At 50.9% G+C, this 125,112-nt stretch overlaps 6 protein-coding genes and 1 long non-coding RNA gene across 20 annotated transcripts; 4 read left to right on the forward strand and 3 right to left on the reverse strand.

The window, feature by feature from the left end:
• Window positions 1-2,433: 2,433 nt before the first annotated feature.
• On the reverse strand, window positions 2,434-25,000 carry TFAP2E (transcription factor AP-2 epsilon). Of its 2 annotated transcripts, XM_064634889.1 has the most exons (8): window positions 24,832-25,000; window positions 24,271-24,717; window positions 23,925-23,976; window positions 10,670-10,888; window positions 7,973-8,201; window positions 7,643-7,761; window positions 4,555-4,696; window positions 2,434-3,989 (listed from the first exon to the last, which is right to left on the reverse strand). In XM_064634889.1, the coding sequence occupies exons 1-8, from the start codon at window positions 24,856-24,858 to the stop codon at window positions 3,704-3,706; spliced, it is 1,521 nt and encodes a 506-aa protein (XP_064490959.1). In that variant the 5' UTR covers window positions 24,859-25,000; the 3' UTR covers window positions 2,434-3,703. The 2 variants fall into 2 exon arrangements, with proteins under 2 accessions (XP_064490959.1, XP_064490960.1); XM_064634890.1 differs by lacking the exon at window positions 10,670-10,888 and having other exon boundaries at window positions 24,832-24,999.
• Window positions 25,001-30,554: 5,554 nt separating this feature from the next.
• Window positions 30,555-34,250, reverse strand: NCDN (neurochondrin). The gene is made up of 6 exons (XM_064635252.1): window positions 34,046-34,250; window positions 32,690-33,676; window positions 32,340-32,566; window positions 31,940-32,164; window positions 31,571-31,713; window positions 30,555-31,270 (listed from the first exon to the last, which is right to left on the reverse strand). The coding sequence occupies exons 1-6, from the start codon at window positions 34,145-34,147 to the stop codon at window positions 30,837-30,839; spliced, it is 2,118 nt and encodes a 705-aa protein (XP_064491322.1). The 5' UTR covers window positions 34,148-34,250; the 3' UTR covers window positions 30,555-30,836.
• Window positions 34,251-34,536: 286 nt separating this feature from the next.
• KIAA0319L (KIAA0319 like) lies at window positions 34,537-63,636 on the forward strand. 3 transcript variants are annotated; one of them, XM_064635250.1, is made up of 22 exons: window positions 34,537-34,676; window positions 35,603-35,769; window positions 39,406-40,082; window positions 45,025-45,319; window positions 47,260-47,361; window positions 48,076-48,173; window positions 49,326-49,413; window positions 50,471-50,563; window positions 51,134-51,266; window positions 52,235-52,463; window positions 53,209-53,332; window positions 53,887-54,019; window positions 54,879-55,027; window positions 55,313-55,464; window positions 55,670-55,808; window positions 56,133-56,292; window positions 57,717-57,859; window positions 58,819-58,941; window positions 59,456-59,546; window positions 59,904-59,995; window positions 61,497-61,623; window positions 61,927-62,040. In XM_064635250.1, exons 2-21 carry the CDS (start codon window positions 35,628-35,630, stop codon window positions 61,604-61,606), a joined length of 3,273 nt encoding a protein of 1,090 aa, XP_064491320.1. In that variant the 5' UTR covers window positions 34,537-34,676; window positions 35,603-35,627; the 3' UTR covers window positions 61,607-61,623; window positions 61,927-62,040. The 3 variants fall into 3 exon arrangements, with proteins under 3 accessions (XP_064491320.1, XP_064491318.1, XP_064491319.1); XM_064635248.1 differs by lacking the exon at window positions 61,497-61,623 and having other exon boundaries at window positions 61,927-63,636; XM_064635249.1 differs by lacking the exon at window positions 61,497-61,623 and having other exon boundaries at window positions 39,409-40,082; window positions 61,927-63,636.
• Window positions 63,637-71,465: 7,829 nt separating this feature from the next.
• LOC135402377 (interferon alpha-inducible protein 27-like protein 2A) lies at window positions 71,466-73,773 on the forward strand. Of its 3 annotated transcripts, none has more exons than XM_064635486.1 (5): window positions 71,466-71,761; window positions 72,049-72,107; window positions 72,734-72,775; window positions 73,100-73,261; window positions 73,505-73,773. In XM_064635486.1, exons 2-5 carry the CDS (start codon window positions 72,104-72,106, stop codon window positions 73,591-73,593), a joined length of 297 nt encoding a protein of 98 aa, XP_064491556.1. In that variant the 5' UTR covers window positions 71,466-71,761; window positions 72,049-72,103; the 3' UTR covers window positions 73,594-73,773. The 3 variants fall into 3 exon arrangements, with proteins under 3 accessions (XP_064491556.1, XP_064491558.1, XP_064491557.1); XM_064635488.1 differs by having other exon boundaries at window positions 71,466-71,754; XM_064635487.1 differs by having other exon boundaries at window positions 71,466-71,647.
• A 590-nt stretch (window positions 73,774-74,363) lies between these two features.
• LOC135402376 (uncharacterized) lies at window positions 74,364-80,070 on the forward strand. Of its 2 annotated transcripts, none has more exons than XM_064635484.1 (7): window positions 74,364-74,446; window positions 74,627-74,818; window positions 75,288-75,338; window positions 78,315-78,497; window positions 78,970-79,020; window positions 79,351-79,512; window positions 79,755-80,070. In XM_064635484.1, exons 2-7 carry the CDS (start codon window positions 74,665-74,667, stop codon window positions 79,880-79,882), a joined length of 729 nt encoding a protein of 242 aa, XP_064491554.1. In that variant the 5' UTR covers window positions 74,364-74,446; window positions 74,627-74,664; the 3' UTR covers window positions 79,883-80,070. The 2 variants fall into 2 exon arrangements, with proteins under 2 accessions (XP_064491554.1, XP_064491555.1); XM_064635485.1 differs by having other exon boundaries at window positions 74,367-74,446; window positions 74,651-74,818.
• Window positions 75,855-77,445, forward strand: LOC135402378 (uncharacterized). Its single transcript, XR_010425103.1, has 4 exons — window positions 75,855-75,911; window positions 76,071-76,303; window positions 76,759-76,821; window positions 77,152-77,445. It is a non-coding gene; the product is annotated as an uncharacterized LOC135402378 (long non-coding RNA).
• A 3,527-nt stretch (window positions 80,071-83,597) lies between the features above and the next one.
• ZMYM4 (zinc finger MYM-type containing 4) lies at window positions 83,598-117,594 on the reverse strand. 8 transcript variants are annotated; one of them, XM_064635257.1, is made up of 31 exons: window positions 117,438-117,593; window positions 108,562-108,634; window positions 107,382-107,497; window positions 106,689-106,731; window positions 105,775-106,299; window positions 104,168-104,235; window positions 103,428-103,598; window positions 100,707-100,785; window positions 99,741-99,993; window positions 98,978-99,152; window positions 98,652-98,864; window positions 97,219-97,369; window positions 96,480-96,595; window positions 96,092-96,364; window positions 95,435-95,585; window positions 95,007-95,179; window positions 94,761-94,911; window positions 93,556-93,696; window positions 93,223-93,260; window positions 92,466-92,610; window positions 92,172-92,290; window positions 91,673-91,844; window positions 91,045-91,098; window positions 90,755-90,934; window positions 90,129-90,223; window positions 89,837-90,008; window positions 88,225-88,376; window positions 87,627-87,738; window positions 86,984-87,232; window positions 86,225-86,354; window positions 83,598-85,367 (listed from the first exon to the last, which is right to left on the reverse strand). In XM_064635257.1, exons 5-31 carry the CDS (start codon window positions 106,274-106,276, stop codon window positions 85,160-85,162), a joined length of 4,443 nt encoding a protein of 1,480 aa, XP_064491327.1. In that variant the 5' UTR covers window positions 106,277-106,299; window positions 106,689-106,731; window positions 107,382-107,497; window positions 108,562-108,634; window positions 117,438-117,593; the 3' UTR covers window positions 83,598-85,159. The 8 variants fall into 8 exon arrangements, with proteins under 8 accessions (XP_064491327.1, XP_064491328.1, XP_064491334.1 ...); XM_064635258.1 differs by lacking the exons at window positions 107,382-107,497; window positions 108,562-108,634 and adding an exon at window positions 116,168-116,242; XM_064635264.1 differs by lacking the exons at window positions 107,382-107,497; window positions 108,562-108,634 and having other exon boundaries at window positions 106,186-106,299; window positions 117,438-117,594.
• Window positions 117,595-125,112: the final 7,518 nt, after the last annotated feature.

Consider the following 125,112-nt stretch of genomic DNA (forward strand, 5'->3'; position numbering starts at 1 on the left):
GAGTTTTTGATAATGTTCCTTTTCTTTTTCACTTGTCAGGGCTTGGCATGTGGTTTCTCTGGATTTGTCACTCATTCAAAATTAATTCAAAAAAGATCTTTTTTTGTTTCAATTTCCCTTTAGGATTGAAATTCCAGCCTGTTCTATAACAGGCGTAGAAACCATGAGCCTGGGTCTATTTTTACTCTTTGACACGATATTACGTATTTTCCCACGATGAGATTTGTAATCAGTGTGGGAATTTATACCAGGGTTGAGCCCAGAATTGTGTAAAATTCCCTTTTTTCTGTTTGGATGGAAGGGCAGAGGACACGTCAGGGAATGGCCTCGTTTGACAGTGAGCTGGGAGGGAACTCCAGTAGGGACAAGAATTGGCCTGGCACGACCCCTGAGTCTTCTGGAGTGTCTCTGTGGGCCTGCAGGAATGAAGTGTGTCCAAAATTTTGGGAAGTTTCAGTGCTTTTAGGAAGTCGATCCTACGTGACGTGTCCATTGCTGGGCTTGAGCATCTGTGGTGGAATCAACAAGTGAATCCAGATCATCCAACTTCCTCCCACTCACAGGTCACTGGAGGCATCCTGGCCTGTGGGGCACCAGACTGTTCCTCATAAAACATTCCAGAGACCTGCAGGTACCCGAGGAGGAAAACGAGGAGGGAGGTATTTTCCACCCCATGGATGTGGTGTGTAATTACTGGAGACAGATCCTGATTCTCTGTGTTGCTCATCGCTGCTGTGTCTAAGAATTCCTTGATATTCAAAGTGCCCCAACCAAGCCAGGTTTGCATAATGTGATTAAATTAGGAAATGATATTTCACGCCTGTATATTACAGTGTGCACACAAACACTTTCATCCTGTGTCGGGGCGTCGCTTGCTCGGCTCTGATACTGTGCTCCAGAGGATGTCTGCAAATGGAATTATTTCAGGATAGTTATCCTAAATAACCCCATGTAGGGAAACCTGTATTGTAGCACAAAAGCACCTTACTCCCCTTTATCATAATCCATTTAAATGTGGATTATGCTGATGCAGAACAGGGCGCTCCTACTTTGGAATAATTTTAAATGGGAATAGTTTTTTGTGCTTTTGGCTCACACCCTGAATTATCCAAACTGGCTTTGAAGTGTAAACAAGCCTCTGATGTGTCTGTAGTTTTTCCATTCTGCTCCCTGGCTCCTCCCTGTTCCTTGGCTCTTCCTTTGGGAAGGTCCAGAGCAAAACCAGACCTGCAGAGCCCGTCATTTAGGTCTTTGCTTTCACAAACCTCATACCAATCCAATTCCCAATTTAAATGCCTCCCTAAGCTTTGAAGGGAATATTTAAATGCAAGTTTCTGATGCTGAGCCATCCCCACAAATTATATTAGGACATGAAATGTTTCCTTTCACACTTTTCTGAAAGGAAGGAGGTTTGTTTCAAACCTCCCGTGGGCCCTTTTGGGACAGTTTGGGGTTTTCCTCTGTTACCATCAGCCTATTGTGCATCTCCAGAGAAACTCAACAGGTACCTCTCTGAGAAGGGTCCAGTATAGGGAGTGCTACCCTGGCTCAGTCCCATTCCAGCTGTCCAGCCTCTGGCTGTGAGGAGCCATGGATGTGTAGGGAAGACTCCCTAAAATCACCCTCTTCTATTGTGTCAAAAGCCATTTTTACACCTCCTTCCATGGAACATCACAGCTTCTTACCTGAGACAGGTAAGACTCACTTGTTCAGAGCTGCTTCCTGACCATTCCACGGGGTCCTGCCTCTCGTTTTGGTGTCATCTTTCCCTGGTTGTGTTCCTTTATCCGGCAGTTTTCCACACCTCTGTCACACACTGCTGATGTGCTTCCTCCTGCAGCTCTAACCCTTGGTCCTGCCTCCCATGGCAGCTGTTCCCACCTGAGATCCCCCTGGATTTACCAGCTGGACTCAGGACAGAGTGGCCCTGGGCACACACAGATGTCCTGCAGCAGGGTCTGTTCTCTGCTCTGTCAATCCTTTTCTAACCATTCCCATCGGGTTTGTTTCCGAGCTCTGAGAGCACGAGGTGGCTGGAACAGCAGCTGACCTGGAGCTTCATTGCCTGCAGATTAGTGGGGTTCCTTTATCTTCTAATTTATCACTGATACCATGAGGTCCTTCTGCAGGTCTTCACAGACAGGTTTAGATTTGACTACCCTGAGTTGTTCTGAACCATCAGCAGACACATCATCTCACTGCTCATCTCCAGCGGCGCCGGCTGGCCCAGCACCAGGGCTGGGGACTCTGGGACATGAACTCCAGCTCCTGTCACTCCCTGAGCTCCCTCTGGGGTGTCAGGCAAACCCCAGCCACGAAACTGGAGGATTCTTTCTTAAATCTATATAATTCCTATATAATTAATCCACATAATCTGTTTCAAGGTGCAACCACAGAGGCCGAGGATCCTTCTCACAAAGACGATGGAGGTGCTTTCTTCAAATAAAAAGAGGTTTATTAAGAGAATGAGAATGACATTGTGGTGTGGGTGTCGTACATCTATTGCAGCATTAAGAGAAACAACAGCAAGTACAAAATCCTGCAGAACTTCTAGAGTTATCATCATCACAGCCTAGCCTGTCCATGCTACAGTTTGGTGGATCCAAAACTTCATTCCCATTTCTAATGGCAGAAAATCCAAAGATTTTCATCTTTCAAAAAAAAAAACCAAACAAACCAAAACAAAAAAAGCAACCCAAAACAAGCAAACAAACAAAAAAGGCAAAACAAAAAAAACCCCAACTCAGTTCGATATAAATAACTTGCACTGGACATTTTAAAACTTTCAGATTTTAATTACACATAAATAAATATATACAGATTTAGAACAGTTCAGTTTGGCCTGGTTCAAGTTCTGCTCCTTGTGCTTTATTAACTATTATTGTTTGTTTTAGAAACTTGTGTGCTGCTATCTGCAGGTTGTGGAGGTTTAATTAGTCCTGGGTTTAACTTCACCTGCCTTGTCCCCAGCCTCGAGGGCAGCGGTCGGGAGGGCTCTCCTTGGGACCTGGTGGCTGGGGGGTTGTTCCTCCCTCGTGCCAAGGCTTGGGGCTCCTCAGCCCATGGGAAAATCCACAGTGAGTCTCAGTTTGAAGCTGTAAACGGAGTCTGAACCTGCTTTAAATCCAAAGCAGTTCTTCTGGCAATTTTCCTTGGCCTGGCGTTAGGGATGGGCTGTAGATGGGGAAGGGGGAAGGTTTCCTGTGTGTTTGCCTCCAAACCAGTGGATAAATCCAGGTGCAGCCAGTGCTCCATCCCCCTGCCCTTGGCTGCTCCTGCTCTGGGTCTTGCACTGACGAGGCTTCTCCTCTTTCCTCTCAGTTTTTCAGCTGAAGCAAATTCCCGGAGCACTTCAGGATTTCACTACGGGTTTTTTTTAAAAACAAAACAAACTCAAATTGCACATGACTTGGCTTCCTGCATCCACGATTTAAAAAAAAAAAAAAAAAAAAGGCAAAACCCCAAAGCCATCAGCCTGACTTCCCTCAATCTCACTACGTCCATTAGAGCTGTTTTCTTCTTAAATTCTTTAAATCCTCTTTTTTTTTCTTTTTTTTTTTTTTTTTTGCCTTTTCTCTCTTTGCTTCACGAGTTTCCTCCCACGTTCAAACGCAGCAGTTCAGAAAACAGTGCACTGGGGTCTGGTCTGTGCCCGCCCCGTCCCGGTGCCCGGGGGGAGCTCCCAGCGGGGGGAGGCAGCGCGTTATTTCCGATGCTTCACCTCCTTGTCTGACGCTTTGGAGTCCCCGCTGTGCCCGTTCCCCGTGCTGTTCAGGAATATTTTATCCAGCCCCTTGAGGGACTCCACCAGGTAGTTCTGGAAGGCGGTGAGGGCGGCGCAGATGGCCGGGCCCCCAAAGCCGTGGGTTATGAGGCTGAAATGAGTCAAACAGCTCTGGACACCGGGCTCCAGGATCAGCGAGGGGCGGCTGTTCCCCAGCGGCGACCGGTCCTGGGCTATCAGGTCTGCAAACTCCTTGCAAATTTGTCTGAAAGAGAGAGGGTTTGGTCATCAGATGGCTCATGGAGAGCTGCAGGACACAGAATCATAGGATCCCAGGATAGTCTGGGTTGGAAGGGACCTTGAAGATCATCCAGTTCTAACCCCTCTGACGTGGGCACCTTCCACTACACCAGGTTGCTCAGAGCTCCATCCAACCTGGCATTAAACATTTCCAGGGATGGAGCAGCCACAACTTCTCTGGGTGTGTCTGGGGGTTCTTTTCATCCTCCCTGCACCAACAGCCATCTCCTCCCCACCAGGATTTTTCAGCTCCAGCCTGTGGAAAGCTCCCGGGTGCAGAGTTGGAGCCACTGCCACTGCTCCTGCTTTGAAGGGGCACGTGAGGCAGTGCCAAAATGCTCCCCCGTGGTCGTGCTACCCTCTCCCATGGAGGAACCAGCCCTTCAGCCCCTGCAGCACCTTGCTGCTCATCCTCCTGCAGCGTGTGAGCCCCTCTCCTCCCCACAGAAGAGGAAGCTCTGGGGGCCAACGCTGCCCTCCCGGGCTGTGGGCACGGAACACGCGGGTGGCTCGCTGCCAGCTGCACTCACTTGGTGGCCAGCAGCATGTTTTTCCTGGTGTGCAGCTCGGCGGGGTCGGAGTGCTGCCGGCACAGGTACTCTGCCGCCGCCTTGGCCGGGAACTCGGTCTCGCAGACGTACCCGAAGTCCCGAGCCAGGTGAATGGCCTCACCTGTGGGCAGGACAGAGGGACATCAGCACTGAGCCCACGCCCTGGGCGAGGGGAGAACTCCTGCAGCAGCTTCAGCCATCTCACTGGGGGGGCTCATTTCTGGTGGGACTGGGCTGCTTCCCTTTGCAGTGACTGCCCAAGAGCTCTCCCCACCTCAGCTCTTGGTGTAGAAACCACTGTGAGTTTCTCATTCTCCTCTGTGAAGCAATTAGTCCATGTGGGCCAAATGAGCCATTACCTGCTCTAAACAGCAGCTGGCTCCTTCCTTTACTGCCTTTTAAAAGAGCATCAGGAAGGTGCTGGCTTTGGAGCAGGGTGAGGTGTGACTCTGGGCACCTGCTCCGAAAGGAAGAGCAGCAGAGGCGTTTCTCACTTGGGGCCATCCCCTGCTGCACCTTTCTCTCCCTACTTCTTCCCAGATTTCCTGCTTGGCTGTTCCAAACCGAGCAGAAATGGGGGCTGGAGGGTGAAAGAGCGACCTCAGCCCTGTGACCACAGGACAAAGCAGGGCTGTGAGGAAGGGGCAGGAGGAAGGGGGTTACATCCTCCCACAGTGAGCCGGGGCCCTCGGGCTGGACGTGCAGGCAGCGTATCCATCACCCCGTGGAAATGCCCACCCATTGATGGGATTGATCCATCTCCAGTCGTCCCCGTGGAAATAATCAGAGCTGATGGCCATTGATCATGCCCAACACCCAAAATCCAGGTCAGGCAGGCAGAGCTAATTTGACTTGGCCCCCTGCTGCTCACACGTATTAGGCCAGCCATCCTAACAGCATTAACCCAGATCCCAGCCCGGCCTGACTGGATCCTGGAGCTCGGTTAGGGGGAACTGCCCGTGCTTCCCACATAAGGACAGCACTCTCCACTTCAGCTCCTCCTCCAAAGAAGGAGCAAATAAGGTAAACCTACAGAATCAGAACTGCAGTTGTTTGTGTGTCAAAAGACAGTCAGAAAGGAACAACTGCTGGAAAAGTGTTACTGGGATGATAAAAGACAGCTGAGTGAGCCCGTGGTCAGAGACAAGGCTGGAGCCAGGATTTATTTCCTCCATGAGTGTGAGTGGCTGCATATCTGAATGTCTTAAAGGCAATTTGGAGGCTGGATTAGGGAGGTGTCAGGGGGAACAGGGCAACCTGGCTTTGGGAAGAGATGTTAAAGCCACACTGAGCCAGAGCCTGGGGAGGAGAGGCTGCAGGAGAACACTTGGGGGCCATGGTGGGCAAAGCAGCCACAGGAGCCTGCCTGAGGCTCTTTTGAGAACTTAGGGGTGTTTCTGGAGTGCAAATACAGCCCTGCTGCTCCCCTGGGTCCAGGCTGGAGCTGCTCTCATGGAGGAGTTGCTCAAGAGAAGGTGAGTGCTCTGTGTACTCAGTGAGGACTCCAAAGGGAGCTGTTTCTGCCTGATGCTTCCTGGGTTCCCCAGGAGCATCCTCTCCATCTGTGTGAGTGGGTCAGTGTAAGAAAAAATGTATCATCAGCGTTCAAAGAGAAACTCAGGGGCTCTTTTAAATGGTCAGACATTGGGAAGGCAGAGGGGAGAAAACAAATTAAGCCAAGACAGCAAATGTCCAGGAAAGAGGGTGCCTGGGACAGAGGGGCACAAGCCAGTTCTGTGTGAGGGGTCAGGGAAAGCAGCAGCACCTTCCTCTGGGTGGAACATCCCCGGTACCATCACATATTCAGGAGGAAATTACATCCACCAAGCACACATGGCACCACTCCTATTTACTGTGAGCTGGCAAGCAGAAACCAAAACATCAGCAGCCACCTGAACTCAAACTGTACATTTTTCCTTCCCTCCTTTCTTTCCTTCTTTCTTTTCTTTTCATGGAAATCAGCCTTTCATTCAGCACAAACCAACTGCCCTCGGTAACAACCTCGGCCTAATGAAGCGGGTCATTTAATTTGCCGGCGACAATGGGGATGATTTTCTATTCAGGATCCGCAGGCAGCTGCCTGCCCCGCGCCGGGCACGGACACAATGGATTCCGGAGCTCGGAGGGAGGCGGAGCTGTCATTCCATTTGTTTGTGTCCCGTGTCCTTTCCTCCCAGGGCGCAGCGGAGACATCATCATTTCCACGGCGCAAAGAAGTAGGAGGGGAGGAAACAACCGAGTGGCTTTGGGCAGGGGCACCTCACACATCCAGGCGGGGACGGATGCACATTTTCCGTAGCTCGGCCCTTAACGCCGCGCTCCGAGGGCAGGTGCTGCACACCTGAGCTCCACCCGAGAGACCTCGGAGCTGTTCGGCATCTCCTTGGTGTCTCACTCACCCCCTGCTGTGCCAGGGAGGAGGGAAGCACTTGGATGAGGGGCATTTCCTCCTTACGGGAGATGAGGAGAAGAGGCACAGAGCCGGGGTGGGGATGGAGCCCTGACGGAGGGGTCAGCGTTGTGTCCGCAGTGGGGGCACGGGGCTGCAGAGCAGCTGTGGAATCTTGGCAGCTTTGCTCAAGCTTTTTTGTTCTCAGTCTCTGTGACCCAACTTTTAGCACCAGCTCACAGAAAAGAGGGGTACCCTGAGCTCCAGCCAGACCCACTCAGCATCCATGGGGGTGCCTTTCCCACGGGCTGTGGCTGGTCCGACAGAAATGGCCGAGTTTTGGAAAACAGACACAGAACCATAGAATGGTTTGGGTTGGAATAGACCTTAAACACCACCCAGTTCCAACCCCCTGCCATGGGCAGGGCCACTGTGCTTGGACATTGTCTTGGACATTTGCTGTCCTGGTTTAATTTGTGTTCAGCCCTCTGCCTTCCCAAGGGTCTGTTCATTTTAAAGGACGTGTGCTTGGATCAGCATAGAGGCTCACACAGGGGACATTCCCAGGCTCAGCTGGTGGTGACTGCCCCATACTTTAAGCATTCTGGTTTGTGGAAAGCTGGAAATGAAGGGAGTGGAAGTTTTGGCACTCCCACCCTCTGTGGGAGCAGCTCTTACCTTCCACGAGGGATGTCAGCAGGGTGACGTTGGCAGCTTTGCGCCTTCCTGCAGGTAGATTTAACCCAATTTTCTCTAACCTTTCCCTTAAACACCGACCCCCATTTTTTGATTTGGCTCTGAAAAGAGAAAACAAAGGGGGGGGGGAAATTCAATGTAATTCATGTTAAAATAACCATGGCCCCAGTTTAAGCTTTGAGGTTTGAAAAGAAAGAAGAAGAAGAAACAGAAATCCTACTCCCCAACGTACCGCACACCAGAATTTCTCCTCTCTGTTTATCTGAGAGGTAAGAGCTGAACACAGACCCCAGGGCTCTTGGAGCAGCTCACCTGCGGAGGACCCCGCCGAGGAGAGAGGCGTTGAGACACTCGGGGGGCGAGAGCCTCCTCTGCACCTCCCCGACCGTCACCTTGTACTTGGAGGTGGAGCTGAGGAGGGACAGGCGGCCGGGCACGGAGCAGAACACCTCGTTGGGATTCGTCACCCCTCCAACCAGGCCATCCTTGTTCATTGACAGGCTGGAGATGGTGGTGCCGTTGGCCTTCGAGGGGATGGGCACTGGGAGACAAGGAAGGGAGAGAAAAGAGGAGACTGTGGCTGAGAGAGCCCGGAGCCAGGGACGCTGAGCGGTGACTCTGGGCAGCTCTGCAGCCTCCCACACCACGTCCTGCCATCCACAAACAGCAGAACAGCTGCTGGGATGTCTCAGTTAGTTCCCTGTTTTCCTCAATGAAAGAAGAGATGTGGGGTGATGAAACTAAACTAAGTAAAGGTCGCAGAAAGGAAGAAGCCTGGATGCTGCTCTTGCCTGCGTTCCCACACCTCCCAGCTCGGCTGTAATTAAAGCCAGGGTTTTGGACTGGTCTCCTGGAAGGCTGAGGACTGTCCACAGTGTCACTGGCTGGACCTGTGAGCAGCTCCCCTCCCTGCCCCCTCTGGGTGCTCCGTGGAGGTGGCTGGCAGGGCAAAGTGTGGCTGGTCCCCCTGTCTGGGGTGCCGATCCCCTCCCAGGATTTCAGCTGCATCCCAGCTCTGCCCGGCACACGCTGCGTCCCACCGGGCAGGATCAACCCCCTGAGCCACCACCTCCATTCCCTGCCCCAAACCCGGGAGCTGCTGGGCTGGCTGAGAGCTGTGCTTCCAGTGTGCACCCATGGAAACCAGGGGAGAGAGTCTCTTTGCCTTCAGCTTTGGGATTAGCCCCACAACCAGCCACAGCCCTGAACTTTCATCATCCCTCCCTTAAAGGAAGCTTGAGAAGATCAAACCCAATTTATCCAGCACAGACTTCCCTTTACTTAATGGGCAAAAGTCAATTAACACAAGGTTAGGCACTGGTGACTGCAGCATTGCATCAGGCCCGTGGCGTCGCACAGGGAGGAAGGGGCTCAGTTTTCCCATTTGTCATTCCATAAGAAACGTTCTTAGACGCAATAAACCTTTACAGGTTAAAACTGTGGCTGAGACTTGTGCCAAATCTCTTTGGCTTTCATGTTCTGAAACTAATAACCAATTTAACTTGGGGAACAATACAGGTTTTGAAGGAATCCAAAGATCATTTTGTCCCTGGCATTCTTTGTGGTTCCTCGGGAATGACTGTTCCACAGTCAGATGGTTCCTGCAAGTAACACAGCAGCGAATGCCAGGGTGAGGTGCAGGGTTTATAGAGGAAACACACATGGCCAAAACGAAACAGAAAACCCAGAATTAATAGAGGAGGGTACAGGGACTGGACCTCTGAGGGGGTGCTTACAATCAGCACATTGTAAATCCAGCTCAATGACTTTTAGCGTGGCAACAAAAATCAGCACTTTACATAAAAATGGCTCATGTTTTAAGACTAAAGGATGAATGGAAATGAACTGAAGGACGTGGAGTTTCCTCCCAACATGAAACTTAGACAAAGTCAGGGAGTGAAGGGCGGGATGCACCAGTACCCTGCTGGAACCAGCAGCTGCAGTGGGTGTTTGCCATGACTGAGGCTGGTTCAGGGATGTTCAGAGAAGAACAAGTACAGGAACATCCCCATGAGACATAGGAAACCAAAACTATTTCCAGGAAGCAGCAACTTCAAAGCTTTCTTCCACAGTCCCGGAACAGGTTAGGTCAGTCTCCAGGGGATCCTACAGAATCAAAAGTCACAGCGTGGTTTGCAAATACCCAAAGCCCTGCAGGTCCCGGTCCCAGCGTGGGGGTTCTGCTGCAGCAAGGGCCACCCCCCAAGCCAGCCCCCCTAGGGGGGAAGGTGTTGCCTGTAGTGTCATATGAAGGGCTCTGCATAAGTGACCCCCTCTGCCAGGTGTGTTGTGTGTGTGTCTCTGTGCATGCCCGTGATCATGCAGGGGCTGTGTTCGAGCCGCATGCGTGGCCAGGGACCTGCACACACCGAGGGATGGCAGAGCCATGCAGGGAGAGGGATTGTGCCTCACCACACACCCGAGGGACACGGCGTCTGGGGAGGGGGCAAACCCATCTGGCACCAGTGAGAGTTAACACTGGAGCCCACGGAAAACAGGGCTGGGGAGGGGTTGGGTGCGTCTCCGGTGCGTTTGCTGGTCGCCCCACATGGTGGGGAGGCACGGGTGATGCTGATGTGCAGCATGGAGACACCACAACGCTTGGCAAACATGGACTGGAGCTTTTAGGGATGGTGCTACTGCGAGAAACAAATCCCCTGGAAAGCTGTGCCCCGGCCCCAGTGCAGTGGGGTCGGCCCCGCTCCAGGCCACGAGCAAACGGGGCCAGGCACTGGCAGTGAGCATGGATATTGGCACTGCTCTTCTGCCTCCAGGCCTCAGCCGAGGCCACAGCCCCGTCACTCTGGGCTCGTGCAGTGTGGGACAGGGCACCTGTGTCACAGGGAGCACACGAGGGGTGAGAGAGGGGCAGAGCAGGCGGCAGTGCTGGGAACTGAGCCGGTCCCCGGAGTCCTGTAACAGCTTCATCCATTAGCATTGCCTCAACACAACAAGAATAAACAAAGCCACATTCGCCATTAGTTATGAATTATTGTTATTTGGCCTCACCTGCTGCTGTTTGCCTGGTCTGATCTGCAGCTTGTTTGCCCATAAACATGCTGCAGGAGGGAGACAAGCTACCATTAAAGCCTGACAGCTTTGTTTCCTTGGCTTTTGGGGAACCAAAATTGTCTCTTGTCATCTGAGTAAACCAAAAGTCCCCCTCGATCTTCAGTTGCTGCTTTCCCGTTCCCGCAAGCAGCAGGTGATCGGAGCACCTGAGCCAGCCTGCAGACAAGAAGGAAGCATGAGAGCGGGCGGGGGGCTCAGCGCGCGGCCGACAGCCCCACGCCCCCGGCGCCGACCCCCTGCGCCCTTCCCGGCCGGGCCGGGGGGCTGCAGGCTCCTGACCCCGCCGGGGCTGCTCCCACAGCCTCCTGCCGAGGGGTCACCCCGGCCACGGCGCAGAGGAACGACCCACGGGAGCCAGACGGGGATTTGGTGACGGGGTTTGAGGCACTGAACGGCCCCAAGCACGAGTGGGGCCCCCGCGGGGCAGGGGGGCAGCCGGGCACGGACCCAAACCCCACGGGGTGCTTTGCAGCTGGGAATAGAAATGTCACATCGTGTCACTGCACTGGTCACCTTCTCTGAGGTTCTCTGTGATCAGCCATAAGAGACACCCATTTTTGGCATGGGGGAGGACCTTTTCCACCGGCTCTCACCCTGCTCATCCCCCTGAACCCTGACCATGGGTTTTCAGCAGAAACATATCTCAGAGATGCTCGTTCACACTTTACACAGGTTGACAAGGGAAGGGTGGGATCCTGGTGCCCAAACCAGTGCCCCTCTGGCCCTGCCTGATGAGAGGGATGGGGCACACCTGGGTCACCCCACCACACCCCAGGAAGGTATAAAGGGCAGGGTACAAACGGGGTTTGGGCTAATTCAGCCAAAGAAAGGGGAAGGAGATGTTAGCCCACCAGCAACTGCTCAGAAAGCCTCTGGGAAGTGGAAGGTCTTTCTCTCTCACAGCCATCTTTGCCATCTGCACTTATTATTTATTGAGGCTTGGTTGCTTCACTCTGCCCCCCTAAATTTTTTTGCTCTCTTCTTTAGCTGCCAAGTGTTTTTTTCCCTTTGGATGGTTGTTTATTCAGGTTAATCCTGCTACATCTAATTCAGCAAATCCAGGTGAGCTTGGCTGCAGATTTCACCAACTAAAGCCCCTGTGAAGCACTTTGACCTGCCAGGCTCCTGGATGCAGGTGAGCACTGTGGGGCAGCCACAGCTCAGGGGGGTTGGATTGGAAACGGAAAACTGATTTTGGAAAAAGGTTATTCTGGCAGACCTCAAAGAGCTTCATGCATTACTAATCCTCAGCCTGGTGCTGGTACAGCACCAGCCACCAAAGCCATAAAATCACTCCTGGCTCGAGCCGGCTCCTTAGTGCAGCTGGGGAAAGCTGAGGCACAGAGCAAGTTAAATGATTTACCAAAGATCAGGTACATGGGCATGATCTGTGTGTGTGTGCAATTCCAGCCTGTGGGGATGCCTCTCTAAGCAATCCAGGCTTTAGCTACTGCCCAAGTGCTGGGAGGGTCTGTGCTGCAGACTGACCAAGCACAGCCTCTGTTTTTATGGCTCTGGGTTTTCTGTCGGTGCTGTGGGGTAGAGCTGTTTGTCACCACATTGTCCTGGCCCGTGGTGCTCTGGGGTTTTGGAGCTGGCTGCTGGGAAGGGCAGTGTGGCAATAGCAGGTGTACAGCCCCTTGCTGAGTGTGGGAAGGGAAACAATTCTCACTTCTTCTGTACAACGTCCCAGGAATCGTGTCCATCAGGCTCAGCATCTCTCTGCTGCCTCTAACACCCCAAGGTGCCCCTTGCAATGCACCCTGTTTCAGGTGTGTGTTGAGCAGCAGTGGAGAGAGACACGAACTCCCACATCAACCACCTGCCTCAGTGCTCACAGCAGGTACACGTGGCTTCGTCTTCCCTGTGAACCACAGGACTTGTGATCTCCCACCAGAGGTGCCTTTTTTGTGCTGAGTCAGCTCTGGTTTGTCTTTTAAATGTACCCTGGGTGTAACTGGCAGATGATGAAGCTCATACAACTCCATCTGCTGTGGCACAAAAGCCCCTGATACAGAGAGAGAGGGTGATTCCAAACAGTTCTTGGTGCCCAAGAACACCAAAAGCTTCATCCCTTGACTTCCCTGAGCTGGAGGACACTGCTTGCCTGGGATTGTCTCCCTGTGTCTGGCACAGCCAGCATGGAATTGTGTTACAACACAGGGCAGGTCACCACCCCAATTTGGGCTTGACTGTCTCCAGCAACAAATTGGAGATAATAATATAATATAATATAATGTCTACCTGGGAGGGATGCTGTGATACCCAATTAAAACTTGCCAAGTGATCTCTGGTGAGAGCTTTCTTCAGGTGAGAATTCCCTGGGTGGCAAATGTAGCCAGGAGGAGCTGGTCCATGGCCTGAGCACAGGATGTGATGTGCTCCTTGGAGCAGCAGACAAGCGTGGAAAGGCAATTCCCATGAACAACACGAGGTCCTGGCACCTCTGGCGATGCTGTGGGTGGGATGGAATGTCACAGCCGTGTCTCTGTGAGGGTTTTTCAGGAGACAGCCAGGAGAAAGATTAAAACCACTTCTGAATGGATCCCTCGGCTGTGAATCCTGTGGATGGAGCAAGGAGCCTTGTGCCTTCAAAGTGTTCCAAAAGAAACCACAAAGTTTCTGCCACTTCTGTTCCGGCTTGCAGAGGTGGGTCCCTTGGCTTTTAAGTTCCAGGTCACACAGAAGGAGCAAAACAAACCCATTCTTCAAAGACTTTTACCTAGAAAGGCTTGGAGAACTTCGTGCTTTTCCCTGAGGAGTTCCAGCACAGACCAATCCACATCCCTGGGCCTCCTCCTTCGCAGGCTCTGGGTTGAGGATGCTCCATGCCCAAGCTCCTGCTCTCCCGCCACTTCCTCATCTGTGTCCACAAAAGTTTGTGGCTGAAATTACCCCTGTGATTCCTGGAAATGGCCACTTAGATATGTAAATATTCAGTGAAAAAGGTGCGTTTGCAGCTCGGGCTCTGCGTGCAGGTGCTGCCGGGAGCTGCAGGCGCCGGTGCCAGTGCTCGGGGTTTGGCAGCACAACACCGACCTCTGGGTTTAAGGGAAAAGAAACTTTGCCTACCAAAAAAAAAAAAAAAAAAAAAAAAAGTACTGACTCATTTCCACAGGAGAAATGTGCTGCCTGCTTGCAAAATGATTCGTAAGCAGGAAAATCTGTGGTACTTGGGAATTGAGTTGCTTATCGTGGTGTTATTTGTTCTGTTCCATTTCCAGCTGGAGCTCGGGGTGCTGCGAGGGGAAAAACAAGTCCAGAGGGAACATGCAAATCGCTGCCCGTCTTACAAGTCAGTTTTCTTCTCTCCTCAGATGCATTACAGGTAAATTCTCCTCCTCAGGAAGGCGGAATCCCTGGAATATTGGAGCTTTTGTTGAGACGTCCCTTTAAAAATTAGGGTGTGCTACAGCTGAGATTGCATTTTAAAGAGGTATCAGTGAATAGCCCCAGGAGACAACCTGGGATAAAGCAATCGCTCATCTTCAGGCACCGCAGCGCTGTCTCCAGGCCCCCCAAAGCCTCTCAACCCCCCCGCCCCTCTCCGGGGCCGTGCCCGGGTCAGCTCGGCTGCCCCGGGCATCGCTGCGGGACAGACACCGGAGCCGTTCTGCGCTGCCAGGGGACACCGGCACCCTCCAAACCTGCTGCAGGTGCCGAGGTTTTGCTTCCACGACTCTGCAGCTGCGGTGAGAACAGCCCCAAGCTGTTTGCCCCCTGCGCGGGGGTCCTGCCGCTCTGCCCCGCGCTGGGCGGGCAGCGGGGGAAGCTCTGGCTGAGGGATGTTTGAGTGCAGCCCCTGATGGAAGTGCTGCAGAGGTGAGGGATCGCTGTTGTCTTCCAGGAAGAGCTGTCAGTGAGCTCACCTAACCTTCTTTTGAATGTCTCTGATGTAAATTATAAGATGGGGGTACATACATAAAAAATATCGGGATGTGGGTGTGAGCCAGGGGCAGCTGCTCCCGCCATCCCTCTAAAAGCCCTTTTTCGAGGAGGAGGTGCTGCAGAGTTCAGCTGCTCCAATTTCCTGGTGTTTCAGCAGAGAGGTATTTATTGATGGTCCAGGGAAGGAGGTCAGAGCCATCAGCTGTATTTCAAACCCGCACTCTGTAATTATCCTCTCTTCCCAGAGGGGATTATACAGGTATTTTCTTTATCTTGAATGCACAACCTGAACCAAGTCCCCGCGTCAAAGAGCCTCTCTAGGAACCACCGTCATCGGCCTTTTCAAATGGAAGGATGGAAAGAATCTTGGGTTTATCTCTGTGCTTTCCAAATTGCTGAGTCCTGATAGGGAAATGGATCTGGGACCCTCTCAGGAGAACAGGGATACAGCCTCAAACTATTCCCATGAGAAAGCTGATCAGGAGAGGTCCCATGCCTATGCAAAGCTCCCATATTTAACATTTTGTTTCCCATGCAAATCAATTCATCAGGTTGGGAGAGAAATGTGAAGGTGCCATGTGACATTAATTGTATTTTTCTTTCTGTGCCTCTGTTTGACCCAGCCCTGGCCGTGTGTCACTGCAGGTGTCTCCTGGGGAGCTTTGGGAGCTTTTGGGAAGGTTCAGCCTCCCCTGAATCACTGGGTACCATGTCTTGGTTAAGGATGGTCCCTGCACAGTGCATTGTGTCTTGATAGGAATGGCCACCTGATACAATATTAAAATTTACTCAGGCCCCTGTGCTTCTGCAGGGCTGGGGAAAGGATTAGTAAGAGCTTTGCAATTAATAATTTCAGCTAATGCATTTCCCTGCTCTATCATTTAGGAATGACTCGGCCTCAAATGTGCTGCTGTTCAAAAGAGTTGGTCAGTTTTTTGGAAGCTGCTCACAATTAATTCGTGGTGGGTTCCCACACATTTCCCTTCCTTACTTCACTTTGTGGAGTGGGTTCTGCTGTCTGGGGAGCCCCTGATGTTGCAGCCTGAGCAGTAACACCCCATTGGAAAGCACAAAATATCAGTGATTAAAATGTGCCCTTAAACAGTGAAACCCAAGTGTCTGAACCTTCGAAGGGAATGAATGAAAAGGATTTGGATTCTGCTTTTGAATGTCAAAGTGTGTTGGCACCTGTTTTCTACGCTGTTGGTTAGAGGCTGCCCTGACACAGCGACTTCACTGGAGAAGTCAGTCTGGTATTTCACATTATTTCCCTCCTCCTGACTCTAAATTTTTTTTTTCCTGGACCTGCAGCTACACCCTCTTGTATCTACACCAGAAAAACAACTATTTAAATTTCAGTTCAATTACTTAACAACCACTTAAAATTCAGTTCAAATTCTGCTTGTGTAGAATTCACGTTTCACGGCACAAACCATGCTGGTCTCGGGAAGGCAAGAAACAGAAACGGGAGGCTGGAGAGCCCGAGGATTTAAGCCAGAGGAGCTGGAAACCCACACAGCTCCACTGTGACACCAAGGGAAGTTTCCCTGGCTGTGCAGCAGTGAGTGCTCCCAGCCCTGCACACACCATCGTTCTGCCTGTAGCATCAACCACCCCGGGTTTATTCCTTCAGCAGCAAAAAACATTTTGGCACCTGGTCTATGGGATCTTTATGTGTTTAAACAGTTTAATCCACTTTACAGTATCATGCTTGAGAGATTTTCCCCTGTATTCCCTATAGATGCACCTGAATGTGTGGCTGGGATCTGCATAAGCTAAAAGGGGAGAACAAAGCTGTGGTGTCTCGGTGAGTGGCGGCGGATCCCGTGGAAGCCACGGTGATGTTCCTGTCAATTTGTTAAATGTATTTAGATTATTGAAGGGCAAAAGACCCTTCAGCAAAGATTAGACATGAATAATAATTTAAAAAAATTCTTCTCTTCATATAGAGCTCAGTGCCAGGCTGCAGAGCTGGCAGGATTTTGGTCAGGGTCTGACCACAGCAACGTGAATCAGCGGCTGCTCCGGAGCCACCAGCCTGACCAGGAATCCCTCTGGGGACAGCACTGCTCACCTATTTTCACAGAGAAAATGCTTTTACTTTTCCTTGCTCAGATGCCTTGCGTTTCTAAAACCAGTGTGTTGGTGGGACAAACCCTCTGATGATGGTTTTTCAGTAGCTGCCCCATCTCTTACTAGCTGGGAACTTGTACTTGGAGTCACCCTGAACACCCTCAGTCAGATCCCCTGCTCACACCTCTCCAGCCCTGGGCTGCTGGCCCTGCTTTCTCCCATGCATGTGGCCACCTTTGGGCTCCCAGGGAGCCCTGGGGACATGCCATCCCTACACAGGCACCTCACTGGGGACACCACTTGCTCCCTGGGACCTGCCTGACCAGTCTGCAGGGAACAGGGCCTGACCCCATCCCTCGTTCCCTGGCGCCTCAGCACTGGGGTGACTGATGCCAGATAAATGCCTGAGATAGAGGGTGGGGAGACTCAGCCCGGCTGGAATCCCAGGCACGCACAGCAGACACTGTGATGGATTTTGGGGCTGTGGTGGTGGTGAACCTGCTCACAGGTGGTGATCCTGCTCCTGAGCCGTGACACGCTGTGTTCAGGGATGTTTAATGACAATGTGTACCTTGGGCTCATTTCCAGCAATTCCCTCTCACCTCCCGTTCTTCTCTTCCCTTTCCCACTGATCCACAGCACTTCACCTCTCACCAACCAGAAGGTGATACCTGGACGTGGCAGAGCTGGGCTTGGGACGGGGCACAGAGACGAGAGCTGAGCACGCAGCAGTTCTGAGCATCGCATCCACATTTGCTAATTAGTTCCTCCATTAAGAATTAAAATAAACAAGCAAATGGAAGGACAGTAAGGGTGAGTAATTCCCTGGATCACACAGGAAAGGGTGGGATGGTTTAGTGGTTAGGGTGCTAGTCTAGGACTTCAGAGAACCTCATTTAAGCTCTTTGAATAATTAAGACAGATTGTAAACTTTTTTTTCCTGAGATCATATATCTTGGAATATTACTAAACTGAGAGCAATGGTCTGTGTTTGCCTCTGCTCTGCTGCAGGTTTGGTGTGACCCTGGGCTGGAGGGACATGGGTGGGTCCCTGTGGGTCTTGCCCGTGTCTGTGCTGCAGTGGGTGGGTGGCCTGTGGGACCCCACAGAGGCAGGTGCTTGTGGTGTGGCACAATCTACAAAAATAAGATCTTGGCACCACCTCCTTTGCAGGGACAAACACCACAGGGTGTTCCCTGGCCGAGGCTGCCCCATTGCCAGCCCACAGGTGAAAGAAGCAGCTCCTGTGGGAGTCAGGGTGGTGACAGCTGCCACTGAGCTGCAAAAATACCTCACACACAAAAAATACCTCCTCAAAATGGAGGGGGAGATGCTCCAGAGCCAGCCCAGCATGTCTGTAGTACTGTCTTGCTGCTGTCCATGGAGAAGTCTCCCCTGGAGTCCAACTCCTGGAGCAGAGGTGCTGCTGTTTTGACTCACGCCACACGCCGAAAAGCAACCCAAGCTGGCTTTTCTGAACCTACCCTTTAAGAGCTGCTCTTTATTTCTAACAAAGAAAAAAATTCATTTAAAAACATCTAATTAAACAGTAAGTCATGACAAGGTACATGAAACTTGGAGATAACACATGCCTGGGAGGCACTGGGGAGGTTGAGACAAAGCCCAGCGCCTTCACCGGTACCCGCGTGTGTTATCTCACATGAACACACACCTGGGCTTATCCTGCTGCAATTATAGGACATTAAAAATATAATTTTAATGGAGGAATGGTGATCTGGATGCAGTTCAGAGTAAAAAACTTTCTTTCAAGTCCCTCTGTTTGATTAGTAGGTGTTCCTGCCGTGTGTGCACGAGGGGGAAGCGCCTGCATCGGGAGGTGGGACCGTGTTTGGAGGAACGCTGCTCTATCTCCCGGTGTGTGTGAGGGCTTGTCAAAACTTTAAAGCATTTGTGAGCAGTGCTAAGGCAGCAAAGCTACCAGTCAAGACCCGGCTTGTCCCAGGTGAGCCCCTTTTCCCACTCAGGCAAACTTCCACCGCAGATGAAGCTGCAGAGAGCAGGGAGAGCTCCTGGCTGAGCCCAGCACCCTGCAGCTGAGTGGAGGCCAAGTGCCTCCACCCACAGCCCTGGACAGTCCTTTCCAAGCCCTGTCTTTGCAGCCCCAGGTGTTTTACAGGATGACTTCATTTATTACCTTGCTCATCACAGGAAATGATGTTTATCTAATCTACCACTCTTTCAGGATTTTTTTTTTTTCTCTGCCACATCTGGTTTCTTACATTTCTTACAGCTCAGTTCCTCCCTGCACCGAAACAAAGGAGAAATGGCACCTCTGCCACCACACCAGTGCCCTGGTCCCACCAGCACACGGAGCCCATGGGGAGACTTTGCATCAAAACCTGGAGCTCGCGTGCGGTGGCGAGTGGATCTAAGGATTTCGGTCTTAATCTCCCTCCTCTGCCGCATTCCTTAGTAGTGACAGCTACTTCTTGCAATATTCTTGACTGTGGGCTCTGAGGCACAGCTTTCCATCTGTCTGTCCAGCATCCAGCCAAACAGGTCCACATTCCTGAGCAGAAACAGCTAGCACTGCCACTCGGAGCAGCTCGAAAGCCTCGGGTGGAAATCGGAACGACTTCCACAAACATGAGGGAGAGTGGCAGCGGCCAGACCCACAAACACAGGGCACAGGGGCAGGACCAGACCCACAAACACAGGGCACAGGGGCAGGACCAGACCCACAAACACAGGGGACAGGGGCAGGACCAGACCTACAAACACAGGGCACAGGGGCAGGACCAGACCCACAAACACAGGGCACAGGGGCAGGACCAGACCCACAAACACAGGGGCAGGACCAGACCTACAAACACAGGGCACAGGGGCAGGACCAGACCCACAAACACAGGGCACAGGGGCAGGACCAGACCCACAAACACAGGGCACAGGGGCAGGACCAGACCCACAGACACAGGGCACAGGGGCAGGGCCAGGTCCCGCTGCCCCACCATGAAGCCTGGGGACGTGTGCCGTGCGTGCCAAGGTGCCAGCGCGAGCCCACGCTGGTTCCACCCTGCTCTGTCTCTACTCCAGGTTGTAAAATGCCACAGCCAAAACTCGTGCCCGCGAGCGGGTGCTCAGGCCCCCGTGGCTCACCCCTCTCCCGCTGCCACAGGGCCCTGGTTCTCTCTGACCCACCGCTGGCAGGACCCCTGGCTGCTCCCGCACCCCAGCGTGTCTCCGGGTGCCAGGGAAAGAGATTTATATTTTTCTTTGTAATAAAAAGGCTCTCTGAGAAGCTTTCTGCTGATCCCGAAAGGATGTGAAAGCAATAAAACCCCTCCTTATTTTACAACCAAGCTGCAGGATTTTTTGCTGCTGAGTGCAGGGGCCTAACGCTTGATTTCATAACCAGAAAGTCACGCTCTCCTCGCCCAGCTGAGGGAAGGACCCGCACCAGGAGCTCGGGGCTCGTTGGGCCTCCAATTTTATGTCTGGGGGGGTCTCACAGCTGGACCTCAGTACTGACCTGGGTGACTAAACACCAGGGAAGCAGGTGAATGGAGCAGAAAATGCCTGAGCTGCCGTAACCTAAAGCAGCCAGAGCCCTGGACTAAACTTTTTCAGAGTTAATTTTAATGTTTTCAAGTCAAATATCTCCCTGGTCTTATAAAAACTCTTGGGAGGAAAAAATAAATTAATACTAACAGTAATAATAAAACCACACAAACAAAACAACAACAACAAAAGGACACGAATGTTTCTGAAATACTTTTGGAAAAGAGGGAGAACAAACAAATGTAGGTACGAGATATTCATAAAGGCTCTGCTGCCCTGTCCAAGATTTTATCCATTTAATTCTCGAGCTAGATCTAGCCCCTATTTGTCACGACAGCACGGGCAGAACTCATCCTCCATTTTTCTGTCGCATCTCTTCCCACTCCAAGCGAATTCCCGGCTCTGCCTCCCTCGCACACCTCACCCCGCAGCCGACCCGGACACCGCACATCACCCTTCACCCCGAGGGACGTCCACGGGGATAACGAAACGGAGCCGGTCCCGAGGGCAAGGGTGGAAATGGAGCTTTGAGCGCCTGTTTCCAGCCGGGATCTGCCTCCCCGGGCTGTCCCCGCCGCCGGGACCCGGCTCTGGGCGCTGCTCAGTCACTGCCGGGACTGCGGGTCGGGGACCCCGGGGGGAGTCCCCGAGCCCGTGTTGGGGCGAATATCCCTTGTTCTCTCCCCACGCTGCTTCCTAAAGTCCGGGTTACCTGCAGCCAGGAGCGCTGCGGGCTCGGGGGGGGGGGTGTCAGCACACCGCGTCTCTGAGATCCCCACAAAATCCCTGGAATTATATTAACGGCTGGAACCGTGGAAGTTTATTTAAGAAAGAAAAGGGGGGAAAAGAGACACGCAGCCAGGGATGCTCCCACAACACGCTCCGAGGCTCCGGGCGGCTCCTTCCCCGCCCGCGGCGGGGCCCGTCGGTGCGGGGGGACAGCGGCAGGGACCCTCCGTGAGGGGACGGTCCTGGAGCCCCGGGATACGGGACGGGACCGGCTGCGGGGGCAGCGCGGGGCTGCGGCCGCTTCCCTCCCGTCCCGGGCTGTTCCTGACTAAACTCGCCTCCAAGGACGGGAGTTAAAGCGGGATTTGGGGATTTGGGGAAGGTGATTAATATTTTGTTGAACCAGGACAACAGTATCTCGGCAACTAATTACGGAGAGATGTATCTGTTTTCACAGGCACAGATTTCTATCAGGTTTCTATCCGACGGCCATGCCGTCAGGAATTCCAGGGTTAATCGGTATTTGAGATCTCGACGCGATTTAGGACAAAACTGCGCTTTTTAGGGTTTACCCTCACTCCTTGCAGAGAGGAGGTCCCCGAGTCTCGCTGCCCACCTGCCCTCTCCTGCACAGCCCAGGACCCTCCGATGGTTTTAATTTAATTGTATTTTTTCCTGGGGTGTCATTCACCCGCGGGGCCCCGGGCTCGGTCCCGTTGGGGCTCCAGGACACAGCTCAAAGCTGGAAGAGCCAGAGGAGTAAGAACGACCACGCATTATATATTTTAAAAAATTAAATAAAGCCGAATATGAAGGAATTTGTTCCCCAGGCTGAGCAGAGAGCAGCGGCGTTTGATCGGGCATTCCCGGCTGCAGCTTCTATAATTCCTCAGCTTTCTTGTGAGCCGAACTCGCCGGTTTTGGGATTTCCAGGGGTAGGGAAGAAGGAGAGCGGCCACCGAAATACGGGCGAACGAGCACTGGAGCCCCGGAGCGGTGCCGGGACAGAGCCCATGGTGCTGCCGCTGCCCCAAGGAACCCCCGGTGCCTCCGTCCCGCCCCTCCCGGGGTAATCGCCCGCGTCCCCCTGCAAACACCCGCCTGGATTTGGATTTATCTATTTCTCCAGCGAACTCGGGGCTTCGCGCTCCAAACACAGCAAAAGTAATAGAAAAAAAAAAATTTAAAAACCGCCAAACAAAACGACAACAATAAAAATAATTTTAAAGGGGAAAAAAAATAAGGAAGGGGGAAATATATATATTTTTAAAAAAAAAAAAGGAAGAAAGAAAAAAAACAAACGAGAACCGGCGTGAGAAGAGCAACTGTCCGTGGGCACGGGGGATGCGGGCGACCTGCTCCCACCGTGCCCGCCTTCATCCAGGGATATTTAAATTTTATTTTTCCTTTTTTTTTCCTTCTTTCCAAGACCAGAGGACTGGAGAATCCCTAGGCACAAAGCTGGTTCCAAACAACAACAAATCCCCTCGACAGGAGAAGAAAAATTCTAACTAATGGCGCGTTTGGAAAAAGGAGGGGAAAACCTCAACAAACCACTGTAACTCCAACCGAACTTCCAGACAAATATTGGCACTGCGGGGTGTTTCCCGAGGGCTCCCGGGTGCTGCTGCCCGGCCCAGGCCGTGGAGGAGCGGCCGCTCCCGGCCCACGCACCCCGCAGCTCGTCGCGAGCGTTCCTCTCTCCCGGGGGTTTGATGAAACGCCTCTCCTGCGTTCTGATTAAAGCTCAATTAATGCGGGTCGTTAATGCCCCGCTGGCAGACGCGTGTTCCTAGAACAGCCATTTCCAGGGAAAAGGGGCTGCGGCGAAGCGGGAGCGCCGCTCCCCCCGTGAAACGATCGGTGGCGGCGGGGGAAGAGTCGCACAATTGGGATATTTTTCCCGGGTCCCCGAGGCCGGGCAGTCACCGGGGGTTCGGTACCGGGACTGTGGGGCTGCGGCCCCCGCCGGGCCCGCGTTACCGGACCCGGCCCGGCGGCGGCGATTCAACGCGTCCTTCCCATCCCCACATTTCTGTAAAAAATCGCGGGGAGAAGCCAAGAGCAGCGCTGGAATATTCCATAGGAGGGGTCGCCCCGAGCACCGCACCGATCGCTCCCGGCCCAGACCCCGTTCCCGCAACACCCCGGCGGAGGGTTCAATACAGAAATATTTTAGGGAGTTGAGCTGTTCTACCCACGGGTTGGCTGGGAAGCGGAGGGGCCGCTCAGCGTGCGGGGGAGAACCATAGATGGGAGACCCCGAAGGCCATGCGGGACCCCTGCCCCGCTGGTCCCGGAGGGAGAAGCTGTTCCCCCCGCTGGTCCCAGAGAGAAGCCCCGTTTCTGGAGTTGCAGACGGGGGGGTCTCCGTAGGCCTGGTTTTGCCGAGGCGGGGGGCGACCGCCTGGGGGGCTGCGGGACGCTCCCGTCTGCAGGGACGGGCAGCACCGGCCCCCACGGCCGCGCCACCTCCTCGCCCCCGATAAACGGGAACGGGCCCGATCCCCGCGGCCCGGGGCTGTGGAAGCGGTGCGCGGCCCGCGCTGCCTCCCCCGCCGCCGGGCGCGGGGCTGCGGCCGCGGGTGGCGGGACCGGGAGCTGCTCCAAGCCCCGCCAGGGCATCCCCGGGGCTTCCCATGCAAACCGTCCGCGGCCGCCGGCGGGGAGGGCCCCGGGGCTCCGCGACAACCGGATCCGCCCGTCCGGGTCCCTCTGCCCCCGGTACCGCGAAGGAGCGGCGGCCGCGGTACCGCCCCGGGGAGCGCCGCGGGCCGGGGGCGGGTGGGCGCGCTGGTCCGCCAGGACCCCCCGCTTTCGTTTCAGTCTCGCCGGGAACGGCAGCGAGTCCTTCCCGACGGGCGGGGGGCGGCCTGGCGGGACGGCGGTCACGGGGGGAACCCGACGCGGGGGACCCCCGAGGGCAGGAACGGGCGCGGAGCCCGGCCCGGTGGCGCGTCCCGCGGAGCCGCCGCGCTCTTACCTTTCTTGATCACGGACTGATCGAGAAGGTTCATCCCGCCGTCGTCCACGGCCTGAAAGCACCGAGGAAAGAGCCGTCAGCCGGCGGCTCCCGGGACGGGCGGGCACCGGGACAGTGCGGCCTCGGCCCGGTGCTCTCGCTGCCCCTGGCCAGGAGGAATCGTCGAGGCACGAACGAGCCCCGGTAACGGGGATGCCAGCGCGGCGGCCCTGCTTGCCCGGGGGTACGGACGCCGCGGGGCTCGACCTGTCCCGACCGGGAGCCCCCGGGCACACAGGCGGCGGGGTCGGTCGTTCCCCCCCCAGCCCCCGGGCACCCTCCCGGCGCTCCCGCCGTCCCCCCGTACCTGGATATCCTCGATGCCGTGGTGACCGAGGCCGTGGAGGCCCAGCGGGCCGTCGGCGAGGCCGTGGCTGCCGTCGGGCAGCCCGTGGAGCAGACGGGGCACGGCGGGATACTCGCGGCGGGGGTCGAGCCCCAGGGCTCGGTGGGTCTGCGAGAGCAGCCCCGGCTCGTCCTGCCGGCCGCGCTGGGGGGGCCAGGCCGGCTGCTGGTGCTGGTGCAGCGGGCTGAGCGCCGCGTACGGGTCCGCCAGGTGCGGGTAGCCGGGCTCCTGGCCCTGCGGGTAGGGCAGCGGCGGCTGCGGGTACGGCGGGGGGAAGTAGGGCGGCTGGAAGTCGGCGGCGGGCGTGTGGCAGAGCGGCGGCGCCGAACCGTAGGGCGCCTGGTTGAGCGAGGGCAGCTGCGGCAGGCGGGCCCCGGCCGGCGCCCCGGGCAGCCCCTCGGTGCGGTCCTGCGGCGGCGGAGACAGCGCGGTGAGGTGAGGTGAGCACGGACCCCCGACCCCCCGTCCCATCCCGTCCCGTCCCGTCCCGTCCCGCCCAGCCCGCGCCCGTCCCGCACTCACCATGCCCGGGTAGCTGTGCACAAGCATCGGTGCGGGCCCGCGGCGAGCCCCGGGCGGGCCGGGCCCCGGGGGTGCCCCCGTCTCCGCCCCTCTATCCCGCCGAAGCGACGTCTCCCATCGCCCGCCCGCTCCTCTGCGCCGGCCCCGACTCCATGCACGCCAGTTATAGCGGCGGGGGCGCGCCCGCCGCCCCGGGAGCGCGCGTCAGAGCGCGGGGACGGGGACGCGCCGCCCGCTCCCGCGGGGCCCCGACAGCTCCCGACAGCGGGACGGCGGCGGGACGCGGCCGGGGCGGGGGGCGAGGGGCGCCCGCCGCCCCCTGGGAGCGCAGCCGGTGCTACCCCCGCGCCGTCGGGCGGCCCCGCTCCCCGCAACGCTCCCGCGGTACCGCACACCCTTCCCCCGGTGCCACCCCCGGGCCCCCCCCTCCGGGCCGCGCCGACTGAGAGCCCTGTCCCGGAGAGCCCCGGGCCGCCCCAGGACCGAGCCCCCAGGGTCGGGAGAGTCCAGGAGTGCGGGCTGAGTGTGGGGCGGTGGCGATGCTCTACGGTTTGACTTTATTAGCCCGAGCCGGGAGCGGGGCCCCGGCCGGGAGCGCACCGAAGGCCCCGGCGGCAGCTGAGACTGTCCCCGACGAGGAGAGAGAGCCGCAGCCCGGACTGGGGAGAGAGAGAAGTGTCTGGGGGTGCTCCGGGCCTGGCTCCCTACCCGAGGGCGGGCGCCGGCTGCGACAGAGCCAGGGGAAACCGGGGAGCACCGACGGGCAGCGTTCCTGCCTCCCCGCCCTCCACCATCCCTCCCTCCTCCTCTCCATCCCTCCCTCGCTTTTGGGCCCTCCCTCCGGGGCCGGGCAGGGCGAGGCGGGCCCGCAGCATCGGGTCCCTGCGCGCGGCACTGGGCACGGAGCACCGGCGGGGCGAACCGGGGGGACGAGGAGGCCCCGCCAGCGGCGCAGAGTGACCCCAACGACATCTATCCCCCCCGCCATATTACGCCCACGCAGCCGTGTCCCCACGGACCCACGGCGGGGCGGTGGTGCCCCGCACGGCCCTGCGCGGGGATGCCCACCCGCACGGGCACACTCGCCCACTCTCACGCCCCGACACACACTCGCGGCGCTCGGACACCCGCGGTCACGGCTCCCCGCAGCCCACGGGCGCCGTGGCCGGGCTGTGAGGTGGCGGGTCCCCGCGGTCTCACCGTGCCACCCGCGGGGCGCCCGTGGCTGGGCGGGAGGTTCCACTGGCAGCGGGTTTTGGGCGAAGCAGAGCACAAACCCTTCACCCGCAGCTGTAACACGCTGTGCAGTGTGATCGACATCAACAAACACAACCCCACACTGCAGTTAATTTAATTCCACTCTTCCTGCCCCGAGCTACAGCTCCCTTCATTTTCATTTTTCCTCTGAATTCCCACAACTCAGACCTCTTTGATTTCCAGGTTTAATTAACAATGCTCATTAAATGAATTTTTATTCATTTCTTTTAATATTACCCTGCCACCTGTCTTTAGGAGGCAAGAGCTGATCGTTTATTCTAATTTATTTCTGTTAAAGATGGCATTTAAGGGAGGGAGGAGGGATGTGCAGAGGTGTAGAGGGTTGATCCATTCAAATCTCTTCATCCCCCTCAAATGCTCTTCAAGGACGCTGCTCCTGGAAGTTCTGTATTTATTTTCCACCAGATCCGTTTCATTTGCTAGGAAAAATTGGATTGGATATGCTGTATTTTGCAGTTATGTTCCAGTTCATTCTTAACATCCCTCACTCGTCTAGTCCGTATAATGCTGAGTCTTTATTCATCTGAAAGAGGTGAAACTGTGCAAAATCCAGGCGGGAAGGGCTGTGAGCCGACCTCTGTGGGACCGTGGGTGAGCAGGAGGATGGTCCCTGGCAGCAGCTCAGAGGGAAATCATGTTTCCACCCAAGAATGAGACAGAGCAGAGGAAACCTGCAACACTCACAGACAAAGGGAAGGAAAAACAAAAGGCAAAGCTGCCCCACTGCCACCCACAGAACACGCTGGGCAAACCGGGCTCGTGGCGACACGGTGGGCTGGGGTGAGGAGCTGGGAGCTGTGGGGTTGTAGGGCTGCCAGGGGGTCTCGCCCTCCCCAGCCCAGGGCAGCGGTGCCCAGGAAGGAGACAGGGACCTGAGAGCACCCAAATAGTACTTGCAAGATGGCCAAGTCCCTCCCTGCCCCAGCCCCTCTGTACAGCACCCACCTGGTGAGGAGGGCAAACCAAACCCCTGGGTCTCTCATGGCAGGAGGCACCTCTTAAGCCACCTGTGGTGACAATAAACAATTATTCACTTTAACCTGCTGTTCCAAGGCCCCAGGCAGGGCCCAGGACTGTTACACTGGGGGGGGCTGCACACAGGATGTCCCAGCAGCTGCCTGGTTCTGCTACTGGTTCAGCCTGGCCAGAGCAGTTGCTGGGGTCACCTGAGCACAGGACACTCAAACGTGGCCCCCCACTGCCTGCTCTTTATCCAGCTGTGCTTGTGTTTTGCTCTTCCAAAGGTCCTTTGTGTTTGCTGACAGCGACATGATCCTGCTGAGGTCCTCAACATGAGAGCTGCCCCCTTGCCCCCCTGCTGTGGGGAGCATTTTCTGTGGATCTGGGCCAGGTCCCCACCCAGGGACCACTCGTTGCGTTTGCACCCAAGCCAGAAATCTCTGAAAAACTGGTTTTGTAACAAAGGTCCCAGAGCTCCTTCCCAGGAGATCAACGTGTGTGTTGGCACTTCCAGGAGCATGTGAGGGGCTTGAGGCAGCAACCTCTGCTCCTGGGGGTCAGCAACAGAAATACCAACCGAGCAGAGCAGTGGGAGCACAGAGACAGGAGTGTGTGAGCAGAGCTCTTCCCCAGCCAACGATGGACCAGTTCTTCTCCAGAAACCCAGCTCCCACCAAGACCTCAGGGAAATGCACACTGCTCCTATCAATTCCCAAGTCCCTTTCCCGGGAATCTAGGTGGGGAAGGAATCTCCTTGCTATGGGTCTGGAGAGCCAGGCAGGGCCCTGGGGAGGACTAGGACCCTGCTGAGGGGTGGGCAGGGAACAGGGCACCCCCCTCTCTGCTCAGGCCTCCACGCTCACCATCCAGCTACATCTTGCAGCAGGAGGGAGGGGGCTGTGCTGGGTTCCTGCAGTGCAGCAGCCAAATAACAACCTTACGACATATTTAATTTTATTGCCGGTGCTTTTGGGGTGAGATTAATGAACTCTGTAAGTTAACATATGCCATGGTTGGGTTTGCAATGGTGTTATGACATTTAAGCTATCAAAGCAAAACAGAATGTGAACCTGCTCCTCTGGGGCCTTGTCCATCTTGTCAGAGCACAGTGAAGGATCAGCTTGTTCCTGGAGAGCTCGTCCTGGTGTTGGGAGTGCACTGGGAGATGAAGCACAGCTTACTCAGGGTGTACTGGCTGCAATCCCACTCTGTGCTGGGATCCCTGGCAGAGAGGGGGCATTGGGTGATGCCACATCCACCTCTCTGGCACCGGAGGATCAGTGCCCGTGGGTGCCAGCGGCAGAACCTGCGGTTGGGGTTGCAGGGCTCGGGGTGGCTGAGGACACCCTGCAGCCTTTGAAGCCTCTGCCAGGCTGCCAGGGCACCATCTCCCTCGCGTGGGCTGAGCCACCCGGGCGTGCCGGGGCCTGCAAGCGGCACACGCGGAGCCAAAGGAGGTGCCCACGTGGCAAGAGGCCTCCACCAGCTCAGTGCCCTCCCCTCCTGAATGTGCTGAGCTCACAGTTGTCAGAGCCCGGCCTCGGGAAGAGAAAACAGCCCTTTAGGGGTGCTCTGTCTGAGAATGGGTTTGGAAGGTGCTGGTGTTGCTCAAGGAGCTCCTCTGGCACTCAGCCCAGTAACATCCCAGAGCAAGGAGGGTGTCTCACCCCTTCCTCTGTCATCTGGGTGGAGCTTGTGAGGAGTGTGTCTTGTGTCATGCAAAGACAGGAGTATATGATGAGCCATCAGGGTCTCTGGGAGGCTCCAGCTTTGGCAGGGCATGGATGGTCCTGCCTGATGGGACTTTGCATGGAAGAGTGTGAGAATGAGGGGCGGGGGCTCGTCTCCAGGCACCTGCTGGTGGCCAAACCCCCCTCCACAGGATGTGGGGAGGGATAAAGCTGGAGAACTTCCCTGGGCTTTTGATTTGCTCCCAGGTAGCCTCTCTGGGAAGTAAATCCAGCAGCCAAAGGCCTCCAGGTCAGGACTGTGCTGGTGTTGGATGGGGTCCTGTGGGTCCAGGCTGGATTTCTGGTCAAGTGTTGTGGGAGCTCCAACCTCTGCCAGCAGGGATGAATCCAGGCCAAGCCAGACCAGCTGCCTGCAGTGAGCCCAGCACCACACTGGGGAGAGCAGAGCACCCTCCTGCTGACACGGATTGTATCTCTCATTAGCACTAATGAGTGCTGTCCTTTATGGGAAGCCCACACACCCTGACCAGAGGCAGGAGAGCTACAGGACCAGGAACACTTGAAGGTAAAGGATTTGAGGGTTTGGGTGCTTTTTTTTCCTGGCTCTGCAATGTGTTCCTGACCCTTCCTACATGCTGATGTTTCCCTGTGGTGCAGGGTTGTGTTCCTGGCAGGATGGGGAGCCTCTCCCAGCCCACACTCTGCAGAGTTCTGCTCTTTTCCAAGGCCAGGAGGCTCATTTGCCTGTTTGGCTCGCACTGCTCTGCTGGGAGCACCTGCCTTTGTCCCAGCTTGTGCTGACTGGTCAGGGTTGAGCTGGAAACACGAGGAAGATACTTTCCCTGAGCAACAGCCTCCTCTCCAGCTGTGTGAGGCACTTGCTCTGGTAAAGCAGAGACAAAAACATGGTGTAAAGCAGGAACACAGCCAGAGCCAGCCCTCCGTTTAGGCGGCTCCTCGCTTGATTTTCCCTTGATGAGGCGATTGCACAGCGCCCCGGGAGGAGTTTTGATCAACGCCTTGGGCTGGCAGCAGAGCCGGTCCCGGCGAGGCTGCAGCTCCCAGAGAACTCCTCGGCTGACACCTGGTGGAAAAGTAGGAGCAGGGAGCTCCGCTCGGATGGAGCCAGCCGTGTCAGCCACCCGGGCCGGCTGCTCCTTCTGGGGGTTATCCTCGGGATTCCGGAGTACCCAGGAGCTGGCAGCCCAGGCCACAAAGTGATTTACTCCATGGCCTTTCTCTTCCGTAATACAGAGTATTCCTTATGTGTGGGGAGTGAGGGGGAATTCACTCATTTCTACTTTCACACCCTAAAAAGAGCCAAGGTGGGTGGAACCTCCTTTGCAGGTTGAACCCCTAACCTTGCAAGAGTGGAAACTCCCCCTGTACATCCCATCCTGGCAGCGAGAGGGAGCAAACACAAATCCCCATGGATGTGCTTTGTGCAGGTGTTTTGTGGGGCAAAACAGGCAAAGCAAGTGGTGCTGGGAAGGTTTTCTAGGTGTGAATTTGGGATGATGGTATCAGTGGTGGATATGAGTGGTGGGGGTCACCCTGCAGCACATCTTCAAGTTACAGGGAGTTATTCTCACTATTAGTAAATATTGAAGCTTTTCCCATTTCTGGCTTTTGTAGGGTTCTATATGTAGTGCCAAGTTACTAACATGTGCAGGACCCACAGAAAATAAGGTGACAACCTGAAGGGTTTACTGTGACAAAATTGTGACAATGTTAATGGGAGCAGCAGGCAACCTGTCAGGGCCTTGGGCAGAAAGAAATCCCAGCACTGAGGAGTTTGAAAAACAAAGCGACAGAAAATATCTTTAATAACAAAACAGGCTGTTTTTACAGAGAAATCCTGACAGCAGGTCAAGCAGGGGTGAAACATTCTGAGGCAGCAGCAGTTCTGCACACCAGGGTGTGGACAGTGCCAATCCTGCCAGGCTCTGCTGCACGACTCCAGTTTTGGTTTTGGTCAGTGAAATGGTTTCCTTTGTGCCCACCTGGCACAGAAGTGCTGAACAGACTTTGTGCAGGTGTCTGGCTTCATTTCCCACCCAGGGTGCTGGTGGCTCCTCACTGCTCCAGACACTGTTCCAGAGCTGCCATTCCGTACAGGTTGGCCCATTCCGTGCCATGGTGGGCCAGGATCACATCCCTGCAGGGCTCACTGGCTCTGGCCAGCTCCACCAGCACGCCCTGGAAGGCAGTGATGAGCTCAAAGTCCAGGGAGGCTGGAGAGACCCGGGACAGCAGCTCCGAGAGCCCTTCCAGCCAGCGCGCCCGGAGCACGGCCGGCGGCAGCCACGGGAAGAGCGGGATGCAGCCGCCCAGGGCCTGCATTCCCAGGAACCACAGCTCCCGGATGTCATCCCAGGCACTCGTGTAGGCAGGAGACACGGCCACAGCCAGGCTGCCACTGCCGGGATCTGCCTGGGCCGTGTGGGCCTGCGAGAGGAACCGAAGGGCGGCTCCGAAAAACTCCTTGGCGGACTGTGTTTCCTGAAGGGCTGGGAGAAAAAGGGAATTAGTAACTCAACATAAAACTTGCTCAGTCAAAGGGGGGCCCTGTGGTGGGTCTGTGTGCAGCAGGGCTTCCAGGGAGAGCAGGACAACGTCCTCCTGCCCTAGAAATCTCTTAATCCCAGCACATCAACCTGCTGAATGTTCTGCATATTCCTTGCTCCCCCAGATTTTTGGTTTGTCACTTTTCCAATGATAAACTGGACCAGTTTCCCTTCTATTTTCTTTCTCCAGGCCACCCACCTGTGCAGAGCAATGTGGGCTTTGCCAGTGGGAGCTCCTCTTACCTGCTGAGCCTGCCAGGATCCTGGCCAGCATCAGCCCCAGAGTGGCAACGTTCGCCGCCAGAACCAGGTGATGCTCCTGGGGCAGCAGAAGTGGGAGAGACTTCAGCAACACATCCATCAAGGAGGAAAAGGTTTTGTCTCGCCTAGAGAGAAAACAAACCCCGAGACATTTCCTGAGCACAGCCAGAGGCACCCGAAAATGTCAAGGTTAAATGCAGCACCAAAAATGTGATGAAACTGGGGTTGAAAAAGGAACATCCCTTTTCAGCATGGCATGTTAATGGATCCTCGGGCACACTGCACAAGGCACCCTCCTTTTTCTTCCCACTGCCAACCTCAGAGCTCAGTTCCTTCCCACAGCTCTGTTACCTGACCAGGTCTGGAGCAGTCACCACCAGGTTGAGGAAAATCCCACACAAGGTCTGTAGGCTCATCTCAGTGCTCGTCAGGGGTGCTGGGGCCGTGGGCTCAGAGCTCAGAACCTCCCACTGACGGAGGAAGTACTCACACAGCAGTGCTGGTGCCCCTTGGGAGACCAGGATGGCCCGGGGCCTGTCCTCTGCTGTCAGATGGCAAAAACCAGGTAGCAGAAATCTGGAAGGGGAAAGAAATTGGAAGCATGAGGCAGAATGGGTCTAAGCCCTGCATTTATATTCATCCAGGGGGGAAAAACCCCCATGGAATCAGCACTGAGGGGAGAATGGAAAACAGAAAAATATTTGAACAGGGCTGTGCTAAAATGCAACAGCTCTGTGCTTAAAATACTCACCTCAGAGCATCCTGGGGTAAGGCAGGGCCCTCGGTGCTGCCCAGCTCTGCCTGGGGAAGGCTCACAGCTGGGCTGCCCTCCTTGAAAAGCTTCCTGGCATAATGAACAAGGAAGGGCAAGAGCTCACAGATTTCCTGCTTGAGGGATGATGTTTCCTCTGCCATCCAGGCTCCAAGGACTCGAACAGAGGCAAATATGAAAGGATCTTGTAGCTCCTCCTGTTTAACCTGCATGAAGAAAGCAAAGTGACACTTTAGGGTCACTGTGCATCGAACTACCACAGGTCTGGAAGCCACGGTGGGCCAAGAGGCACCCTCAAAACCTGCTTTTCATTCAGAGCCCTGCATTACCTGTCTCAGGTAGAATATTACAGCTCCAAATGCCTCCTCCATAATCATCATGAGCTGCATTTTTTGCACCTCGCCCAGCAGTGGGTTCTCTTCCCTCAGGCACTCCTGGATCCCCAACTCCATAAGGACATAGCAGGCTGTCACCACTTCTTTCTTGCCCTCCAGCTCCATGGGATCTGGCTCCTCCAGGGTCAGGCGGACCTCCACACAAGCCAGGTTCACCAGCAAGGCCAGGAACTTGCTGCCAGCACTCCCTGCTGGGATCCACTCTGCCCCACAGGCCTGCACGAGGCCGGCTGCGAGCTTCAGCGCGGGGTCCCGCTGCGACTGGCTCAGTTTGCTGCCCAAAATGTCAGCCAGCCCTCTGTAAACCCTGTGGAGGCACTCGGAGCCCTGCGAGTCCTGCGTGAGCGGAGCTGACAGGGGGATGAAGTGAGGCAGAACCTCACACAGCTCAAACTTGGTCATGTCCTCAGCCCTGAGGAAGTCACCGGAGAGCTTGCTGAGCACGGCCAGGAGCTGTGGAGCGTCCCTCTGCCAGCACCTGGCCTCTGCTACGGCCAACAGCCCCAGGAGCAGCGTCAGGGCACGATATGAGCCGTGCCCGCCGCTCAGGTAGGCCTGGCACAGGGCAGACACCGTCCCTTTGGCCACCAGCTCCCTGGGGCCCCTGGCTGTGGCCAGGACAGCGCTCAGGCACTGGTACACATCATCCACCATGGACGTGCTGTCGGGGGGGCAGGGGGAAAGCAGGATCTCGTTGAAGGTGGGGATTTTGTTGAGGACCTGGGAGTGCCCAGCCAGCTCCGGGTCGGTGCAGAAGCAGGCGAGCAGCGTGAGGCCGAGGGCGCGGAAGGTGTGTGGGGGGCAGCCGGGCGGGGGCTGCCTCGAGATCAGCAGCCGGGTCGGGAACGTGAATCCGATGGCATCGAAGATCTGCCGGCGGGTCCTGGCGTCCACCTCCCCGGCTCTGACCGCTTTGGTCACCTGCGAGGCAAACCAGGGGTGAGAGTGAGGATAGCAGGAGGGTTTGCACATTTACAGGACTGGACGGGCAAATCAGAGGCCTGAACAGCTTTAATTCGAACAGGAAAGCACCCCCTGAGCGGGCACTTGGTCCAGGCCCTGATCCAGAGGTTTGCCAGGGGGTCCCAGTGTGGCAGCTCTGACCCACCCTCTGCACACCCAGGCCAAGGCCAGGCTCCCTCGCCTTGCTGCTGGGAATCCCAAGGCACTGACGCAGCTTGCTCAGATCTCCCAATCCCCATCCGCCCGCGTCTCCCGGGCACTCCGGTGTCCAGCGGGGGACTGGGCCTCCCCTCTGCCCGCCGCCGAGGCGATGCCGCGGTTCCTCACCAGAAGCAGCGCCGCGAACTGCTCGCTGTCGTTCCTCGCGTCCCGGAGCACACCGAGGCACCGCTTCAGCGTGGCGTGCCCGTCCCCGGAGTCCGAGGCCATGGTTGGAAAGCAGCGGCTGAAGGACGAGGATGGGGTAAAACCCCGGCAGCCTCCCCTCAGCCCTTCCCCTCCCGGCTCCTGCCCTTCCCCTGGCGGCGCCCCGCCCACAGTCGCGTGCGGCCCCTCCAGCCAATCCGCGCGCCGCCCCCGCACCGCCGGCCAACCGCCGGCCTCCTTGTTGGGGGGTGCCCGAAGCCGCCGAACTGTGGGCAAATCACCTGTGGCTGCGCGGCCTCCGCGCCCGCCCCGCCCGGTGTCACCGGGGCCGGCGGGGAGGGCGGCGGGGGAGTGAGCGGTGGCACCGGCGGCTGCACGGCCCCGGCACTGCCCCTCCGCTGCCCGCGCACGGCCGGGCCCAGCCGCGCTGCCGTGGCGGTTCAGCTTCCGGGTGAGGGTGCGCGGGCGCTGCCATGGCCGCGGGGCGGGAGGCCGTGCTGCCCCCGGGCCCGCCGCGCTGGAGCCGCGCCCGGGGCCCGGCGCCCGCCTGAGGAGCCGCCGAGGAGCCGCCTCGCCTCGCCATGAGCCCCTGGTACGTACCAGCCTCCCGCTGCCGCCTCCCGCGGGGCCCGGGCCCGGCCAGGGGGGCTCCGGGGCGGGTGCGGGACCGGGGGCTGGAGGGGGTCGGAAAGTTTCCTCGGGGACCTGTTGGCGGAGCGGCCGCGGGTTCCCCGTGGAGTTTCCCTCCCGTGCCCGTCCCTGCCCTGCTGAGGACGGTTCGAGTGAGATTCCTGGCGGTGTAGCAAGCGCTGAGTGTTTGAGCAGCGCTGATGGGTCTGGTTCGCTGTTAGAGCATTCCCTGTAACAGTATTCCCTCTGGATTCTTCAGAGCTGGCAGGTTTAGTGCCAGCTTAGTGCCTGATGGTGCTCCGTTACTCTTTAAAAGTAGGTGATATTTAATACCTATGGTACAATTAATGTTTTGGTACCTCAAAGAGGTGATACACGTTTAATTAGCATCCGAGGCTGTAAAAGAGCCTTTGGCATCAGAAAGGCCGATTGGTGATCCCTGCCCTGTGGAGCAAAATAAGAAGCAAACCAGGGCTGTGGGTCCCTGTTTCTGGCTGGCACCGGGCAGCACCACACTCGGTGACATCTCTGGGCAGATGAGCTGGGCTTGTCTGTGTTACCCTCGTGCTGCTGCTGCTGCTGCTCTGTCCATTCCTGGGGCGTGTTTGAAACTGAAACTTTCCCAGTGCAATCCAGGGGACTGTGGTATTAGATGGAAAAGTGGGGTCTGGGGCAGAAAGTCACAAGGGACAGGCCCTCTGCACTCAGCACTGGGAGCTGGGCCAGCCCAGATTTCACTTTGGTATCAGACATCGATAGTTCCTTAGCAGCAGCTGGACTAATCACAGCAGATTAGACGTTCCTGTTCCACCACAGACTGCTGGAGCTGTGAAGGAGCATTTCAGCTGCCAGGGGGTGGTTTGTGTTTCATGCCCTCTGTGTTTCTAGAACCCCACTGCTGCCCACAGAGGCCATGGAGAAGAGGTTGGAAGCCAAGTCCAGCATCAGCACCCGATTCCTGTCACGACACTGCCTGGGAAGAGTTGTGAGGGAGCTGGGAATTGTGCAGCTGTTCTGCCTGTGCACTTGCCTGTGTGCCTTGTGCTCCTCAGCAGGTGAGTCTGCTGTTCTCTCTGGGACTGGGCATGTGGTTCTCTATGATATTTATCCCTCTCACTCGTTTAAAATATTCTGAAAGTGAAATGGTTTGTTGATAAACATTGTAGCTTTGTTTTTTTGATTTTTTTTTAAATTGATTTTTTAAACAAAAAAACAAAACCTTTTTTTTTTTTGTTTAAACCAAAACCAGTCAAAACCTCACCCTTACCAGTTACTAAGTGAGCTCTCTAAAGTGTAGCCTGTATCTCAGAGAGAGCTTTCCCTGACCTTATTTTTTTTTGCAAATGGAACAAAGCATTATCTGGAAAACATTCTAAGGAACACTCACAGCAATTTCGAAAGGCAGGAATGTTTTTTGGCCCTCAGATGTTTAACTCTCTCCCCAGGCACAGTGTGTCAATAATCTTTATTTGCCTTCAGGCAATGGTTGTGTTTGTTTCTTTTATTTCCTGCTCAAACTTGAGTAAGCAACCTCCTGCTCAAGTAAATAACCAAGTTAGTGGCTTGGATGGAGGTTTTCCTAATGGGTTGTGTGGTGTTTGGTTTGGGAAGGGGATTTTGCTTTGTTTCCCAGTGATGTGGACGTGTTCTACAGACTGTTGCAGCATCCCTGTTGTCTCACTGGACCTTCCTGGACAGTTCCCAGTGGCAGATTTAATTAAGCTAACGAGCTGTGTGACCTTAATAAGCTTATTTAGTACCTGGAAAGACATATTTGTGTTCCTGGTCTTGGCAAAGGGTTCTGAGCACTGTGTGCTTGGATGGTGTGTTACCTTGTCCTGTGTGCATTTCCTATCCTCAGTAATTTCTTGGAAGTTCAGAGTTGGAGCTCCTGTGTCACTCCTAGAGGGTGTTCAGAACATGCTGGTGTGTTTGAGAGCTGTTCTGCTTGGGAGAGTTAACACCAGGAATCACAGAGTCGTTAAGGTTGGAAAACACCTCTGAGATCATCAACTCCAACCCATAAATGAATGAAAGTTCCGTTAAATTAAGGGCCACTGCGTGTGCTGGAATAAACATAATTATATGGGCACAGTTGCCCTGATGTGGACACTTTTTCCATTGCAGAGTTTTTGTTGTTTTGGGCTTGCTTGTGTCGCTCAGGCAGCAAAGTCTGGAGCTGAGGAGGAGTTTTGGCTGCCTAGGAAGGAGCGGGGCCGTCTGGAGTTACGCAAGGGGAGCTGTGTTGACATAACTGGCTGACGTGGGGCAGGTTTAGAAAGTCCACAGAGTCGAGTCTTTAATCATTAATCTGATATCAGGCAGGATCAGCTGCCTGAGCAGGTCTGTGAACCTGAGATTATTAATAGAAGCTGTTCCATTCCCCTGCTGTTCAGCTGGGCTGGGAGCTGCGTGCCTGGGACAGGAACTCCTGAGTTCCTGGGAAGAGCAGTGTTTTCTGCACTGATAGGACAAAACCAATATGAAGAAGTGACTGAGCACACCCACAGTGTGTGTGTCTTGTGACTTGTGTGGTGCTGGGCTTAGGGGGGAACTCGTCCTCGGGGACATTTCTGCTTTTCAGAGATTAAATTAAATTCCTGCTCTCCAGAGATGAAGTGCAAGTGTAGATTCAGGAGCTCTGCCTTCTGCCGTGGCACTTAGAGCTGTCTGAATGTTTGATGCCCACCAAAGACCATGAAACTTGAAAATGAGAAGTGAAAATCCGTATAGTTCTGTGGAAAATGCACTTCTGGAATGCTGGGCTGGCGTGTTGGGAGTTGTCTGTTCAGTTCAGTCATTCCTGAGACTTATTTGAGTTTTAAGCTGTCTGTGTACAGCAATTCAGAAACTATATTGGCTAATTTCAAATAAACACATCCCAGCTGGGCATTAGCAGAGTTCTGGAAATGAAATCTGGTCAAAATATTATTCAAATCTTGTTTTAGCAGAATGCTCTCAGCGTGGTACTGTTGTGTCATCTGGGCTAAGTCGTGGCTCTGGCACGTTGAGGAGATGCTTATGGGGATTCAGGCCTTACATTTTAGAGGAATAAATATAACACTTGTGTTAGGTAGTGATTTTCTCACAAGGGCTATCTTCCCTGGGAACATTTCTCTCTTAAATATGCCCCATTCTGTGTGTGCTCCAGTTCTAAGCCTGGTACCAGAAACTGCTGCTGAATTTCACTGACTCTGTATCAAGCCTTAATTTGAGTGTGAGCCAAGACTGACATCTGAGGAGAGATGGATGAGCAGTGGTTGAGGAGGAGGAGGGATTTTAGGGGTGTGGGAAGCAGCACATTTCCCTTATGCACAGGATATATTAGGGACAGTGCTTCACCTTTAACAGAAAGTGAGGTTTTTAGGCAAAACTGAGTCTGAGTGGATAAGATCCTGTTGAAATTAAGGGGAATGGTGTTATTCTTGTATTTGTTATTGTTTCTCCAAGTGTGGAGAGAGTGTGTGTGTACATACACGTGGGTTTGGTGTGTTCACACATTCCATACTCCCTTCTGATTCCAGACCCATCATGTTGGTGCCAGGTGGGTGTCCCTGGCAGTGCCTGTGACACGGGGCTGCCAGGGACTGTCAGTCCAACATTTCAGGTGTGAGGTTCCCTGTCTGCTCCCCCATGACTTGGTTACTGATGCTGAGTGCATTCTCAATCAGGATACTACAATTTAAATTCGGACTTTTATTTTAATAGTTTCCCATTTGTGTTGTGTTCAAGAACTCCGTTCCTGACAGGCAGGGAGCCAGATCTGGAGCAATATTCTCCAGCTGCACTACTCCCAGTCCAGCCACATGGTTTGTAAACTAATCTTCCAGTGACCTATTATCCCTTGGATGCTGAACACAGCACAAGTGTAACAGTCCCATAGGTCACTAGGCTATTTTTAGGGAGTCCTTAATCTGCAGAGCTCTGAATTTTGGAAGCCTTTAATCCATTGATCCCTGCAAGCACTCTGAATTTTCATGCCACGAAAAAAAGTCCGTATGCAAAGCGGTTGCTGCTTTACTCCAGAGCTGAGGCCTGGAGTAACCTGACTCTTAATAGAAATTATGTCAGATGTTTGGGGTTTTGTAATGAGAAACACTATGGTGGAGCAGGTGGTGAGGCTATGCCTTGCAGACCCCTGTTCTAGAAGGTGGAACAACTTCCCGAGTGGAGCAAATTCAGTCAAAACAAGCAGATTCTCAGATGGAAGAGTTAAAAATGCCTTTGTACTGTGCAGCAAACCTGTGCCACTGTTTCCAGAGTTCTCCTTCAAGGCAGGCTTTGGGCAGAGAGGCAAGGCTGGTTAGAGTGAGGAACTGCACTTGGGATTCTGGGTTCAGTTTCTGGCTCTGAACTTGCTGTGTGACCTCGGCCTGCTCAGCCTGTGCCTCGGTCTCCTCTGAGACAGGAGTGTTTCTGTCTTCACTTCTGTTGTAGATGCTGTAGCTCCATTGCTGTTGGGAAGGGTGGTGGTCCCTGAGGTGGGAGCAGCAGATTGTTGCTTAAAACCTCACGTAACTACTGGATCCTGAGGCCAGATGTAGGTTGAGAAGCCCCATTTCCTCTCCTGTACCCTCTTTACCACGTTACTCCAGTGCCCTAAATTCCCCTTGGCACGAGTGATGAGAATCCATTGTCCACTGCTTTAAAGGACTGAGAATTGTGTGTTTGTCTTTCCCTCCATTTCCCAGAAGCAAAGTGGAACAGATCTAAGTGTGAGCCAGGGAAGATCCTGCTTGGTGGCCGTTTGAGATCGTGGGCAGATCACCACCTGCAGCTCCTGGAAGGGTTCCACACCCTGCAGTCCTGCCAGGCCGCCTGCTGCCAGCGCCCCACCTGTGATGCCTTTTGGTTCTTGGAAAACATGTGCATCCAGGTGAACTGCACCGTGCCTGGCACGTGCCAGCCCAACAGGACCAACCTGTCGGACTCTGCTGTGGTGTTTTTAAAGAAATCAAAGAGCACAGAGCGCTCGGCAGACCTTCGGATGGAAGGTGACGCGAAGACCTTGTTTCACACGTGGTTGGACTGGGACAAGGAAAGACTGCGGAGATCACTCCAGAAGCGGAGCCTGGCAGGTGGCAGGGTGGAATTCCTGAGCAGGGATCCAGCAGTGAGCTCCAGCCACGAGGCTGCAGCCGGAGCACCGGGCGGCAAATCCCGCAGCCGCCGGAGCGAAGCGGAGCGCTTGAAGGATCAGGTGCTGAGGCACTTAGTGGCAGCCAGAGCTGCTTCTGAGAAAGAAAATCAGAAGCAAGAGTTGCTGAAAAATGGGGAGAATCCAAGAAAGCAGAACCCCCAAAGCCCGTTCCCTGCCAAGAGCAATAATGTGACCGGGTCGAGGGCTGGCGACGGTGACGTGCCCCAGGTGAGTGTGGTTGCTGAGGCTGCCTGGGGCAATTGTCTGGCTTGAGGGAGAGTTTGACTTGAAAGTGCCCAAGTGCTGGGATACCTTCTCAGGATACCTGTGCTCTGTCAACAAGGCCAGGCCGACAGTTTGGGGGTTTGTTTGGTTTTTTGAGGGCGGGGTTTTCCCCCATTTCTTATCTGGAATAAACTGTCTTTGGGAAGGTGAGGGGAGATGGGGTCCATGATAATGCTTATCCTCTGTGTAAAGACACAACATGCTTGCCAGGGGAGAAGGAAAAGGTGGGATGTGATGCCAGTGGGAAGTGTCTGGGAGTTACAAACTGTTACCTGTAAAAGTACCTCTTTAGACCCACACAATAAAATAAGCTGTTTTCCTTTGAGTGCTGAAATGAGGCAGTTAAATATATTATTTTATAGGCTCATACATGAGCTCCCAGTGCACTTTGATGTCAGTCTGCTCGCTGGAGTTGTCCTCTTACTGCCAACTTTTTTGTTCTCTTTTTGAAGAGTGCTTCAGTTTCTCAAATCCAGCAAAGCTTACCTTGGCACTGGGTGAATGAAATCAGTTTAGTCTCTGCTGCAGACACACACGGTGTTAAGCCAGTAAATCTCTGTGTTGAAGAGAATTTGGCACATTTGAATTGTTAAGTGATGTTTGTATTTTTACATCTGTAAGTAACTTTTTGAGCCTTATCATACAAAAAAGCCCGTGCACTCGTGGTGGTGAAGTAAAAAGAATTTTACTTGGTGAAACTGTTCCTTAAATAGCTTTTGCCGTGTTTCAAGGACTTGACACTGTACAAACCTGATGCCTCTGGCTCTGGAGGTGTGACTGAATTTGTTTCTCCCCCTTTATTCAAACCTTGGTTGCAGGTAGGGCTGGGACTGGCCTGAGCCACCACCCTGGAGCAGGATGTGGCCAGCAGCCAAGGGACAGAGCTCCAGGGCAGCCTGGGTGCTGTGTGGAATCAGGCACTAAAACTTCACAAATGTTTGATTTTCCAGAACCCCACAGCACTTGGGGCTGACTCAAGAGCTCAGTTTTCTCTCTCCCCTGCAATGCTGCAGCATTTCCACCCTCCCTGTTCTTTCCTCCTGCTAATATTTGAGCTGTGCAGGGTGACCCCATTCTCTCAGCTGTTACACGTGTGAGGAGTCTCTTTGCAGCCACTCTCAGATGTCTTCTCTTGCTCTTGGGTAATGGCTGTTTTATCTCCCTGCCTGTCAGCATTGCAGTCTGAGTTGTTTTATTACTGTCCAGTGCCTGTCTAGTAAACTGGGTGCAAATATTAAATTACATGGAATAATCAGTTTCTGAATATTGCTGAGAATCCAGGATTTCCCATCTTTAGGGAGTGCTCCCATTGTCATTAGTGTGCACTGTTGGATGTGTGCTGGGGAAAGGTTTTTATTTTCCCTGATGATTTTTGCATTTAAGAAAGTCCATATCCCTTAACAAAATGCAGGTTTCATCAAAATAAACACTTATAAAATATATTGGCTGTGATGGAATTCCAGGCAGTCAGATTTTTAAGGTTTAGGACAGAGTTTTTGAGGAGGTGGAAGAATTAAAATATCCACCTGGGCTAATTCCTGGATTATTGAACCATCCAACTTTACCTGCAAGATAGAAAGCCAGCTCTGCAGCTGTCCTTGCACTCCTGATCCAGGAGCAGTTTAATTTAGGCCAAGGATATAACATTGGAGGCTGTGTTCTTGGGACACAGCCAGCCTTGGCAGGTGGGAGGCTTTCCAAGTTGGGTTGGTTATGGGGCAAAATAAATTTACACACACACTGAAATCAGGAGAATTCAGCCCATTCACTCATGGAGGTGAATGCTGGGTGTTTAATTCTGTTCTTTGGGAAGGTTTGGAAGATGGGGAGAGTTCTGGATCATACTGACTGTTCGTACCTGGGAGCATCAAACACCCGAAGTGGGAAGGGACATTTGAAATCCAAGTGGCTCTTAACTCCTCCCTGACAGATGAGAGAGAAATGAATGTGCATATTCTCCTGCTGCTGCTGAGCATTGAATGTGTGGAAGGCAAATCTTTTCCTTTGCTCCTACAGACTCAGGGAGAAGGCAAGGGAAAGTTTGGGGAAAACATTGCCCTGTGGGTTTAATTTTGCTCTTGCAGTTCTGCTCCTCAGCCATCCACAGTGGCTTTGCTGATGTGCAGTGAGCATTAATTTGTGGTTTTACTGTACCCCTGCTTTGGAACCAGGATAAACCACAGTGCATCATCAACCTTTAACTAAGGAAGAGAAATCTCTGCTTTTCCTTTAAAGTGACATTTTCCAGGCACTTTTTTTTCTGCCTCGTTGTAGAATTACTTGTCAATTTTAAAATATAGCAACACATTTAACAGCCTGTCAGGAGAAGTACTGAAGTGCAGCACTGCTGGTGAGCAGGGCTGCAGCAGCACTGCAGCAGCTCTGCAGGCACACTGGGAAAGGCTGGAGCCAGGAGTGTTGCAACAGAGCCAGAGTTCATTCCTGCCCTCACATCAAACCCCCTGTTGGGCTCCTGCTGTCACAATTCCTGCTAGTGCTGGGTGCTTTTTAGTCAGTGAGGAACAAGGAAAGGTCTCTCTTCACTGCCAGCACTAACTCTACTGGTTTGTGACATTACCCACATTTTTGTGTCTTAAGTGTCTTCACAGGTGTGGAACCATCTAAGCTGAAAAAGAGCCTATTTTGTAAATTCAGACCAGGCCCATTTAAATTTAAAAAAAAAAAAGAAAATTCTGGCACACAGGTATTTTTCTTTCCAATAACCTAGGCTCAGTGTGGGTTCTGATGCACATCCCACTCTAGTCCATCTTACAGACACTCTTAGATAAGGAGATCAGGTCATTTGTCCCAGGCCAAAGGCATTTAGGGGTCAGAATCAACCTTCTACATTCACTCAGGCCAATGTGCTACTCCTCTCTATTTTCTAAGCTAATAAGACAGCACAGCTGGCAAACTTCTAGTCTCCTTCTTGTTTATCCCCAAGAATGAAATCCTGTTCTTTGCTTTAAAGAATTCCAAGTTATGGAGCAAAGATAAGAAATGTCTCAGCTCGAAAGCATTAGAGGCATTTTTGACTGTTATGTTGCCCCAGGCAAAGCTTATCTAATTCCAGCTCTCCACAGACATTTGGCTGTCAATTCATCCTGAGACTTTTGGAAGGAAGAGGATCTCTCTTAACTGTAAAGTGGGGGGGGTTTAGGCATTAGGAGTGAGTTAAGGAGGCCTCCAGCTCACTGGAAATATTACCAAGCAAAGTGGGGACTCTGCTGTGGCCAGTGGGTGGATGTGGGTCTCTGGTGTGGTGTCTGTGACTGTGTTTCTTGTGACCCTTCTGGGTTGATTCTTGAGAAGGAAAAGGGCTAGGGTTCTGTAGTGGTGAGAAATCATGGAGATGTTCTCCTGTGCCTTTCCTAAAGAGTCTGTCTCGTGTGTCTGAGTTCCTGCCTGGCTGTTCCCCTCTTGTCCTGCAGCCATTTCCAGCTTTATCTTGGTGAAAGGGAGTCAGTCCCCTGAGTTGGCCAGTGGAAGATGATACAGCCTGGGACAGCCAGCTGCCCTGAGGCTGCCCATGCAGGGCAGCCTGCCAGACTCTGCCTGCATGGATTCCAGAGAATCCACACTTTTGTTAAAGGAAGCCCATTAACAAGTAACCAAATAAAGAAAAACAGCTTGTGTCTGTAATACTAACAAATAATGTTTGGTTTGTTGCTTCATAAAGCTCAGATGTTAATCAAACAATTGGTTTAAAGTCTTAGACTGAAAGTGAGCTGAAATATAGCAAGAGAAAATGATTTACCCAAGGCTGAAAGAAAAAACAAACCTGCAGAGAAGCCTTCAGTGCCTTCCCTGCTGCTCCTGGTGTGGTTTCTTAGTGTGGGCACCACGGCTTTATTTTTACAACCAACATTTAGTGTTTTCTAAAGCCCAGCCCATTTACTGACCAGGATGTTGCCCACCATGGGCTCAAGTGCTTTCCCAGTTCCTGTTTCCTGGACTGAGTGCCAACAAGCTTGAGAGTATTTCCTCCAAAATGAGCTTTTGATCACTCCTCTAATGGGGAGTAGTGGTGGGAAATTCAGCTCCAAAGCACTTTCTGAGTCAAAGATGGTAAATTGCTCCATTTTAAATATTTAGCAGATGTTCTCAAAATAGAGTTAGAGCAGTGAAATGTGCTACACACATGGACTTCGTGGTGGAGGGTAAATTGTCAGGAGTATTGCCTGTCAGGCAAGGAACTGGAATGGGGCTAGGTCCCGTAAAAGGAATTTTCTGATGAAAGAAAGGAAATTGTTGCTGCCACTGATCATTTTCAATCAAGTGGCTCATCCTGTGGGGACGGGAGGAAACTTTGTGCCCTCCGGCTGCACTCCCTGGCCCAGCAGCATCCCCCGGGGCCTGCAGGCAGGGAGCTGTGTTGGGTCACCTTGCTTTGAAGAGGGAGTCGGAAATAAATTTCCTCTTGCTGCAACGATCCCCTTATTACATAAAAATGCCATTGCAATCCTCCTGCCTCGTGCTGGCCAACTGCACAGCTTTGGGAAAAGGAGATCACAGCCAAAATAAATGAACTCCAGTTCCTGGTCCCTGTTTTTGGGGTCTGTCTTATCCCAGCTCTCTGTTCTCTTAGCTCCACTCGCTGCAGTTTTGAACATGGATCTCCTCTTGTATTTGCCACTTCAACAGCCTTGGTACTGCTGTAGTCAGATGTGGTGTTAACTGGTGTTCAGCTGAGCTAGAAATGTCCTGTTAGCTGTGGAGGCATGACATGGAGAAACAGTTCAGAAAAGGAAGCAGTAAAAAATCCTGCTTCTGGGAAAAACAAATGAGGGACTTTTCAGCCTCCCTAAGTGTGGAGGAGGTGAAGGGCAACTTAGAACTGACATTCGATGTTCAAGTCAAAGTAAAACAACTTTTTCCTCTACAGGTCCACCCAGGAACATCTGCACCAGAACCATCAGTGGTGGCTACGTCCTCCAGTCCTGTGGCCCAGGGCTTGACATCCCCAGGGAAGACTGAGAAGCCTGGGCAGCCCGGGGATGGTGCTGTGGCCCAGCCTCACCCCTCCGGGGTACTGCCCACGGTCAGCCCCGTGCCAGTGAAAAGCACAGCCAAGACTCAGGCAGCTACTTCTGTGCCAAGTGGAGCTCCCACCAATGGCAGTGTCCCTACAGCCCAGAGCAGCACTGCTGTGTCCCCCAGCACTGCTGCCACCACGCCAGGTGAGGACATGCAGGGCTGCAGCAGATGTCACCTCCTGAGGGTTTGGTGACAACCCGTGGCAGCGTGGAAAACCACGAGGTAACTCTGGTGCCTTGGAGAAAGCACTGAGATCCCTGTGGCAGCTCCAGTAGCTCCTGAGGGCTGGGAATGGGACTTGGGCGTCATAAATCTGCGTCTGAGGACAGCAGGAAAGTGGTGGGGATGTCTTAATTCCCCAAGTGAAAGCTGAGAGGTGAGGCAGGGCAGAGTCCCGGGAAGTGTTTTTCCGGTAGCCTTGGCACGCTGCTGTCGGTCACGTCGAGCTGGAATCTCCAAGTCTGCTCCAAAAGGGGGGGAACTGGTGATTTTGTGTCCCTGGAGTGTCACTGCACAGCTCAGCCGTGGAGAACAGTGTGCTTGGCTCCCAGCCCACGCTCTGCTCTGCAGCACAGGGATGTTTCTGTTCACACTGCTATTTCCTAAAACAGGCTGGCGAAAATGTCTGAAAGCCAAAATGCCCTTTGGCAGCTCTGTTCCTTCACCCAGGCCATCAGCTCTCCCTGCAGGGATGGAATATGGACAGGGAACGGTGTGTGCTGGTCGGGTGGTGGCTCAGAATTCAGTTAATCCAGTTTGCTGAAGTATTCACAGCTGAATTTCTTTTGAATTTAGGGTTCCTTTTCCTTACAAGGGAACAAATGGAAAGTGTAAGGGAAGCACTGAATCCAGAGATGTGTTTGGTAGGAAGCTCGTTGGCTGCTTGTGCTAACAAGTAATATTTTTTTTAAGGGCTTACCCCAGTTAAAACTGGAAAATATACTTTAAACATCTTCATTGCCTTGTGCTGGAAGAGTAACATAGCCAGGGTCTCCTGGGTTTGCTAACCCATGCAAAGATGATGTAAAAGGCAGTTTTTCCAAGGGTTTTTGTCTGTTTATCTGGGTTTTGGTTTTATTTTTTCCTACTGAGATCTGATTTCTTTTTGCCTTGGAACTCTTTGTGACTGAAAGACTGATGGAGTTATAATGTCCCACAGTCTGCAATAATTGAGGGTGGAAAAAGAGATGGTTAATTCCAGTAGCTAATGAACATGGAAGATAGATAATAGATAAGTAGATAGTTAATAGATAATAAAGATGGAAGAAAAGCTAAATGTTTAAGGACTTTTCCCCCAGCTTTTTTCACTTGAATTTCTTGTTTTCTGTGCATAATTCCCAGGCCCAGTAATAAAAAGACAAATATAAAGCAAATGGGAAGGAAAGGGGAGGATGAGGAGGCTGAGAGGTGCTTTTAAGAAGAAATGTGTTCTACTTTCTGGTTACCTTAATGCTAATAAAAAGCAGTAAAAGTATGTCACCAGCCATAGTTTTCAAGGTTACTCTGTAGTCTTTTGAAACAAACTACCTGTCAGCTTATTTGAAATGGGATGGCAAGAAAATTCCTAAGCGGGGGTGGAAAAGAAAATATAAATAAAAGGACCAGGTTTGTCTTTTGAGCTTTCACAGTCAGTGTGGCAGCTATGCAGGTTTTAAAAAATTCTCTTAGCCCTCAAGCAGTTCTTCAGAAAAGAAATACTGTGGATTCTTCATATATTTATGAAACTCTGGAATTGCAGTTTGGAAATAGTGTTTGTCTTGCTGCGTCTGCAGCCGGGTTCTGGGCCAAAAACCTGTCAGGTAAAACCCTCCCCATCCTGCTGGACTGGGTGAAGAGATTCCCCTCTGCAGGGCCCGAGGGTCACGTTTCAGTATCTGCAAAGAGAGAGATGACTGAAAACCCCCTTTTGGATTAACAAGGAAAGCAAACTCTGAAATGGGAGCTGTACTGGGGGACAGGATGTTTACAAAATACACCATTGCTAGCTGGGTTTTGTTCCATAAACTCTGAAACCAGAGTGGTTTTATGCATGCATGTGATTTCTTTCCTGTTCCTGTTCCAACTGTGTGTTTGTCCCTGCCAGCTGTGAAGGAACTGGTGGTTTCTGCTGGGGACAGCGTCGAGGTGACCCTGCCCAAGAACGAAGTGCAGCTGAACGCGTTCGTGCTCCCTGAACCACCTCCTCGTAAGGCTTCCCTCAGAACCTTATCCTCTTAAAGAAAATAGTGAGACACAAGAAAATGGAAAGGGCTACAAAATCATTAGGTTTGGGAGATGGCACATTTGTAAAGTGGTGTGTGAGGAAGCAGTGGATCTTCAGCATCTATTCTTGATATTTGCTGATAGGAACTGAGCTGTCTTAGCAAGTTTGGTGGATTGGTAATTCTGCTTTGGGGGGTTGGCCTGCTGAGGAACACGTTTCTGTACACTCCTCATTTCATCATGCAAATTGTTGGCAGGTATTTGTAAAGTTCTTATCTTAACTCTGCCCACGGTGGCAGTGGCAGCTGCAGAGGAGGGGCAGGTGTGGTTGTGTTGTGCAGCAGCAGGGATTGATTCATTCCCCTTCCAAAACCAGTGTTACTCTGTGTCTGCAGGATTGGAGGGCGTGATAAGGCTTTTCTCTCTTACTATCCTGGAGCTGTGATTGTTCCAAAGCTCCTTATGGCCTTAGAGGCTGAAAGATGGGTTTTGGCTCCAGAGTAAATGAGTTTAGAAGCACAGATTGTCTCTTTTCCTGGGTATATTCCCAAATAGCCGCAGCCCAAACTCCAAGCTGTCTCATTTCTCCATAGTGCAGCAGAATGTGCCTTGTAAATGTTTAATACCTTTGCAGTTCTTTAGCATGGCACAAAGGCAGGCTTTGAAAATAAACATCTGGCCCTTTTTTTTTCTTAAGGAACCACGTATTCCTATGAGTGGGAATTGATTACTCATCCAAAAGACTACAGTGGAGAAATGGCAGGGAAGCATTCCCAGACCCTGAAGTTGTCCAAGGTAAAGCTTTTGCTTCTTCGTATCTTGTTGTGTTACATGCCAAGTGGAGGAGATGGGGACCCTGGCAGCCAGGAAAAGACTTGTATGGGATTTCAGGATGAATAGGAAATTGCATGATGGGCAGGCAGCCAACATTTGACTGTGAGCCCTCTTCTAAGGCTCTTAAAAAAAGGAGATTGATCTGGCACGAGGGAAAGAATCGATTGATTTCAGGATGTAACAAGCTGCCTACAAGCAGTGTGACAAGGCACACAAATGGCACAGTTTAGCAGGGACACAGGGGTGGGAATGTTCCTGGAACTGTGTGCTGGTCTGGTTAGGTCTGAGCCTTGTACTGCCCCCTGAAAAGGGAACGTGCTGCTTCCATTAATAAGTGGAATATCCTGTAGCATGTCCCTGGCTCTGCCCTTAGAAAAGCTCCACCAGGGAAAGGTTGCCAGTTCCTGCACACGGGGATTCTTAACAAGGAAATGGCTTTAGTACTGTGAATATACAGTTCTGTATTTGAGACATTCTGTATTTGAGACAGTTCTGTATTTGAGCATCTTGGGTTCTGCTGCACTGTAAAAAAAACCTGCAGGCTTCAGTCAGGATATCATGCAGAGCAAAACCCTTCAAAAGGAGTGTGCCTCTCTCTGTCAGGATTTCAACCTTTAGGGTATCATGATTGTTGGCCAGCACCTGGTCCTTCTCCCTCTCATTTTGGCTCAGCAGTGAGTGGGGAAGGGTTCACTGGCTCATAGAAGGAAGAGAAGAAACACTTTCATTTATAAAAACACACAAGAAGAGATTTTCTTCTTGCATGCTGCCTTTCTCATCTCAAATGCAATCTGCTAGTACAGATCCCTGTAGCCAGACAACCTGAACTAATCTCTGTTATCTCTCTTCTCTTTGCCTGTTGTTGCTGGAAAATAAAGCTTGACTGACAATCCCATGGCAGAGAGAAATATGAGTCTTTTCTGCATAGCCATTGTGAACTAAAACACGTGTAATACCATTTTGGCCTGGAAACCATCCTTTGCTGTGCATGCAGAGGCTGAAGGATAATTGTTTGGGTGCTCCTGTGCCAAAGCACAGGAACTTGACCTTCCCACAGCTCCTGACAAGGTGCTCCCAACCTGTAGGTAAATAATCCTTTGTGTTTGCTTCCAGCTGACAGTTGGTCTGTACGAGTTCAAAGTCGTGGTGGATGGGGAGAACGCCCACGGAGAGGGATATGTGAATGTAACAGTGAACCCAAGTGAGTGGGGGGACTGAATCTTTCCTTAACTTCACCTGTCTCTGGCAAGCCATGACATTGGTGTCATAGAGTTTTCTTATTTAACTGGACTGTGGTTTAATGTAGTGAAAACTCATTGTGCTCTCAACTCAGTGTATATATATATTTATTAAGTCATTTCCCGAGATGGGAAGCTGTTGGTAACACACAGCTATTTCTGCTGTACTGCATCAGGCCTGCCAGTCAATAAAAGAGCTGAAATACTGACACAGAAGTGCTCAGCAAACACCTCACCCTGGAAGGCCACTGCTTCCATAAAAACTAGCTGCAACCTGGCAGAAACCTCACAGCAGCAGCAGCGAAAACTGAAGGGAAGCCAGAGCTTTGAAGCTCCTTTGGAGGTTGTTTTCTTCCCTGTCCAGTAAGGAATATCATTTCCAGCCACAGGCAGGTTAAGTCAAATTTCATTCCTTACTGTGAGACGTGGTTTGGAGATGAGCTGATGGAGATGCAGGAGCTTGTGCTGACTGTCTCACTTTTTAGATGGCCTGTGTAAAGAGACTACCACAGGTTGCAGTAAAACCCCTTTATTTTGCACACTTCAACAACTCTTTTTCTACCACTTTTGTGGGCAAAAGTGCACTCCCTAAATTAGCAGGAGTGCATGGCTGGCCTTCTGGGTGCTGTGAATGATCCTTTCCTTATAAGCAGTGACCCTGCAGCTGGCAGCATGCAGCAAAACCATTCATTTTTCAGAGCAGCAGCCAGACTTTGGCAAGAAGCTGCAAGTGCTGCTCTGTTAGAAAGGCCTGTACTGGACTGCTTGACCCAGTATGGGTGAGCTGATGCAGTGCCTCCTTTCCCAGAGCACTGGTGTGGTGGCAGTTCACCTCCTTGCTGCTTTAAATCCCTTCTGCTGGCATTGACTGCCCAGGCTGGTGTAGAACTTGCTGAGAGCATGAATCACAGTCGCTGGTAGTTGTGCAGCTCCTTGGCAGGGCTGTGTGTTGGGATGGGCCTGGAGAGCCCTGGTGAAGCTGGGTGGTTGTTGTTGTTGTTGTTGTTGTTGTTGTTGCAGAGCCCCGGGTGAACCAGCCTCCTGTTGCCATCGTGTCCCCGCAGTTCCAGGAGATCTCACTGCCAACCATCTCCACTCTCATCGACGGCAGCCGTGAGTACCTGCAGCTTTAGGAGCAGCTTTAAGGCTGGGGTTTGTGTTTGGTTCTGGGCTGGCCCTTTGCACAAAGTTTAAGAGAAGCTGTGACACTCCCAAACACAGTTCAGGGAAAAGAATCAGCCTGTCCTGCCACGAGAGGGGAACACACATGACAGCACCTCTCTGTGTTCCCTTTTGAAGGGCACTGGCCTGAGCCAATCTCCTAAATAAGGAAAAGCTCTGGAGGTTGCTGCTTAGAATAAACAAATAATTACTGCCCGTCAGAATTACTGGGCTCTTGTGTTGAGCTTCAGACATGTTAGTTACTGAGCTATCACCTTCAGTAATCCTGGCCTACACTAGAGCTTTTCAGGAGTTTCTTGAAATAAATTCAGGTTGTCTGACCCCTAGCCAGCATTGATTTGTTACAGTTTGGGTGTCTGAGCATAACAGAGACTCTGGGCTTGGACCAAAAATGCCTTTGCCCACTAAGCCCAGGACTGAAGTAGAGACTGACCATGTGGGGTCTGAGAAGCAGCATTTTCCAGCTCCTTGTATGTGTGTTTTCTTCCATAATTAAAACAGAGAGCACTGATGATGATAAAATTGTCAGCTACCACTGGGAAGAGCTGAAGGGTCCCCTGCGGGAGGAGAAGGTTTCCAGTGACACTGCCATCCTCACACTGACCAACCTGGTGCCTGGCAATTACACCTTCAGGTAGGTCACACCTGACAGTCAACAGTTCTCATCTCCTGAAAGTAAAATGGATGAGATTCCTGAAGTGTTCATCTGGTTTTTAAAGAAAAAAACCAACACAAAACAGGGAGAGAACTCCATTTTGTGATGTCCTCTCTGCTCCTGCACTTTCAGGTAGAGTTTTGTTGCTTTTCACTTCAGGAGAGATAAGCTGTCCAGCTACTTCTTATTCTTAACTTGTAGCCCTGGTTTAAGATGAAGGCAGAAGGGAAGGAATGGTCTGTCAGGCTGCAAAATGTCTCTTGAAATGTCAAATCTAAACTCTTTGGGTAAAGGCTTAGAAAGAAATGCAGTCTTCAAATCCAGTTTTTAAATGCAGTGTGTTTGGCCCAGATAAGTGAACGAGGCCTAATGGTTTTATGCAATAGATAGCAGCTGATTTTTGTGTTTGTTTCTGTGTTTTTCCTTTGGGCCTGCATTTTGGTGTGATGTCCATCACTGCATAGCAGATCTGTTTGAAATAAACCAGTGTACCTATAACTGAACACTGTTTTCTTCTGAGCAGTTGGTGTATGAACCAATCAGATCCATGTTCAGATCTAGATTTAGCAACAAACAGTTCTATTTTGTGCTACCATTCTACCAGGGGGGAGAAATGCTGTGTCCAGGCCACTTGTGGATTAGTAAAGAACTTCTGTGTCTCACCTTGGAACTGCTTGGTGGATTTCAAGTGAGAGATGGATGTGACTGTTGAATTTCTTGCATCATTTTGAGGCTTGATAACTGGGCATTTGGGGGAAGTTTCTACTCAGAAAAAACAAAGTGGCCTCAAACTACAGGTTTTTTTCACTCCTGAAAAAAATTACTATCCTGCCTTTAAAAGTATCTTAAGTCCTAACTCTTGTGTTGCATTTGAGGTAACCCCAGCCAGTGTTGTGTACTGAGCTCACCACGACCCTTCACTGCTTTCTCTTTTTCCCTCTCTTCAGTCTCACAGTCGTGGACTCAGATGGTGCCAGCAACTCCACCACTGCCAACCTGACTGTGAACAAGGCAGTGGACTATCCCCCCGTGGCAAATGCAGGCCCCAACCAGGTGATCACCCTGCCCCAGAACTCCATCACGCTCTACGGGAACCAGAGCACGGACGATCACAGCATCGTCAGCTACGAGTGGCTGCTCAGCCCCAACAGCAAGGGCAAGGTCATGGAGATGCAGGTCAGTGCAGGTCTGCTCTGTTCCACCTGGATTGCTCACTAGCTGGCTTTTTACTTATGATCAAACCATTTTTAATTGACTGTCAGCAAGTGGCTTTCATAATCCTACCAAGCAAGCGCGTGGTGGTTAAATATATCCTTAAAATTAAATCCACACAGAGCTGGTGTTGGCTTCCTGGCTGAGCTGGTGCACCAGCCTAGCCACTGGTTTTCACTGGCACCCTGTTTCCTTTCTTCAGCAGTGCAGTTTTAAATCCTGCTGAAGAAGGAGGATTGAGAGAGATGGGAACTTTTGAATTGAATCTTGCAGTCTAAACTTTGCTGATATTGCCCAGACACTCCTCAGTCCTCAGCAGTAAATGCTGGAACTTGTTTCCTTGTCATCATTTTTCTTTTAAAGGTTATTACTACTGCCAAATGTATAGAATAAGAAAGTCCATGAATTGGGTTCACAGTGTGTGGGATTTGCACAGGGCTCCCCAGAGGTTTTGCTGGAGTTGGGAACTGTTGAATCCAAAAAGGCCTGAATGCCTGTATGGCATTACTCTTGTTATGTCCCCCAGCAGTGTCCTTGGAGCTGTGCATAAATTCAGCTGTAAGAGCTTTGCATGCTGAAGTGGCACAGTCTCCTGCCCCCATAGCAGGAGTTGGTAATAACCCCCTGGAATCTGCTGGTAATAGTTATTTTAGAATCAGAGTCTTCTGAGTGAGAATTGCTTTTAATCCATGAATATGTTTTCTCTCAGGGGGTGAGGACACCAGTCTTGCAGCTCTCTGCAATGCAGGAAGGTGATTACACCTACCAGCTCATAGTGACTGATTCTGCTGGCCACCAGTCCACTGCAGAGGTCACTGTGATAGTCCAGCCAGGTAAGCTGCCTTTCCCTGCCTTTGCTGCTTCCATTCCAGGGGTTAGAGGTGAGCAGCAATCTGCCAGCAAACTCTAGATCTCATGGTAGCTCTGTGCTGCTTTCAGAAAAGCTGCTCTAATTTAGGACCATTCTGGGCTGGTATATTGCTGCTAAATGAGCTAAAGAAAGCTTCTAGGAATATTGCCTTTCTAGGCTGTTCTCTTATTTTACACAATGTAATCTAGTTGATGTTATCCCACCATAATTGCAGGATTGTGTTTCCAAGCAGCTGTGTCTGCCCACAGTGCTAAGTCCTGGGACAGGGGCAGGAAAAGTGGAGCAGTACTTAGAGAGTGAGAGCACAATTCAGAATAACTAGATTTCAGTCTCATTTTACTGCACATGTGTGAATGGAATGCTGGTTGGAATTCTTCAGTGCTTCTAAACCTCACTATTGAAGTAGGAGATGGTGGGCAAGAGAGATACTGGGGATCATGGCAAAAACTCTTAATGGAGGGGTTTAAAGCTCCACCTTTATGGCATGTGTATGAAAGATATCCCATCCTCTTTCAGAGAACAACAAGCCCCCAAAGGCAGATGCTGGTCCAGATAAAGAGTTGACTCTTCCCGTGGACAGCACCACTCTAGATGGCAGCAAGAGCTCGGATGACCAGAAGATAGTCTCCTTTCTCTGGGAGAAAACACGGTGTGTGTCACCTTCCAGAATGTTCTTGTGTGTCCAAATCTTTCATTCCAAACGGGACACACCCCCACACACCTCCCTTGTGTTCAGTCCCAGTCACATTGGGCCTGACAAGCTTTGCCAGTGACCTGAATGAGACAAGGATTTATGTTTGGTTGCAGAGAGGTGGAGTTTTGTTTGAGCATGAGAAATAGCTTTGCCTTCATCTCTAGGCCTGACTCCCACTCTCACTGTGGTTGTGGCTCAGCCATGTTCTTCACAGCAGTGGAATTTGATCTTAGTCTCTGGAGAGACTGATTCTTGTAATCCAAGAACTGCAGAGCCTCTGAACTTGATGCTTTTGCAGTTTGTTTGATGCTTTTGCAGTGTTCTCTTCTCATTGTTGTGCTTCCCTTCAGACTATAAATTCCCTGAAATGCTTTAGGGAATTCAGAAAAAAGCCTATGAGCAACTTGAGTAGCTTTTTCTGTTTGCTAATGCAAAGTCTGTGCAAAGCTCTTATAAATGAAGGACTATTTTTGTTCTACACCTTTTCTTTACAAAATTGACTCATTGTGCAGCTCATGAGCCAATTTTCTGAACGAACCACTTTTTGTGTTAAACCACCAGAAATTATGCTTTTTGTTCTGAATGCTGCACTTACTCTTTGGATTATCTTGCTGTAACTGGAGAACATGATTTTGCTTTTTGTCATGGACACTGTATTTCCAGCCATCTGTCTGTTTGCATCCCCACAAACTCTGCTTGAGCCTGAGCCTCCTGTTTGGAGTGAGGCTGCCTCCCGTGCTCTGTGCAAAGTTTAAACTGATCAAAACCCCTGAAAAAGGTCAAAAACTGAACAACCCCCCTGTGCTTTGGTTAGGGGTCCAGATGGTGTGAAGCTGGAGAATGCCAACAGCAGCATTGCCACTGTCACAGGCCTCCAGGTTGGGACATATGAGTTCACTCTGACAGTGAAAGATGAGAGGAACCTGCAGAGCCAAAGCTCCGTCAACGTCATCGTCAAAGAAGGTACGTCAGCCACGAGCAGAGCTCGAGTCTCTGGGCAGTTCAGCAAAACCTGTGTTCAGAGGCACAGTAAGAGTGAGGAATGGGGGGAAATAATGTGGAGAGCACTGAAATGGACTTCCCTGGGTCAGAGGTTTGCCTTTTCTGGAGGAAATGTACCTTCAGCTCAATCATGCAGTGCTTCCCTTCTCTTCCTTGGGGTCAGACAGGGGTGTCTGGGTTACACAGGAGATCTGGTGCAGTAATTTCTGATTGGGCATAACCAGATCTTTCTCTCTGTTTATTTAGAGATAAACAAGCCTCCTGTTGCAAAGATTGCTGGGAATGTTGTCATCACCTTGCCCACAAACACGGCGGAGTTGGATGGATCCAAGTCCTCTGATGACAAGGGGATTGTCAGCTACTTGTGGACAAGGGACGAGGGCAGCCCTGCAGCTGGGGTGAGGTTCCTTTGTAAAGCATCACAAAAGTCAGTGCAAGGGGGCACTGGCAGCTCCTGAGGAAATGTAAAGCTCATTGTTGCACTGTTATCTTGTGCATCCTGATATCACTAGTATGAGATATATAGATATATGTATTTTATATATATATATAAAGCTAATTTGATCCTTTGTTTCCTCACACTTACTTTGTTCTGCCTTCCAGGAGGTCTTAAATAACTCAGACCATCATCCTGTCCTCCTCCTGTCCAATCTGGTGGAAGGGACCTACACATTTCACCTCAGAGTAACAGATGCCAAAGGAGAGAGTGATGTGGAAAGGACCACAGTGGAGGTCAAACCTGGTGAGCCTGGGGTTTGTGCTGTACTATGTTTGCCTACAGTCCTCTGGATACAGTGTACTGGGATTAAAATGTATGGTCTAGTCCAGCTCAGAACTGTAAAAGTCAAAAGCTTTGGGGGTGTGATTCTGTTTTCCTGTGGTTCTTGGGGGCTGACTCTCAGTGTTTGGTGTTACCTGTGAAAGTCAGGCTTGCATCCCTCCCTACAGTGCCATTCTGTACTGCTGTGTAAACCAGAAACATTCTGGGAAGGTACTAAAAACCTGCCTTCTACCCAGGCTGTTAAATAGAAACTCTGAAGATCTGTATTATCTGTGCTCTCCCCAGATCCCAGGAAAAACAACCTTGTGGAGATAATCCTGGATGTTAACGTGAGCCAGCTGACGGAGCGGCAGAAGGGGATGTTCATCCGGCAGATCGGGGTGCTGCTGGGGGTCCTGGACTCAGACATCACAGTGCAAAAGATCCAGCCCTACACTGAGCAAAGGTGGGATTCATCTGGGAGGGTGCACAGAGGGTTTGGTGAACCAAGGGCTCTTTCCTCTGGGGAAGCAGCTTGGACAATCAGAACATGTGGAGTTGTTGCTTAACATTGATATTCCTGCTCAGGTCAGAGTTGCCAAGCAGGTCTGGAGTATCTTTCCCCTCTGGAGATGGTGCATTGTCCTTGAAAACTGCTGCTGCTAATGTCTTTTCCCCTCAAACCTGTAAAATAAGAACTAATCTGATTTGGTTTTGAGAATTGTGGAGAATGTCTGAAGGATGTTCTGCAGCTGTGATTTATAACTGGAGATATAACAGGGCCTAGTGCAGGAGCTTGGTGGAACACTGACCCCACAGCAGAGATGGTGTGTAACAATCCCTTTCACCCTCACCTTCATGCTAACTTGGTAGTTTATAGAATCACAGGATGGTTTGGCTTGGAAGGGACTTGAAAGATCATCCAATTCTAACCCTCCACCACAGGCAGGGACACCTTCCACTAGTTCTGCATTAGCTTTGCCTCCTACACAACTACTTCAATCTAATGTACGATAAAATGTTGAAAACCAGTGTATTTTTTGTTTGAAGAGATAAGGAAAACTAATTTTGGTTACTATTTGGCTTACAGTAAACTGCATCTCTTCTAAACACATGGAGGTTGGCTGCTGGGCAGGGCTGTGGGTCAGGGTCATGTTGCCTGCCTGGATGGTGGCAACAAGCCACCAGTGGCAGGCTGTTGAAATAAGTGCAGTATTGCACTTAGTTTTTACTGAAAGTAGAGTAGCTTTAAGGTGGCTAAAACACTGAAGAAGATTTAAGGGACGTGCTTAGAGTCCTGCAGCAAGTCAGCAATAAACCTGCTGTTACTTCACATTTCCCTGAGTGCAGAGATGTATCGATTCCTTCGTGTCCACGTGGCCTGATGTGGCAGGGAAATCAGAATTCATTGTCCATGCAAACCTAGAGAGCTCAGAACAGAGGAGCCAGCACTTTCTGTTGTAATAGTACCTCTCTGTCTCTGCCATGACCAGGCCAGTGGCTGGAGCTCTGTGCTGAGCAGGTAAATAAGCCCCCAGGTGTAATAAGGTCTAAGGATCCCACAGAGAGGGAGGGAGGAGATGATGAAAAGGGCAGGACCTTAAAGTTTGGGGATTTGGTACTTAGTAGGAACATGCAAAGATGTGCTTGATGTGCAAACTCAAAAAAGAGTCTAACCCTGGCTTTGAAAATATGAATGGATCAGATGTCCTGAAGGGTTTTGTGCTGTAGGATTAGGTCTGCTATTATTGCTTTCAAATAGAGCCAGAAGTCTGGCCTTCAAGTAAATTTGGGATTCTGAATTAGTCCCTCTAATGACAACCTGGGGAGTGTGTCTCTCCTCCTGCTGTTTGGAGAAGCAGCAGATAGTCACTTCTGTGTGTCTTCCAGCACGAAGATGGTGTTCTTTGTGCAGAACCAGCCTCCCCATCAGATATTCAAAGGGCGAGAGGTGGCCTGGACGCTGAAGAACGAACTGCGGAAGCAGCAGTCGGATTTCCTCATCTTCCGGGCCCTGGAGATTAACACAGTCAGTAAGTGAGAGTCTCTGGGGGACACACTCATGTCTTTTCCCTTCTTCTCAGCCTGACAGAATAAGGACCTTCGTGGGTGATAAAACACACACGTCCCACACAAACTTGCACTCACTGCAGGAGCTTTCGTGTTAGTAAATGGGAAACAGGAAAATAAGTCTGTTAGACTATAAACTAATCAGTTTTTCATCAATATTCACTATTCAACTTTATTATATGTGCTTACTTGTAGTGTTGTTGGGAAGATAAGAATTCACAAAACCAAAAGTGGATTGATATTTATGAAACTAAATCAGAGTGTTAATGGACTACAGCCACTGAAATGAGTGTCATCCTGAAAACAATAAACTGCCCATCTTGGTAGCTGTGAACACTCTAATTTCCTGTGCAGCACACCCATCAGTCTGCAGGAAACATTTCCCTTCTGTCATTTTTTTTACAACTTTACATTAGCACTGTTTATCTTTTATGAGCACAGTCCTGGGAGGATCATTTGCTAATCAGTTAGAGATTTTAAACTAAAATTATATAAAGTAATTATTTTCAGTACTTCCTGATTTTGTGATTTTGTGGTCTTCAAAAGCCACTTCTCAGTTCTGTTTGGTCCCTTCGAAGGATCTGTTTGTTTCTTGTCTGTCTCACGGGCTGGGTTTGAATGGGAAAATCAAAACCTTGTTCAAAAACATTGACTCGACAAATACACGAATTCTGTAACTTTTATATCAAAATCAGGGTTTATCGGGCAAAATGTGTGTTGTGTCATTGGCGAAGTGGGACATTTTAGTTTGGCACGAGGCCCAGGTGCTTTATGTTTTATTGTTTGGTTGTGGCTGGGCTGTGTTTGAGCTGCAGAGGGGCCGGATTCCAGCCGGTGTTACAGGCCTGGGCTGTACTGAACTGTCTTGTCCCGTTTTTGCCTCGCCTGTGAATCATTTCACCCTGCTGGTTTTGGTCCCCAGCCTGTCAGCTGAACTGCTCCGAGCACGGGCGCTGCGACTCCTTCACCAAGCGCTGCGTGTGTGACCCGTTCTGGATGGAGAACTTCCTGCGGGTGCAGATGGGCGACGGCGAGAGCAACTGCGGTGCGTGAGCCGCCCTGGGGTGGCACCTCTGGAGAGAAGGCAGGGTTTGGAGCCCAGGGTGGGCAGGGACACAGGCTCCTGCTGCGTCCCAGTTCCTCTGCTGTGGTGCCCACACAAGGAGACGGCCCCTGCCTGCTCTCACTGCTCGTTCCTTGGTTGGGGAGCGACTCCTCTTCAGAGCCTCCCTTGTGAAGACTCACTAAGGGTTGAGTCATTCTGGCTGTATAAAGCACAGCTCTTTTCTGACATGCCCATACAGAGGCTTTTCTGCCACAGGAAAGCAAATTTTATAAATCAACACACACTAAAACTTGTCTGGTGAGGATCCATATGCTGGATTTCCAGCCTCTGGTTTCCCAGGGGGAGCTGGTGGTGCTTCAGTGAGGGATCCCAGCCTCTAATTCTGCAAAGGGTCAGTCCTTGCCTTTTCTTTCCCTAGAATAGTCCCCTAAAATGCACACTGTCAACTGGATGAGGTGCCAAAGCGTGTTTATCTCTGGGGTTTTGCTTTCAGAGTGGAGTGTGCTGTATGTGATCATCGCATCTTTCGTCATCGTGGTTGCCCTGGGAATCCTGTCCTGGATGGTGATCTGCTGTTGCAAGAGGTGGGACTGAGGCCATAACCCCCCCCGTATCCGTGCTTCAGAGCCAAGTAGCTGCAGTAGGAGGTGAAAGATTCAAACCCATTGTCCCAGTGGGTCATCTGCTGAGCCCTGGGGTGTTGGGGTTTGTCACTTAAGTGTTTCAAGTGAAACGTTGAAGTCCCAGACCTCTGGGTTCAGTTAAAAAGCAAAATTTGGATTAACCTATAAATGTGCAACTTAGCAACATCTTAATGTTTCACTTTGTAATGTGGGCATAATCCTAAATAGCAAGTGCTTTAGCTTTGAAGATCAGGGTTGTTTTTCTTCTGGCTCTTTCAGAAGTGGACTGGCTCTTAATTCCTTTTACTTCCCCTTTAGACGGAAAGGAAAATCCAAAAGAAAAAGCAAATACAAGATTTTGGATGCAACGGATCAAGAAAGCCTGGAGTTAAAACCAAATCCCAAAGCAGGTAAAACATGAGAGGGAAGAACTCAGCACTTTCCAGAGTGCTGACTGAGAACTCTTCCTCAGTGGACTTAAAATCACAGAGTGAAACAAACGGGATGTGGGGACTGACAGAGGGGCCTCAGAAGATCTAAGAGCTTGTTTCAGATCTGTGTATGGGGTATTTAGTGAAGTCATCTAACCTTGGGTTTGGAAATTGGGGCTGAAACTGGCCCAGTCCTGATGTCTCCACTTGGTATCACAGAAGTGGTAAGTGGATGCATTAAGCTGTGCAGAACAGCCTGACCCAGGAAGCCCAAAACTGGGTCTTGACTGTAACTTCTCCTGCTTTAAAGTTTTCCACTGGGTTCTGGTAGTTCACTTCTTGCCCATATGCAATTCCCTGGCCATGCTCTACAGCAAAGCAGGAATCCAGTGGCACTAAGCATTTCACTAAACTGACCAACACCTGAACTGGAGAGAGTGAGGTTTATTTCTGCCCCTCTACTTTCCCACCACAAATGACTTGTTCATAAACTTATTAATTCTTGCCCTTGTGAGCATCGGGCTCTGAAAATTTCCCATTTTAGTTCATGCTGTAGTTTCCAGTAAGCAGGTGCATTTAGGAGGGAGACCCACAAATTCTCTGTGCTCTGTGTGGCTACAGGCCCGTTGGCCCATTCCAGAGAGGAAAGATTTGTCTTCAGTGTACTTAGCCAGCATTTTCCTGCCTGCATTGCTGTCCTGAGAGTGCTTGTCCAGTGCTTTGCAGAGATCAGGGAGTTATTTCAGGCTGGAGTGTTCTTATCTGATACCTGACTGAGCTGTGGTCACCTGCTGACTGACCAGGAAAGGAGGGAAATATGGGAAAGGATGTGCCAAGCACAGCCCCACCAAGGGCCAGGGAGCACTGCAGCTGCTGAAGTGTGTGTTTTGAATTGAAGTGTGTCCTGGATTTGTTTAGAGGAGGGGTTGTATTAACCGTGTGTGGAAGAGAGTCCCTGATCCTTGTTTGCTCGTGGAAAATAACTGCTCATCCTGGTATTATCCCATTTAATGGTGTTCCAGCAAAGGGAGCAGTGCCCAAGAGCAGCATGGAGGGCACTGCAGGGACAGGCTGATCAGCTGTTCCTCCAAGGACCAGGCTGTCCCAACTGCTCAAACACGGATACCCTTGAAGGAAACCCAGGGGTGTTTCCCTCCCTCAGCACCCAACTCTGCTTTCATCAGACCATCTGTCACCTCAGAGCCCACTGTTCAATAAGTGGAGTAAATGTGCCTCACCATTTGCTCTCTGGTAACTAAACTCATCTTGCTGCTTCCGAGGCTGGCTGCTGACTAAAGTCTTTTTCCCTGCTAGATATGTCCAGGGAGCTTTCTGCTAACAGAGGAAACGTTGCATTTCTCCAATAAGGAAAAGCTAAATTTAAATATTTCCTCTGCTGACAATATAAGTAAATGTCTCTCTCCTGTCCTTGTGCATTAATCTAAATTCATCCCGCTAATTTATCTCTCTTCCCTTGCAGGCAGGAGCAGCAGAGAGGAGAGTAGAGAGGGTAGTGAGATGGCAGAGATCTTCCCTCACACACCTGCATATTCTCTTACTGCAGCCGTGAGCCCTCGGAGCGTTTTCTAGGCAATGCCCCGAGCAAGGTCAGGGAGACAGAGCTCCCACACGGACTCACAGCCCCTTCTGGTCACAGCATTTGCCTTCCTACCTGCTCCTTGTGCTTTGTGCTGGCTTGGAGTGTCATTGTGACCTCTGACATGCCAGAGTGTCTGAAACAGGATCACTTTGGCTTCAGCATCGGAGGGAATAAGAGACACGCAGAGGAAAGTCGGACTCGGCTGCCTCTTGGACGTGATGGGAGAAGGAGACTTAGAGGGGATGGAGTAAGGTGAGGTGGTTCACTGGTGTTAAAGGCATTTCTAACCTGGGGATGTTTCTCCTTCAAGGTGGCAGGCAGAAAGCCCAGGTCCTCAACACGAGCCTGATGCACTCGGAGTCCGAACTGGACAGCGACGAAGCCATTTTCACGTGGCCCGACCGGGAAAAAGGGAAACTGCTCCGCAGCCAGAACGGCTCCTTGCGCAACGGACAAGTGACACTCAAACCCAAGAGCCAGAGGGAGGAAATCCTGTAGCTCCCCTTGGGCTGCTGTGGGCTGGAGCTCAGCAGGGAAGGCTGCTCCCATCCCCACCCTGCCGGGGCCTCTGGAGGTTTGTTCGGGACAACGCTGCTAACTCGTTTCGCAGAAAATAACTTCGGTTCTGTGGGTTTCTTTTTGTTCAGTTAAAACTGGTTGTACTTGAATTTGGACTTCAAGGGAAATCAAAGGGAGGAGGAGGCAACTGTGAACCTCAGGAGAAGAGTTGGAAAAGGACAGAGCTGGCATCTGGAGAGCAGCAGGACAGAACCACTTGGAGCAACTGTGAATGTGCAGGGCCCTCCCAGCCCACCTCAGACTGCAGTGGAGGGAGCACCTGTGGACTTCCAGCTCACTTGCCTTGGGAACTCCTCAGAGAAGGAAGGTCAAGGCTTTGAGCTGTGCTCTGAGCTCCCTTCAGGCTCCAGTAGCCAACCACGGGCTACTTGTACTGTCCAGCAGCTTTCTTCTCCTTTACTCCCACCTTCCCTAATGGTTTAAGCACTATTTTAATTTAGGCTTGTCCTTTCACATGCACTTGGCTGCTGTTGGAGTGTAGAGGAAGGGGAATGTAAACACTATGGTCACACTCCGTCAGTTTGCAGGTAGGAGGGGGGTTTGTGGCTGCTCTAAATCACTGTCAGGCCGCTCTCACAGGGAGTGCTGGGCCTTGGTGCCTGCTCAGATGTGAAAAGCTGACCTGTGGTAATTGCTCGGGCTGGGAGACCCCTCCTGCAGCAAGATCCTGCTGGGTGCCAGAGCTGGGGGAGGGGACACCCACCTTTGGTGCCTGTGTCCAACATCTGGCTTCATTCCAAAGCTGTGAGATGTTCCCTGGCCCCAGCACCTGCTGTTGGTCACCAAACCGTCCGTGGGGCTGGCCCGTAACCATATCTCAGTTAGGACACACTATATACTCTGGGGTTTTGGTTTGGTGGTTGTTTTTTTTCCTTTAAAATTTGCACATCCCAGGCACATCTCTGCAGTTCCCAGCTGGCTGCTCCCTGGGGCTGGCAGCTCACTTGCCTCGTGGTGTTGTGGCTGCAGAGCCCTGTGTGCTCCTGTGTGAGGAGCACACATGGTGTCCTTTAGTGCTGGAAAAGGGAACTCTGGGCACCCGAGGGCAGTGGGCAGTGCCAGCAGCACGTGTCCCTGCTGCCTGGGCCCAAGGGCAGGTGTGGGAGGGTCCTTTCCCATTCCTGCTCCCTTATCTCACTGTGCTGCTGTCATGAGTTGCACCCCTGTCCTGGGGCAGAACTCAGCCTCGTGCTGGCATGAAGGATGCCACTGCTCCTCTGGGGATGGGTGGGCAGTTCATTGCCTTTCTTTGTGTTTAATTTAAAAACTGGAACTTGTTTCATTGGCTCTTTTTTTTTCCTTCTCCTTTTTGAGCTGTGAAAGCCAAAAGGCTTTTAACTTCCTCAGTTGTATTTATATTGCTGCACTACTGATTTGTGTTGAGCTCTAGATGAAGATTAAACACTATTGAATGTGAGGGAACGTTCCCTCGCTGAATGTAGTCGTGGCTGCTGCTCAGTTTGATTTTGGGGCAATCAGCTGTTGCTCAGGCCCAGCACTGGAGCCTGTGGCTCCCCCAGGGACCACACACAGGGAGGGCTGACCCTGGGATGCTGCTCAGAAGGCACAGCCCAGCACTGGCTGTCCCGTGGCACATTTAACTCTTGGGTGACACCACCCACTGCATTTCCCTTCATTTGGGTGTAAGATGAACAAACAGTGGGAATTGGAGGGTTTGGAGCTGCAGAGGTGGATCAGATGTGGTCCTGGGGCTGCACTTGGGAGTGGTTTGTGCTGGTAGAGGGGAGCTCTTGGGCTCTTGCTGGTTCTGCTTCTGGGGGCTTGTGCTTTTTGAGCCCATCCCTCCTGCCCGTCCCAGGGAGGTCCCTCCTGGGGAGGACCCCTGGCTGCAGGTGGGGGCTCAGCCATCAGGTGTTGGTTGCTTCAGGGATCAGTGCCCCCCACGGCAGACACAGGGTGGGCTTTCCAGCGAGCCTGGCTGCTTATGGGAGAGGGAATTAAAATCTGTGCAGCTGTTTCCTCCAACACCTTTGTTCAGCCGCCGTTGTTTCCTTCATCCCTGTGTTTCACCGTGGGGTCACAGCCCCTGGGGTCAGGGTGCTGTACTGAGGGGCAGCACCCCAACCCAGGGCTGGGCTTTGAGGAGGGCTGTGGTCTTCCCTCTGTGCCCAGCAGCTCGTAGTCACTTGTCATCACTGAGTGCAGGTTTGTGAGAGCACAGCACGAGCTCCCATTAGATTTCTAGCTCCCATTGGTATTCACTGACTGTGCAGCCTCTTCTCTCTCCACATGTTTAATCCTTGGTGCCACCAAGCCCTTGCCTTCAGAAATGGGACAGGCAGCTCTGCACACCAACTTCAGGGGGCAGAAGGACCTCTGGGGCTGGCGGGGGCGAGGGGACCCCCCAGGCTGAAGGTGGGACTTTCTGGCCCTGAGTGGGACTCCCACACCCAGGGTGGGCTGTCTGCTGTGGTGCTGTGGGAGCACAGCCCTGCCCAGGTGTGTGCACGAAGCCCCTGTGGGATTTTGGAATCCCTTTGCCCGTCCCCTCCTCCCCTGGCGTCCCCGATGTCGCTGGTGGTTCCTTCCCCGAGCGCCGCGAGCCTGACCTTGCTCGGGAAGGTTCTGCATTGCTATGCTTTATGATTCCACAATTAGAGGCACCGGCTACAAGTTACCCAGGAGTGGAAGTTAAGGGCTGAGACATCTGTTAGATGAACCATCAGCTTCACTCGCTTTTGTTTTCTTTAACATATTCAAGTGCCGGTGAAGGTGTTCGAGGCAAATTCTGGTTTTGAAATAGTTTGCTGTTAAATTGTTTCCTCATCCTGCTGCGTAGCTGAGGTTGCCCAACCTGTCTGCACTTTGATTAACGGTGTTTGGTGATTACAGTGTTACTTGGGTTCAAAACTAAAAGTAATTTTTTTTAAATGAAATGTTTCTTGCAAATAAACAGGGAAGATGTTTTGCTGCTGCCCAGCTTTGCTCTTTCTCCAGTTTCACCTGCGGGATGGTTCCCACCAAAGACTTGGTTCCAGTGGAAAGCAAAATATCAGCAGCATCAGGGCTGAATTGGGGAGCTCGGGGCTGTATTTGCAGCTATACCACTTGTCCCTCCCAAAACAGCACCCAGGGCTAGGAGGAGTTAAACAAGCAGAAGGCTCTTTCTAGAGCCAGGGGAGCACAGTTTTTCCTCTCTCTGCACTCATCCTCACCCCGCTGCTTGTGCTGTCCTTGCTCCGACCGTGTGGATTTGGCGCGGCTCCCCAGCGCCTTCCTGTCATTAGGATTCCCTGGATTACTCTGCTTTCCCTCTTCCAGCTGGGCTCTCCCTGTCTTCGGCACCGACAGGAGCTCCCACACCTCGCCCGTGTCCCCAGCAGCCACGAGGGGACACGGTTCTGGTAACGATGTGCTCCTTAATTATCCCTGTGCCGAGGGTGTGGCAGCCCCTGCGAGCAGAGGGCACTGCAGGGGTGCTGGTGGCTCCTGGGGAGCTGGGGACACTGTGGCACTACTGGCACCCCGGCAGTGCCCCCGGGGCTGTCCCAGAGCCGGGCAGGAATGCTGGTCACTGCCCTGAGAGAGGCCGGGATTTGCAGGGGGCTCAGCTGGATTAGTGACCCTGTGCTGGCCGTGTCCCAGTGGGAATTGGTGACCCCAGCACAGCCCACCTGCTCCCCAGCACCAGCACCCTGCACGTCCCTCCTGGCCGGGCACAGACCCAGCGTCCCTGCCCGGGTCACTGCTGCTCCAGGGAGGTTGTGACAGGCATTTTGGGGCGAGCGTGGCTGGCTCGGGACAGGGGCTTTGCAGAGCATCCCTGCTCCCGCCTCCCCTCTCCCGCCGCTCCTCCTGCCGAGGCAGAGCCCGGAGGGGCATCGGGGGCCATGCGGGTGCTGCGGTGGAGGCCCATGGGCACCGTCACCCTCCGTCCATCCCGTTGGTCCATACGGGGCCCCGAGCGCCGGGTGAGTCCGTCTTTCCATTGTTCAAACAATCTCTTTTCCACACGCGGTGCCAAAGGCTCCCCGCTCGCTCCCGCACGCGCCAGTATATTTAGCTGCCTCTAAGCCTCTACCTTTCCTTATATAGGAGAGGCCAAACGAATTTCGCACTCTCATTATTAATAGCCTGAGAGGAGCTCTTAGGAGGCTGCCAAAAATAGCAGGCAAACAGAGCGCACCCGGGCTGGGGAGGGCGTCGTGGCAGGCAGGGAGCCGCCGGGACCGCCGCGCTGCCCGTCCCGGCTTTTCCCGTTGGGAACCACGCTAAGGTGCCTCCGGCATCCTGCCCCCGCCGCAGCCCCGGGCAGGGGCTCCCCCTCGCCCCGCCAGCTCTCCGCAGGCAGAGGTAGGACCGGCGGGGCCCGGGGTGGGCACAGCAGCCCTGCACCCCCGGGCGTTGCGGCTGCGGATGCTGGAACAGCCGCCCCGAGGGTGTTGGGGACGCCCCAAGCGGGTGGCCTGGGGCAGCCCTGGGATCCACATCCCTGCGGGGTCCCCCTGGCCATGGGGAACTCCTGTGGCTGAAGTGGTGACAGGTTTCACCCTCCTGTGCACACCACGGGCTCTGCTTTGCCCTCGAGCTGCCCCGGGCTGTCACTGGGCCCAGCGGTGCGTGCCGGCTCCCCCAGGGCATGGATTTGGGATCCCCGCTGGGCACCCGGGGGACGTGGGGCAGGTGGCAGAGGACAGAGGTGGCCCGCTGTCTGTGTGCCGGTGGCAGCCCTGGATGCCCTGTCCGGGATGGAGAGGTTTCCTCAGCAGAGATCACTCACACAGCATCCCCGGAATTGGACAAATCCCGGGACATCGAGCCCGGTGATGGGACGAGCCAGGAGGGGTCTGCGGGGTGCCCAGAGAGCGAGGGGGCTTGAACTGCACCCGGAGACGTTGCATCCCAGGCAGGGTCTGCCTTAAATCCCTCCTCCCTCCTCCCTCCCTCCCTGGCGAGGAACTTCTCCCGCTGAACTGGAGGATGCTGCAAAGCTCCTGCGGACGAGCCGGAGGAGTCCTGTGGCAAAGTCAAGGCGAGCGGGGAAGCGGCGTGTTCGTGCCGGGTGTCACCGCAGCCCCTGCCGCCAGCCCAGCCTGCAGCGGCCGGTGTCACCTCCAGGACCGTGAGTGGCCTTGCGGGCGGGAGGTGCGGGGTCTGCGGGGGGCAGCGGGGCTTTCCCCGCCGCCCACGTTTAACCTTCAGCGAGCCCGGCCGGGGCCGGGGCTGCTGCTGCTGCTCGGCTCCGGCAGCGGCTCGGCGTGGGCAGGGAGGGGACATCCCGGGGTGGGGGTCCCCGCAGCCCCCTCTGCTTGGGGCCAGCCCGGGTGGAGGAGTGGGAGCAGCAGCAACTCGCTGTGGTGTTGGGGGGCAGCGGGGCACCCCCGGCAGGTCCCGGCTACAGGGGGGTCCTGCGTGGTGGGTGCTCGGCTCCGTGGGCAGCACCCGGCCCGTCTGTGCCCCCCGGCAGCGGGGCCGGTCACCCCCTCCCCAGGGAGCCGGGGTGCCCTCGGCCACGCAACGCGGGGACACCCCACGCCGGTGGGATGGGGCGGGAAGGGAAACCCAACTCCTGGACACCTCGGCATGGCAGTTCGGCCACGCACGGGGCGAAGCACGGCGCTGCACCAGGGCCCCGCAGCCCCGAGGCGGGCAGTGCCGCAGGCGAAGGGGCGGCCGGACGGGAGCCGGGGTGCTCCCGCAGGCACCCTGTGCCAGAGCTCCCCTCACACCCACCTCCCTCCTCCTCGCTGGGCCTCTCGGTATGTTTTAAGCCCCTCGGCAGCTGGAGCAGCTGCTGCAGTGGGTTTGCCGGGGATGGATGAGCGAGGGGAGCCGGCTGGGGGGGCAGCGCTGGAGGGGAAAACTTGGAAGGGCCCCTGCGAGGCAGCGGCTGCAGAGCGCGGCCGGACACGCGGCGCCGGCGGAGCGGGGAAAAAAGACGCTTCCTTTTATAGCCAGACTGGGGTTGTTGGGTGCCTGCGGGCGCGTGGGTGCCACCACGGCCGCCCCCGGCAGCCCCCCGGCTCCTCTGCCTCCCCCTGCAAGGCCGTCAGATCCCCGTGCCCACAAACCACCCTGCCCAGGACAGGGAGCTGCTCCCGGGCAGGTGGAGAACAGGGGGCTGCCCAGGTCGGGGGCTGCCCAGGTCGGGGGCTGCCGGCTGACGTGAGGGTGCAGAGAAGATGTGGGAGAGGGGCTGCTCTCTGGTGGGTTTCAGCTCGGGGACGTTTCTGCAGCCGCCAAGGGCAGCGCTGGGGCTGGGGAGGACTCAGGGCTGCCTGCAGTGATGGGGCACTTCCAAGGCTGCAGAGGGACTTGTGATGACTGGGATGTCTGGCCACAGAGAGGGCAGTGGGGCAGAGCCGGGCTGTGGGACAGGGCAGGGGCAAGGAGGGGTGGTGGGGCTGGGGGACATGGGGAGCCCGAGATGCAGAGAGCACCAGCAGAGCTGGGTGCAGCCCTCCAAGGTCACTGGGAGAGCCCGGCCTAGGGCTGTGGGAACTGTGCCACAGGATGGGGCTGTGTGGCCCCCCCGGGCTGGGGTACCTCTAGTACCAAGTCCTGGGAGGCTGCCAAGGTCAGCCGAGGTGACTGGAGCTGAACTGGGCTGGGATGCAGGAGCGCTGACCCTGTGCCCTGGCTTTTGGGATTTGGACTGGGTGCAGCCACTGGATTTTGCCTCCCAGTGCACCCCAACAGCCCCACCAGTCCCTGGAACCCAGCACCTCCACAGAAAAACCTTATGGCATCATCCCACTGCGCTGCAGGGCCGGCACAGCTCCAAGGGTTAAGGGGGTGCATCTCTCCAGCCTCCGGCCTCAGGACACCCCTCAGTTTGCTTTTGGGGAAAACAGGGCTGCTGGTTCAGCCAGACACACTCAGCTCCACCACTGCTGCTGGGTTGGGGGCTTGTCTTGGGTCCTGGGAGCCGTGTCTGGGATCCCCAGGGCTGGATCCCTGGGGACCGGCCATGCAGAAGGTCCTGGGGTGCTGGCAGAGCATCCTGGGGGGACCACGGCTGTGCTGGCAGCCACCCTGTGCCCCGTGGCAATAGCTGGTGGCTCAGAGGGCCACTGAGCAGCACCTCTGCTGCCTGTGGGTGCTGTGAGTGGGGCTGGTGACGTGAGGCTGTACTTGGCACCCACCAGCTCCTTGCAGGAGCTGCGGCGCGTGTGGCCACAACTCCCGGCGCTGAGTCACGGCCACAGCACACTTGGCCAGCCCCACATCCCTCCTGCTCGGGGCTGGGCCCCTCAGGCACCCCTTGCTCCCCTGTCCTGCCAGGGGGCAGCTCTGGGAACCCCAGGACACTCCCTGTACCTGCCCCTGCCCCTCTCCAGCTGCAAATTTAGCAGAAGGAAGGTCACTGGGGTGAAGGTGCATCTGGGTGATGGTGACACTTGTCCCTATGTCACCCTGCCCCGGCCATGCTGTGTTGGGGCCAGGGAGCCTCCCTGCAGCCCCATTATGGTCTCAAGCCCCTGAGCTCTCAGCTGAATCCCCTCCCGTGGGCAGAGGCATCTCCAGCCTCCCCGGCCCAGAGCTGTGGGGTGGGGAGGGGGTGGGGAGGGCCCAGACCCCCAGGTCCTCCCCTGGGCAAGGGCAGGGGTTGTGGGAGGTGGGTCTCCCCCGACACTGGCCCCAGCTGCACTGAGCTGCAGCCACTGCTCTGGCACACGGACAGGGGGATGTGGGGTGCAGGAGGTCCTGGGGGGTGCTGGGGTGGCGTGGGGTGATGGGGAAGGTGAGCTGGTGCATCCCGACCCAGCTCAGCAGCAGTGGCAGCAGCAGCAGCAGCAGGGGTGATCCCTGCCAAGCCAAGAGCCAGGGCCGATGGGGGCCCCTGCTGTGGAATTAGCTCCAAGCACAGGTGCCCACCTTTGCCGTGCTGGCCTGCGTGGGCTCACAGGACACGGCCCTTGGCTGTGCCCCCATCTCCTCGGGGGTGCAGCCCCACAGGTGCCCCCACTGCCACAAACTCTGTCACAGCCTGGAGCATCTGACCACCCTCAAAGGGCAGCTGCCCCCCAAAACAGCAGCCTGAGCATCCTCTGGCCGGCGAGGGGCTCTGGGTCCGAGGCACAGGCGTTGGCCGTGGCACTGCCTCGCTCTCTGAACATGGATCTCCGTGCCCAGGGCTGAGAGTGGCTGTGGGCACAGCAGGGCTGTAGGAGCCCTGCCTCCACCTGGGCTGCACCAGGCCGGGTCTGGGAGTGGGCAGGAGGTGCTTCCTGGATCCTTCCTGCTCCTTCCAGGATCCCAGTGGAGCTGGTGGGCATGGCTGGGAGCAGCGGGCAGCCCCAGCCCCGCACTGCCCACCTCTCCCTCCCAACCCTACATACTTCTTCATATGCCCATATGGAGTCGGCCGGCGTTATGGAATGTTAAGAAGTATGTATTTTTGGGCTGGGACCCTCACGCCAGGATTCCCCATCGCCAGCACCGTCCCGGCGGCGCCTCCGGAGAGACGATGCGTCCCTGGGGCTGGTAAAAAGGAACCAGATCAACTTGCAACTGGATTTGGTCCCCTTCAACCAGCTGCAGCGGCGCGTGAGCCACGGCACCCGCTGCCCTTCGCTGCCCCGGGGGCTGCGCTGTCCTGCCCTGAGGGGGCTCGGGGTCAGGAGAGGGGTCAGGGAGCGGGAGAGAGGGGGGGGGGGTGCAAAAGGGGGCTTTGGCTGCTTTTTGAGGCTGTGTGGAGCCCCGGTGGAGCGGAGGCAGGCCGAGGGGCTGCAGCTCCGCTGCCCGCCGGTGGAAGTCCCAGCGCTGCTCAGACTGCCCGGGCTCCTCATCAACCCCGCGCGGCTTCGCCGGTCCCAAACCTGCTCGGGAAACGCCCCGTGAAGCCGCAGCTGCCAAGGAAGGCACAGGGGTGAGGAGCCCCCCGGCCCCCGCACCTCCCGTCCCCTCCAGGGGACAGAGGGGAGAGCGTTCCCCGTGGGGGAAGCCCCAGGATCCGACCCCCGTGTAAGGAATTGTGCGATGATTCGTGTCAATAACGAGTGTTTATTCAAACTGCCAAATATGCGATGGAAATGTACCGCTAAAAATGCTTATGCAATTATGCTTTTGGCAAACATATATCACTATAGGCAAATAAGACTTGAAAATACACCGCTTATGTATGTGACGGGTAAATATGGATGTGTAAAGAAAGAGGTTATCAAAGGACAAGAAAGGGAAGACTTGAGCTTTTGTCCCTCAACTCCAGAGGGACACCTAAAACCACCAATAAAAGAGCGTGAGTCTGAGAAGCGAAAGTGACGTCACAACCCAGAAAACGAAACTGGGCGGTAACTTTCCTGGAACAATCGTATAAAAGGGCTGCAAAGCCTTCTGTGAAGTGTGTGCTGGTGAAGCTGAGGCTCCCTTTGGCACCCAGCGCTGTTTTACTCATTCCTTATCGAATAAACAGCCTTGCTGCTAAGAATCCTTGATTACCAGCTTCGTTTATAACAGCCCCGCTCCAGCAGAGCCCGCAGCATCAAAAGGTAACGCTGACACAGAGAGCAAAAGGCAGCGAGCGGTTCCCCGGCAATCGGCTGTGCCGACATCACCTGGGGACCTTTCTAGCTGCGCTTTGCCCCTCAGGGCACAGGTGGGTGGTGTGGGGGGTCGGGGTCCCGCGATGGGTGTTTGGGGACAGCACCCCTTATCTGAAGGGGGGGGGGGGGGGGCAAAACCGAGGGGCTGCTCACCCCGCTGGACTGGCAGAGCAACCAGAGAGCCCTGGGCGGGGAAGAAATGTGGGGGCTGGGGGTCTCTGCTTTTGTGGGGTGGCCGGGGGCTCCTGGGTGGGAGGGGGGTGTCTGTGGCTGTTCGTGCAGGACAGCAAAGCCCCTCCAGCCCCGCTCGCCGCCCACGAAGAAATTCCTGTTCTCGCTCCCCAAAGGAAGGTCCCAGCTCAGAGCACACCCGGCACTGCTCCCCCTCCAGCCCAGCCCACCATGGGTAAGTTGGGTGGCGGGTGGGGTCGGGGGCACGGAATGTGCAGAGGGACAGTGTGGGGGACACGGGGACCCCGAGTGTGTCCCTTCTCCCCTCTCCTCCCGGGGAGGGGGCAGCAGGGCCGGTGCCATCAGTGGTCGTTTCCCGGGGGTCTTCAGGGTGAGGGGCAGCTGATAACAATAGTCCAGGTAACAAACCCAAGAGAATCCAGGCAGGTGCCTCATCCCAAGGTCTCTCCCAGGCAGCCTGGCAGGTGCTGGGAAGCCCCCACAGATCCCCAGTGACTCAGCTGCCCTCTTGAGAGCTGGGGATGTGCTGGAGCACAGCGAGGGGCTGGCAAGATGATGGCTGAGTTTGTTCTAAACTGTGTTTGATTCACCTTGTGCTGGTGACAGGTGACACACGGGGCTGACATGGGCTGTGTGTTCTGGGTCAGTGGGGTGCATTGGTCAGGGCAGGGCAGGGCAGGGCAGGGTGTCTGTGGGCAGTGGGATGTGCAGGGGTCGGGGTGAGCTGAATGCAGGGGGGCCTGGGGGAGCTGCTGCTCCCACCCCCTGCCCTGCCTGGCACAGGGCACTGAGATCAGTCTGGGACAAGCTTTACTGCCCTCCTGTCATTTTCCTTCTTAGTATGGGGAATAGCTGAAGCCCTTGGAGCTGCAATTGGAGCAGGTGAGTGAGGGTCTGGCAGTGCTCGGGTTCACTGCCCAGTGCCAGCCCCGTCTGGGTGTGGGGACTGGGCTGGGCTGGGGCTGGGAGTGCTGGGGAGAATTGGGGTGCTGCTGTGGAGGAGGGGGCAGCACTGGCCTGGAATCAGTGCTGCAGCCCTGCCCACTGTTCCTGTCCTGCCCAGGGTGGGGTGTCCCTGCATCCCACAGCCCTCGCTCCCCGCCCTGACCCCTCAGTCCTTTTGGGGAGGCCGGTTCTGGGGCGCTGGTGGCAGGGGGAGGTGTGGGGCACAGAGAGCACCCTAACACTGCAGTGTCATCCCTGCAGGAGTGGTACTGGTTGCTGCCCCGGCGGTTGTTGCTGGGCTCGGGTTCACCGCAGGCGGCATCGCCGCTGGATCCATCGCTGCCAAGATGATGTCGGCAGCTGCCATCGCCAACGGAGGGGGAGTGGCCGCCGGCAGCACCGTGGCTGTGCTGCAGTCCATCGGTGAGTGGGGAGGGCAGGGCAGCTGGGCTGCACTGGGTTCATGCCCTCAGGAACACGGGGTTATACCCTGGCCTTGCTGTAGGGCCAAACCAGCCCCTTGAGCTGTCACGGGTTGGAATAGCTCTGAACTCTCCAGGCTCCCCCTGCCCAGGAGAAGTCCTTGGCTGTCCCTGCCCCGTGCCCAGTCCCCCAGCAGGGAGCCTCAATGCTGCTGGGACATCACTCTTCCATCTGTTCTGGCAGGAGCTGCAGGTTTCTCTCTTGGTGCCGAAGTTGGGCTGGGGTCACTCGGGGCAGCAGCCGGTGCCCTGGTAGAGAAAATCGCCAGTTGACAAACCCAAGGAGGGAGCAGCTCCAGATGCGGAATCCAAGAGAAGTGCTGATCCTGAGGAGTTGCCAGGCAGCGTGGCACGTGATGGGAAGTCCCCACAGACCCCACCCTCGCAAAAGCTTTGGATTCCCCTGAGCAATGAGTGCCCTGAAGCCAATAAAGTTGCTTTGCCTGCAGCAGAGATGGTGTTGCTGTGTTACTGGGGCTGAGGGATTTGCAGCCTGGGGACACACGGGTGCCTGCAGGATGTCACCACTGCTGCTCTGTGACCCTGGACTCCTACAGCTGTGGTGCCACTAACCCTGCTGCCTGCTCTGGGCTTCAGCAGAGCAGGAAATGCAGCCAGACCCATGGCTGGTGTGTGGCCCAGACCCACGGTGGGAGGGTGGCTGGCAGGAGCCTGGTGGCCATGGCACAGTTGGTTTGTGCCCACGAAGAAACTCCTGTTCTTGCTCCCCAAAGGAAGGTCCCAGCTCAGAGCACACCCGGCACTGCTCCCCCTCCAGCCCAGCCCACCATGGGTAAGTTGGGTGGCTGGTGGGGCACGGCCCCTGCAGAGGGACAGCGTGGGGGACACAGGGACCCCGAGTGTGTCCCTTCTCCCCTCTCCTCCCGGGCGGGGGGTCAGCAGGGCTGGTGCCATCAGTGCTCTGTTCCTGGGGGTCTGCGGGGCCAGGGGAAAGGTGAAGGAGGGGGATGGGGCTGGGAGAGCTGCTGCTGGCACTGTGCCCTTGTCCTTCCTGGCAAAGGGTCCTGGGCTCCTCCCAGGCTAAGCTTCCTGTCTGCCCTCCTGCTGTTTCAGTTTCACTCTTCATCGTGAGACACAAAGGGAGCAGAGCCCCCGATCGGAGCAGGTGAGGGTCTGGCACTCGGGTTCACTGCCTGCACCCAGCCCTGTCTGGTTCTGGGGGACCTGGGTGGGCCGGGGGCTGTGAGTGCTGGGGCTGGGGAGACTCAGAATGTTGGTGTGAGGGAGGGGCAGCACTGGCCTGGAACTGCAGGTTTCTCTCTTAATGCCAAAATTGGGCTGACAGCTACCCTGGTGACACTCGGTGCAGCAAACGGTGCCAAGATGGCAAATGCAGTCCTGGAAACCTGTGTGGAAACAAGGGAAGATGAGGAGATATCTCCACATAAGAGTTTTGAGGAGGAAAATGAATATTACAGATTGGAGTCGGTGCCAATTGCATTTGAGGAACCTGAGAAGACAAGTCGTGGTGGCAAAGGTGAGGATAACAATATTCCAGGTAACAAACCCAATAGAATCCAGGCAGGTACCTGATCCCAAGGTCTCTCCCAGGCAGCCTGGCAGGTGCTGGGAAGCCCCCACAGATCCCCAGTGACTCAGCTGCCCTCTTGAGAGCTGGGGATGTGCTGGAGCACAGCGAGGGGCTGGCAAGGTGGTGGCTGAGTTTGTTGTAAACTGTGTTTGATTCACCTTGTGCTGGTGACAGGTGACACACTGGGCTGACACGGGCTGTGTGTTCTGGGTCAGTGGGGTGCATTGGGCAGGACAGGGCAGGGCAGGGTGTCTGTGGGCAGTGGGATGTGCAGGGGCCGGGGTGAGCTGAATGCAGGGGGGCCTGGGGGAGCTGCTGCTCCCACCCCCTGCCCTGCCTGGCACAGGGCACTGGGCTCGGCTTGGGAAGAGCTCTACTGCCCACATTTCTGCCCTCTTGCTATTTTCCTTCTTAGGATTGAGAAAGAGAGCTAAAAGAGCCACCACTGGAGCTGCCGTCAGAGCAGGTGAGGGTCTGGCAGTGCTCGGGTTCACTGCCCAGTGCCAGCCCCGTCTGGGTGTGGGGACTGGGCTGGGCTGGTGCTGGGAGTACTGGGGAGAATTGAGGTGCTGCTGTGGAGGAGGGGGCAGCACTGGCCTGGAATCAGTGCTGCAGCCCTGCCCACTGTTCCTGTCCTCCCCAGGGTGGGGTGTCCCTGCACCCCACAGCCCTCGCTCCCCGCTCTGACCCCTCAGTCCTTTTGGGGAGGCCGGTTCTGGGGCTCTGGTGGCAGGGGGAGGTGTGGGGCACAGAGAGCACCCTAACACTGCAGTGTCCTCCCTGCAGGAGTGGCACTGGCTGCTGCCCAGGAATGAATCTCCTCCTAGTCAGGGGGGCAGCGGGGCCGGTGCCATCAGTGGTTGGGCCAGGGGAAAGCTGAAGGAGGGGGATGGGGCTGGGAAATCTACTGCTGGCACTGTGCCCTTGCCCTACCTTGCAAAGGGCACTGGGGTCTGCCTGGGCACATTTTCCTGCCTGCCCTCCTGCCGTTTCACTCTTCACCGTGAGACACAGAGGTAACGGAGCCCGATCGGAGCAGGTGAGGGTCTGGCACTCGGGTTCACTGCCTGCACCCAGCCCTGTCTGCTTCTGGGGGACCTGGCCAGGCCAGGGGCTGTGAGTGCTGACCCAGGGAGACTCAGAATGTTGGTGTGAGGGAGGGGCAGCACTGGCCTGGAACTGCAGGTTTCTCTCTTAGCGCTGAAATCGGGCTGACATCTACCCTGGTGTCACTAGGTGCAGCAAAAGGTGCCAAGATGTCCAAGAGGAAGCCAACTCTGGATGAGGAATCTGAGGAGGAGACAACTCCAGATGAGGAATCTGAGGAGGAAAACAAGAGTACAGATGGGGAATGGAAGAAGACTAGACCAGGAGGAAAACCTGGGAACAGCAATAGTCGTGGTGGCAAAGGGGAGGATAATAGTATTGCAGGTAACAAACCCAAGAGAATCCAGGCAGGTACCTCATCCCGAGGTCTCTCCCAGGCAGCCTGGCAGGTGCTGGGAAGCCCCCACAGATCCCCAGTGACTCAGCTGCCCTCTTGAGAGCTGGGGATGTGCTGGAGCACAGCGAGGGGCTGGCAAGGTGGTGGCTGAGCTTGTTGTAAACTGTGTTTGATTCACCTTGTGCTGGTGACAGGTGGCACACTGGGCTGACATATGCCATGTCCTGTGCTGTTCTGGGTCAGTGGGGTGCATTGGGCAGGCAGGTCAGGGCAGGGTGTCTATGGGCAGTGGGATGTGCAGGGGTCGGGATGAGCTGAATGCAGGGGGGCCTGAGGGAGCTGCTGCTCCCACCCCCTGCCCTGCCTGGCACAGGGCACTGGGCTTGGCCTGGGACGAGCTTTACTGCCCACACTCCTGTCTTCCTGCCATTTTCCTTCTTAGATTGGAAAACAGTTGCCAAAAGAGTCGCCATTGGAGCTGCCATTGGAGCCATAATTGGAGCAGGTGAGGGTGTGGCAGTGGTTGAGCAGTGCTCGGGTTCACTGCCCAGTGCCAGCCCCGTCTGGGTTTGGGGACTGGGCTGGGCTGGTGCTGGGAGTACTGGGGAGAATTGGGTGCTGCTGTGGAGGAGGGGGCAGCACTGGCCTGGAATCAGTGCTGCAGCCCTGCCCACTGTTCTTGTCCTGCCCAGGGTGGGGTGTCCCTGCACCCCACAGCCCTCGCTCCCCGCTCTGACCCCTCAGTCCTTTTGGGGAGGCCGGTTCTGGGGCGCTGGTGGCAGGGGGAGGTGTGGGGCACAGAGAGCACCCTAACACTGCAGTGTCATCCCTGCAGGAGTGGCACTGGTTGGCACCCAAACGGTCGCTGTTAAGGTGGGGTTAACTGCAGTCAAAATTCTGCTGAGTTCGCTGTGAAGATGATGTCAGAACCTGCCATTGCCAAGGGTGACCAACCCACGGAGGCAGCAGCTCCAGATGCAGAACCCAACAGAAGCGCTGATCCTGAGGAGTTGCCAGGCAGCGTGGCACGTGATGGGAAGTCCCCACAGACCCCACCCTCGCAAAAGCTTTGGATTCCCCTGTGCAATGAGTGCCCTGAAGCCAATAAAGTTGCTTTGCCTGCAGCAGAGATGGTGTTGCTGTGTTACTGGGGCTGAGGGATTTGCAGCCTGGGGACACACGGGTGCCTGCAGGACATCACCACTGCTGCTCTGTGACCCGGGACTCCTACAGCTGTGGTGCCACTAACCCTGCTGCCTCCTCTGGGCTTCAGCAGAGCAGGAAATGCAGCCAGACCCATGGCTGGTGTGTGGCCCAGACCCACGGTGGGAGGGTGGCTGGCAGGAGCCTGGTGGCCATGGCACAGTCGGTTTGTGCCCACGAAGAAACTCCTGTTCTTGCTCCCCAAAGGAAGGTCCCAGCTCAGAGCACACCCGGCACTTCTCCCCCTCCAGCCCAGCCCACCATGGGTAAGTTGGGTGGCTGGTGGGGCACGGCCCCTGCAGAGGGACAGTGTGGGGGACACGGGGACCCCGAGTGTGTCCCTTCTCCCCTCTCCTCCTGGGTGAGGGGGCAGCAGGGCCGGTGCCATCAGTGCTCTGTTCCTGGGGGTCTGTGGGGCCAGGGGAAAGGTGAAGGAGGGGGATGGGGCTGGGAGAGCTGCTGCTGGCACTGTGCCCTTGTCCTTCCTGGCAAAGGGTCCTGGGCTCCTCCCGGGCAAAGTTTCCTGCCTGCCCTCCTGCTGTTTCAGTTTCACTCTTTGCTGTGAGACACAGAGGCAGCGGATCGGAGCAGGTGAGGGTCTGGCACTCGGGTTCACTGTCTGCACCCAGCCCTGTCTGGTTCTGGGGGACCTGGGTGGGCCGGGGGTTGTGAGTGCTGGGGCTGGGGAGAATTGGAATGTTGGTGTGAGGGAGGGGCAGCACTGGCCTGGAACTGCAGGTTTCTCTCTTAGTGCCAAAATTGGGCTGACAGCTACCCTGGTGACACTCGGTGCAGCAAACGGTGCCAAGATGTCCAAAAGGAAGCCAACTGTGTATGAGGAACCCAAATGGGAGACAACTCCAGATGAGGAATCTGAGGAGGAAAACAAGAGTACAGATGGGGAATCGAAGAAGACTAGTCCAGGAGGAGAACTTGAGGATAACAATAATCCTGGTGGCAATAGTCCAGGTGGAAAAGGTGAGGATAACAATATTCCAGGTAACAAACCCAATAGAATCCAGGCAGGTACCTGATCCCAAGGTCTCTCCCAGGCAGCCTGGCAGGTGCTGGGAAGCCCCCACAGATCCCCAGTGACTCAGCTGCCCTCTTGAGAGCTGGGGATGTGCTGGAGCACAGCGAGGGGCTGGCAAGGTGGTGGCTGAGTTTGTTGTAAACTGTGTTTGATTCACCTTGTGCTGGTGACAGGTGACACGCTGGGCTGACACGGGCTGTGTGTCCTGTGCTGTTCTGGGTCAGTGGGTTGCACTGGGCAGGTCAGGTCAGGTCAGGGCAGGGTGTCTGTGGGCAGTGGGATGTGCAGGGGTCGGGGTGAGCTGAATGCAGGGGGGCCTGGGGGAGCTGCTGCTCCCACCCCCTGCCCTGCCTGGCACAGGGCACTGGGCTCGGCCTGGGACGAGCTTTACTGCCCTCCTGCCTTTTTCCTTCTTAGGATGGAAAACAATTGCCAAAAGAGCTGCAATTGGAGCTGCAATTGGAGCAGGTGAGTGAGGGTGTGGCATTGGCTGAGCAGTGCTCGGGTTCACTGCCCAGTGCCAACCCCGTCTGGGTTTGGGGACTGGGCTGGGGCTGGGAGTGCTGGGGGGAATTGGGGTGCTGCTGTGGAGGAGGGGGCAGCACTGGCCTGGAATCAGTGCTGCAGCCCTGCCCACTGTTCCTGTCCTGCCCAGGGTGGGGTGTCCCTGCATCCCACAGCACTCGCTCCCCGCTCTGACCCCTCGGTCCTTTTGGGGAGGCCGGTTCTGGGGCGCTGGTGGCAGGGGGAGGTGTGGGGCACAGAGAGCACCCTAATGCTGTGGTGTCCTCCCTGCAGGAGTGGCACTGTTTGGCATCCCAGCATGCATTTCTGCACTGGGGTTCAAGGCAGGCGGCATCGCCGCTGGATCCATCGCTGCCAAGATGATGTCGGCAGCTGCCATCGCCAACGGAGGGGGAGTGGCCGCCGGCAGCACCGTGGCTGTGCTGCAGTCCATCGGTGAGTGGGGAGGGCAGGGCAGCTGGGCTGCACTGGGTTAATGCCCTCAGGAACACGGGGTTATACCCTGGCCTTGCTGTAGGGCCAATCAGCCCCTTGAGCTGTCACGGGTTGGAATAGCTCTGAACTCTCCAAGCTCCCCCTGCCCAGGAGAAGTCCTTGGCTGTCCCTGCCCCGTGCCCAGTCCCCCAGCAGGCAGCCTTGATGGTTCCGGGACATCACTCTTCCATCTGTCTTGGCAGGAGCTGCAGGTTTTTCTACTGGTACCACAGCAGTGCTGACGACTGGCCTGGGGTCACTCGGGGCAGTAGCTGGTGCCTCGCTGCCCGTTCAGGAGGAAGACTCAAGTGACAAATCCAAGAAAAGTTAACTGCAGGTGACAAACCCAAGGAGGCAGCAGCTGCAGATGAGGAATCCGAAAGAAGTGCTGATCCTGAGGTGTTGCCAGGCAGCGTGGCAGGTGCTGGGAAGCCCCCACAGACCCCACCCTCTCAAAAGCTGTGAATTCCCTTGTGCAATGAGTGCCCTGAAGCCAATAAAGGTGCTTTGCCTGCAGCAGAGATGGTGTTTCTGTGTTACTGGGGCTCTTGGGTGATGGTGCCACTCAAGGGTGAGAGAACACAGGTGACATTTGGGCCCAAGGACTGACCTGAACCAGCAGTTCCCCTGCCCTGGGTGTGGGGAAGGTTTGTACCTACAGCCCATCCCAGAGGAGCAGGACTGAGCGTGAGCTGCAGAACGCCACGTGGGAAGGACCAAGTGTTGCTGTGCAGGTCTGCAGCTGCTATTGTAGCACTGGATTAAAACCAGTTCAGCCCTCCCCACTTGAAATCTGTGAGATTCTGCTTTTAAACTTAGATTCCAACATCATACAGAAAAGGAGAATGCACTCTTCTAGTAAGGTTAAAGGTTTTTAATCACTTTTCCAGAGTACAGATACAACTGAAACAAAAACTATTCTGGGGGTCTCAATAATTCACTTATTATTACCATACATTGAACTCTATAAATTCTTATATAAGAAAAAGTCTTTTTAATATAGGTTATGATGCAGTGGTGACCTAGTTACATCTTTTGAAGTAACACTTTGCAGTTATATAGCACCTTTCATCATGGGGCTGCAAAGCATCCTATGGAATTCTGCCTCATAATGCCCAAAACGAGGTAGGAAAGTCTGGCCAGTTTACAGAGGTACAACCCAGGTGCAGATTGGGAGGGATGAGATGAGGCATCATTGATCCAACACCAGTGAATCCAACAGGGAAGTGGATGCTGGAGCCTGGGCTGGGTGATGGGTGGGTGGCTTAGCCAGGGAGAAAGGTCAGGGGCCATCACCCTCACCCTCCTCTCCAAAGCAGCTGCCTGGCTCCCAGCAGGTCAAAAAGACCTTTTCAAATAGTTCTGGCTTTCTGTGTTACAAATATGCAGGAGAGAGGATAAAAAGTCCAGGACTTGCAGGCCCAAGCCCCTTCATTGACTAAGTACCAAGAGTTAACCAACCTGGGGTGACTCATCCCACCCACATCCACATGGACCTGCCAGGATTAAAATCGTGCCCTTGGGATGCATTTTGAGATTTGGGGTGTGATGCTCTGTCTAACTTCACTGTTTCATTGCCCTAAATTCCCTTTGCCCTCCTGGCAGGTGACAGTCAGGTAACTCAGGTTTTGTTTCTTTAATAAAAGCCGAATCTCTGCTGAAAATCCATCAGCTTAGGGAATGTGATGTCCAATGGACATATGAGTTCTGTGGTTAGGAGAATCCAAGCTGCCAGAGTTCCTTTGAGACTTTATGACTTTAAAAACCCTTCTACAACTGTGCAACACTCCCTGGAGCAGAGCCAGCACCAGTGCCAGTAGCTGAGCACCAAGGACCTCCGGGGCGAGATGTTTTGAATATAAAACTATGAATCCCAGACACTTCAATATTTATATGAGTTTTTTGCCACATATTATCAATTACCTGCCTGCCCAAAGCACCTTCCCAGCACCCTGCAATGGCTCCTCTGCCACTTGCTCTTCCTGGGATGTCCAAAATTGTTCCCTCAGAAAGCACAACACAATAGAAACATCCTGGAAAGTGTCTTGGGAGTGTGGTGGGGAAACTCAAGAGAAAAAGGCAAATTCTCACAGCTCAGCCAGGTGCCACGGGATGAAGTTAGAGGGACTGTTTGTGCCAGTGGTCAGACTCAGTCATTTCTTCCTTAGTTTAAAAAAATCCACCTAAAAAAAAGGGCTGGAGTCAACTGAGTAACAAACACAATTGTGCAAAACCATTCAGGCATTGCAAGGCTGATGATGCTCAGGGCTCCTACTGCCAGGGGGCAGCTCTTTGTTTCAAAGACAGAATATCTTAATTTTGCCTCTGAAATGTTTAAAATGGATGACACATTGAAAAAAAATTGGGGAGGAACCTGTTTGTGCCGAGGGGGCCAATCTCCAACCTCACCCAGGGGTTACGAGCTCCACAAGCATCCGATACATGAATTTGTTCCAGGTTCGTTTGTTAAGGCAACACCAAAACTACTTCTCAGGGGACTGAGGAGACCTACTGAGACTGTTATCAAAAAACCAAGGACTTTATTGCACATTCAGTCACCTCTGTGACCCTGGCACAGAAGTGGCACAGAGGGAGCTCCTGCTGCAGAGCACACCCGGGCCACGGGGCACGAGGGACTTCGCTACTGATTTAAAGTCTCTGAGGAGCTGGAGACTATTCCAGAGAAATCCAAGGGCATCTTTTAGAGCAGTTTTTGGCAGAACAATTCCTAAGATAATTTAACTTCCTTTTGCACTTAATTCTGTGGTTTTTCAAAGCACCCCCAGTTTCCTGCTTTTGTGAACCAAAGCCAGGAGGTTCAAAACCTGGAGCGGCAGGTTTGTCAGAGCACCTCCCCCAGCAGGACCTGCTGGCACACTGAGGGCAGGAGCTTTTGGTATTTCTTTCTCACACCCATCTTTGCTTCTTCTCTGTCCACACTGAGACTACAGCAGCATTTTTCTCACATTAAAAAACTATTTCAGTAGACAGTGTTGTGCACTCAGCAACTGAGTCAGAAATGTTGATTGTAAGGAAGTTTGTGTTCAGAACTTTGAGCCTGTGTGTATGATCTACAAATATATTTTAATCCTTCAAGGTAATCCTTCCTGTAATCAGTATGAATTCGAGCTGACAAGAAATCCCTCAGGAGGCAAAAAAAGCCCAGGCTGACCCTGGACAAGGCCAATCATTGCCAAAGGGCCTCCAAACAGCAGTGAAAGTGAAACTACTCATGCTAATTATTACCATAAAACTGCACTGAAACGTTCCTCATCTCAGAGCCACCAGGTAAAAGGAGTTCATACAACGTTAAACAACTTTGTTTTCAGCCAGTGATTTCACTTTCCTTGCTGAGAGAATCTGAAAGGTAAGTAGCTTTCATTCAAAGTACCTGGAAAAAATTAATCTAAATGAAAGTGTTCCCAGACAAGAAATGGTGAGAGACTTCAGAGGAAGGAAAGGGTGTTTTTACTCGTAAGGTACAAATATCCTACGTTTATTCTATGGGAATGTTTCTGTTAATGTCTCTTAAGGGGACACTCAGCTGTGGGATTATTTTTCAGACCATCCCCACCCGAGGAAAGCCTGCCCTCCCCACAGCCTGTGTCCTCACGGCTCCCTTGCTCATCCAGGGGGTCAGGGAAGGAGGGAGCAGCCAGGGGCAGTTTGCTGCAGCCCCCAAGGGCTGCACTTGTGGAGGGGATGCCCAGGAAACACAGGGATTCCTGGAGGCTCCCCCTCTCCTATGGACACGGAGGCTCTGGGCACACCCGTGTGCAGCAGACACACCTCGGGCCCTTAATGCCCTGCAGAATGACTCTGTTTTCCCTGGAATGTTCTATCCACCATCCCAATCCAAAGCCCTGTGCCTGCTATTTCACTGTTCACTGTAACTAGAGGGAGGGCCAGGTCAGTGCTCCTGGAAGAAGGATGGAGCCCACGGGAGCATCCCTGAGTGCCGGGGTACGGCCCAAACACCTCCCCTGGCACTGCCAGGCCAGGGAGAGAGCAGGACCTTTGCTCAGAAATGACAGACACAGATGGGCTTTGATCAGACAGAATCAGGGGCAGGTTTTACTTTTCACATAATTTTCTGTATTAAAAAATACATCAGTGAAATCTGTTACAGGCAGGGACAGGACTACCGAGTACACAACGTCAATAGACTAGTTTCTGATTTTATTTTTGTTAAATTACTTTCGTAACTGCTAAAAAAATAATTAAAAAAACAAAAAAACCCAACCAACCAAAACAAAACAAAACAAAAAAAAAAAAGGAAATATAATTCAAGGCTGTTGATTTTTTTTTTCTCTTGAAACTTTAGTGACAAGCTCAAATATCAGACCCCTGTTACAGAAGGTGGATAACTGACCAGAACTAGATAAAAACCATACAATTCTCTTCTTTAAAAATAGTTTGGGTTTCCAATGAATTTGTTTGTGATCACTGGTCATCAGAAACACACGTCTAGATCTTGAGAAAACAGAGCTACAGAGAGTATCTGATAATGTCCTGTCCTCTAAACACCACGTGGGAGCTTTTCTCTTCTAAAAGACTCAGTAACAGCCAAGCCTTAAAAAAAATCTCTTTCAATTTCCAACACTATGACTAAATCTCTTTGGGTGGGGTGGGAAAAAAAAACACACATGGTTATTTTCTACCACAGTTCCGGTGTCAGAAGTAATACTGCATCCTTTGCACAACACTGCAAAGGTGGAAAGAGAAAGAGTGTGTGTGTATTTCTGTTTGAAATGACAAAGCCCTCTCCGGATTCACCTCACAAAATAACCCAAACAGCAGGAGGAGGGAAAGAGGAGAAAGGAAAAGCTGCCTTAAGGGAAAAAAACCTTCTGTGCACCACAGGATTGGCTGGACTGCAAGGACAGAGTGCAGAGCTCCTGGGCTGGGGAAGGGACTGCACAGGGCCCAGGATCACCTGCTGTCCATCCCTCAATCTGACCTACAGCACCTCTTCCAGCAGAGGAGAGCCCGGAGTGAGAGCCGGAGTCTGGCCTCCTGTGACCATCCCACGGCAGCCCAGAGTTGTCCATTTGGATGGCCAGTGGCTCCTGCCTTCCTAACACTTGATCCCAGACTGAAAAAAAACCTATAAGAGTGTATGTGTAGGTGTATTTATAACGGAAGGTGTCTGTTTGTCTAAACCTCACCCCTTTCTCTCGGATCCTGGGGAAGATCCTCGTGTTCTCCGGCAGCAGGGACTGGCAGCCAGCAGGCTGGGCAGTCACCTGAGCCACAGTCTAGCTCTCCGTGCCCAACAGTGTGAGGGGAGATTTTACACAACCATTTGCCTTAAAAATATCTCACGACTTTTAAAAAATCCTAAACAGATAAAGGATTTATGCACCACTCCAATAGGTGAGTTCCACTTGGATTTGTTCCGAGGATTGGTCGGTGCCACAGGACGTCGGGTTTTGCAGCTTACACAGCTTGCTTCCTTCCAGTTCCAGTTTGTACATCCACTGTGGTACAAAATCTGCCTGTAGGTGACATTTTCTTGGCCTATTTGATACACATTTTCCAAAGGCTGGACGTATTCACATTTTGGTGCTTCTGATGTGTATTCAAAGGAAAATACCCCGCTTCGGTGTTAGTCTGATAACTCAATGTCAGAGTCCTCTGATTTGACTTTGGCAAGTTCTTCGTGTACCTCCCTCACCATAAGAATCCGAGTTAACATGATGTCCAAGGTTCCTGGGTCTATGGGCAGTGTGGAATACCACATGGGGCTGTTGGGGACACAGGAGCGCTCGGGCTGCAGGTAGAACACATCACTCCTCTGCTTCACGCTTTCAGAGCTGCCAACGGAAAGAGAGGAGGCTTTAGGAACACTGGGCTGCATTCACAGCCTTACTCATGAAAAATTTAAAGAGAACCAGCAGGGAAATCAAAGCTACGTTGAGACAAAATTACAATTTAAACAGTGTCATTTGTATCTTTTTCTTAGATAGTTTCCCTCATTCCACTTAGGGAACAGTTAAATTGTTTCCTGGTCTCTCAGCATTAGTTGGTCATAAAGAAACAAAGAAAATCAGAGTGACTTCTTTACAGCAATGGTTCTTTGATCAGAGTGTAATCCAATTAATGGCAGTGGCAATGGGATGATTGATGGATGCATTTGACATCCAATCTCCGAATGAAAATGGTTCTAGGATTCCAGAATTGATTTATATCTATGTCCTTGCTATAGTTTTCTTTCTAACTCCTAAATACAAGTTACTCTCACATCTCGACAGGCAAGAGTTATCAGGAGTTTTACTTAATTCACACTCCTTCCTCCTTTCACAGGAATTATGATGTTGGGGTATTAGTTACAATCTCCTCAAAAGAAGGAGACTGGGAATTCAGGGAAAGAGTGCCATGGGCACTGTAGTAATGCCCCCCAGTTTACATTTACACCAAGAATTTATTTGTTTAAAGGATACATCTCTCCCTCTAAGTCCACTCTTGACTCAACACCAGTAACAAAAAATACCTATTTGGGGGTCCCAGCAGTGCTGCTGCTGGAATTCCTGTCAGGATGGTTCCGCTCACACCAGGGATCAGGAATTGGAGAGAGGAGCCACAGCACAGGCACAGAAGGTCTGGGTGGGCTCCTTGCCCAAATGCCTGTTCTAATCTACACTCAGAGCAAAGATCAGGTTCTGTCACTCACCATTTTGATAAGTAGAATTCATACAGTCGGACTGGACACCGCAGGGGGTTTTCTGTGTTCTCAGCCATCTCCACTGCTGTTGGGCTCTCCTCATCCTCACTGCGTTTCCTTTTGCCTACGGATAATTTATCTGGATACACAAAAGTGGCATCACAGAAGTTCAGTGGAAAAGCAGCACCCTCAGGAAGCAGCCCAGGTCTCTGAGCCCAGCACCCAGGGGTGACTCTGCACCACCCAAAGACACACTGGAACTATGAACTGAAGAGACTCACAGGATCAAACACTTCCCTCTCCCAAACACCAAAATTAACCGAGAACAAAAATCTGTCTTTGCCTCTCAGGTCAAAAGGAGAGTCCTTGCTTGTGTGCAAGCCCCTAACTGCTGTTCTCAACTGGGGTTGCCAAGTTTGTTCCCAACACAGACCCAGGACAAATCTGGGAATTAAAAAGGCACAGTGAGGGTCTGGACCTTGAAACCTCAAGAATATGGAAGTGCTGAGAAAAGGACTTCAGAAAAGGCCTTTAACTCCTGCAGTAGTTAATAAAACTTTATGCAAGTTGAGGATGTTATAAAATACTATTAAACCAGTGAAAAATACTGGAAATGTCCAGAACAGCATATGCATAGCTCTGCTTACTGAACAACACATTTTTTTCTCCCCAGTCCTTTCTAAAAAAGAAGCAGACAATACAATGAATTCTGTGATCCAGACAACACCAAACTGATTGCCCAAACCCCGATGGTCAGAGAGCACTCACCTGATTCTACCTCTTGTTTTTGAAAGGGTGGGAAAAAACGTAAATATGTCATCTTAGTATTATACTTGAGAGTTCGGGTGCGCCTCATAACATGGGCAAAGGACAGTTTCAGGTGCTCACTGACATTCTTTAGTTGGAAGTATTTGGTGTTGAAGAATAGAAGGGTGTTCAATAAAACGATGGGGGAATATGCACCCAGCTGCTTACACTCCCACAAGTGTTCCTCTTCAATTCTTGAGAACATATAACCTGGAAAGAATGGGCAAAGAAAGAAAGAAAATAGTTATTTATGCTTTTAAGTCCTCTTTCAGCCAAACTATATTGATGAACCCTATATCAGGCCAAATTCACACCTATTATAAGCAATTTTAATCCAACAAAATCAGAATTCTGCATGCAGAAACACAGGAGGGACATGGAGAACCAAGCTGTGGAACAGCATGATCTTCCAGCACCTGAGGGGAAGGATACAAAGGAGCACTGCAGACATCAGCAGATCCTCACTAAGCTCTAATTTCACTGTATTAAACCACAATCAGCCAATTCCAAAAATGTGTAATTCCCATAACATTGAGCATGAGAAAACATTAATTTATGACAGAGCTTCATCATGCAGTTACACCAAACAAAAGAATTGTCCTACCATTTGGAAGAATTGTAGGTTCCCAGATTTTCAGAAGTTTTGTAAGTTCAATCATGAACCTGGAATAGGGCTCAGTAAAAATGTTGTCTATTCTACCATTCTCAAATAGGTACTACAAGAGAAAAAACAGGGAGACACACAGTTTGTGATTAAATAACATTGCAGAGAGGATACTTCAGGACACAACAGGTCTTGCCACTGAGAGTCTTTCCTGGGTAACCCCTCCCATGTAAACTTTTATATATTAGAAGAGCATCATGCAATTATTTTAGATCTAAAACATCCCACCCTACAGCAAACCTTTCCTATATATTAAATAGGACCAAAAAGGTTCCAAACCCAAAGGTTTGTGCCTAGGCAGAAACACCCAGCCCCCTACATCACATTCCTACAAGGACAGAAGAACTTGGTCTCTCTAAGCATAAAAAAGTCAAGACAAATCAGTAAAATACAGAATTAAGACAAAGAATAAAGAAAAAAGAGACGCTGTTGCCTCCTCTACAAAACCCAGGCTGCTATGTGGGACTAGGGATGTAAAGCATAAATAACCAGAGCAAGTTCTGTCTGTTCCCAGCATCCCCCTGATCCTTGGAGTTACCTGCTGAATTCCAAGGCACAAGTATAAGATGCTGTCAGGATCGTATTTTTCTCCGTTTGGTCTCCGCACCTCTTGAATAAACTGGCACAAGCCAAAGCTCAGCTCAGCAAAAGTGCATGAGAGAATGTCCTCCTTGAGCTTCACAGGATGAACTGGGGCCAGGAAAATCATTGGAACAATTAATTCAACAGATTAAACCTTCACACATTCCTTATTATTTCACGTAGGCAGAGCTCCTGAATCTCCTCTCACACGTGAATGACCCTGTATGGGCTGACAAAGAGGTTTCCCCTCTCCAGCTGGACTCAGGGCAGTGAGAGTCTTGAGCATTTCCTAATAGTTCTGCACATAACTGAGGGCAGCAAATCTGACTTCTTAAAGGCAGAAGGAAGGAAGAGTTTAATGGGACACGTGGGGGATTTGGAAAGGGAAGCAGAGCAACCAGGAATCAATCAAATGATCTACAGTGAAATCACCAGGCTTGGCTGCTCCACACTTTAAAAAGTGCCTGCTTGGGAATAAGCAAGCAGGGAATCTTTCTGAGAGTGGGCACAGTTTCTTGGAAATAACTGTAATATTTACTTCCTTAGCCACAAGAAGAAAACAGTAACTCATGTGATTACTCCTCTTCTGGGAAATAAACCCCAGCTGCTCTCATGTAATGGCAACAAAAATTTCAAATGAGAGATGAAAAAGCAGATCTCATCCTAATTAGAATTTTTCCCTTTGGGATCTTTCTTATACAAGTCCTGTCATGCTTAGTTCTTTACATTGCACAAGTATTTATTATGGTTTGCTCTCTTCCTCACCATCCCCAAAAAGTTCAGTTCTATTCCTAACTTAAATTCTCTGCTTGACTCTGAAAATTTGCCCACAAAACTCAGTGCAATGATGTAAGATCTGAGACAGGGAAAAGGGGAGTCAGCCATTGCCAAATCCCAGGACTGCTGGGCTTTTGTGAAAAAAATAAAGTAATCCATCATTGGAAAAACAAAAGTGACATTTTATGTCATTATTATCTGTCACCCCAGTGAGATGAGAGGAGCAATGAAGTTAATTTCAGGCAGGTTGCAGCACAGACTTTTGGAATGTTTCTTTCCAGCTGTGAAGCCTAGAGATAAGGTGCTAAGATTTTGATGTTGTAGCACACAATTATTTTACAGCAAACGGTTCTGCTGACAAACAAATACCTTGGGAGTGCGTCAGCTACAGATGAAAAGGATGGGGCCAAGTTGGTGCTGTCAACTTAGAATTATGGCCTGATAAATCTATGACTCTGTACTAGCTCAGAAAAGCTCTGCAGCTGCATAAGAGGCATCTCTGCTACAAATGAAGAATCACTTCGTGCAAATGAAGGCAAATCAGAGGTTAAAAGACCAACATTTCTGATGTTTTACAGCCTGTTTTTAAAGCAAGCAGATCACTTAAGAATGTAACAGCCATGATTTTTAAATGCATGGAAAAATGTAAGACAGTATTCCACAAAACCTGTTCTCCACTCATGGATGTTGCAAACCTCAGTGATGTCTAATCCTAATTTTCACTTGAACAACATATCACGACAAGTGCTCTTCAACTAAGTGTTTCTGTTTCCCCTGAGAGACAAATTCACCTGAAAACTTCAGGTCCCCTTGTTCCTCCTGTGCGTTTTTCCACTGGACCCAGTTTTTCCAGGCGTTTACCCCGTACATGTACTTCAGGGTCATCCCAGACACAGAGCACCCGGGGTAGGAGCCCTGCACGAGATTCCGGGGCTCCACGGCAACCACCGACTTCTTCCGTCCCTGCAGGCAAACCAGCACAGCAAAACAACCAGCATTTAACAGGCTCCTCATCCACAGATGCTCAGATTAGTGCATAGGATGTTATTATTTCAAATTCCAGTTCCAGCAGTGCTTCCTTACCCTTCTTTTTGGCTGTGGGAAGCCGTCCCTGTGTCTCCGCCTTGCCCGGGAACGTGACTGCAAACCCAGTCCTTTACTGAGAGGGTCAAATGAGTCTGAAGTCAAATCAACACCATGAAGAGTTTAATTACATGATTTAGCAGCCCAGGTAGAAGTGTCACTGTCACTGAGATACTATGGAACACCTGACACTTGGCAATCACAGCTGTATATTCAAATAATGCTGACATTTCAATGACTAAGCAATCTATGCGTTTTCTGTAAAAAGAAAGTAAATTCTCAGCAGAAGCAAAAAACCCCCTGAAACAGTGGGTTTATTTATTCAGGCAAACATGATCTTACCCCCCACTCACATGGATTACACCCAGGGACACAGAAGTGATGAGTTAAAGGAGTCAAGCAAGGCTGCCTGCTACTCCTGTCAGGGGTTCTGCAGAATGCTGTCTTTAAAGACACCAGTAATATTTTTAAAGTAGTAATTTTTAGTAGAGCTGATCGATAACTGCAGCTTTAAATACCCAGTTTCACTCCATGAAAACACACAGGCAGGTTGCTGGTACAACACTCACGCAGAAAACCGTGTGTGCTTCAACAGGACAGTGAGTTTTTCTTCATATTGCACTGACCTGATGGGAAATCTGCCTCCAGGTCCTGCTCCACATCCCCTTTGGAGAACTGCTTCAGCTCTGGCTCGGGCTCTGGCAGGGCATTGGAGCGTAAGGTGTAGTGGTTCAGCTCCTCCTCCCAGCTGTGGGGGGTGGACACGGCCTCGGACTCCAGGTCTCCGCTGTAGGTGCTGCCCTGGTCTGTAAGGAGAGGGGTCACACAGACCATGGGAAAGGCAGAAACCAGGGGTTTGCCAGAAAAGATGTGAGAGGATCAACATCCACTTGTAAAAAAAAAATATCTGACTGACCTTTCTCAAATATCTTGGGGTCCAGGAAGAGCTCGTGCTCAGATGTTTGAGATCCTTTTGGAGAAAGAAGGAAATCTGTATCTACACATGACTGACAGCTTACATGACTAATATAAAATACTTTGCACACCAAAAAAATATGTATTAGCTCATAATATTAACACACATGATGTGTCTTCTCCTTTACTGGAGTTCTCCCAGCAGCTTTCTACTTTGGTTATGCAGAACTAACCTATGCTTGCTTTTCCAAAGGTTTCCATCCCTCTCCATTTGTTGTTTGAGTCATCTTTGGACCAATAAAGATATTCTGTTCATCTCTTTTCAGCTTGTTCAATTTTTACTGTATGGGTTGGTCACTATCCAACACACTCTGACCTGCACCACCCTTCAAGAACTCACCATAGAAATCCTGATAGGAAAATACTGCTTTAAAACAGCTGCTCTGTCTTCTTGATTTTGGCTCCTCCTTCTAACACATGATGTACTGATCTGGAGATTACTACCTCTAGTAACCTGTTACTGTCAACACAAGTCAAATCAGCACCCAGGATGGGGGAAAGGGAAATCTCTGTGGTGAGAGGACCTTCCCCTCACTGCATTTCATCTCCTTTTGCAAACCACCACCTACCACCATGAGAATGTGGTTTTTCTCTCTCCGCATCTGCTGCAATCATTTCCGCCATCTGAAGGAGGTCAGCTTCAAATGGATTCATGGAAACCTTTTCCTTGCCATCCTGAATATTGTCAATGATCTTATCAGCGTTATCCAGGGTAGTTGGGAAGGGCATGGGAACTGGTATCTATGGAACACGTGGAAAATATCAGACCACATTTAAGGCTGAAGGGAAACAGCAAATACACAAGGGAGATTCCTCTCATTTAATCTTACATACATTTCAGGACTGCTGAAATTAATTTTAAAATAACTCCAGACAGGAAGACTTGTTCTGTACTCTCCCTACAAACTGGCAGTTTTGTGTGATGATTTTTAACCAAACATTAAGCAATAGGGAGGGAAATGCCTTCAAGGACTCCAAGTACTGCCTGCAGGAGCAGACACAACACCCAGTGACACCAAACAAGACTGGAAACCACTGACTTCTGTAGTGAACTGCAGCATAACTTACAGGTACTGGCATCCCCAGGGGAACTGGTGTGTACTGAGTGTAGAGGTGGAGGGGCACTGGCACAAACACTGGTACAGGAACAGGTACCACAACGATCTGGGGTGGAACAGGCGCTGCTTCTGTTACACCAAAAACAGAACAAACCAAAAATCGTCGGAAAAACAACACACAACCACCTGAAAACTAGTTAAGGTTTTAAAATACATTAAATAATACTCTGCTACATGAGTCATGTATTACTCTCTCAACTGCAATACAGACTTTTACAACAGGGGTAGGAGACCAGATACCCACCTGTCTGGCATTCTTTGTTTTGTGTGTGAGGTTTGCAGGAGGTGGCCTTAGTCTGTGTGATTGGCTTGCACAATAAAGCTTTGTTTTTCAGAAGCCTGGGTGGTTTTGATGATGGGAGCTTCAGGGCATCTGTCTGGGTACTTGCCTGTTTGGAAAACACAAAATCAGGGCAGAGTCGGTATCGCTTTGGAAGATAACATAAGAGTAGTGTTTGTTCTCTGCTGTGGGAGGTTGAACAATTTAAAACTCTACTTGCTGATAAAAATGATCATTTAAAAACTACTGCAAAACCAGGTAATTTTGTTAACAGTGCAGTGAACAAATCTGCAGGAATACTGGGTTCCTGCAGTCAAATAACCACTATAAACTTTTGACCTTGGAATCTTACTGATGGCAAAGATATAAAAAGGAGTTAAGATACTTTTGGTAACTAAAAGTCTGATACAGATACCTAAAAAACTGAGTAAAGTGATGTGAAACCACTGAATTACTTGAGAACCACAGACACCTCAAGAGCTACAATCTGACAGGCTTTGCCTTAAATCATCCAATCTGTCAGCAGACACAACAGAACTTTTATGCCATATAAGTGCTATCCATTTTTTAAAAAGCATCTGCAAGCTGGATGAATTTTAAAGCCCAATCATAACCAGGGAAAGCAGTTCCAAAATGACAGTGCAAAACTCTTAAATACTTTACTTGTTACTGATACAATTTGGGTGAAAGAGAGAAAAAAAGAGTCTCTTGTAAAACTTACATCTCCTATTATTTTTGCTGTCACAGTAGGGACTGCACCTGTGAAGAAAAAAAAAACCATACAATAACCTGTGTACTTATCATCAAGGACCATAATCCATATTCTGCCAAGGTCAAGAAAAAGAATTCCAATTAAAACTCATTCCCTGTTTAGGTACATAAATTCAAGTCATTATTTATACCTATATAAAGGAAGAACAAATGCAACCACCTGCACTGACGTGAAGAATAATGAAGAAGTGGCTGTTGTCCTCAGTGAAAAAAATCCCTGAGCAAATATAAATGTTCAGGAATAGAGATTTAAAAGCACAGGCATCGTATTCAGCTGCCTTACCCTGTAAGACATTGTTGGAGTTAACAGTAGGCTGGGCAGCTGGGGTGCTTGCAAGGGACACCACGTTTGCTATGACAGGGGTTGAGTCCTTTCTCAAAGAAGGAGGGCCTGAGGAGGAGGCAGGTGCCATGGAAAGGTTTGCTGGACACAGTGAGCAGAAGAAAATGAAAATAAGCAGTAAGATAATCTGTAAAATAGCATTTCTGAAACAACACCCCCCCTTCAGATTTATCTCCAGATGAAAAAGGCTGCTGTGAGAAGGGGATGAAGGTGCAAAGCTGCAGCATTTCAGTTTAAACAGGAGCTGGTTCCACAAGCAAACAAAGCAAGAGGGGGAAAAGAGCTCCCACCAGTGTAAGCAGCAGATGTGCACCAAGCTGAAAAGCTGACTGTGGCCTGGTGCACACTATAAACTTCCAGTTAATATACTTTATTGGTTTGGGGTACCTTACTGTTACAGCCACCATCACTCAGTGGGAGATTATGCCCCTCTTTAGGATCAGTGATATTCCTGCTTCTTGTTTCCCTTCCTCTTCCTGTCTTTGTGGGCCTTTCTTTCCCTTTGCCTTTCATTCCCTACAGAAACTCACAGTTCCTGTTCCAGTGGGCTTCATTCCCACCCTCATTTCCATTCCACCTGCTCAAGGAAACAGCTACAGCCCTCATTAACCTTGGGAATGACACTTCCAAGAATCAACACTTAATGACACAAATGGGAACTCTTCCTATGCCCACAGACTGCCCAGAACTGGCTGCTTTAACTGCATATATGTGAGTCTGTATTTACAGCCATTAACTCTATTAATTTCACCACTTGATTGCTCTTGTTAACTGAAAATTAACATTCCACCATATCTGCTCTGTGTTATCAAGACAAGTGACATATTTAACATGCCTTCACCAGATCAGTACATTTCACCCCAAGAGAACAGGCCTTTTTTTCATGGAAGTGTCTGAAAACCAAGTGCTTTTGCTTCATCTTCTCTAAAATTTGTTTGGCATATGAAGCAATTGCACCTCACACCTACAGGAAGTTTGAAACTGCCTCAAGTAAGAGAGATCTAAACCTGAGCCCATCCAACAGCAACGGGCAAACTCCCCAGGAGAAGACAGATCTTAAAAATTCACTGAACTGAGTTTTCAAACAAACATCCATCTCAGTGTCACACACAGCAGCAGGCAGCACCACGCCCAGCCCGGGTTACCTGTGTTGTTTGGGGGTGGAGGGTCAGGAACACTTTGCTGTTTGCAGAACAGCAGAATACAAGGCAGATTGCAAAAATGCTTCATCTCCCCTTGCCACTTGATGGACTCGCCGAGTTTCCCCTGCTTCTTACACCCATCACACTTTGCCATCTGGGAAAAGAGAGCGAGGGATGAACTGAACACACCTGGGAGCACCAACGAGGTGGGCAAAAACCTCTCCTGGAGGATGTGACAGCACTGCTTACCTGGTAAAACAGGACTGTGAATTTAGACATGCACTCCTCTGAGCAGAATTCCTCCGTCTTCCCCGCAAAGTGATTCTGGACCAGTTTGGGGGCAGTTTGTAAACAGTAACTGCACATTTTACAGTGGTTTCCCCAGCGCTTTGACAAGTCGTGTTTATAGAGCAGTTTACAAACTGAAAGGAAACAGCAAAAACATTCTTCAGCACCAAAAAGACAACCACTGAGCACTTCCAGTTCTTGTATTTAGTGATGTCTGTAGTAGTTTGTTCAAACATACCATTAAAATGTTAAGTGTGAAGAAGGTTCTGTGTTCCTAAAACTAAAAAACCAGATTTCTAACTTAAAAATATAAGATTTCTCTTAGTATCACCAATAATTTTAAGGCAAAACACTTGATTTCTCTGAGACAGGGTTTTGCCCTTTCTTACCTTCACTACAGAACGTTTTATCTGTGCCTGAGAATCTCACTGTCTCCTTGATAATTTTCTCAAACCTGCAGTATTCACACAAAGCCATCACACTGTTCTTTTTCTTATACTCATCACAGCAGGTCTTCCCACAGAAGAGGAACATTTTACCCTGCAACACAGCCAGAATGTTTTGGTTTCAATGTCTGAATGAGTCACATCCCAGATAATACATTTTAACCGTTAATAAAAACGCAGAAACATATTTATAGCCTTGGAAATCAACAACAGACAGCACCAGCAAATGAATCTCCCCGTTTAGCTTTACAATAAAGCAGAACTTTCTGCAGAAAACCCTCACCAGTGTGCTTTGCCCTTGGATTAAAAGGATCATCTCTGGGTCCAAGAGATGGGAATGTGTTTCTTTAGCCAGGCAATCATTTAATTTGGTTTTTTTTTTGTATTCTTTTTTTTTTTTTTTCTGCTTTTAAGACCACAGAGCTCGTATCAGCATTTAGTTTGATAATCATTAAATAATACCAAAATCAGTTCCAAATCCCTCCATAGCAGCTCATAGTAAGCAACAGAGCAGTACTAACAGACCACAATATATATAAACCACAATTCCTTGGATTTCTGCTGAGAAAAGAGAGCTTGAAAAGCCCTGATCTCGATTACCTTGTAGTCGAGCAGCTCGGGTTTGGTTGTAAACGATCTGCTGCAGTGCTGACACTTGAGTTTTACAAAAGGGCGGGTAAAAGTGACCTGCTGGCACTGGGCAGCCAGTCTCTGGAGCCCTGCAGCAGCTGAGGTGCTGGTGGAGCTGGGGGACACCGTGGAGGTGGTGCCAGCAGCTGACACCACCGTCCCCGAGGGGATGCTCACGATGACCTGACCCTGCGACAGCGGCACCACCGAGGACTTCAGCCCCGAAGGCTTGTTGAACAAGTTCTGCAGGGAAGCAAAGGATCAGGCTTTATTTTACAAGGTTACATCTTTCACCCAGCACCCCCAGACACTTCCACCACCGATTTAGCTGTTAATTCAGCTAAGAAGAAACCCACACCTGAAAAGCCACCACGCAATTGTAGCTGCAAAAATTGCGTATGCTCCCGTCCGACATGGCCAAGTGATACTGAGGGTTGGCTGAGGTTTTACAGCTGTTGCACTGAACTTGGACACCTGAGGGTGAAACAGAGAAGAAAAAGTGATTTATGCAATGTCAGGTTGTATCACAGATGATTTTGCACCGTGCATACAAGAACAGTCTGAATGATGAGCCAAGGTACAGAGAGAAGCCCGAGATGACATTTCTGCAGATTCAGAAGCAGACACTGCAGCTGCTGTGCCTGTTGCTTGCCAGAAATTTAATTAATCTCCCAGTATCCCTAGGATGTCAGTAAGCATTTTTCTATTTCCATAAGACAAATAGCTGAGAAGATGTTTGCCTGGCTCCCTGCAACACTGGGCTGAGGTAACAAACTCATCACCCCGGAGAACAAGGGCAGAGGAGCCCCAGCAGTGACATGGTGTATGTCCACACAAGTGGCTGGGAAACCCACCAGCAAGAGCAGAAAACAGATTTAAGGTTAAGCTCCCTAAAAGTAAAACTGAAATGGCTGTACTATCACTGCTATGTTTACCTATAGTAGAAAGTCCTTACTTACGTTCCCATCTCAGTACTTCCCTTTAAAAAAAAAGCCACCCCAAAAAAAAGAATATCAGCCTTAACTTTCAGGACACATAAAGTCTGGGTATGAGCACTGTGAAATTAAGCTTCTGAAGAAGTAAAAGGACAAGCTTACCTGCAGAAGAGACTATTTTTACTCTGTATGCTGACAAACAGTTCACAGAGCAAAACAATTCTGTTTTCCCCACGTTATTTGTGCTCTCCACCATCTCAGCTGAAGATCTCAGAGATTTACACAGTGTGCAGGGTGTGATTTTAGCTGACTTCTGTGGGAACAGGGAAATGGGTCATTCGTTTCAATTTTTTTGAAAAATTTTTATTAACCTGGGAATTATCAGTAACATATAAAACATGTGTAAAATGTGCTGGTGTGCTTGAAACCACACTTGTTTTACAGCTGTTATTTATGGTGCAGATGGAGAGAACTATCATATATGGGGTTCTGATGTGTGATGCAAAAGCAGCATGAAATACTTTCCAGCTTATTTAATTTCATTTCCAGATTTGTTTCAGAGGCCAGCTAATGCTGGAGGTAATTTTCTGGATGAAATACGTTTACCATGTGGGTTTTTTTTAATTCATTAGGCCTTTCTTGGCCTAAGTGGCCTGAATAATGGGACAGCAGAGTCAAGTCACAAAATGAAGTTACACTCTCCTATCAGAGGGCAATTTTTCCTAGAGTAATTGCATTAAGATAGGTCAGTCAAAAATAACTGAGCTATTAAAACAAATTAATGTTGCCTCAAATGGTCAGCTCTTTAAGAGGATACATTATAATAAAAAAAAAATATGAAAAGTTTATAAATTAAAATTATAATTATCAATTAATTATTACTTTTCCTCTCCACTTAATTTAAGGGCTACAATTTAATTTAATAAAAAAAATACTCAAACAGGGAGCATCTCAGAGACTGAAAACAGTCACAGTGGGCTGGGGGGTCCCACTGTGTCTTCTACCACACTGGAATTCTCTGGTAGTTGGTTCAGGGGTAAGGGAAAAACAGAGCAATATGTCTGGGCAAAGATTAAGCAAATCATCATCCCTGGAAGTGTTCAAAACATGTGACACCTGGTGAGATGGTTTGATGGGCATCGTGACATTGGGTTGAAGGTTGGACTTGACGACCCTGGAGGGCTTTTCCAACCTTAATGACTCTGTTCCTCCATGAAATGGCAAAAGCAGTTACCTTAGACCAACCCAGTAACTGCCATAATCTACTAATACACTGGGTGTTTCCAAACACCCAAAATCTCCAAGACATATTTTTAGTATTCAGTCCAAATACAGAATCATAGAATTGTGGAATCCCAGACTGGTTTGGGCTGGAAGGGACCTTAAAGATCATCCAGTCCCACCCCCTGCCATGGGCAGGGACACCTTCCACTAGCCCAGGGGCAACTTCCAGGGATCCAGGGGCAGCCACAGGTTCTCTGGGCAACCTGTGCCAGGGCCTCCTCACCCTCCCAGGGGAGAATTCCTCCCCAAGCCCCATCCAACCCTTCCCTCTGGCAGTGGGAACCCGATCCCCCTTGTCCTGCCCCACATACCTGCTTGTAGGCTGTCACACATATGGAACTGCAGAACTTTTTGGACTGTCCCTCTATCTGCAGGATGTGGCACTGCCCAGAGCCACTGTAGCAATACCCCCCACAGTATTCACAGCAGTTCATGGTCAGGTTGTTGGCCGAGCGGAACTGGGAGAAGCAGGCGTCGCTGCACAGCTTGTGCACCACGTTCTGGTAGTTCACCTCGTGCCTGATCTGGGGGGGACAGGGACAACGTTCAGCAAGGACACAAGGAATGTGAGTGTTCACCTCAAAGACAGCGAGCTGTGCTGAGCTAAGGAGATTCAAATGAAGGAATTTGCAATTACCACTGCGTTCTTCTGGCACATGCTGCACTTGCTGGAGATGCTGTTGGTGTGGATAGTGACAATGGGTTTCCTTTTCAGTTCATATGTGGACAGACAAGACTGGCTGCAGAAATCCTTACTGGAGTCTGTGTTATCAAACTGGGCAGTGATTACGTCCTTTGGATTTAGAATTTCTCTATGGAAAAGGAAAAACAAACACAGAGATAAAGGATTAATGTTGGTTTTGTGTCAGCTTGCTCCCTCGCTTCTTCTGGAGACTAAACATCCTCCAGCACAGGCTGGATCACAGAATGGAGCCAGATCAAAAAGTCAATTTTTTTTTTAGAATCTAAGGAGATATTCGGCCTTGAATACATTAATTCACCCATGTTTTGCTTCATTTTAGGGATTCATAAATCTGTCTTCCTCCAGAAGAAATAAAGCATAAAATACTTCTGGAGAATGTACTCTTGTTAGTGGTTTTGAGAGTGCAATGACATTTCCCAATGGCAGGAAAATGTAGGGCCTTTTGAAATACAGTTTTTCATATTTGGCTCATTTAAATCAAAAAAAGACACTCTGCATCACAGTGGCTTTTAAATGTGTGTATGTAACACCCAATTAAGGAAATGGAACTGCCAGCAGACAGACCAATTAACAAGGAACACCAGTTTTTGAAGGGACGTGTAAGAGGAGCAGCGAGAGGCGCAAAACCAGCACCGAAGGCTTTCATTATCTGCCTGAATATCAATTATGACTAGAACAAATTAAGGCATTGTCCTACTTCGAGCAGCTTGAGCAGGTTTTCTTGGTAGAAGCTGGTGGGCGAGAGACTGGAGTGGTGTATCCAGTGAGGCACAGTGTGGAGCAGAAGAGCTGGGTCGAGCCTTTCCTCTGGTAGGCAGTTTGCCCCTTCTGCAGGACTTTTTTACAGCCAGAACAGGAAACCCGAACAGCTGTGCTTGGAACTGAAGGGAGCATTTTGCTCATGCCAGAGGATGCCACAGCAGGCTGGAAACCTGATGACAGCTGTGGAGCTAAAAAAAAAAAGAAACCACACAGAGAAAACACAGGGTAAGTGTTACGGATCCATTACACAGAACTCACTGTGTGCAGGGGCAAGCACAAGGCTCCTGACTTTATTTGGGTTGTCAGGGTCTAGAGGAGGATCAAATAGCACATGAACTCTCCAGAAATACATGCCCTGTGCTGGGTTTCTGCATAGCAGATTTTTTTAACGACTGTTAAGATGGAGAATTCACTTTCAGCATCCCTTTCATGGAATCACAGAATGGTGTGGGTTGGAAGGGACTTTAAAGCTCATCTAATTCCAACCCCCCACCATGGGCAGGGACACCTTCCACTAGCCCAGGTTGCTCCAAGCCCTGTCCAACCTGGCCTTGGACACTTGCAGGGATGGGGCAGCCACAGATACTCTGGGCAACCTGTGCCAGGGCCTCCCCACCCTCACAGGGAAGGATTTCTTTCTAATATCTAATCTAACCCTGCCCTCCTTCAGCTTGAGGCCATTTAACACATTCAATTCTCCTTGTATTTCACATTCAATTTTCCTATGCCTCAAAAATACAATTCTTTTATAATCTCAATTTCATTGTCTCTAAACCAAACTAGTTCTTTATTCCTACTGGGGTCAGACATAGGAAATGAAATGCAGAATAACCTGCAGGACTATTTGCAAAGGTGACATATTTTACAGGTTTAAATGAAGTTAGTCTTGCCTATTCCTTACCAACAGGATTGCCACTGACTGAAAATACAGCACTGATTTTCAGCTCCCCTTCCTGAGATTTTGGCTGTTGGCCGTACTCCTAAAACAAAGGGAAAGGAAAAGGAGAACAAATACATGTAATCACAGGTTACATGATTGCCATTCTTTCACAATGCTGCATTGAACCCTAAGGAGGAGGGAGTGTTCTAAGCCAGGTGACATTGCTGCTGCCTGAGCACCACACACAGAACCTGCTCAGAGGGTCACAGCAAACCACACCTGGGGGGTGCACGAATGGAGAAGTGGAGCTGCCCTCTCCAGCTGTGCTCCAGGACACCTCAGAATTCAGCCAAAGCTTTAGGAAATCTCTGCTTTTCACTCACACAAACTTTCCACCTGGAAGTGCTCTGCAGCCCTGGCCCCTGTCCTGTGAAACAAACTTTATCTTCATGGTCATGGAGGACAGCAAAGAACAGAGCTGGGACCTTGTTGAGGGGCACTGCATTAACCAGGAGTCAGGACCATGGAGCAGCCAAAGGTGAAGCCTGGCAGCAGATCAAAGCTGGCACCATCAGAGCCAGACCATCACATCCCTGCTCAGCCTGGGGAGCCACCTCACACTCAGTGCAGGATGGACAGCTGCCTGTGGGATAGCTGACAGGCTGTAAATGACTGGCTTCATCCCCAGCAGCTCCTCCTGACACCACCACGCTTCCTCCCCCTGCTCTCCCTGGAAATCCGAGCCAGAAAGTGGCTTGGAACACTCCACGTGGAAATCTTAATAGGCTGAAAAGCATAATCTCTTGGAACTACAGAGATGACAAGATTTAACCTCCTTACAGTCCTCTGGGAGCAGTGAGGTGGGGTGGCATGTTCTGAACTCCCAGCTCTGCCTGGCTGCCAGGGAAGCCACTTCAGAGTCCCTGAGCAAAGGGAAACCCTCCCTTCCCAGTGACAGTGAGCTGCTCCCCCAGCCTAAACCAGCTCCTAAGAATCCCACACCAACCTCCACACAGCACAGAACACTTCTCTTACTCCCAGGGAAAGCTGAAAGTTTCTACTCTAAGACAACCAAACTATTTCTCAACAGGTTTCCCAGGAGGACAGGCAGTGGTGTTCCCTGATCATGTGAACCATCAACTGAAACACTCAAATCTCAGCTAAGAGAAGTTCTAAGCTGGGTATGGGTGAGCTGTGAGGAGATTTAAAGCACCATTTTTATTATTATTATTATTATTATCATTATTATTATTTAAATAACAGTTACTAGCAGACATACAGTTTTTTAAGCATTTTAACTGCAGTTTTAGTCAATACTAGGAACAGAAATGGAGGCAAATCCTGACATCAACTGTGCATGATCAAGCAGTTTCACAGCGGTGTAGCAGTGCTGAAAGCCAAAAACCTTCAGCTCCAACTATTGGTTACAGCAAGAAGTGCTCTTATCTTTCAGGAAATGTTAAAAAAAACCCCAAACCTCCCCCATATTAATTCCAATCTAAAGCAAAACAAAATGAACTCAGTTCTCCTACTTTTCCAGTATCAGGCAGAGTTGATAATCACAGGATTTTACTCCAGGAAGGAATATTTTGAACCATACGATATTTGACATTTAAATTCTTCAAGTCTTCATTTTTACTTATTAACATGATCTTTGATAACCACAGACATCTCGCCTTGCATTCCACACAAATCCACACAGCAGATGCCATCTTGGGAGGACAAAAGAAGAGACAGATTTAACTACCCTACACGTGGTTTGACATCCTATAGGCTTAAGGAAAACCAAACCCAAACAATCCCCCAGAGACTGAAATCAGAAGGGCAGTGAAATCTGAAGTTGCAAATAATTTACTTCTTTATTAAGAGTATTACGGGGAAAGAAGAAAAACTGCTGGGAAGACAGGCCCAGAGAGCAGGGGAGGTTTAGCAGAAGGACACAGAGTGATGCTAAAAACTAATGGTTGCCCAGGAACACCAACACTGCCGTGGCAGTGCAAGGGGATGGATCACTTGGGGAAGCTTTGCACACCTTTAACACGTGAAGTTTGGCAGGTGGCCCAAAGATGAGCAGTGAGGAGACAGGGGGTGCAGCCCAGCTCGTGTCCCTGGTGTCACACACAAACCAGTGGCACAGAGATTGGCTGGAGCTCAGCAATCCTGGCCCCAGCACCCCTCACTCCTAGGGTAGACCTTCTCCAGGCTGCAATCATTGAGTTTTCACTTGCATCATCATAAAAAAATGTCAGTCTCCAATGAGAATTAAACACATGCTTAAATTGACCTTACTGATGTGTAAGTACTTAAATATTTTGCTAAGACCTCTAAGTGTTAATTTATAACAAGACATCCTTTAAGGGAAGAGCAGGAATAGCACTGTTTTAACTCACATCTCTAACTGTGACTATTCACAAAGTATTCAACAAAATGTGATTTACAGTTTATTTCCTAGTTAGACTGAGATAAAGTGTCTACATTGCCACAGATTTAGTAACAGAAGTTTTACAGCACTTGGCTTTGTTTCCAACTGAAAAGCAAAAAACATTTTCAGCGACAAGGTAACAAGACATCAAAAAGTTGGGGGGGGTTGGGTTTTATGGTAGTATAAGAGGGAAAAATCCTTCTACTAAACTATGCTCTTCAAGTTAAATTTCGGTCAACAAACCAAATAAAGTGCTGAATTTATGTTCAGCCTATGCGGTCAGTGTCAGACCAAAATGAGAAATGCGACGGGAAACTTACCTCAGAATTACCAGGTTCATCTTTAATTTTGTCTAATAGTCCCTGCTGTGGGGCCATAGCTTTATCATATTCGTCATCCAAAGGCTCCTCCTTAATTCTAATATTTCGTGCAAAGGAATTCCCCAGCTCTTGTCCAATAGATTCCTTACTAGAAAATAGGTAGCTAGACTCCTGAAACAATAATATGAAAAAGAATTCACCCTCCTGCATCTGCCATGAGGAGTTGGGCTGCTGCCAAGGGGAGTTTGTGGTGCAGACCAAGAGATTTGGGTCCTGCCACTGGAAGGTGGGAGAAGTGCTGGGCAGCAGCTGCTGCCTCGACCTCCCTGCAGCCCCCTCTCTCATCCCACCCCCAATCCTTTCCACTCCTCTGGCCGAAGCAGAAGCCACCCAGCTCTCTAAGTTGGTTGTTGGGGAGTGTCTCCTGTGGATACAGCTGTTCCCTGGCTCATGTGGAAAAAAGGCAGCAGGTGAGGTGGATGCATCCAGGTCTAGATTCGGCTCACGGGTCACTCAGACCACGCTGAACAGGAAAGTGGCTACCAAGAGAATCCTCAATCCAAACAGAGGCTCAGCAAAATTTTACAAAATTACAGGCACTGTTTAAGTAGCACAGATGTCTAAGAGTCAGAAGACCAGTTTCCTTGACACTCAAATTTACACTCAAAATACAAAATATTTTTGAATTATTCCAGCACATTGCTGCACTTGCAAAAGTGGTTGAAAGGTCTGTAGCTTACCCTGAAGTTAGTTTCTGGAGTTTGTGGCGCTAACTGCGTCCGTAATGTTTCTTCTACTTGATTATGAACTGAGGAAAACATATACATTAAATAGAAATGAATACAGGTTCCAAGGCATTTCCTTTCAAACTATCAGAGTCTCATCCTGCTCCCCAACCCCAGAGTCTGACAGCACCTCACCAGTATCAAACTACTCCCTCTCTCCTCCCTGCAAGAGAGATGGCAATTCCTAAAGAGAATTGACCTTTTTTTTTACTATTCTATTGGATCATTATTTCCCCATTCCAGCAAAATGGTTGTAAAATTCCAAGGTGAACTGTTCATTCAGAATTTTCCACACCCCAGCAGGTTCTGAACTCTCCCCTGTTTTGACATTTAAATCCAAAAATACTTTTCAGGGCAACATCTTTCAGCTTCTTCTTTGCTGTTCTGATCTTTAGTCTTTTTCCCCCTTCTCATGAAATAGCAGCTTCTGCTTTTTTTTTTAAATATATCTTTTAAAAAACCTGGATTTGCCTGGATACTTGATGCTGCCCATGGACATTCATCACTCCTGTTTCAACTACTGACTACCTGCAGAGGATTTTTAACTGTAGGTATTTACAATTTTCTGAAATACATATTTTGTACAGAAATATTCTCCCCTTGATTTCTAACTGAAGGTAAAAACAAAGAGACATCTTTAATTCTTCTTTATTTTAAAAACATCTCTATTGCTCCTCTCTCACTGGTGCCACCTGGAAGCACTGACTTTAAGATGCTGTTGCTGAACATATCGAGTGCAAAGCTCAGAGCTGTGGATGTGGACAAGCAGCCAGGAGGCCCTCACGTGCTGGCTCACCCTCCCTCTGCTGAACAACATCAAATCACGTGTTCCAGCCTGGTTATTCTTAACTCCTTCATTCACTGTTCTGCTTGGAACTTTCAGAGCTTGGGAAGTCAAAAATAAGCGTGTGGGCAGCAAGACTACGGTGACTGTCAAATGAGAAAGGGTTTCCAGGCATCTCTGGTTCTCTCCATGTTGGCTGGACAAGGTCCAAGACATGAGTATTTGAGGAAGAAGGAGAGCAGTCTCCCAGGAAAAGCAGATCTCAAGCTACACTCTGGCTTATCTCCTGCAGACACTAATACATTTCTAGCAAGCTTTTCCCTGATGCTACTATCAAATCCAGACTGCTTTAAACATCTAGATATTAATGAAGAATTGGTACTTTGCTCAAAGAAACCTTTACTGGCCATCAACTTAACCTAAGCTTCACCAGCTGTTCTTTGAAGGAGTTCCATGGTCTATAAAAAAAACAGTGAGGAAAACCAAAAGGAAGCTCGAATTGTCACCCAGCTTGGTTTAGGAAACCACAACAACAAAGGGTATGTTGAGGCTCTATAACAAGCTGTGGGAGGATGAGACCCCCTCCTAATGCTCTGCAAATCCTCCTCCTAACCAGAGTTCATTGGATTTCAGGGTTCTTCACAAATGCTCTCTACACACGGCTCTGCCTGTTCTCTTCAACAAGGTGATGGTTTCAATAACTGGCCCTGTTGCTAATTCCTGTCTAGTTCTTTCTTCCTCTGTGCTGGGCAGCCAGGTCTACGATGGCAACAGTTACCTGCTTTGTCAAGAAAACTGCTTTTCAACCTAGAATCCATATCTTTAGGGATTTTTTCCAACCGTTTCTCACGTTCTTGAAAATGTCCTTCTCTATTCTTATCCTTTGCTGAGAAAGTCTCTTTGCCGTTATCTCGTGTTATGCTAAAATCCTTCCGATGGGATTTAAATACAGGGCCCTGCTCAAAGGGGGAAGGGAGATCCTTCTGCATTGCATTCTGCATCTGAATTTCCTTTTCGCTGTCCAATTCGTGTTCTGGAACTCTCTTGCCCTCTTCCAGATGATCTTCATCGGGAATTGCTGAAGAAAGAGTGTCTTTTGGAGTGAAATTCTGCTCCTCTTCGTTGTCACTCCCAATAACAGGTATGCCTGCAAGATCCCCAGAGTTCAGAAAATAATCATGATCATCACCCTGCAGGGAGTTCTCAGCTCCTGTTCGATTCGATATCCCGTAAGATAAGCTGTCCAGGGCGGGTGTTAAGTTGTCAGTGTCCTCAGACATTTCTGCATCCAGAATTTCACCACCTAGGGAGAAAAAAAACCCAGTGAACATTCAGAAAACTGACCAACTTCATGTGTTACAAAGGAGGAGGGGGAGTGTCCTTTGCTAATCTGGCTGATGCTGCAATTCCTGGAACACTCTCAGCCTTCTTGGGCCAACATTGCTGCTAAAACATTGCTGATGGAGACAGTTCAGTTCCCCTCACCACTCTGAAGCAGAAGCTGAACTGAGTAAAATTAACCAAAGCAAGAAAAAACATTAATTTCCATCCATCTCACTTGAGAAGAAGGCAATGCAGGGAGGGAATGGGCAGCAAGGGCTGGGAAATGAGCAAGACAGTCTTGGTCAGCAGCAATGATACTTCCAGGAAATGTTTTGTGAAACCTTAAGAGAAATAAACAGAAATACTTACATTTTTCTGTAATATCAAACACAGCATCAGATTTATCTTCAAACTGTAAAAAAGGAAAGCACTGTGTCATTATCTTGGTCAGCTGCCACGTACTTGCTAAAACGTATCTGATCAAAGCCAAGCAGAAGGATACAATTCCTCCTCCTTCCTTCCTTACCCCAAGCAAATATTTATGAATTAAGACTGTTACCTCACTGAGAAGCCACATTTACTCTAACAAGTTCAGAACACGTAGAAAAGGCACACAAGGAAAATTTTTCAGAGTTGCTTCCCAGAGGAGAGAGGGGAGGGAAGGGAATGGCAATTTCCTCTTCTAGGTGAGATGCCAGGTCAAGGGCACACATCTGCCCTCCCTGATGCTCCATGAGCCTTCATTCCCTCTGAGCATTATAAATGGAAAACCAGGAGCACATGCAGCTTCCACTGCCATGGGCTGCACATCCAAGGGTTTCCCCTCTCTGACAGGGAATGTCCCCTTTCCAGGAACAGGGAAATGTGAGGCTTCACCTCCCCACAGGCACGAGACAAGGTGTGTCAGTGTGAGCACAGGCACGGCAGAGCCAGCTGATGGCTGAGTGCTGCACAAACATCTGCTGGCACTGAGCACCCTCTGGCAGATGTTAAAGTTGACAGCATGCTTGGATGCTGCCTGGAGAAGCATAATTAAAGTTTCCTTCAGAAAGTCCCACTCACCAGCAGCCTTCCTCTCTGCCCAAGAGATAACAGTAATTCATTTAAACCCTCTCTCCGTTCTCTGCGTCGACAGCTCTACACGTTCTTTCCTGGTAGGTCCTGCTCACACTGCAATTCTTAAGCCATCTTAAGGAAAGTAATGGGATTTGGTAGCAAAGGGATGAGCCTTAATTTCATTTAACTCAAGTCATGTAGTTGATAAATCCGATATTCCACAGGGCTATGATGGGAACTATCAGTCTGGCAGCAGCCAGCTTTGGGAAAGGATGACAAAGGACACTGTCCCGGGGGTCATTTGATGGCAAAAAGTCCATCAGTCCCTTTCCAACACCACTTGAAGGCCTACAAAGACAAGGAACCTCCTTCAGCTTCCCTGGACACACGTGGAATAGTCAGGACCTGTCCAGCATGGTGAGTATCAACTTAACTGGACACTGCACCAAAACTTTCTAGTTTCTCTGAGCAGATACTTGAGGCTGTAAAAGTGAAATACAGAACCACACTTCCACAAGGCTGATGCAAGTCTCCTCTCTGTAACTATCTACAGGGGAAAAAAGGTGTTTTCCTGGGAAAACATCTCCCAGGAAGGTTTGCAAGGCCTGTTCCTGCTGTAATGATCCCAGGAGTGTCTCCAGAGATGCAAGTTTAATGTTGATCTAGAAGACCATTCACAGTCAACTAAGTTTACACCAGTGTAAAATTAATCCCCATAAATATTGGATATCCTCAGTGCTCACACAAGCTGCTGAGGACAAGGACAGCAGTGGTGGGCTGTGTTAGAGAAGAACATGAAAAGGAACTTGTTGCCATTTGATAATGAGATCAGAGCATGAAGCTTTGGGAGGCAAAACCAACAGCCCAGGTCCTTGTCTCCACCCTCCTCCATCCTTTTCTTGCTTCCTGCCCAAAAGTGTCACAACAGAATTTGGTGGTAGGATGGAGGAAGTTTTCAGTTGAGATGAATCACGAGCTCATCCTTTCCTCAGAGTAGATTTGTATCAAAGTAGTTCTTTAACTCTTTCAAGATCCAGAGTACCTGTGGGAAAGTGTTCCAGGTCCTGCACAACCCTGGCTGCCCTATACATCCAAACCCTACACATTCCTCCTCCTCCTCTGGTGATAACAAATCTTTTATCAACAGGTGACAACCCCAGGAATGCTGCTATTAGGAAAAGGATACATTTTGCAGTCTGGATCTCTCTAACTGCTTCATTCAAAGAAAGAACAACATGCAAGTCAGCACAAGGCACCACCTGCAAGAGCATTAGGGACTCCCATAAATATTTTGGACAAGCTGGAAAACATTTACAATCTACCTGGAAGGAATCCAAGAAACTTCCCCAAAACAAAGTCATCCTAGGAGAAAAAAACAACCCTATTTTGTTTCTTTTTTTTTTTTTTTTTTTGTTTGTGAGGAGAGATCATCTTGGATAGTTTCTTCCTTTAAAAGGTTTTTTGGTACAGAGGAAGAGCTGTGTCTGTGCTCAAAGGCTTTCCCTGGAAGTATTTATAACCCAGGAACTCCAGCATCTGACAACACCAGCAGCCTTATCTAAGCCTCCATCTAGTTGCTGATGGTGAACAGCATCAGAACTCCCACATAGTGTAAATTCACAGGGAGAAAACCAGGGGAAGTGTTTGGATGATTGTGTGTGTATGTGTCTATATACCCCTAAATATACACATATCTATCTATATATATCTCCCCAATAAATTACTCATTCCATAAGTCTACAACTGGACTATCCCTGAAATGAGAGCTCATTTTTCTCCTGCATTAGTGTGGGGTATTCTCTCAGTTATATACATGTGTAGGCCCTTCCTCATCCCTATTACAGTCTTGTTTATTGCCTTCTCAGGAGGAAATTCTGGATATCAACAGTTACATAAAAATATAACACTTTAATCAATCATATAAGTTGGGTTTTAACTGGATTATGGTCTTGTACTACACAGGACTGTAAAAAACAATGCCCAGCTTACTATTTGTATATAATTCCATTACAGTTCTGTGAGGCAATTCCCTCTCTCACACTTCCTCCTTTGATTAGCCACCACCCCCCTTAATTCCCTTTATTTCTTCTGCTCAGATTTTTTTAAGATTTGGTGAGGAGTGGAACAAAAATATTCGAGGGGCAAACATGGAACTGATGGTGTTTCCTCTGGGTCACTTCTGACAGAGCTAAGAAGGGGCATCTCAATATCCCACAGTAACTCCTTGTTAACTACAGAAGGGAAGTATCAGGAACTGAAAGTTTTCAGTTAAAATACTGAGGCTTCAACTCCTCAGCTCAGTCCTCAAAACACACTTGCAGTTGTAAAACAAAATTCAAGAATACAATATTTTAAAACACCTTCATTCAATTGCTTTGGCCCATATTTTACCAGAGAATAATAATAATTAATCAGATTTAGTGCTTTTAAGCAGTAAGGATTCCCTAAGAGTTTAAGACAGAACAGTTTATGTTTAGTATCAAAAAAATTCATTGGTTTAGGCTATATTTTTCTTAATGACTGTCTCATTAGCTAGCACTGCACACAAAGCAGTGCTCTGCCTACTCAGGCTGTAAAAACTAAATATATGAACAAAATAAATTAAATAAGAACACAGAAATGGTGCCAAAACAATAAGGTATTCCTGGAAGCAATGTGACTTGCTTTAAATTAATTACTCTGTACATAAAGACAGCATTGCTTTCATTAAAAAAATTAAAATTCCACCAGATATATCCTTATTTTTTATAGATGTACATGAGAGTCCTGGGGTACAGTGTCACAGCCTCAGCACCAACCTGCCTTTGCCAGGAGCAGGGGACAGGTCACTGTTCACACTTCAACACAATGTGCTAATTTGAAATAACTAAAAACCTGCTCCAAACCTCGACAGCGTTCAGTGTTGCCATGGCACCCACAGATCAAACAAATAACAGATTATTTCTGTGCAATCTGAAGAGAGAAGCTGCCCACAGCTATACTATTGCTTTGTATGCAAAACAGAGAATTTCTTTTAAAAATAAACAAAACAGTGTAACTCCTTTACATACACAGACACATCTTTCTAGCAAGCCTTCTGAAGTTTGATCCTAGGCTCTACTGCATCCATAAGCGAACTGTGGAAAGGAAGCAGATGTTAAGAAAACTGCAATTAAAAACAGTCAGAGATGATTCTCAGCCTGCCTGGAGTTTCCTTTTCCCTCTGTTCACAGCATAACCCCCGCTCTAGAATCCATTCGAGTGATAAGAAAGATACGGTTTAAAACAAACAAGAAAAGAAAATTAGAAAGTAATTTAAATTGCAATTGCTGCTCTCGAGGCAAGGTGGGGTGAGCTCAGGGAGCATCCCCTGACCTTTCCCACATGATACAGCCCTGGCAGGGCTGCCAGGAATCCACCAAGCACACGAGGGATGGCACAGGGGGCACAGGAGGGATGGCACAGGGGGCACAGGAGGGATGGCACAGGGGGCACAGGAGGGATGGCACCGGGGGCACAGGAGGGATGGCACAGGAGGGATGGCACAGGGGACACACGAGGGATGGCACAGGGGGCACAGGAGGGATGGCACAGGGGGCACAGGAGGGATGGCACAGGAGGGATGGCACAGGAGGGATGGCACAGGAGGGATGGCACAGGGGGCACAGGAGGGATGGCACAGGAGGGATGGCACAGGAGGGATGGCACAGGGGGCACAGGAGGGATGGCACAGGGGGCACAGGAGGGATGGCACAGGGGGCACAGGAGGGATGGCACAGAGGCACAGGAGGGACGGCACAGAGGCACAGGAGGGATGGCACAGGAGGGATGGCACAGGGGGCACAGGAGGGATGGCACAGGAGGGATGGCACAGGGGGCACAGGAGGGATGGCACAGGGGGCACAGGAGGGATGGCACAGGGGGCACAGGAGGGATGGCACAGGGGGCACAGGAGGGATGGCACAGGGGGCACACGAGGGATGGCACAGGAGGGATGGCACAGGGGGCACAGGAGGGATGGCACAGGGGGCACAGGAGGGATGGCACAGGGGGCACACGAGGGATGGCACAGGGGGCTCTGCCGGAGCCATTGCCCGCCCATCCCCGCGGCCCCGACCCTGCGGAGCGGCCGCCGAGGGTAACAAAGAGCCCGGGGCTGCGGCAGGTACCGGCACAGGAAAAGCCGGGCTGCGGCAGGAAGAGAACCCGCCGGGGTCACACGGCCACAGAGCCGCCCATGCCGCCCGCCAGACCCCCCCTCCAGCCCCGGGACCCCCGGCACCGCCCGCCCTGCCCGCCGGGAACGGGGACAGCACAGCCGCACATCGGCAGGCTGGGCCGGGGGCTGCCCGGAGCCCTGCCCGACACTGGGAAAGCTCGTTTCTAATCAAGTCTGAGGCTAATTCAATGGAGACCGACGGGGGTTTTTAAAGGCGAATCCCCAACGACCTCCAATAGGTGTAAAAAGGCAAAGCGGGCATTTTCCAGCTGCTCGCGGCTCCCCAAGAAATGCAGTTTTACCCTTACTTGCACATCTGCAATTTTTCAGTGCCAGGACAGAACATTCAGGGACCTGCTGCTCCCCTTTCATTTGTGTGTTTTAAGAGTCCTGGACGATTCCCCAGAAATCACGGGGAGCAGTTCAGCATGGAAGTTTATCATCCCTTTCCGTCCCCAGGTTTTTCAGACATTCCTGAGTTTTTTGGAATATTCAGGGGCCACTTCCAAACAAACCTTACGGTTTCCATCCCCACCCAACACGCACACAGAACCTGCACAGTCACCAGCAATTCACACGGGGCCAAGGTGAGTTTGACAAACACACAGGAAGTTACAGGGAGCCTTATTTTTTTCTGAAATATTGGAGGGTTTAATCTCTACCTACAAAAACCAGAGGGGGATCCAAGCCCTTCTCCCATTCACCCACAAAACCGTGGATTTGAGAAGGAAGCAGCTCCACATGTGAAGGCTTCACCTTGCAGTCACAGAATCATGGAATGGCTTGGGTTGGAAGGGATATTAAGGATCATCTCGTTCCACCCCCCTTGCCATGGACAGGGACACCTTCCACTAGCCCAGGTTGCTCCAACCAAGCACTTCTCATTAACATTAATTAATAACAGACATTTCCTTGCAAGGGTCTTTGCAAAGACACTGCAGTTTGATGTGCTGATCTTCGGGCATTGCAAATTTAAACAGACAAAAAACCACACAGCAACAAACCAAGACATCCACAAGAAAGACTTTCTTATCAAAACAAAGAACTTCTCCCCTCAAAACCTCACCCCGGCTCTGGGCTGAACTTCCCTGCTGCTGGGTCAGACACTACAAACAACTGCTAAGGCTGAGAGTTTGGTTACACCAAATCTGTGAGAGAGCCCAAATAAAGATAATCCCTATTTCCCACAGCACAAGGTAGAAAAACTGAACAGAAATTACAGGGATGTAAAAATCACCAATATCAGAGCAGGTCCCACATCACAACGATGCTCAGCAGGTAGTTACTCCAAAGCAATTATTTCAGTTCAGTTACATATTTAGCATCCCACAAGCAAAACAGCATTCCCCAGACCACAAACACTTTTGGCCAAAGCTTTCAAAACTATAGCCAGTGAGAAGATTATGTTCTTTTCACCTGTTTCACTATTAAACATAATAAAACCCTGTTCATACTCTGCATTAACTGTGTTTCATAAAGCTTTCTTGAGCAAACACCACCATTTAAAGATGAATTTCAATAAAGATTAAGTCTTTCCACTTACTTTGGACTGTTTTAACAAATAGCAAGATTCAAAAAAAGTACACAAATAAGTTATTCAAAAAATAATTAAAAAAGGGAAGTACTCCAAAATGTCTCCTGTAGGAATAACTGTGCAGTTGAGCTAATTCTGTCTCAGGTTCTTCTCACCTAAATTTAGACAACTAAGCATTAGTTTATCAGGCTAATGATTCAGGGTTCCTCTCTTTCCAATGGAAATTAAGAAATTCTGGCAGCAGCAATTTATCCTGCCCTGGGACTGTGAACCAGCTAGCAAAAGAGAAAAGGACCAAATGCAGAATTATCCTTTTGGGTTTATTACCAAAAATCTGATGCAATAAACTTTGGTTATTACAGTAATTATTATCATACATTCTTTACTACAAACTTCAAAGGTCTTAGACACAACACACTTTAAAACTATCTGTTGTATAGGTAAGCCTTGTAATATTTATCTAAAGCAGATAGTAAATATGGTAACCAAAACTAAGTACCTTACTATCATTCTTCAATCAATATTTACAGAAAGGACAGATATATCACGTTATTTTTTGATCAACACCAGTTCAGCAAAGCAAGTTACAGTCTCTTAAACTTTTTATTTCCCTTGAAATTCCTGAGGAGCACTTCCAGAGAGTCAAAGGAAAAGAGTCTGGGGATACAGGCAGAACACAGGCTAAGATGATGGACTGAGAGCACAGGCCCTTGATGAAATATTCTCTGCTGCAGAAACCTCGTTTTGAAGAGTTTAGATGATCACAGAGAATAAATGGTACAAGGAAAAGCAGCAGTGAGGTCCAAGAGCTCTTGACAACACTCACAGAACGGATGCTGGAACTGCCTGAACCAAGGCGGTCACTGACAGAAAACCCTGGAGTTCATCAGACAAAAATCCCTACAAGACTTATTAGGGAAAGGCCAATGGGAATTGGAACATCTGGAAGGAATGATGGGACACAAGAGTCAGAATGACAGAATGGTTTGGGATGGAAGGGCCCTTAAAGATCATCCAGTTCAGCCCCAAATGAGAGAAAACTTCAAGAACTTCGGGAGTGATTTCAGAATTAATATCCACGACCCTAATCTTGCAAAGGGCCTTGGAGTGACACAAAGAGCTGAGTTAACCTTCTGTATTTTACACAGTGTGCAAAGCCCCAGTGTAAACACCTGAGATCCACTATGCTTATTTTTAGGAGAATTCCAAGATCCTGACAGTAAAGCATCCTCAGGGGCACACAAGCCTTGCCAGAGAAATGTTTTCGTGGCCTTTGTACCATTCTGGAGTAATTTGGTAACAAAACTTTCTAAGTTAGATGACCTCCTTCAATTTTTAATTGCAGTCATGCAAAATTAAAAATCTTTTTGCCAACAGCTGTTTTATTGATGTGGACACCCAGGTGTTCACCTGTTCACACCAAATTAATGGCCAAGAGCCCAAGTGTCAAATTTCAGTCCAGCCCAAATTGCCCTGTCCAGTCCAAGGGGTTACAGAGAACTGTTGTAAATAAATGACCATTCCAGTCAAAATATAAACTGTTTAAGACAACGGTATTATATACAAATTAAAGCTGAATTGCCACAAATATTTTTATAAACTACATAAAAAAAACCTTACTAGCAGCCACCTTTCAAGTTGATATTATTTAGTAAATTTGCAAAGTTAAATACATTAAATATTTTCCTTACAATATAAAACAGTTTTGGTTTGGGGCGGAAATGAACCTGCTCTAAACCAATTTAGCCATAAAAACTTTTCAGATGCTATTAAAAATCAAAATCAGACAAACTTCTATGCTAGTCTTAGACTGGCAAAGACTGTATTTAGTTTGTTGCTCATTATGGACTGAGCAAAGAGCTGGTGGCTGCTCATCCATGGGATTTCCAACGTGCCAGTTTCGTGCATGTGCTTCTGGAATAATATCTGCAAAAGATTTAAATACAGGAAGGAATAATTCTGAAAACACCAGCACTTGCTAAGCTCCTCTCTGAAGAAATCGTTACCCTAGTCTTTATTTTTTCCACACAAAGGAAAATAATTTTTATAAGAAATGCTCATTATGCCTTTGGCACAGGACTTGGAAGAGTCCACCATCAGGAGCTCCTGCAGAATGGGAACTGGACCACTGTGGGGCAGGGCACTGGGACATGCAGGTCCTCCATGACCTCGTTAATTATTAGTGCTGGATTTAGGGTTTGCTCATCTCACCCTTCACAGGTTCCATCAGCCCTGGAGCAGCCCACAAGGATTCACTTCTCCCCACGTTCCTCAAGAACATCTCGGTGCAAATCTGGCCTTGGGATGGGAGGGAAGACAAGGATTCACCTGCCAAGACTCTGAAGAGTCCAGACAGGCAGAATGCACTGCCCTGGGGCTGCTGTTTGTTTCCAAAAGCTCACAGGAGCCATTCTGGCACCATTAGGCACAACCTCAGTGTCAGACTGGGGACCAAGAAGGGATTTTCCACAACCTACAGGCACATGTGGAGCAATAACTGATGGAGACTTCCAGACCTGGCACCCAAGGAACAATCAGCCAACTGAGAGACAAATGATTTTACCTGGAGATGACACTGACTTGACGATAATTTGTTTTTCCTCAGCAGAAAACTGACAAGTCCGAGAAAAAAAAAAAGGCAACTTTCTCCTTTTCTGCTCACGACACCAAATAACTCAACAGATAAACAGAGCATGTCAAGGCAACAAGCATGAAGAGACCACGAGACACCAGGACAGACCTCTGAGCAACCTGCTCCAACACCTGACTGTTCCCATGGTATGAAAGCATTTCCTTATGTCCACTGACACTTCAGTTACTGGGAATGAAGCTTAATTCAAAATTTCTTAAGTTACTGTCCTACTTGCAGCCACTTCCCTTTAAGCTTCTTTCAGCCAGCCAAAATTTGATCCCCCAAAGACCTGCATGTTTATGTAATGTCTGTGAGCAATTCCACAGAATTCTTGGAGTTTGCTCATAAATAAGACACAGGTCTGAGCCAATTCACTGAGGATGTTCATTTCCATAACTGCAGAGCAGTCAAATGTCTACACAACTCACCCAGTGAGACCCTGCGAGGTCAAGTGTTCTGTTCACCAACAATTTGTTTCACTGTAATCACAAGTTGCAAGTTCCCTGAAACAAATTCAGCAAATTAACCTTCTCTCACATACAGCAACGGAAAACTTGAGCCTCTGCTCTTGCCTTTCTCAAGGCTGGAGAACGGGAAAACTTTTTCATCTTTGGGAAAAGGGAACTGGACAGCTCAGAGTCTTGGAGTGAACTATGGACTCTTCCACATGAGTGTGATTTAACCTCACTCCCAGCAGAAAGTTTTCAACCAAAAGCTACATGTGTGCAGGAAAGAGGCCGGGACTCACTGCAAGATTATTTTCAGCACTGCTTAAAAAGTTAATCTCCCTCAGCTCCCTCAGGTGTTGGCCACAAAGAACCTTCCATTGGTTTAAATGATGAAGCATTTCTTTGAGTAAGGTTGGACTCGATGATTTTGGAGGTGTTTTCCAAAATTAACGATTCTAATTAGATGAGTACGGACAATGTGCTTAGACACCAAGAGGGGACAATGATGGACCAAGTCCTGGGATGTGCACGGCTAAAGGTGCTGGCACAAGGGTACCAGCCAAGAGCTGGGATGGCCATGGCTCATGGAAGGAACCCAAGGGTTCCAGCCAAGGGCTGGGATGGCCATGGCTCATGGGAGTCACCCAAGGGTTCCAGCCAAGGGCTGGGATGGCCATGGCTCATGGAAGGCACTCAGGGGTTCCAGCCAAGAGCTGGGATGGCCATGGCTCATGGAAGGCACCCAAGGGTTCCAGCCCAGAGCTGGGATGGCCATGGCTCAGGGAAGGCACCCAAGGGTTCCAGCCCAGAGCTGGGATGGCCATGGCTCATGGAAGGCACCCAAGGGTTCCAGCCCGAGCCCCCAAGCACCGGACGGCGTTGCCATCTTGACTCCCTATGTCCTGCATGTGCAACTGAAATAAAGAGCAGCAAGGACACCGTGTTTCAAACAAGGAGACGGACGGTGGCGACGGCTCCCGGGTGGCTCCAAGTTTATTATTAAAGAGATGCCAAGGCGCTCGTGGCGACGCTGCCCGGACACTGCCCTGGGGGGGTGTGTGTGGAGGGGGAACCGCGAGGAAGCCGCGGGGCCCCGCGGCCGGAGGGGCAGCGCCGCGGGCCCGGGCCCGCTCAGCTCGGGGGTGGTGGGTGGGGGGGCTCGGTGCCCTCCGCGACCCCCCGGCAGGGCCGCGCCTCGCCCGCCGCATCCCGCCCGCTACACCCCCCCTCCCCCGAGCCCCGCACTCACCCTGCGGGGGCCGGGCCCCTCCTCCTTGGCCTCCGCCATGTTGCGCCCCCCCCTCAGCTTGTCCCAGCCCGGGGCGAGGGGCCGGGGGTTACTCGGCCGCCTGCAGCGAGGTGGTGCCCGCGGCTCCGGAGGGATGGGAAGGAGGGGGGGGGGGGCTGTGCGGGCGGGACCGGGGGGGGGGAAGGGGCCCGGCGGGTCGGCGGGCGGGGCGGAGCGGGAGGGGTGAGGGGGGAAGGTTGGAAAGGAAGGAGCCGCTCGGACCCGCCAGGCCGCGGCCGCTGCTCCCGGAGCTGCCCCGACCAGCCCAGCGCGGGGCCCGCTGCGCGCATGCGCCGCGCGCAGGCGCGCGCCCGCGCAGGCGCGCGGCGGGGTCCTCCCCGGGGTGAGGGGAGGGGGGACGGGGAGCAGGGGAGGGGGGGGACCCCCCCTCCCCTGCTCCCCGTCCCCCCTCCCCTCACCCCGGAGAGATTCTCCCCTGAGATGCGGCTCTGTGGGCGCCTCACGACGCTCCCAGGGATGGGCACCTCGTGGCGTGGGCAGGTGGTGGGGTCTCCAGGCCCCTCAGGCTTCGCCGGCGCTGTCCCCCCTCAGCGTCGGGGTCGTCGAGCCGAGAGCGACCCGCTCGTGAGGGACATTGGGTTACGCATCGTTTCGGAGTTGGGCGCCCTGGGGGGTTCCCACAAATCCAGCGCCCCAGCTATCCGAACTTTTTGCTGTTTAAAACGCTCAGCAGACGAGGGAATTAGTGTTCGCTTCTATAAGTTGCGTAGTTCTCGTGTTAATTAGTGTTCTGCTGGTTAATGATTCCCTCGCTTCTCGTGCTAATCAGTGGCTGTGCTGGTTCCTTCTCTCTTGGCTTGGGGGGTTTCCTGGGTCGGTGGTCACCATCCCCCCTCTGCTAGAATTAACAACCCTAACAAGGCAATTCTACCAAAAAGTATTTGTTCTCCCAGTATCTGGACGTCACGTAGAGCTGGTTGGCTGCCCACTGTTTCATGGATCAAATCTCCCTTCTTAGGCTCGAAAGTCTACAAAGGTGAAACACCAGTGACCGTCCTTTCTTCAGAAAACTTCTGCGTGTTCCACATTTTGCAACACCGGGTGTTGAGGGTCTCTGGGTGCCCAGTAATGGCCACAGAACCTCCCTCACATGGCACTCACCTCACCCATTGGGTTTGTTGTGCCTGTGCTTCACCCCTCATGAATTAATTAATTCTGAACTAAGTAATTTTTTAGCGAATTTTTTAGCACCGTTCGTTGGTACTGCTCCAAAATGTCAAAGGTGTACGAATTTTCTTAAGAAAGGATGTTCTCTGTTGTCTGGTCTTTGTAGACTTCCAAGCCTAATCAACGAGAAGGGAGGTTTAATCCGTGAAACAAAAAGCAGCCAAGGAGCTCTAGGTGATGTCCAGGTGATGGGAAAACAAATTAAAGTTCAAGTCTTGATATGCTTCAGTGATCTCAGACCTAGGGGGAGGTTAACAAAGCTTGGGGAAGGAGGATGCCCACTAATAGTGGACACAAAGAATGCAGGATTTATGGGACATCTGGTAGGACTCCCAAAATACAGAAGAAACTAATAAATCCAACTTGGCAATTGTGCTGAAATCAGCTCTAACTGGGTAAAAAGTAATTATGGCAGGGGCAGATCATGACCCAAGAAATCCCCCGACCCAAAAGAAGAGAAAGACTGAGCATAGCACTAATTAGCATGAGAAGCAAGAAGGTAGAACGCTAATTAATGAGAAGTCTGTAAGTTGTAGCCAGTTCCTTTGTTTGCTAAAATGTATAAATAGTGAATAGTTTGGATAGTTGGGGTGCTTGATTTGTGGAATCCCCCCCCAGCACCCATCTCTGAAATAAATAATCAGTGTCTCCCTGGAGTGTGTCACTGTGGGCTTGTTGCACAGGGGGGAACAGATCTGATGTTTGTGGACAACAGCATCACACCTCCATGGCACCCCCTCGCCTGTTTTGTGTGTTGTGCCTCTGCTGCATCACTCAGGAAGGAACAGTAAGTAAATTTTTAATGAATTTAACATTTGTTGGTACAATGTAAACCCGTCATGTTTTGATGTTGGGATGGATGGTTTCTATTTGACCACGTTTTTTCCTTTACCTGGCGTTGATCAAAAGTTCATAGAAGGCTCCGAGGACTTAATCCACAAAGATTTGCATATCTGTTTAACCTGAAATATCTGAGAGGTCACATTTCCCTGTAGCCTTTCAAGGTTAAAACCTAAATATTTAAAGCTCTGGAGCATTGACTCTGATTTTTCTCCTTACGAATATTTAACACACTCAAAGCTTTAGCAGGGCATAGGCTTGTTAAGAAAACATTTGAATCTATGTGTAAAATACAGATTATTGAGGTTTTTTTATTGTGAATGATGTCAGACATTCCCAGCACCCACAAGCTGATAAGGACAATGTGTTCCTGTCTCTTTAATAATTAAATAATCTAACTGCTAATTAAAACTTTGTCTTAAAGGGAAATCTCCACTTCCCAGTTTATCTGATTTGCACAATTAAAGGGTGGTGTTGAGCAGCAGCTGCATTTCAGTGGTGACTGAAGTGATCCTTATGTAAACACTGCTGGCCTGAAATCCTAAATACAGAATACTGGGATTCATTTAGGAAATCCTGTCAGGTCTCTCTTTAGAAATCACAGCATTTCAAGGACAGAGAGATAATTAATTTGATAATTTAAAATGCTTTTCACTTCTACAATAATCCTCATCCTCAAATCTGAACTAAAATAATCCTTATCCTGAAGTCTAACATAATTCTAGTTGATGAGTTGTTTTGTGAAATTTTTTAAAGAATTTGGAGTTTTTTAGTGGTAAAAGATGTTATATGTGAACTGTGAGCTTGATTTTTCAAAATAACTTCATAGTTATTTAAAAAATAATTTTATCCTTAGATAGCTATGAACGAAAAAAATGAAAAATTTAACCTTTTGAATGGGCACAAAATACAGTAACAATAAAAATTTTAATAGAAATTTTCTTTAAGAGTTAGAAGTTCCAACATAGTTTAAATATAGGGCTGCACATGTCAGGGTTCCCCCAGACACTTGCTTTTTCTTTTTGCCCTCTGGTTTCTGAGGTGTTACAGAGGCTGCCTTCATGTCTTCAGGCTGAACTTCAGAAAGTGTATGTGTTTGTGTGGATTAAACCTGTATTTTCATGTAAACCCAGTGCCAAGTGCTCAGCATTCAGGATAACCTCAAATACCACGAGAATTCCAGTGGTGTCACAAGACTCCACCAAACTGTTGTAACTCCTTGGGGCTACACTGTAAATAGTAGTGTATAAAATATATACTTTGTTCAAGAAATCTAAAGGGAACACACATCTTCATTTCAGCACGTGGTTCTCCTCGGTAAATTGGGGAGTGATGGAAATATCTGAACTCTCAACACGCAACTGAAAGTGCTTCCAGACCACTACACCAAATGTTTTTGTTAGAAATAGATCCTGTCACTAAAACAGATCATAAATCAAGGGTGTGCTGTCCAAGTCTCTGCCTGGTGAAGGTTTGTTGAAGTTGACGCTTCGAGGGGGTGACAGGGAGAGTCAACATTTAAAACCAGCTCAGCCCTGGTGTGGTCTGAGACAGCTCAGCCTGTTCTCTGCAGGGTGTCAGAACCAGAGCAGGATTTTCTCCAGCTGGTTCAGACCTGACTTACCCTTGACCCTGAGAGTTGTTGTTGTCTTGGTCAGCCTGGAGAAGAGAAGCTTCAGGGTGACCGAATTGTGGCCTTCTGAAGGGAGTGACAAGAAAGATGGAGAGAAACTATTTCCAAGGGCCTGGAGGGACAGGACAAGGGGGAATGGCTTTCCATTGCCAGAGGGCAGAGTTAGATTGGATACTGGGAAGGAATTCTTGGCTGTGAGGGTGGGGAGGCCCTGGCACAGGTTGCCCAGAGAAGCTGTGGTTGCCCCATCCCTGGAAGCGTCCAAGGCCAAGTTGGACGGGGCTTGGAGCAACCTGGGCTAGTGGAAGGTGTCCCTGCCCAGGGCAGGGGGTGGCACTGGATGGGCTTTAAGGTCCCTTCCAACCCAAACCATCCTGGGATTCCATTATTCTAAATGAACTGTCTGTGTACTAATGTGGCTAAAAAAGACACTGCAGAATATGTAGATAATGTGGTGATGGCTCCTGCAGAACAGGACCAGATGAATGCCTGGATAAGGCAGGGAAAAGATAAGATTGTTCCACAGTATTGTTTCTGAATTGCTTTTTAATTCCCCCCTGGAGTGCCCATATTCCAATCTGCTGCACAGTCCGGAGTGAGACGATTCCTCTTTAAAGCAGTGACATTTAGAAAAGGCACCACGAAGCTCCCTCCACATGCAGGCTGCAGCTCAGTGAACTGGATGACTGATCTTTCCACAGCCCCACGGGCATGCACAGCTGAATATAGATCACCCAGAAAACCTGCCAGCCCTACGGATTGGGCACTCCTGCCTCCACCACTGCAGAGAATTCCAGCTGCAGGTGGAACAGCCCTGCTGCACGTTAATTAATACCAACACATTAATTAATACCAACACAAATTAATACCAACAAATAATCTTGTGTCCTTTCCAGTGAGCTTCCAAACAGGACAGCTCTGGGAGGTGGGCTGAGGAACACGGCAGATGTTTCATCCACAGAGAACCCTGGAATCGTTAAGGCTGGGAAAGACCTTAAAGATCACCAAGTCCAACCATCAACCCAGCAGCACCACCACGTTCAGCACTAAACCATGTGGTGCTTTGGGCATTTCTTCGTCCTTGGTGCGTTGAGGGACCGAGACTGGATGTGGAGATGAGCAGCCAGTGGCCTTTTCTGTCCCAGAGATGGGCAAAACTGTGGAAACCTCTTCATTTTGGGTGGCCCTGTACTGCAGACACTGCCGAGGCAGGGCTGTAATGTCATAAGAAAAACTAGTGAATATTTCCATGGAAAAACAATTGCAATGGGGTCTCCTCTGAGGGCCTGAGCCCCGGGGGTGGTGAGGAGGTGGGTGAGGAGGTGGGTTTGTCTCCCAGCTCTGGGAGCTGCTCTGGCTTTGTCCCTCCATGTGCTGGACGGGATTTGCATTTCCCTGGCCCTGTGAGGACCCCCGGGGCTGCCAGGACAAAGGGGAGCAGGAGGCTTGGAAACAACAGGGATCAAGGAAAGAGAAAAGCCAAGTTTTCAGCGTGCTTAGTCATAGAGACACAGACGCAGGAGGGCTGGCAGAGGCCTATTTTCATCCTGAAACTCCCCCTCACGTCCCAGACTTGCTCTGGCTGTGTTTGCTGTTGAGATAACATCCCCTTCCCCCACCACCCACAGATAACTGAAGGAGCAGCCGTTGAAAAAGGAAAAAAAAAAAAGGCAGTTGCCTTGCTCTGCCTGCAGGAGAAATGTCAGGAAGTGTCTGGTGGTGGGTGGGATGAAAGGAGGAAGCTGAACTCTAAAGAGAATATTCCAGCTCTGCTCGTGCAAACAAATGCCCCTCTGTATTCTGCTTGATAAGAACATCCAGGAGCAGGTCCTTTTGCGTGCAGGAGGGCAGAGTCACTTCCACACCTCTGAGGGATTTATTTGTACATGCTGCATTACCCCCAGCACACCATGAACTGGAGGGGAAAAGATGGGAACAGCCAGGGAAAAGCACAAGCATCATCAATAATTAATAGAGCCTTTTTGTAATGGGAATGATCCAGTATTAATTATGAAGTTAATTTCTTTTTGGATGGTTTGTGTGTATGAAATTTGGACCAGGATTTAAGTTCAGTGCAATCATGCTTTTATTCTAATTACAATAATTATAAATCTATTCTGCATCCTCTTTTTAAGTCTCAATAACAGTGGCTTTTGTTTCCAAACACGCCAGACAGCAGTTTTTGCACACCAAATATGGCAGCTCTCAGCTCCCCAAAGTGAATCTGGTTGTAAATACAAAGGAAATTGTTTTCATTCATTGTCGCTGTGCAAATGTGAAAGTAAGCCCAGAACGTGGGTCAGGATAAGTACTTTGGATTTCTAAAATCCCAGAGTCAACAGTGAGGAAGGAACTTAATTGCACACATCATGAAATATTTAAACAGACAGTGACCAACATGCAGATGTGGGATCTAGACTGTCATAGATAATTCTGTGTTACAAACAGCTGATGCTGCTCTGCTTCAGGGACTTTCTTACTCTGGAGCCTTAAAAATTGTCTGTGCGCCATTTTGAAGTTTCTTTTTTGTACTGGGTGATCCACTGGAAAAAAAAAATCTGTGGCAGAAGCACAAAACCCAGAGGGAGAACTGAGTTTTTTATTTAACTGTAGGCCATCAGCTTAATATCCCCTGAGGACATGGGAGTATCTCCTATGTAGCAGGTTGAGGGTGAAGGTTGACATGAACAATCTCTGGAGCTCTTTGGCCACTTGTGTTCTTTTGCCCTCTCACAAACTCTGGTTGCTGCTATTTAATGTCACCCTGAACTTGGTGCCATGACTACATCACTTTTTCCAAATGCAGAATGAAACTGTTCATTTTAATACTTCCACCATTTTCTTGTTCTGAAAAAGAAAAAACCACGTTTCCTTATGGTTCTGTATGTTCCCACTGCTCCCCCTCTTGTGTGAGTTTATCTTTTGGAAATAACAGTGGATTAGAAATATATATACAGAGAAGACACTGCCACTCTTTAGATTTTTAAGAAAGTCCTGGCAGCCTGATGAAATACAGCACTGGGAGTCTACTCCCTCCTGCCCCACTGACATTCCTGGCATAGCCAAACATTAAGCAGGGCTGCTGGGATTTTGCAGGGCTGATGTTTCTGTTTCCTGTGCAGTGCTTGCCTCTGTGAGATGGAAGAACAGGATTCTCTGTAACAGTTACCTCTGTTCTTGTCACATTGTTTACTGTCATAGAATCACAGACTCGTTTGGGTTGGAAGGGACCTTAAGGATCATCCAGTGCCACCCCCTGCCATGGGCAGGGACACCTTCCACTAATCCCAGGTTGCTCCAAGCCCATCCAACCTGGCCTTGGACACTTCCAGGGATCCAGGGGCAGCCACAGCTTCTCTGGGCAACCTGTGCCAGTGTCCAAGACCACTCCTGCTGTCCTGCCCCTCAGCTTCAGGTACCAGGGGTTCTGTTGGCACTTTACTGCCTCCTTTGTTCTATAAACAGTGGTGCTGTTATTGGTGACACTGTGACTAACGTGAGCCCCAGGATGATGAGATGGTCTGCAGAAATCCTGACTCTTCCAGGCAGGTTTATCCCAGTGCACCACAGACTTGGCTTAGCAGAGCCTGGGGCACAAGGACTGACCCTGCACCTTCTGGGTGCCTCAGTGCTCTGCCCTCGTGATTCTTAAAATTCCTGAGCACCACTAGTTCTGGGAATTTGTGCAAACAGCTCTTAAATTGTTTCCTTCCTGGTCAAAAATGCCCAGGGAATGCCCAAGGAGAGCAGACATGGCATCTCCTCACGACACTTAATTGCTTCTTCACTGGTGGTACATATTGCTGGGATTCGTGTTTGTTTGTACCTGGGACACTTAGAGAACCTCATGGGGTAATTATTCCTAATTAGCAGCTTGGACACATGCTGCTCTTTCCTCTTGCAATCTGCAATTAATAACACAGAGATAATGCAGATTTCTCCTTGTCAGCCTTGTGTTTACATTTATAGGAGTAG

The sequence above is a fragment of the Pseudopipra pipra genome, chromosome 24 (genome assembly GCF_036250125.1).
Source record: "Pseudopipra pipra isolate bDixPip1 chromosome 24, bDixPip1.hap1, whole genome shotgun sequence".
Classification (NCBI taxonomy): domain Eukaryota; kingdom Metazoa; phylum Chordata; class Aves; order Passeriformes; family Pipridae; genus Pseudopipra; species Pseudopipra pipra.

What these genes read in the sequence shown, in the direction of transcription:
- TFAP2E (XM_064634889.1), bottom strand. Translation starts at nt 24,858, where the DNA reads ATGCTTGTGCACAGCTACCCGGGCATG. An exon ending in TGCACAGCTACCCGGGCATG is followed by an intron (nt 24,718 to 24,831) that starts GTGAGTGCGGGA and finishes CCGCCGCCGCAG; the next exon opens with GACCGCACCGAGGGGCTGCC. An exon ending in CTCGGCGGGGTCCTCCGCAG is followed by an intron (nt 7,762 to 7,972) that starts GTGAGCTGCTCC and finishes TTCTCTTTTCAG; the next exon opens with AGCCAAATCAAAAAATGGGG.
- NCDN (XM_064635252.1), bottom strand. Translation starts at nt 34,147, where the DNA reads ATGGCCTCGGACTCCGGGGACGGGCACGCCACGCTGAAGCGGTGCCTC. An exon ending in TAATATTCTACCTGAGACAG is followed by an intron (nt 32,567 to 32,689) that starts GTAATGCAGGGC and finishes TTCTTCATGCAG; the next exon opens with GTTAAACAGGAGGAGCTACA. An exon ending in ACTGCTCCAGACCTGGTCAG is followed by an intron (nt 31,714 to 31,939) that starts GTAACAGAGCTG and finishes TTTTCTCTCTAG; the next exon opens with GCGAGACAAAACCTTTTCCT.
- KIAA0319L (XM_064635248.1), top strand. Translation starts at nt 35,628, where the DNA reads ATGGAGAAGAGGTTGGAAGCCAAGTCCAGCATCAGCACCCGATTCCTG. An exon ending in TGCCTTGTGCTCCTCAGCAG is followed by an intron (nt 35,770 to 39,405) that starts GTGAGTCTGCTG and finishes TCCATTTCCCAG; the next exon opens with AAGCAAAGTGGAACAGATCT. An exon ending in CAGCCCTACACTGAGCAAAG is followed by an intron (nt 56,293 to 57,716) that starts GTGGGATTCATC and finishes TGTGTCTTCCAG; the next exon opens with CACGAAGATGGTGTTCTTTG.
- LOC135402377 (XM_064635486.1), top strand. An exon ending in TGGAGCTGCAATTGGAGCAG is followed by an intron (nt 72,776 to 73,099) that starts GTGAGTGAGGGT and finishes TCATCCCTGCAG; the next exon opens with GAGTGGTACTGGTTGCTGCC. An exon ending in GGCTGTGCTGCAGTCCATCG is followed by an intron (nt 73,262 to 73,504) that starts GTGAGTGGGGAG and finishes CTGTTCTGGCAG; the next exon opens with GAGCTGCAGGTTTCTCTCTT.
- LOC135402376 (XM_064635484.1), top strand. Translation starts at nt 74,665, where the DNA reads ATGGCAAATGCAGTCCTGGAAACCTGTGTGGAAACAAGGGAAGATGAG. An exon ending in TGGAGCTGCAATTGGAGCAG is followed by an intron (nt 79,021 to 79,350) that starts GTGAGTGAGGGT and finishes TCCTCCCTGCAG; the next exon opens with GAGTGGCACTGTTTGGCATC. An exon ending in GGCTGTGCTGCAGTCCATCG is followed by an intron (nt 79,513 to 79,754) that starts GTGAGTGGGGAG and finishes CTGTCTTGGCAG; the next exon opens with GAGCTGCAGGTTTTTCTACT.
- ZMYM4 (XM_064635263.1), bottom strand. Translation starts at nt 117,476, where the DNA reads ATGGCGGAGGCCAAGGAGGAGGGGCCCGGCCCCCGCAGG. An exon ending in GTGTGACAGCCTACAAGCAG is followed by an intron (nt 97,370 to 98,651) that starts GTATGTGGGGCA and finishes CTGTTCCCACAG; the next exon opens with AAGTCAGCTAAAATCACACC. An exon ending in CCCCAAGATATTTGAGAAAG is followed by an intron (nt 90,935 to 91,044) that starts GTCAGTCAGATA and finishes CTCTCCTTACAG; the next exon opens with ACCAGGGCAGCACCTACAGC.